The sequence below is a fragment of the Archocentrus centrarchus genome, chromosome 24 (assembly GCF_007364275.1).
Source record: "Archocentrus centrarchus isolate MPI-CPG fArcCen1 chromosome 24, fArcCen1, whole genome shotgun sequence".
NCBI classification, from domain to species: Eukaryota; Metazoa; Chordata; class Actinopteri; order Cichliformes; family Cichlidae; genus Archocentrus; species Archocentrus centrarchus.
In genome coordinates, this window is record NC_044369.1 from 31,632,126 (window position 1) to 31,754,021 (window position 121,896).

The following is a 121,896-nucleotide window of genomic DNA, read 5'->3' on the forward strand; positions in this document are numbered from 1 at the left end:
GTGGAGAACTTCACCTTCCGAACTCTCAGTGAAAACTCTTTGGAAACTCATACACTGGTCAGAAAGTTCGGAACTTTGTAAAACCTGCTACATTTTAATCTGATACAGCTGGAATTAAATCAAGGGAAAGGAGGGAGGCTTAGTAATTTAGAAGAATGTAAAGTGGCATTCAGTGAATACAAAGAAATCCATCCATCCATTTTTTTTTTATCCAATTCGGAACTGTTTAGATTAGGTTAGTGCAGCACTATTTTTACTGGCACAGTTGGCTCATCAGGCTGAGGACGTTGGGCAGGAAGCAGTTTCAGAGAAAACCCTGAAGTGTTCTGACAAGGGTGGGAAATTAGCCTCAATATAGTGACATGGCTGTTAGAATTTCATAATCCATCCATCCATCCATCCATCCATCCATCCATTTTCTTCCACTTATCTAATTCCGGGTTTCAGGGAGGCTGGAGACTATCTCAGCTGGCATAGGGCGAGGGGAAGGGTACTTCCTGAACAAGTTGACTTTTCCAGTCAACCTGATTCTGTGAATCCAGGTCATGTTTGTATTGGTTCTCAAACTTTTTACCTGGTAAAACAAAGGTTAAATAAAATAAATTAATTAAATAAAAATCTCGTACTTACACAAGTTTTAAAATTCAGAAACCAATATGACCATTCTTGTCATATTGTATTAATTTAAGAAAGCCAGTTTTAAACAGAATGCTACAAATGGCAACATCAACTTTTTCTAGAAAGTCTGATTTTATTGTTGATCAGTTTAAGTATGAATTTGAGCTTTTTCGGTCAGTTCCCACTCTAATATTAAAATTGTAAAAAGAAGATTTTGAAATCTGATTTTCTTCTCGGTGTTTTCATTTCTCGGCTCCCTTGGTCATGTGTCCCATACTTTGTTACAAATCTAAACATAAACTGAGAATAAACTGAGATCAAATGTATTCTGACCTAAAGTATGGATTTGATTGCATAAATCTTTTATTTAATTCCACATTGAATACACTTTTTTTCCTGATTGCTGGTATTATTTTATAAGAACTAGACCATTTATTTTTCAAATTGAATCCCGGTTCTGGAAATTTTATCCATGTTTCAAATATCTCATGATTTCATAAGCTATGAAATCTTTTTTCAAGGTTTTAATTTCAAAACCACAATGATATGTAGAACATTCTGAAAAAAGATACAGAAATATTAAGTCTGAGCTCTCTTCCTTTAGTTAACTGCAGTTCCTGGTTTTGCATGTTTTTATTTGTTAAATCATTTAAAATTCTCCGTTTTGCTCCGTGGACTCTCCCGTACAGTTGGCACATTTGCTGCTCTCATGTAGAGACTTCACTTGTGAAGCTTATGAGTGCACCTGTAGTTTGTTAAAAATAGCTATGTGATACAATTGACGCAATCTCATATACGCATAAGCAGTGCTGTGTGAACACACGCCTCCACATTTAAACAAGTTCTTTGATGAAGCTTTTGCATGCTGTTTTTGAATTCCACTGACTTGTGTGTGGTCTTTGTTTGATTTTTTTTCCAAGCGTCACTATGAATTCACATATGTGAATGACATGTGCACTACGGTGTCTCTTCCCCTGGGCCCACTAGGAAAATGGCAACTAGAGAGCCTCAAGTGCTTTTTCAGTGTCTAGATATTCACCTTGGTAACAATAATGGAGCCTTAACACTGCATTTAGCAACAGTAGCCCAGCTCCCCCATGTAATAATGCTGCATTTTCTTAGAGTTGCTTAGGTTATTCATAGTAAGCACTGTTGTCTGTGTGGTCCCCAGAGCCCATCCCCCTGCTGCCACCATAGAAATGCTATGCATACTGTATCGCATTAGACCAGTCTGTGATGAAAACGAGGCATTGTAAACAGAGGTTAGGCATCCTCGTAGTCCTCCTGGGGAAGTGGTCTCAATTTAAAGTCCTCGGCTGGTTTCCATCAGTTTTCTCTCTGAGCTGCTGAGTCACATGAAATGGAAGCTACTGCTGACCAGGGAACATGTACTTTGTCTTTACTGTTAATCTTTTAACTTATTAGGATGTCCATAGTACATCAAAAAGGTGTACTGATGAATTGCAATTTTACTTCTGCAGACTCTATTTCTGGTTAATAGTTCTGTTTTGTAGCTGTTCTTGAACTCTGGTCACATAATGTTCATTAGCACATGGATTTTTTTCCAAACTCAAGAACAAGCTTTAAAATTCCATCTTTAAACCATAAAAATGTCTTAGGGATGATAAAAACGGCAATGGAAGGTCTATGATCCAGTCAGAGTGGGGAGGAAAGATCATGTGATATAACTGACTGCAGGTATAACTGCTTATCCAGAATCAACTTTGGAATTTCTTAATATTTCTTAATTATTAACAATACTTTGTAGATGTAAGAAAATATAGTTTTCCAAAGGATAATAGTGATTCATTTAAGCAGTTGCTTTTTAATAGGAGCAGACATGCTGCGTTTAATGTAAGAGGAAAAATCAGATGATAATGTGACAATTTTTAGTTTCAGTTTGAATATAAAAGAAAGCCTTGAAATAATATTTTTATTTAATCACTAAAATCTTACAGAGGCTGAAATAAAGTCCAAATGATTACATTTATTATCAATCAATATTCCACCAAATTGAGACACTGAACTGCTAAATACAGGCTAACAGAAAAAGATGAAAATGAATTAGTTAATCAGAATTAAACAGTTATTTTTATCAACCCATTAAAATGTCATTGCTTTGCTTTTAGAAATACTCAAATCAATCTAAACCACAAGAGTCGCCTCTAATTTATTTAAAACCTTTTTTTCAGCTGGAAAGGTTCCTGAATGTGACCAGCATAGAGGCATCAGCTGTTGACCACAAACGTTTGTGTTTCTAAATATAAAGACGTCTCAGTAAAGGACATCAGACGCGTTGGTTTGGGCTGGTTGTTCCTGCTCCTGCACAGAAGAATGCTGCTGTGTGCTTCTTCATCTGAAGCCTGAGGTCATGCAGTTCTGTGTAGCACCCTTTTATTCTGCACACTGACATCACAGGTTTTGCTGGAACAGTGGAAAAATTTGCCAGTGCTGCTGCGTTTTTCCTTCTGCAGAGTTATTGGTGTCAACTTATTATACTGAATGAATATGACGCGAGTTCCTGATAAATACCTTCTGCAGGACTGAGTGGGAATAATAGTGTGATATAAATGTGATAAACAAATAGGACCGTAGACTGCATTCAGACATGTAAATCATTACTGTGCTGGCAATACAGTGTAATTCAGTTCAATTTTATATTATTATTATTATTATTATTATTATTATTATTATGAAGACATTTGATACAAAGCAAAATATAAAATATCAGTACAATTCAGTTCAATGTTATATATTATTATTATTATTATATAATATTATAATACAATATTATATAATATAATTAAATATCAGTACAATTCAGTTCAATTTTATATTTTTTTATATTTTATTATAAAATATATAATATTATTATTATTATTATTATTAGTAGTAGTAGTAGTAGTAGTAGTATGTAGACATTTGATACAAAACAAAATATAAAATATCTGTCAGCTGACCCAAATGCTATGAAGCCATATAGGAAATATTGTTGAATATTGCTGCTCATACAGTGGATGTACAGTTTAAAGATTCTGTCTGTATCTCAATTGAAATTTACCTGCAACTTTCAAATCATTAACACTGCAATTTAATGTAACTGAAAACTGTTGCCAACAAATTTACTCAGTTGCAGTTCATTATTATTAATTTCTGGCCATTCTTTGGCAACTTGGAGAAATACAAGTGGCCAGTTTCTGTGTTTGGTCTGCAGTGAAATGAAGTTATACTGTTAAACTAACCCCAGTTTTAAGCTTATGGACTCGATAGAATTATAAGAAGGAATCAGTATTATTGGCTATGAACATAAATCTTAAACAGGACATGAGAAGATTTTTGCACAAGCCTTTGGTGTTGTGCAATCTTATCCAGGAACAACAAGATAGCAATATTAATACACGGATTAAAAACAGCTGTGTCATAATGTCATATTTCTATGCTAGATTTGTAATATTCTCAATTTTAGCTTAAAAGTAGCTACGTTAGCTATCAGTAGTCAAAACAGGAGAACAGGACTGCTGAGCAAATACAGGAAATCTGTCTGAATTCACACAATTTTATTGACACAACATATAAATAATAATGATACCTATTATGTTATAATTTAATTATAATTTTATATATATTTTTTAAATTATATCCTATCATAAATATGCACTTCTCTTTCAGTTTTATTAAATATATATCTATTAATAGAAAAAACACTGCAGCTTTTTACCAACAGATATTGTTTGTTAGAATTTTGTATTCCACCTGTAAGTGAATATTTTAGTTGCTATGAAATAAAAGTGCCATAACTCTAGTGTAATTAATAAATTGATTAATGTAATTAATTAATGCTAAGTAAGAGGGATAACCTTAGACAATTTGATTTGTGTCACACGCAGAGAAGACTAGCAGCTAATAACTGACTTAATTCATTTTACAGAATACAAAAATGTTTAGCAGTTAATTTATGAAATGCAGTATATGTCAAAAATTCTTTTGACTTTGAATTTAATTTTAGCTGCTTACAGAATTGAAAACTAACATTTCAAAAATAAAATAACAGAAACATCTTTCCAGAAACAGTTTTTCTAGTATCATGAATAATCCACATAGCGTGAATTTCTTTTGTATAAAGTGAGCCCAAAAGATATTGTTGATGAAAATGGGTATCTTTGAAGCAGATATCTGTACAGAAACCACTTGAGTTTGGGAGGAGCCCAATCTTTTAACGACTGCTTGCACTTGGAGACGTTCACAATAAACCGAATGTTCACGTCTTCATTGATGTTGTTGAAGCAGTGGAGTGTAAAACAACAGCGTGTATTCAGTGTGTGGTTTGGCAAAGAAGTGCAGCTGTAAAGGAGTGTGCGTCGTGAAGGAAAGCAGGTTTTTTGGGGGGTGAGGGTGTGTGTGTGTGGGGGGGTGATCATCCTGTGAGACCAGCACAGGTGGTTAGGAGGGGGCTGGTGTGGTACAGGGAGGGAATGTTGCTGCTGTGGGCGTGGAAGTGCAGTAATGTGCCCACTTCCTGCACTGAGCCCCTGAATTGTACTGTTAAAAACTGAGCTTACAACAAGATCAACACAATTTGCTGTTGTTGGCTTTATGCCAGTTCACAGCAGGCAGCAATAGGTGGTTTTTTTTTTTCTAATCAAAAAAGGCAGCGGAAAAGGAACATTACATTCTAAAGCAAGAGAAACCTTTGAATTGAAAGCATAAAACTGAGAACATGACGTTCATCCCAGTGGATTTTCCATTTGGTGCATTACATATATGAAACGGAAAACATGAAAGGCTATGTGTTCGATTAAATGAGTACAACCTATGGTAGAGTAATGTGCATGAGGAGCCAGCTTTCTACTGGGGTCATCCTGCATTTTTAAGTGAACGGGCTTATAAAAACTCGGGCTAATAAAAACTATATAAATTGAACACCACTCTGGCTGTGGTTCAGGAGGCAGAGCTGGCCATCTACTAACTGGAAGGTTGGTGGTTTGATTCCTGGCTGCTCCAGTCTGCATGACAACATATCCTTGGGCAAGATACTGAACCCGAGTTCCTGCTGATGTGTTCATCGGAGTGTGAATGTTAGATAGAAAGCACTTAGATTTAGAAAAAAGTGCTTGTATGAATGTGTGTGTGTGAATGGGTGAATGCAAACATGTTCTATAAAGCACTTTGAGTGCTTAACTAGAGTAGAAAAGCACTATATAAGAACAGTCCATTTACCATCTACCATTCCAGGACATTTCCACGGTGCCCACCACACAGCCTGTTGATACAGAAAGTGGCAGACAGGACTCTGCTTTTACAGACTACAGAGGAATCCTGGGAAATAAGGTGCAATGTCAGCCAATTATAATGATAGCAAGCAGGGTTAGTGGTGCTAATACTACAGTATTCAGTATGTTGTGAAATAATGGGAAAACAGAAAAATGTGTAGTAGAAATATACAGACATTTGGTTACACTGGACTACTTTTGAATGACCACAGTTTCCAGCAGACAGTGATGACTGGTGGTGTAATTTAGGATGTGAATCAAAATGTATGTATCCACTTGAGTTCTAATTTCAGTTACAATTTTGGCTTCCACCTATAAGATAATATAGTCTTTGTGCCACATCACTTCCACCCTTGTCTTAAAATCCAGACTTCACTGTCAGCAGGCATGTGGCCTGTTGTGTTTAGTTTTACAGATGAAGTTCAGTTATAGTTCACAGAAGTGAGCTGAATGTAAACGACAGGTTTTTGCTTTTTTAAATAAAAATGTAACAATTCCACAGTTTTTCCAAAGTCATGTTAAATTACCATGTTTATGGTTTTTACCATAATTAATCATTACTTGTAAAAGCAAACGTTATGCTGTCAGTCACTGATTAACATCATTATTGTTCTGTGTTAAAACACTGTTGTCATCCGGTTTGCCGTCATACGTCATCCAGGAGCTCACCAACAAATACATTTGTGTACAGATGCTCCACTTGTCAACACTGATGCGTGTCACACGTGTTTGATTAAAAAAGCCTTGGAGTTCAGCACCCTGGGTACCTGCAAAATAGAGCTTTCTAAGATGTTTAAGGTGGATTTAAAAAACCAAAAAGCCAATGTGAAGCTAAATCATTGTCTAAAATCTAACCAAGTAGTTTTGATGGATAGCCAAACAGCTGGGGAAAATTTGGCATGTGTGTTCCTCCAAACACAGCCATTGTTGCTTGGTTGAATTAGAAACATAAACCTATATGTTAAAAAATGTTTCCACCGATCATTTCAGACAGTACAAACAAACATGATATGATTCTTTAGCTGGAGGAGCTGTTTATCCAAACTAGTGGAGAGTAGTGACTTTTACAGAAAAGGCAAGCAGAGGACACCTCTCATAATCAAATGTTTGTTTACCCCAGATTTTAATGAGCTCAGACTCATTATTACTCAGACTCAAACAGGCCAACTTCTCTATTTAAAAAAGTTTATTAAACTATATTAACAAAATAACAAAAAATCTCATCTAAATGAAAAGACGTGAGCACTTCATGAACTGTAATTATCTAAAGGGGGATTAAAATTGCGTAGTAAAGTAGGGTGGCACAGTGGTGGTTAGCACTGTCGCCTCACAGTAAGAAGGTCCATGGTTTTAATCCCCCGGCCAGCTTTGGCTGTCCTGTGTGGAGTGTGTGCCTGTGCCTGCGTGGGTTCCATCTGGGTGCTCCAGCTTCCTCCCACAGTCCACTGGTGATTCTTAGGTGTGAATGTGAATGTTGGTCTCTCTGTGTGTTAGCCCTGTGACAGACTGGAGACACCCTGGAGAGGTACACCTTGGTACCTTTTCCCCCATAAGAGCTGAAAAAGGCTCCAGCCCCTCCATAAGCCAAATTGGATAAGCAGAAGAGGAAGGCTGGAACAGCCCGCACCTGTTCCACCTGATTTTATCAGACCATCAGGAGTTGATGTCCCCTCCCCATGATATCAATCAAGGTTTCTTCAAGCTGCACTCTAACTCCTCTACAATATACATGTTCGGTGAGGTAATTAGTAAGAGACAACTTAGTTGTTAAGATGATAAAGTCACAAAACAATTAGCTTCCAGCCTTCAGTCCAGACAGAGCTTTTCTAGGGCCAAGGTTTGTATAGATACACACCCCCATATAATGTGTCAAGCTACCTGAGTTAAGAAAATTACCATATCAAATCTTCGTGCACATTTTCCTACACTGTGAGACACTTGCTGAACTTTAATTTGAAGATTAAAACTGTCCCTCAGTTTGGGTTTCAGAGCCCCAGTTTGAGCAGGTTTTGTTAGTATTGTGTGTTGCTGCAGTGTGTTGTTTAGAAAATTGAGAGTGAAAAGCTGCTAATAGACCGATGATGGAAGCTGACAATGTAACTGAGTGCATTTACTCCAGTGCTGTGCTTAGGTATATGCACACTGAAAAACAAGGTACTTGTTTCTCATTTTTATATATTAAACAGAATTATAGTTCAACTCTGGTACTTTTACTGTGTAGTATTTGTCTGTGTTGATTTTACTTTTTTGCAATAACCTTAAAGATTAAATGTTTCCTTATGGGTTGAATTTAGAGATGCATTGTTTTCACAGGACAGTTATGCTACATACAAACTTGTGATGTTAGGTTCGATTTAGTTTAAAGTGCATATTAAATATATTATTACTTTTCCTATCTTATTGTCATATACATGCTCTTACGGTGGTGGATGCATGGCCACAGTTTCAAATGAGCTCAGTGTATGTGCAAGTAATTTTTTTTCAGCTCTTGGATGTGTATGACATCACAGAGAGGAGACGTCCCTAAAATGGCACACAGCTCTGACTGTGAGCACAGCTCCTCCCCCCACCTGATATTCAAACCTTATGATTATGAGGGACAGCCAGTCAGAGGAAAGCTGTCTTGAAGGGTCGATGGCCTTAATAGAGGAGGAGGTAAAATAGTTTTAGACTGTGGATGAAGTGAGGGGTTGCACCCAGTGCAAGCTTAATAAGGGTGATTTTCAACTATGAATTATGCAAAGAAACCCTGGTGGAGTTCAAGAATAAAAATATAGAACTGGAAATGATCATAATATATGTCCATTAATTATATAAGAAAACGTCTTTAATTATTCATATTTGGTGTTTTTACTACCTGTTCATGATTTTGACAGTTAAAACAAAAAAACAAACAAAGAAAACCCGCACATATCAGAAACAGGAATTGAAGTTTGCTCTTCCCATCATTCAGTCCGTAGTTCTGAGACACAATATAATCTAGAGTAGAGGAAATGACCTCAAACCAGGCAGACGTTGACATCTGATAGTCTGCAGTTCCTCATTTTTCCAAGTTTAAAAAAAAGTATTTTTAAGTAGTACAACAACCAGAGAAGTTAAATGATGCCAAAAAAAAAAGAAAAACATCCACATTAGTGTAAACCATGATTAGTCTGTACGCAGAGTCTTGGCCTAATTGAGCAAAATAAATTATAAAGTAGCAAGGGAAACCAGAAGTGGGTATGATTTGAGTTCACCATCAGTTCAGTTGGTGTGCACTTGTGTCTCCCTACAGTCTGCAGTGAGTAAGCATGCACTAGATGTGTACCTGCAGCAGTCACATGCTCCCCCCCCTGCAGTCCACCGGCCAGACTGTGTCATTAAGGACAGATGGTGAAAGGTCAGCAGGCAGAGCTGTTCCACTGTTGATACTGAGTCACAAGATCTGCATCATTTGAGCATGTCAACACAGCGCAGAACATACCTGCCACCTGTCTTTCTTTGTTAAATGCTTAACATTTAAATATTCAATATTATTCTAAATAAGAAACCAAGGAACATGTTGCCGTGGTTTCTGGAAATTAGAGTTGGTGTCGGTGGTTAGACGCTACATAAACGAGTCTGAGTCGTGTTTGGTTCCTGCAGTTGCAATTAAGCCTGCTTGTCAACACTTGTTTGAATGTGTGTGTGTGTGTGTGTGTGTGTGTGTGTGTGTGTGTGTGTGTGTGTGTGTGTGTGTGTGTGTGTGTGTGTGTGTGTGTACGTGTGTGTGTGTGTGTGTACATGTTCAGCTCTTTCTTTTCTTCAAACTATATGTTAGTTCATATTTTGGAATTAAAAGTAAACTGATTTTTCTGGTAGTCCAGAGTAGTTTTTTTTTAAATTTACATCTTGAAATTCTTTTAATAAAATCTTACCATCTCTCTCAAGTAATTAAAACAATTATTTAATAAGGAATATTAGTAAATGTGATAATTGTTTTGTTCTTTTTTTTTTTTTAGTATTGTTTTAATTTGTTGACTAGAACTGCATTCAAATTGATAATATGACCAGTAAAAGCTGTTTTCTTTCCTTTAGTATTAAATTATTGAAATTCAGATTTCTGTTTTGGATATCCCAACTGAATCTGGCGACCATTAGACTCACAGGTAAAAAGAAAACAAAGACAAAAGTTCAGAGGAAAATCTCAAACTTTGCAAGATTAGATGCAGATTTACAAGAACATTTTTTCTCTGTGATTAAAGTTTTACATTTCCAAAGAAAAACTCACAAATTTACAAAAGACAACAAAATAAACTTTCAAAAGCAATCCTTACAGTTCAGTCTTTATGCAGCATTGTCCATTTAAGTTCTTATGTGTTTGTTTGTTTTGTTCTTTTTTAAATTATTATTGATTGTTGTGGTTTTCTCCATATTATTGTAGCATCTTTACCTTATAATATAAAGTGCCTTAAGATGACTGTTGTTCTGATTTGGAATTGAATTGAATTGAGTTCATAGTCACTCACAGTTTAAACAGTTAATTACTGAATGGTTAATATATATTGGCAATGTTTCTGATAAGTGATTACTAATTTCTATGATTTTTCTTTGTTTTGTCTTCCTTTTTTTTGTTTATTTGTTTGTTTTGTTTTGTTTTGTTTTGTTTGTTTGTTTGTTTTAATAAAAGTATGTTTCCAAACATTGTAATTGGGAGAATTTGTCAAATCTGACCATAATTGTTTGGACAAAAAGATGCGACTTTTTTCATCTTTCATCATCATTTTTTGACTATTTTCTGACATTTGTAAGATGATTTAAAAAATTCATGGTGATTCTTAGTTGCACCATTTTATTCCATGAAACTGTGAAAGCATTTGATAAGAAACTGAACCAAATTAGAGTTTGGTCAGACAAAAAGATTTGTCAAATATAAGTAAAATATCTGATAAATAAGGAAAGAAGATTCATTCAATTCACTTATATATTTATAAAATTATAATTTTATATAACACCAAATCATAATAACAGTTGCCTCAAGGTGATTTATATTGTGAGGTAAAGATCCTATAATAATACAGAGGAAATCCCAAGAATCAGACGACCCCCCATGATCAAGCACTTGGCAGCAGTGGGAAGGAAAAACTCCCTTTTTAAGAGAAAGAAACCTCCAGCAGAACCAGGCTCAGGGAGGGGCAGTCATCTGCTGTGACCATTTGGGGGTAGAAACCTGACATTCAGTGCCATCTTATGGCTTGCACATATTATATATTAAATATTTTGTAATTGTTTGTTGAATTGCTTTCCATAAACCTCCTTTAATTTCAGTTTAGTTTAATATCAATATATTTTCTCTACTGACCCTCTATTTCTGATTAATCTCAGACTGATGCTCAGTTCTTTTGTCCTTATTGAATATCATTATTCTACGCAGTCAGTAGAGAATCATAATCTAGATTAAATGACATACTTTTCCTGGCAGTTTTTCAACTCTGCAGATATTTCTCTCCAGCTTTTCAGTGGTTACCTGAGCGGCACCTCTGGGAGACAGTGCTGCATGAAATACAGAGAAAAAGGTTAACAAACAAAGGTAGAGGACAGTTAGTGAGAGTGGAGCTCAGTGGAAGTGGCTCAATGAAAGGCTGTACAGCAGTTGGTGATTTAGATAGATTACAGTAGCAAACAGACCAAATGGTAACCGCTTTTCTACTCTACGCACTCAGTGCCTTATAAAACATACCTCGTTCATCCATTCATACAAGCAGTTTTTTTCACACCTAAGTGCTTTTCTATCTCACACACATTCACATTCTGATGAATGCATCATTAGGGTTCACTGTCTTGCCCAAGGATACTTTCGCATGGAGACTGGAGCTGGAGATTGAACCACCAACCAATAAGAATAAGAATAACGTCATTGATCCCAGAGGGAAATTGATATGTCTGACATTGCTCATCTGCTGTTTGTATCTGATGGCTGTGGGTACAAATGATTTTCTGTATCTCTCAGTTTTGCTGCAGAGATGTTCAGTAGGTAACGTGCTCCTGCAGCCAGCTCCACCAACACGGGCTCATGTGTCGTTCTCTGCTCTGTATCTCTGTTCCATCATCATCGTGATCATCATTAAGAGCATCATATTCATGTGACAACGACACTGTGCTAAGAAATAGAGATTTCTCAGTTGATGCAAAAGTGAAAGATTTCAGAGGCATTGTGCCCTTAGCTCTTGTAGCCAGGACTTAATCATTTCACCCAGCCAGTGGGTTCCACAGCTCAGTGATAGTGATAGTGGTGACTGGTTGGTTAGTTTGTAATGTGATATCATCGAGCAGTTTCTTCTTGTTCCCTTCAGTTAGCTGGAGTTTGCTTGATTTGGCACATTATTAGAGGAACTCAGAGCCACTATATGTGACTGCAGCTAATGATTAGTTTTATTATTTTATTTTTTATTACTAGAGCCATCTTTGAAAATGAAAAATTATCGGAACATGAATAGGAATTATTTTTTGTTAAATGATGGCCTATTAAATGTTCAAAAGTTCAAAATAATGACATTATAATGAAGAATGTAATATTGATATATCTTTGCAGCATTAAAACAGGCGTATTCATTGTTAGGAAATTTTTAAACTTGACACATGTTAAAACATTTGTTGTGTAAATGAATAATCAGTAAAAAGGGTGATACTTAGCAATGATTATTGTTATTAATAGCAGTGTCAGAATAGACCAAATTGTTATTTTTCTCACCAAAAAAGCGGGGGCATACTCTTTATTTTAATCAAATAATTGATCCAATTATCACTTTTTATGAAATCAATCAGCTGCTATGATTTTCTCAGCCTTAGTAAAATGAGAATTTTACATATCTTATGTCACTATCTGGAAAAAGAAAAAACAGCAATATTTGATTTGTTTGTTTAGGTTATGTTCAGCCCAAATAATATGGTAATGAAGGGGGATCATTTTCAAAACTAAAGAGAAGAAAATCACAGTCCTTTTGTTCATCGCATAGTTTTTCCTGTTTGCTGTGAATTTTCCTTTCACCTCGATTTTTTTAAATATTGCATGTTCACAAAAATGTTCTGAAAAAGGTAAATTAACTGAGTACTTGACTTTTGAAACACTGCTTTTTTAAAGTTTTTAAGAATATTCTAAAAAAAAAATCCTTGAAAAGAACAAATGCACAACTATATCAAATATTATACTGTAATCATCTCTGTTTGTAATCTTTCCATCTGAAGGATGTCTGACGTGACAATGGTGCACATGTTTGCGTAGCTTTCCTGTGAGAAAAAGTGAGTAATTGTGGATGATAGGAGGGTCTGTGTTCATGCTGCAGGGACGCCCTCCCCACGCGCCACCAACGTGCCAATCATCTCTCTGACCTCGCATCTTTCTAACTGATAGTGATGTAGATGTGTCCGTCTGCTTCTCGTGGATAAATGATCACTAATCACCCAAAGAAGATGAAGGACAAATCTGTAAGTAGAACTGCCACTGCACACGCTCCACCTTTTGTTTTTATATGTCAAAACATGATTTTCTGTTGGCAGGAAGGCTGTTTTTTCCTGTTGTGGTTAAGCTGCTGAAGCCGAGGCAAACATTTGTCATAGTGATACACACAAAAACAAAACATCAGGCAGAGCTGTTGTCTAATTGTTTGTGTTTACTACGTACCTTTTTTATGTTCAAATAGATATTTTATGATCCCAGAAGCAAAAGACTAATAACATATATGTTAGAGCTTGAGCTATTTATGGGTTTATTTTTTGTTATGAAGAGAACGTTTTGGACTCAAAAACCTTCCTTTGAATCAGATCACTGAGACGCTCATAAAGACTCATATGCTGCGTTTACATTTTTACACTAGAACTACGCTGTTCAAAACTAATAAATGTTTTACATTGTTATTTCCATTTATAACAAACTATTGCAAAGGAAATACAGCTTCCTTCTCTGACTTCCTTTGCAGGTGGTAGAGTAGCAGCTGTAGAAGTTTTAATATTCAGTCATAATTAATCCAACTTTCTCTACTGTGCTAGCGTCAGTCAAACAGTCCCTGTGATCACCAGCTCCAGTTACAAAATAAATCAAAGAGACCTCCACTTTAACCCTGATCTGTCTGAAAATGAATTTATGCCAAATATACGACTGAATAATTTGTTAGAAGGGAAACTCAGAAGTGACATGTTGCTCACAAATGAATGGCAGCTCTCACATGCTTTGCATATGAACATAAAGTCAGAACGATTATAGCAGCTTTTCCTAATAGTCTTCAAGCAAACACAAAGGTGTTCTTTGTCCTGAGGTCATGAGTGTCATAGCTTCGTGTAAATAATGGAGTTAAAGCTGCTACAGTGAGAGTATGGGTTGTCAGAGGGCTCAGCCCAGACCACGTGGAGCTCTGGCATGTTTCACACCCTGACAGCCGTGGATACTTTTACTTTTGGCAGCAGCGGCACGCTGCTCTGGTCTGGACCTGCCGTAAAACACTCTGATATGAAAATCGAGCTACAATAAGTATACTGTACATCCTTAGTGTTGTTCACTTATGTCTCATTGTGGTCAACAAGAAATAATCTACATACCAAATGTTCTTGTGTAACATACTTTCAATCCCAAACTATATCCTATAGACAGACTAGCACCTTGGGTGGTAGCTCATAGCCATTAGTGTGTATGACTGGGTGAAAAAGAGGCAATGTTGGATACATTATTTTGCTTTTCTGTTGGATAGTATGATAGTGAAGAGTAGACAAGAAAGTAGGGAGAAACAGCACGGCAAGACAGGCAGCAAAGGGCCACGAGTTGGACTTGAACTAAGGCATATGGCCACCTGCTCACACTCTGAGCTAATCTGGCACCAATAAATGTTTTCTACAAATGCAGCCATTTAATCCTCTGAGGGATAACTGCCCCTGAGGTAGAAATGGGTGGCACAGTGGTGCAGTAGTTAGCACTGTCGCTTCACAGAAAGACAACATAAACCAGACTGCATATCTTAGCGTTTGGTGATTCTATATTGGCCACATATGTGAGCTACATAGAGTACAACATGTATGTATTAATGTATGGTAAATATAGCTTGTAGTTTAAAGTGCTTTGAGTGGTTAGAAAGACTAGAAAAGTGCTATATAAATGCCATTCCATTGGCCCTAATCCTCTGCTAATGGGTTCCCATCACCTGAATGCTGGTAGCCTCACATCTACCAGTCGGAAGGTCAGTGGATTGATCCCTGACTCCTCCAGCCTGCATCCCAAAGCATCCTTGGGCAAGATCCTGAACCCCGAGTTGCTCCCAATCCATGCATCATCAGAGTGTGTGCGTGTGTGTGAATATTTAAAAACACTTGGGAATAGATAAATGAATGTGTGTGTGTGTGTGTGTGTGTGTGTGTGTGTGTGTGATTGGGTGAATGAGACTTACAGTAAAAAGCATTTTGCCTGGTCAAGGTGCTTTATAAATACCAGTCCATTTACTATATTATAAGTTTAAACCTTATTCTACCCTGTAACACATGATGCCAAGGTCACAAAGCTAGCTCCCCTTCCTCCTCTACGACGCACTTCTGACTCAGCAGATGCTTCACAGCCATCATTTTGACTCATCACAGCAGTTAAAGGCACAGTTACTGCAGCCCTTCATGACATTCCATTCAGCTGAGTTGGTTCCACAGTCCTGAATGTGTGCCAGAGTGGAATACAAACTGAACTGTTGAGTGTTATAAAATGAGCCTCAGCTGAAATTGGTAAAAATTTATGTTATGATTTCATCCTGTTTTGTGAGAGTAAAAAGGTTTAAATTGAGTTGTGCAAAGTTGCATAGAATTGTGTTTTAGCCTCTTCAGGTTTCTTAATATTTCTTAATTATTCTTCATAAAGGTGTAAGAACTGTTTCAGACTAAAATGATTAAAATTCCTAAAGTTACTTCCTCATATATTTGAATTTTGTGTGGCTGTGAAAATATTGCAAAAAATACATTTTTATTTATTCAAAGATCTTCCACAGAGCCTTGACCTAAAGTAAATTTGTGATGGTGCTTCGTGAGGAAATCTAAAGGCAAATATAAAATGCTATATCCAGCTGAGCAACTTTTAGAGAGTGCATCACTGCAACTTTGATTCAGATTTCAAAAAACGGTTCTAACCCTAACCCTAACCCCCTGACCCTAACCCTAACCGGAGACCATAACCATGTACACAATGTACAACATGTACACAGCGGAAGACGTGTCATCACAATTAATTTTTTCCCCACACGTGAAATCAGGAGTTTAGCTGCCAGCCAGTTCTAATCCAGACAAAGAGTTTTGTTGTGCATGTGCGTTTTACAAAGCAAAAGTAATCCTAGTGTGTAATTCACACATGAACCGTGTCTGCGTTTTAAGAGCCGTAGCTTGCTGCCTGGGTTTGTGCGAGGCCCCTCTGAAGTATCTGCAGTCAACTGTACAAGCCTGTCTGCTTGCAGGGATGCACCTCCCCATCCCCAGCCTGGCGCTGGCAGTGAAAGAGGCTATTGTTCCTATCACTCTGAGGCATGTTGCATGCACTTATGACACCGAGTGGGAGAAATTTTTCCCATTATACCTCTGGAATGTCTTTGAATCAAGTCTGTATGAATACACGCTGCTCTTTAGCAGACTTTGATTTACAAAGTCCTTCAGAAATGTGCCTCTTTAAATGCTGAAAATAATAAAAGGCAATTTTTTTGTATTGTGCAGAAAACTTTAGTGCAACTTTTTGAATCAAAAACAAAACTCTGTTTAATCTCCTTATGTCATTTTTCACCCCCACCCTGATCTGGAGCAAAGGCCCCTCCAGATACTCTGAACCTGAAAGGCACTTTTTTTCTTTCAGGGTTTCTCTCCCTTAATTCCCGCCTTTTCTCACTAAGCTTTGATTGATGTGCGGCAAACCACAGTTAGGAACGGTTTCTGCTTGTCTCATGGATGCTTCTGTCATGATGTAATGCTTCAATGAAGTAGTATGCTGTGTGGAGTGACATTCAAAACAAAAGGTGGACTTCTCAGGTTTTTCGGGCAGATTGTTTATTTTTCACGTACCATGAGACACCGAAGCCTCAAAACAGAGCATTCTTTGCTTTCACATGCGTGAGAATGTTTGATTCTCCCTTTTCTCAAGTTCCAGGCTACATAAAATCCTTATGGAAGTAAAGTTTTCTACATCTATAAGTGATGAAAAAAAAAACATAATTTTCTTTTTGTTTGTTTGTTTAAATCCTGATTTGAGTCTTAGGACACTTAACCACAATTACTCAAAGTGTAAACAGAACTCCATCTTTGAGCAGTGGATCTATTTTTAACCTTGCTGTATCACATATCCCTTCTTGCCATTTTGTTCTTTTGTTCAGTTGGGAGGGATATTTCAGGACACTCTCAGATAGCGTGGGAGGCTAGGTGAGGCGGAACCTCTCCCTGACAGTTGATCTTTCCCTCTGTCTAGTGTGTGTGTGTGTGTGTGTGTGTGTGTGTGTGTGTGTGTGTGTGTGTGTGTGTGTGTGTGTGAGTGATATGCGATCTGTTGCAGAGGTTGAAAACGTTCTCTCACTCTAGTGCTTACTCTAGTGGCACCTAGTGCTTTCACTGCATCTGCGTTTGTGGTCTCTGATAGGATCCAGATGTCAGTCTGGAACACAATACAGTCCTTATACAAGCTTCACATATGGCCAACAGTAAAGAATGAGCAGCAAACCATCACTGACAGGACAAGACGTGGTGAATCGGGATTATATCACACAGTTCTGAGACCCTGATGAAGAATGAAAAAAATTGCGTTTGTTGGTTACAAATTCCCAAAAAACACATTTTAACTCATTAATCTGCTTACCTATTCATCTTATAGCTCAGGCAAATAGACATCATAGAATTGCTGCTGAAGTCAGTGGAGGTAACACTCTCCAGTGGAAGAAAGGTAGATATGTAGCCAATCTCACCTGTTTAAAGCCTGAGTGTTGTGACCACCTCCATACTGTTCTTTGGTGACATATTTGGATAAGAGGGTGAACTACTACGTTATAAGCTACTGCAAGCAAGTGTGGTGAGCAAGTGACATTCATGCACAGATACAGACACCTGCTAATAGTCATAAGTAACACAAATAAAGTAACATACAAATAAAGTATTAGAATTTCACACACCAAAAAAGAAGCATATCAAACAAGAAATACTGAACAGTTAAAAATGTTCCAAACAGGTGGGTTTTAATGCTGTTTAGTTGATCATTTGAACGTGGGAGGCTGTGAACCACTCCAGGAACTGCAGTTTTTGGTTCTTCTCAGTCAGTTTCATTTTTCAGGCCAACACATTGACACTTGTTGATCTCTAAAGCCCAACAAGTCCTCCAACTAGCTGAACAAGCACAACTTTTGACCAGGATGTTGGTTTTACTTGCTGTTTTGTTAAGTTTAAGCACAGAAAGTACTAAAAGTTTTAGGTTTAAATAGACATTCCATCCCACATAATGGAGATGAGCACATTTAGCAAGGAAAGGTCTAAAATGGATCTAGTGTAGGTTATCACTTTTTCTTGCAGTATGTTTTTTAATATACGGGTATATCAATATCAGTATTTTTCTTAAAACATGTAGGTGCTATAAACAGATCCTCTCCTCCAATTTAACTTCCAGAGGTCTCTTAATATGAAACCTGACTGTAGGATGTAATAAGCTGCTTGCCCACAGCACCTGTGGGGGTCAGTCTCTTACATCCACTCAGAATTCAGATATCTGCTTATTTGTCATCTGATTAAGGCCTGTCAGATATAACGAAGGTGTTTGTTGATTGTAGAGCCACTACAGAGCAAACAGGAGCTCCTTTCTCATGGAGCAGTTTCACCTCTAATCATATCCAACTCTTAACACTCTGAACAGTTTCAAAATGCAACATTTTCAAGTTTTTTTTAAAAAATAAAAAACAACCTACAGGTCACTGATGGTATTTGTTACTAGATATTCTGTAAATGGTGATATTGCATTGAGGCAAATGAAAACTGAAAACCTTTTTTATAGGGTTGAAAAAAGTGCCTAAATTCTAAATTCAGAGATCTAGTGAGAAATCAGGGCTTCTCCCTGAGGTAAAAGCCCACAGACTTGTCTGCTGCTCCCTTTTTTGCTCTGATTTTTTTTTTTTTTTTTGCTGTTGTGAATGTGGCAGGGGAATGTGTGTGGGAGGGGGGAACAGAGGGGAGGGGGGAACACAGGAATTCCCACTCACTTGGCTCATCTCATATTTGCTGTACTCCTTCCCTGACGGGGATGTTTTGTTTGTGAAATGCTGCGTTCTCTCCACCGTGCAAACCATCTTTGTTATTCAAGATGTTATTCAAGCATCAAGGACCTGGAGACGCTGCACGATGTGGCTTCTTGGTTAGCTGGTTAGCAGTGAGGAGCACCACCGAGTTCATTCTTCTGCCTTTCAAGGGCCTCTTTTTTCTTTTATTTTTAGCCAAAATCCATCAGGCCTGACAAGTCGAGGGCAGCACTCCAGGCCTCCTCCACAAACTTAGTCTTCTCTTTTCCTCTTGGGAAAAACGCTCTGGACAGCACTGCTCCAGGCCTGGGGTTTTGTTGAGTCATGTGAGATCATGTACACAGAAATACACAAGAGGTGGGGGCTAAAGGTGGAGGGGGGGTTTGGGGAGTTGAAGCCAGGGGGCAGTGGGACAGGCTAAAATATGATCACGGGCCAGCAGACAGCAGAAGCTGGAGCTAGCCTTGTATAAGGTAATGTCTAGTGAGCATGTTGGGGTGGGACAAGAGCACAGATTTATTTTAATACACTGCTGGTCATGCCAGCAGGGGGAGGGATGTTGAGTCTGCCAGTTTATCCCAGAACCACTGTCACACTTCGGACAGGACAGGACATTTTAGTGGGCAAACCTACCGCAAGCAACAAATCACACTGAAAAGAGGCAAGTTTGAGGCAGAGTTTGACCTTTTAATCTGCATGATCAGGCTGGATTGTATTTACATCCGCTGAATGCTCTTTGCACTTGTTCTCATTCTGCCTTCGTACAGCTAGACTAGCTCCTCTGACAGATGTACAGAACCAGTCAAAGGTTTGTGTTCATTGCACTGCAGGGAGGTCTGGTTCTGGCACCAATGTCATTACTGATTGTGCTTATAGTTCAATTTGTTTAACAATTCCCTTCAATCCTGATGTTTTTTTTTGTTTTGTTTTTTCATGGAAAAAGTGCAAAGTGCAGTGTATATAAATGTCCCCCATAATATCATCCCTTAGTTTTCTGGAACCAATATAGTGAAGCCTCAGTGTTAGCTTTTTGGACACACCGTGTTGGTGTGTTGGTGCTAAATGTGACCATATTTTGACACTGGGTACTGAGCTAGATTCATAAACTGTACTGATCCAGTGCACACACATACTATAACTGCTAGTTAGTGCTAAGTAACATACTAATGTATTAATATTATAATTTCATTCAGCAAAACTGAAGCACAAACTTCACCAGTGGTCTGCGCCTCACGGCACAGCATCATTTGAATATGAGGTCTAGAGGAGGGTTAGCAGTTAAGAGCCTGAGGTCTGATTCTTTGATTTTTGACTAAAAACATGCAAAACTAACAGCCTCAAATGTACATCATTATAATTTACTAAACAAAGGGTAGTGAAATAAGAATTTACAACACCACCTGTGTGTCAGAGCTTGCAGAGGTGCTACTGTTGCTTAGCCTTTTTAAGCAACTACATAGTTAACAAAAGCATTCCTATTAGGCACCAATCTTTTCATCTAATGTAATTTTGAAGTTGACTCAGCACTTAATGCTTCTATCAAGTTGATTTCATGTTTGGTACATTTTTAGACGAACTTCCTTCCTGTGCAGTGTTAGATTAACAGGAAGAGGCCCTGTGTTTTTACTTGGTAGGTATTTTCTGTTGTGGAATTAAAGTGTTTAGAGGACATTCTGTGGGTTAATAATTTTATAGCCCATAAAAAGCTGCACAGTTCTCACTGGACATAAATCAGCACAGTCTGTCTTTGCAGGGTGTTTGGAAGGATGTTGGAAACAAGGCTGCAATTCATTCTAGCCCACCTTGAGCAATGAAGGTCACTCAAGAGGAGAGTTAATGAGCAAGCTCACAGGGCAATTTTAATGAGCCCTGAGCAAGTGTTTTATTTAAATTCCATTACTGAATATCTTCTCCCTCTTGACTGTCTTCTCCCTCCTGTTAGAGCTGTCATGAGGCTGTATAGCCCTCCCATGTACATGGGTATGGGTGAATGCTTGAACTATAATCTGCTATGCTGGCATGTATGTTCAGGAGATGATGGGAGAAGTTGCTCCACATGAAAAGACAGAAACACCATTTAAATTAAAAGAAAAAAAATGAAATGTGTTATATTATTGTTCCTACAGTATGTCAGTATTACTGTTCAGTGAATGGAAACATGTTGTGTGTGTGTTTATATATATATATATATATATATATATATATATATATATATATATATATAAACACATGATCAGGACAAGTATTTCAACACACTGGATGCCATGCAGGTTAGTCATCCAGAAGTTGCTGTATATTTAGCTTTAGTCACAAAAATAGTCAGATAAGTTGTGGAAAATAGTCATAGTTTGGGTTAGAATATACAGTATCTTTACAACCTTAGCTGTAAAATTGACCTATCTGCAACATGCTTTTCTTCCATTTTTTTTTAAATATAATGGTACTAGGTCCTGCAGAGAACAGCAGAGATCTTTTAGCTACAGTGTCATAGCAGCTTTTTCAAATATTGAGGAACTTCTATTTACTGCTTTCTGACTGCTCTGCATGTTGAAAATTGATACCAAAAGGATAGCCAGTACCATAGCCAATGTTATGACTTAATACTCTTTTACCTGTATGTGCCCACTTATGTCCATTAATTGAGATAGCTAACTATAGTTAGCGTGGCATTCACACCCGTGAGTGTATGTAAACTTTAGACCACAACATGTAAATAACCAGAGTTCATATGGAGCAGTTATGCTGAGACTCAAGGAGGAAGGAAGAAGCCCTGTTAGACAGACTTATTTAATGTGGATATGAACTGTGTCATCACACCTTAACTACAAAGTGCACAATAGCATAGCACTAAACACCATTTCAGTGCTCTTTGTTCATTGTGAAGGACTTTTGACATGGAGAATGGAGAGTATGACAATACCTGGCCTACTGTTGAGCTCTCAGTATTTAATATTGTGTAGTACAGCCTTTGTATCTGGTGACCATGCACGTATGATGTCAACCCTAGTTGTCAGTTCTGTTCACAGAGACTTCAAACAAAGAAGGCATGTGGTATGTGTACCAACACTGTGTCTGTGGCCAACATCAGACCCCCAGGTTCCAGCTATGGAGTTCTTCTCTTCAGTGTGACTATTTTCTGGTGGTTCGGGCTGCTCTCCGATGCAAGTGTCGGAGTATGAATGTGTGAGAATGTTAGATAGAAAGCACTTAGCTGTAGAAAGAAGTGTTTGTATGACTGTGTGTGAATGGATGAATGAGGCATGTTGTATAAAGCACTCAAAGTAGAGTAGAAAAGCGCTCTATAAGAACCGGTCCATTTGCTTCAAATCAGTATTGTAAAATTTCCAGTTATCTGAAATGGAAATGAACTCTCTGAAGAGAAGTGGTTCTTCAGGCTTGGGGACTGTGTAAAGAATGTTGTTTTCTTCTAAACTACTAATGAATGCAAATTCCAACTGTGTTGTCAAGACTATAGGCAGCTTTAGGAAGTTTTGGGGCTTTGGCCATGGGAATAATAGGAACAGATCATGGAGAAAAACTGATTTTCTTCTGTAAAGTGAAGTTTACTTTCTTCTGACACAGAATGGAAAAGAAGCCGTGAAAAATGTTTTGTGACACGGAGGAAAGTTGTTCTGTCAGTTCATGTCTTTCCTGACAGAACAACTTTAGGCCTGTCTCTGAGGACCTGTCACCATGGAAACCATTATGTGGGGCAATGGCAGTGGAGCACTTTAGAGAGCTCCTTGGAATATATTACTAGCTGCAAAAGCCCAGCTCTCCTCACCTTCAGCCTCTCACTATTGTCTCAGAGCTAGTTTGCTTCAGCCAGTTTTCTCAGGATGTCAGGCCTCCACTCATGAATGTTGAACCTATACACGTCTCCACACAGGGAAGTAAAAAAACATCCTGGATGCTCAGGCTGGAAATCTCAGATAAACAGACCTAAAAAGCTCCAGTGTCCCTGAATCTTCTATTTTTACACAGCAGAAATTTGATTACAATGAATCATTTTGTTGACTCATTCAAGCCAAACCAGCTTCAATTTCCACAGTAATCAGACAAATGATTTGAACTGTGGAGCTACCGCTGTGGTCAGAAGTGTACATACACTCATCATGGGTATGAATGTCATGGTATTGTTGGGCTTTTAATGTTGTCTTTGAACTGTCTGAACTTTTCCAGGGTGGAATGGTTGTACAGCTTACGTCTTTAATGACTTTAAAAAACAAGAATTTGATGCACAAATTTCAATTTATTTTGAATTTTCTCTAATTTTCTTTGGTGTTTTGACCCTGTCAAACCTGTGGTATTCATGCCCGTGAGTGTATGTAAACTTTTGACCACAACATGTAAATACCCAGAGTTCATATGGAGCAGTTATGCTGAGACTCAAATTTCACTGTGAAAGCTGAAGCTCATTCAGAATGCCTGTTGAATTGCCAAACAGCAGTATTCCCTTCAAACTCATTCCTGTGTGGTGTTTTGTTGGCAGTGTATAGATTATCCAACATGAAATTTTTAGAGTAGTTGTTTTCTGTCATCTGGGATCACTCACAGGCATTGACCATGATACTGCTGGTGAGTGCTGGAGATTTATCTTACAGCCTAATTTAATTCTACATTTTTGTTGCACAGGAAACCAAGCTGACTAAAGAGTGTGTTTGAGATGATTAGCCAAAGCTGAGGCAGATCGTTCCACGGTCAGATTGTGCGTTGTTTTAGGGGTGTATTAGTCTGTACAGCTGTAGTCAGAAGTTTACATACAGTACACTCCTCATGTGCATGAATGTCATGGTAATTTGGGGCATTTAATCATTTCTTTGAACTGTTCTTTTCCAAGGGTGGAAGGATTGTACAGCAAACATTTTTAATGCCTTTAAAAAACAGGAATTGGGTGCAAAAGTTGCAATTTATTTTGGTTTTTTGGAACAGTTCACAGAAATAATTAAAAGCCCCAAATTACCATAATAATCATGCCCATGATGAGTGTATATAAACTTCTGACCGCCACAGCCAGCTATGAGAACTGTGTTGTATGACCAAATATGAGTGTCTGCTGCAGCACTATAAGCTTTCTGAGGGAACCACCTCATATGACCAGGACCCTTTAGTTGATTTTGTTAGAGGACAAGGGTAGGCTGTGTACCTTCCCTTCTTCATCTATAAACACACTAAAAGTGAATGAGCCACGCAGCAGCTCCCCCACCCCCTTCACTGCTGGCAGCAGGGTCTGGAAATGTTGACACACAGAGCAGCCCCAGAAACCCCAGGAATCCCCCCGAGAAGATGCTGGGAGGGAGGGTGAGGTGGAGCCTTGGAATGCAGCTGGAAGAGTCAGTCACTTATTTACTAGCTGAACTCAGTGAACCCTGCATGAATCAGCCACTTCCACCCTGGCCAGTCTGTCCCACCTCTCCCTCCTACATTTTTCTCTGTTTTGTTCCTTAACCTAAAGCTCCTGATTTACCCCCAACCCACACACCCCTCAGTGACAAATGCTTTTGGTTCTCATTGGCAGGCATATAATCCAGCCCTCACCTGATCCCTGTTTCCTTGTTGCTCTCCCTCGTGTTGCAAACATTCAGGTCACAAGCTCATGATGAGTAATAAAACAAATGTCAGCAGAAGTGTGTTAAGAAGCAGTGTGTGGACTACAGTCAGGATACAGGAAGCACCACTCACAGTTTAACTCCATGAAAAATATTAATTAGCTTGTAGAGTGAATCTGACCTGACCCTCAAGTGCCTTCAAACAGGTTCATCTTCATCTGCTTGATAGACTTTTAGGTGCCTATCTATTATATTTAAAATTACATAAATATTAGACAGTTTGGGGCCTAATATTGAATTTCACGGCAATAGCTTTCTGGTTTATCCTGGGATTTGCTTCTGCAAATTTTATAATCTAATATTTTTGCTCGTAGGTGTGAGTTTGTAGCTTACGCTTTCCATGATTGTCCGTTTGTGTAGATTGTACATATTGGAAGTGGGTGTAATGGGCACTGAGGAGGGCTTTAGTGCTAAACTCATCCGACTTATGTGATCACATTTAATTGGAAATGTTTTGCAATGGGACCAGATTTTTCATCTGAGGTAGACAAAAAGCTGACTTGTATGATCCGCCTTGGAGATCATTTTTACTGGAATTAACATCAGGAAAAATCGGGACCTGCAGAAGCCATCCGACTAGAGCGAAAATCCAATTTGTGTGACTTCGACTTAGGCGACTTTTACTGTATATGCCTTTCTGAAGTAAAACTAAGGCATCACAAGAAGAGGTGTAATGATTCATTGTTCTCTCACACTGATCGAGTGAGAGAACAATAATCTATGGCTCTTTGGGAATCCAGCGCCGTCTTATTTTGTGATTGACACTCTCTTACTCTTACAGGATGTTATAGGCGGGGTTTTCTTGAAAAATTAAATTCCTGCAGGACCAATAAAATGACCTTCTATAAACACAGAACTATAACACACACACACACACACACACACACACACACACACACACACACACACACACACACACACACACACACACACACACACACACACCTCTAGTAATTCATTCAATTTAAAAAGAAATTATGCAAAAGGAGCAGAAATGAAAAGGTAACTTGTTTTAGTCAGAATAAGTTATATTCTTTTGATATAAAAGGGACACTAAAGATAAATAGAGTTGAACTGCCTAATGAATGACTTCAACTAGAAGGAAAAGAAACTGCTTTAATCTATTAAGATAATGAAAGTTAACGCTAATGTAAAGATAAAGTGAATCTGAGAATTGAAGTCTCTAACATGTGTTAAACAGTGTTTGGAATTATGTAGAACACCAGCACCAAAGTTTACTTTTTACAAGATGTAACTTCAGAGTCAGTCCAAACTTCTAAATATTCCATTTGATCTGGTTTCTGAAGTGCTCTACAGTCGTTACAGGTTTTAGCCAGGAGTCAGATTTATGGTTGAGGTTCTGCATGACACCAGAGCATCAACTAAATCATCCATCCATCCAGTTTTTATCCACAAGCCATCCGTCTGCTCAACTCTGAGCCCGAAACTGGACTGTTATTGCTCAGTGTAAATTATTATAATATTCTATAATTCCATGTATAGTGTGTATAGTGTATAGTGTGAATTACTTATTTTTATTCTTCTTATTTATATGTGCGAGTGTATATATGGCTGCAGGTACAAAATACATTTCACTGTGCATTGTACTGTGTATAACTGTGCATGTGACAAATAAACATTATCTTATCTTATCCATCCATCCATCCAATTCAGGGTTATGGTGGTGCTTGAGCCTATCTCAGTTGTCATAGGGTGAGAGACAGGGTACTTCCTGGACAAGAATTCAGTCTGTCGCAGAGCTAAAACGTAGAGACAGACAATCATTCACATTCACACCTACAGACAATTTAGCCTACCATGCATGTATTTGGACTGTGGGAAGAAGAGGGAAGCCACACACCTTCATCCTAGTTCTTGATTTATTAAGAAAGTAATTTCTTAGCTAAACATTGGGTTTGTAGAATATTCAAATTGAGTTTCAGGGCCTGCAAATAGTAATTAAACCACATCAATGCACGTTAAGAAAAACCAATAGCTTGTCAGCAGCATGAAGCTCGTCAAAAAGAAGAAATTGATCAACAAAATCAAAAGCTTTGGTAAGAATTATTGTAAGATGACCATGGTCAGAAGCAGAGAAAGAGGGAGGGATGAGGGATCACTACTTTCTGAGAAACTCTTACTTGACGAGCAAAACTTTTCCCTGATGAATAAAACAGAATTGTTTAGGATTTTTAAAGTTATTATTTAATTTTTTTCTTTTTTTTTTGCAGTAACTGGATTTAGCAGTTCTCACTTGAGTCTGGCTGATATTTCTTTATTGTCTTTGTGTTTCCCAATCAGTGATATTTCTCATGTGGCACAGTTTTACAACTTACAACATCCCTCTGCCTAAAAGCCAAACGGGGTCACTGTGGATATTGAATGAGTAGTCATGAAGACAGCAATGAACAACCTGTTCTTATGTCAGCAGCAGCCAGCGTGGATGTGGCTGCGGTTCCTGCTTATTTTGGCACCTAGCTAGTGGACTGAACTGGCTGAGCCTTTATAGCAATCTCCACTCAAGGAGAATATGTTCGTTTGGTTGTTAGTTAGCAGGATGACTCCAATATCAGCTTACTTGAAAATATAAAATCAGCTGAGCGCCTGGACATGGGAAAACAAGTTCAGGAAAACTGTGGATGGATGCTAGGAAATCTGTTAATATGCTAGTTTTCTTTTACACAATTCCTGTAGTTTGTTATAGATAGATAGATAGATAGATAGATAGATAGATAGATAGATAGATAGATAGATAGATAGATAGATAGATAGATAGATAGATAGATAGACAGACAGACAGACAGACAGACAGACAGACAGACAGACAGATAGACAGATAGATAGATCGATAGATCATTTGTCAGCAGGTGTGTCCAGGCTCAGGTGAGGCCAGATGTTTACTGCGCCACAGAAATTGGCTTTAAGCCTGGCCACTTGTGACACCACACGGATGCTACCAAAGGTTACCAAATGGACCTTTACCCTATTTCTCAGATAAATGTCACTGAACTGAATGAAGTGGTTTTCAATGAAACTGTTTGCTGAAACACTGAACAGTTGAATTTGTGTTATATCAACTCATGTTATTGGGTTTAGCAAGCTAGTTTCATTTTGAATCTGGTCTTATTTTTGATAAGTTAATGTAGCTTTCATCTCTTCTTGTTGCTTTTATTACCTAACATTAGCTTGCATTACAAAGTTTATTTAAAAAAAAAAAAGGATACTGAAAGTTGTGTGGGAGAATGAAAAAATAAATAACTTAAAAGTAGAATTTTTACTTCTGTAAATTATTCCAAGATATGGTGTTGTATCACGATACTCCAAGTTTTTCTTCTGCTTCTATTATAATGCTGATCTTTGTGGATACACAGTGCTGCACATTTCACTTAAATCACATTTGAACCCTGATTTAGCTCTAGAGCAGCTAGAAAAGACAGGCGTTGCCCCCAAGACATTCCCCAGAATGACCTGCCCAAATCATCCTGCAAGTGAGTGAGCCTTTTCTTTCTCTTACTTTTTTGTTTTGACTTTCCATATCCCAGCAGAAAGTAGGTCACAGGCAGACCGAGGTGAAGTATGAGGCAGCAGTTTGCAGGCCGGCGCCTGTTGAGGCAGATCAGGAAGTTTGTTGCAGAGGAGACGTTAAACACACAAGTTCCTGTTTGACATCTGTTTCCAGCAAGCCTTGCAGGCCAGTCTTTAAACCCCCACCCCACTTTCAGAGGCCTCGTTCACCTTGCCCCTTTGTCGGTTGAACTGCTCTGTGACCCTTTTCCTCCCCTCCCTTCCTGTAAAACCCCAAAAATTCTGATGATGGGCCTGATGTTGGCTCGTGGCCAGAATAACGAATTCTCGAGAGATAAAATTAGGAAAGACAGGTTCTTACGCAGGCAGCGCTGCGAGACTGCAGACCTTCAGAGATGTAAATAATTAACCAGGTGTATACAGTATTTAAAAAGATAACACATGTGCATTTGGAGTGCATCTGCTTTATGTGAATCAACACATTCTGACATTTCACACTTAAAAATCCTCAAACTGCAGCTCAAATGAAATCTTGATCTGGAAGAGAAAACTGCTTGAGGAATTCTCCAAGTGAGCCCTCAACGTGACAGCTACAGTAGCACACTTTAGGGCTGCCGCTCAGAGTTGGCTCCAGTTTGCTTTTCCAGCATCAAGAAACTGATGGTGAATTCTCCCTGAATGTCCGTGGGGTTCCTTTCCACACATGTATGAAGGCAGATACACGAGGGGTGTATTTTTAGTTCCAAAAGATACTGTGACTCAACAGGCATTAGAAGTCCAATTATCCTTCTACTCCACCTTGCTTCATGTGAAACCCTAGATTGGCTCTGCCACGGTTAGGCAGCGACCGGGCCCCGCACTGATGTCAGAGGCAAAGTGAAAGGCAACATGAGTGAGTGGCAGAGTCCAGGCAGAGGGCCAGCTGAGTGCAGGAGGAGCTGGGGAACAGTGTTACCATGTCACACAGTGCCACTCACAGATGGATTCTGAGCTCCACAGTTAAATGAACACATACTGTAGCTGTTAGATGGGGTCATCATCAGCTTCATGTTGTTAGACTGGTATTAAGGCCTGAAATCACAGTTCCTCAATTTAAAGATGAGGTTTCTTCATAGTTGACTTCTCTGATTTCCCATCAGAAAAATCTCTGTCCAGAATTTGCAGCTAGAAGAACAGTTTGCAGAAAATCTTGTTGTCTGTCAGTACATACATACATTTCACTAAATGCCATAGAGTTCGTCATCTCACATGAGATGAAAGCGGCATTCTGCCCACATCCCTCCTCAGCAGAGACAGATATCCTGCAGTCAGGCATGTGATACAGTCTGATTTTTTAAAATAGGTTAAACCCCTGTACATTTTCCTGTGTGGAAACAATGAGGGGTAGGAGGCCCAGCCTACATTTCCACTGATTTTTTTTAGGGGTTGAAGCATCACAGTGGGTGAATCACATTTTCCGCTTACTGTAAATCTTCTGGCAACTCAGGGTTCTCTGTGAGTAATTTGCTAGCCGTTAGAATGTTTTGCAGAAACTTACGTCTCTCAAGTCAACATCAGATCTGACAGAACCTGAATCGATACAGATGCTGTCAGGCAGTAACATGTCAATATTCTTATCAAGCGGTTTACTCTACAATCCATGTTTCAGCCTGAGAGCATCTACTTTCTGAACTCCATGCTGCGTCTTCTTAATGATTGCTTTGCAGCAAAACCAATTTAGCCACAAGGGGTGAAAAGCTGTTACTAATTCTGCGTGATTGCACACTTTAGAATCTCAGCACTATCAATGCAGCGCTGCTCAATAAACCACAAAGGGACAGTGTAAGGGTTTCAGAAGGGAGGCTGGGTTAAAAAAGAAATATATATATTTTTTTGCGGATTATGTGGGAGTCAGTGGGATGAGAAAAGATAAAGGAGAGAGAGAAAGAAAGGGCTATGTGTTTTGTTGATTCCCAGTGCTCCAAGCTGAGATCAGACTAATCAATAACAGGGATAATGTGGAGATGAGTAGTATGACATCAGTATGTGGTTCAGAGGCCTATTGTGTCACTCTCCAGGCCAGCCTGTGCTGAGTAAACAGTGGCTCCCTAGGGAGAAAGAAACTCACTGTTGGAGCCCTTCAGCTGTGCACCTCTGTGCATTGTTGGGCATCCCATACTGATAATTTACTTCTTTCTCTTGTAACTCTATCATAAGGTTCACTTTTTGGATTTTTAGTGACATATCTAGAGCAATATTTGACGGTCTATGTTGAAATGTGGCTCGGTCCTCTGTGGTCTCCAGAGGATGGATCCTCATACCAGCACTGATCACCAGCAGGTCAAAGTTTTTACTTATTCTGTGAAATATTTCAACATTTACATGGGCTGGATTAGATGAAGGGCTGAACTGTCATCAGTGATGTCCCCAACCCTAATCCTAACCCCAAGCCTGTGTGTGTGTGTGTGTGTGTATGTGTGTGTGTGTGTGCGTGTGTGTGTGTGTGTGTGTGTGTGTGTGTGTGTGTGTGTGTGTGTGTGTGTGTGTGTGTGTGTGTGTGTGATTTAGAAATCTAGTCAAACAAAAAAAAGTTCTCTCTCTAGTGGAAGATGATGCATCAATAGGACGGCCATGAGTCGGAGCTTGCCGTCCATCCCCCATCAAAGCATGCCTCACCCCTCTCAGTGGAGTGGGGATACCCTGTGTAATTGGTAGAGCTTTGAAGTAATGCCGCACTGCTAAGCCTCTCAGTTCAGCACTTAGCACTTAACAATGCACGTTTCTTTCATCTGCAAAGCCAATTAATTTATGGAGTGGAGTAGAATTTCAAAGAGCTGTTGCACACAGGGTTGTATTTATTTTTCTGATTTTTCATAAGAGTGATGTAGCATTACCATCAGAGCAGAGGTGGTTGTAGTTCAGGAAAACCTGTCCAGTTTTTACACTATAATATAACAGGTTTGATCTGCGTTTGCTCATATGTTATATTCTGCAACATTCATTATTGCAGGATGAATGCGAGCAGCCAACAGACTGCAAATTTTGTCTCATCACTGGAGTTATTTATTGTATCAAGTGACAAACAGTCCCTGATAATCATTCATGCATCTCTGAGATGTACTATTAAGATTGTGGAACATTTTCTGACTCATTCCTGGCTTCCTCCTTCATATTATGACTCAGAGGCCCATGGTGAAAAAAAGTTTCAGACATCAGTGTGTGTGTGTGTGTGTGTGTGTGTGTGTGTGTGTGTGCATGCGTGTGCATGTTCCGCTATTTGTGCGGATACATTTCAGTTCAAAACTTTTCTACATTCTGTTCCTCACAATTTCAAAGAGCTTCTTGAGGATTCAGTAATAGAGGATATAAAATCAGGTTTAGGTTAGAGGAAAGGTTAATCTAAGGAGCTAGGGAATGCATTATGTCTGCCACTTTAAGTGCTCTGTATTGTATTCATAAAGTGATTTTGTCACATTACAGATGTAAGACATAAAGAAGCTTGTTTCTGCTACTGAAAAAAAATTGAAATCTGTATCTCAAACTTTCAAGTTTAACTCAAAATTTTGAGGTACTGAAATTTAAAGGTCTACAATCTTATACCTGATGTTCTTTGACAGGTGTGCTTTATGCACATAAATTGAGATTAGAATATTGATTGATTGATTGATTGATTGATTGATTGATTGATTGATTGATTGATTGATTGATTGATTGATTGTTTGTGATTTGGCTAGGTTGCAGGGGATCAAATATTTCACTCAATGACATGCAAATCAGTTTATAACTTTAGTGTAATTATGATAAAGATCAGCTTTGTCAAGTTTTTGTGTTGTGGGCTTCTGTTTTGAACTGCAAGTGTTTCTTTTGTTTGCAGTAATCTAATTTCACTCTGATTTGTACTGGAAACAAACATTTTACTGCACTTGTTTAAGGACAAGAATCGCCAGAAAAAAAGATTTTTTTCAGTGATTGATTTTATGATGTCAGTGTTATCTCTTTAATGCAAACCAAGTTATTTGCCTGCACTGACTACTCCTGCAGTGCGGTAAGGATATCTCGCACGAGTGTGTACACTGCACTGTGCTATGTGTGGGAATGGGGAAGTGAAATAGAGTCCAAATGAACTTACCACGTCCCACTGCCACTGCCCCCACCTCTTTCAGAGCAGTGTATGTGTGTGCGTGTTTGTGTGTAAGAATGGGAGGGGACACATGTCATGTGGGAACCCTGGTGGTTTGTGAGTTGTTTACGAGACAACTTTGAGGCCCTCCCCCACCTCCCAGCTCTGCCACCTTGCAGTGAAGTGTTTGTTGTGACTTGAAACAAGATTACGACATACGCAAAGGATGTGAAAGAGTCCAGAATAAGTCTGCTTGTAAAATGTTAACTTATTCAATTCAAATCAGTTTTATTTGTATAATAAAACTGATTTGAATTGAATAAGTCACAACAACAGTCGCCTCAAGGTGTTTTATATCATAAGGTAAAGACCCTACAATAATACAGAGAATCATGTCTGCATTACCCAACAACTCCTGATTGTCAATTCCAAAACTACAAATAAAGAAGAGTAAAAAAAAACAAAACGTCAGCATAACTTTTTAAAGACACACGTCTGAAACAAAACACATCGGTTGTCAGTGGTTACATCAGCACTTCCCTCAAATAACCTTTAGTCAGTAGAGGTCTGTTGAACAGGCTGTGACTCACTCGAGGGAGTTGCTCTGACAGGTATAGTCTGGAGCTCTCACAGAGTCTGTGAGATGCAGAGGTGAGAAAAGTTCATCAAAAGAGGCAAGTGAGGAACTGCAGTAAACTCACGCTGAAGCTTGTGTGCAGGTACTGAGATACCTCACATTCTACCCTAAAACACTTGTAAGGAACACAGTGTTGGTACAATATCAGTACTAAAACACTGAGTCACTCTCTAAAACATTTCTCTTAGTAAAAGTCAAGTTTATGGTCTCAAGTTATCAGAGGCACATGTTCTAATGTAGTCTCAGGACAGCAGATGGCAAGCTCAAGTTCAGTCTGAAGTTACCACAGGTTACCACAAGTAAAATCTAAGGTCTTCAGGTCAAGTCCAAGAGAAGTCTCAAGTTATCAAAGGTTAAGTCCAAGTTGTGTCTCCAGTTTTCAGGGATCACTCTGACTAAACATAATGCTATTTAAATATTGGAGACACTAGTATTCTATGTCTTGTCAAGAGAAACAATCAGAAACAGTCCACCTTGCTGAGACTCAAGACCCATTTCCACCTGAATCTGTTTGCTTATTAGCTTTTTTGCAGATTCCCTGTGACCACATATGCCTCATGTTTGCCTTGGAAAACAAACCTACTCTTATCTTAGGTGTTTCATTGTAACGGTGATGTTACAGTGACAGAATTTAAATGCTTGTGTACTTTCAGGCCAAATCCAACAGATCAGCGCACCTAATCAATGCTTATGGTGTGATGAGATTTAGAATGCTGACACTGTCTAATTAGGGGTTAAACTGGATGTTATTCACGGTCTATACAGAAACTCATTTGGTGCGTACATCCTCAGGGTTATTGAACTCATGCAGACCGTCATGATTGCTGGATTTACTTTAAAACACAGTGAACTGGGGCTATGATGGGGAAGTAGGACATTAGTAGGACTTCACCCTGGTGGAAGGACAGAGAGAGCAGCTGGCTGGAGTTGAATACCTACATGTGACATGTGGAATAGCACCCATTCATCAAAAAATCTGCAGAATGAATCACCTGCTTTCACATTATCTCTAAATGTGTGCTCTTCACTCGTGGCAAGTGTCGATAGGCTTCCCACACTGAAACATCCTTTTTTCCCCTTCTGCTGCATTACATGTTCAAGAAGGGTGGCTGCAGCTCAGGAAGTATAGCATGTCCTCTACTAGAATAGAATGCCTTTATTGTCATTATACAAAATGTACAATGACAACTAATGGGAAGGTTGGTGGTTCGATTCCTGGTTGCTCCAGACTGCATGCCAAAGCATCCTTGGGCAAGATACTGAACCCTGAGTTGCTTTCAAATGTGTTCATTGCAGTGTGAAAGGTAGATAGAAAGCACTTAGATGTAGAAACAAGTGCTAGTATGAATGGGTGTGAATGATATAAGTGATATAATGATATAAAAAGATATAAATAAGAAGAATAAACATAAGTAATTCACACTATACACTATACATAGAATAATAATTAAATTTACTTTTAATACAGTACTGCAAGAGGTAGTCCTATATAATTAATATACACGGAGCCATAAGGCTACAGAACAAGCAAACTACTTTAAACCACATGTGTACTATGCGTACTATACGATCATAAATAAGTAGCTTACAAAAGGCAGAATATGTTTTATAGATGGCATACTGTGCAATGCAGGAGAGACAAGTGGATTAATGAACTCACCACACACTGGGAGAGTTGTTGTCACCGACTGTGAGTGCAGAATCTCCTCAACACATTTTCTGTTTGGTTTTGTAATTTTCGGTGTCAGTCTCAGCCCCACTGGGTTCTCAGTCTTTGCTAGTGACCTCACTGCAGATGTACTAACCCACTTTTTGGCCTGGTCCTGGTATAACTGCCAGGCTGAAGAGGTGAAGAGTTGAAAACTGAGGGCATCACTTAAATACAGAATTCTTAGTTCATGTTTGACTCACAGCTTTCCTGCATAATAAGGAACTGTTTTATAGTCATTGCTGCCTTCATTGATCATTCACTGATCCAGATGCAGTGATGTATCAACTGCTGATGGTTTGTTATCATTTAGTGCTTGATATTATAACAGACATTAAAAAAAAATGATGATGTACTAAACCAGAGAGAAACAAATTCTATTAAAGCATATCTTAAAATGCTATTGCAGTTGTGTAGTGGTTTACACATTCACCTAACAGACAAAGGATCCCTGGTTTGATATCAGGAAGGGCATCTGGTGTAAAAATCTCGCAAATCAAACATGCGGAGCTACCTGCTCTGGTGACACCTTGTGAATAAGGGAGCAGTCGGAAGTAGCTTTGAAAATCTTATTGCATAAAAATACAAGGAAAAAAAAGCAACCAGTAAAAAAACCAAGCACGTCTTTTTCTCTCTGTTGAAAACAACCACAAAGTCCTTTTCTCTTAATTGTTCATGTCAGCTTAGTCATGATGTAGCACTTAGCCTGCTGGCTGGGTTTGACTGCCTTCATCTACAGAAGTTTTTACACCACAAATAAGTGTAAAATTTGGGGGGAAATGTCAAACACATCAATATTTAGCAAACAGTATAGAAAGTGTTTTATTGTAGATTTCCATGGGCCTGCAGCAGGGCGACTAGCCAAAGAAAATAGAATGATGGCTGTTGATATGAAATACAGTACCAGTCAAAAAATTGAAGGCATCACCTCTAAATGTGGATGTCTACAGGATTCAGGAGTTTGTTCTGAGAGGAGGCGGGCCATGCAGTGTGTGTGTGTGTGTGTGTGTGTGTGTGTGTGTGTGTGTGTGTGTGTGTGTGTGTGTGTGGTCATGTTTTCCCCTCCCATCTCAGCAGATTAGCTGCACCGTAAATGCTTAGCAGGGCAGAATGTCTGAGATCTATGTGAGACACATCTGTGTAAGACCTGAATGAGACCCTCTCCATTACAGACTTGTTTTTGCAAATCACTGAAATTCACTTCTTAGTTATTCATTGTTCAAAATCATGATTTGTATCCCAGAAATTATCTTAGCTTTCACAATAAGGCTGACAGCTCACTTTTCATAAGCAGGTCTGCATGATGCAAAGGTTTTCTTTTTCTTAAGTAAAAGCTCAAAAGGACAAAAATAATGACAGATCAGTTATAAACCCAGTATACATTTTTATGTTTACTTTTTCTATTTGGCCTGTCTGGCTGATTATAAATCCATTAAAGGATTACACCGCTAAAAATAGCCTTTACTATAGGGGTCTTAGTGCCCAGCCTAAACCATAAACAAATAAATGGCAATTTCTGCACGGCCCTGTCTGCCAGCTTTTTAGGGAGTAATTTGCGGTGTAGAGAGGCTAACCTCTGTGAGGAAACAGCAGCAGGATAAAGAAGGGCCATTTAGCCCCATTTGGAGCTTAAGAGTGGCCTTCTCACAGGCCATGGCCACTGTGTGGCAGCTACACAGCCACAGACGGGCTAAAACGATTAAGACGCTCGAGAGGAGATGTGCATCAATCATGCCTTCCAAGAACTGTGTGCCGCTAGAAAAGCCAACGTCCTCCCGCAGACCATGGTCCAACGTGTCATTTTAGCCTACGCTGTCTGTAGTCCACAAATAGCAGCAGCTTGCGTCTGCGTTTTCTTCCCCAGAGGTTCAACAGGGCTGATCTGGAAGGAAGGACGGCCTCCTCCATCAGTCAGTGTAGTGTTTGCTTTGCACTTGACTTCAGACTCAGTGAAAGTGGCAGCAGAAGGTGACCTTTAAGACACAATGCATGGCAGCAGGGTTCAGTATTTCTGAACATGGAACTAGAATAGAAATAGAAATTTAGGTGTAAATTGGATGAACTTAATTAGAGCTTCAACTTATGATTATTTATAATGTCATTTAATCTGTCATTTTAAATCATAAATTATTCAACCCTGTAAGTATCTCATAGGTTGAAAAACACCCATATAGCAGAATATATGTGGAAATCAGCAGCAGCTCATCTGTAATTTCACACTAATAATGAAACTGAGAAAATATAAAGAGAAAATGTAAACTTCATAGCAAGACAGCCAGAATATTACAGATTTTACAAATAAGTAACAGGGATGTATTCATGCACAGATTAATTTTTCTTTGTCTTTGGTTTACAGAAGCCTCAAGCCACAATGAACTAAGGGTGGAAAAGTACAATATGATTACCAGTCACTTTACTGCTTACACCTGAGTCTGTTCCAGATGTGGCCCCCGGCCCTTGAGTTTGACACATGTGCCCTAGAGGCATCGATTAAAAATCTCGAACAAGTTTGAATCTCAGCCTCGAGGTAAAGGTCAGATGTCAAGTTTTCTGAAAATCTGAAAAACGAGATAACTCAAGAACAAATTCATCAAGGATGCACAAGACCTGTGAATAGCGCCAATGCTCCTACAGTAAAATACACTGGTTTGGAGTTTATTGCCAGCTCGAGATCTCTGTAGAAATCTGGAGCTGGAATTTGTGCCACCTAAAATTCTACTGCCGGGAAGCTGAGGCGTAGCACTGGCAGCTGACAATATTTTTTTATTTAGACTCTGCTAACACAAATGCTAGCTAGCAAGTTTTGTTACTTCATGCATTAATAACTGTAATATTAAATAGGATACTAACAAAAGCTCACTTGATAATTTTCAGCCGTGTGACTGGCACAGAGGGCAAAAACACTGCTCAATACTGGATCCTCCATAGAACTGAATATGTTTTATGCCATGAATATTTCATTTGTGTCTCAAAAGAAGAAAAACAAAAATATGTAAGCAAAATTCAAATTATGCTCACTAGTGATCCACCATAGTACTTAAACACAGTAAGCACCACAAACACAGTGTCCCTAAAAGTTCCACTTTTGTGATGTTTTACAAACTCTGTATGTTGTGGAGAGTTTGTGTATTTTTGAGCTGGAACAGACAATAATGTTGATACTGGGACAGGAAAGGACAGGAAATTATTGTTAAAGCAAAAATTAAAGTTAATAAACTAACATTAGCTAGCTATCTAACTTAGATCTGTTGATTATTATTACAATATACTATGACATTAATCTAGGCAAAACTGTTTTTAATGTAACTTTAAATGAGCCACCATTGTGAGCTGGTGTAGCTTTGTAGGATGATTTGTGTGACTCATAAAGACATATGAGCCTTACACGACTGAAGTGATTGCATGGATTCCTGCATTCTGCACTTTGCCAGCAGTTTTGAAAAATTGGAGCGGTTAGATATTATAATGCCTCCAAATGCATTACTTTCTGTCATTTTGGCTAAACAAACCAAGTAAAGATAACTGTCACACAGTGGGGAAAGACCTCATTTTAACCATGCAGGAGGGCATTTTGATAATAATGTGAAAACAATGAATAGCAAGTTGCTCCCTGTGTCTGCCTACAATTTGCTGCTGTGCAGTCCTGCAGGTTTACTGGGGTTTTAAAGCAAAGGATGGAAATCTCCAACCAAATAAATTAGCTGAATGACAGAACGGTTTCGTGGACCTAAATGTTGGTTTAAATTGCTAGGTCATGTTATCCATGTTACTAATTTTGTTCATGGTTAATGTAAGTGACTATTATAATCTGTTTTACATTTTTCACTGAAGAACAAACAGACCCTGACTAGCCCACTTACTTTTAAAATAATCATTTTGCATATGAGGAATATTCATTTCCATTCGATTGCTCTGATTTCCGACAGCCACTATTTTGGGGTTTGCTCTGAAAGGGAAATTTACAGGCAGAAAAGCAGCTGAATGCTAAATGGTTTCTCATTTAAAGATTCTTTTATTATAAGGATGTATTGACATGTACAAAGCTGCTCTCAGCCATAACACTAACAAATGAGCGCACACTGGCTCATCTGCCCTCACTAGCTGCAGAGTCATTGCTGACTCTGACAGCTGAAGGCTTTATGGCCGTATTATGTTGTACTGGAGATTCAATTGAACAAAAATGCATGCAAGTAGAACCACAGCAGAAGAGGATCAATATGTGAAACACAAAGCCCTGATTTGCTGTGTGTTTCCTCTAGATAGGGTTCTTTCAGCAGATTATTGGATTTGTCATTTCTATCCATGATGGAAAAATCAATCACACACGGCTTAGAAAAATATCATACAAGCTGTATGCCATCAGTGTCTGTGCTGTGCTGTGGCCAGGGTGTAAAGTGACTCCTCTAAAAAACACCTGCCTGCTTTTGCACTCAGTGCTCCTTCTCCTTGAACTTGTTACAATGTAGTTTTAATCAAGCAGAAATCAAAAGTTACAAAGATAAATATTGATCTTTTCAGAGCAAAGAGTTATAACTAACTAACTAGATGACTGCAAGAGGCGGCCATTCAATATGTCAGATCAGTATTTTGTTGTACCGATATTTTGCCTCACCACTATTATATACTGTAAATTACTTGATAGCAGCCTGTTTGAGTAATAGAGTATTAATGATTGGTGAACTTCCATGAAATAAATTTATTGTATCTTTAGGTGTACAACTGCTTTTTACTGCAATGATACCCTTTAAGGTAATGCCGTTAAACCCTTGTAGTACTTATTTGTGCCATTGAGATTTAAGTGAGTTGTTCTTTATCAACACCAGTCTTAAACCTCTCATAACAATTTTGTGCCTTTTAAAAAATGCACAGAATTGGATACCTGTTAATGTATTTCTTATATATATATATATTAGGGGTGGGACTCGATTAAAAAAATTAATCGAATTAACTACAAGCTTTGTAATTAATTAATCGAAATTAATCGCATTTTAATCGCATTTCAATATTTGACATGAGAAATATTAATTTACGTTTAGTTGATGAATAAATCAATATACATAAACTTAAACTTCAAAATTTTGTTTATTTTCCCACCAGTCTACTACACAGACCAACCAAGGGTGGAAGTGCTCCTGTGATAAACTCCTGAAATTAAAGTTAAGCATCATAACTGGATAGTTTTATTCAACATTAATGTCTCACTTAATATAGTTGGAAATTAATCATTCTCTCAGCTGTATTCCTTGATGATGAAATGTGTTATGCTTGTTTTAACAGCTTATTTTGAATAAAAGAATTAAAATTAAACCACAAAAAGGAGAAAAAGTTCGTTCTCCGTTTAACAGCTGCTTTTACACAGCTGGGCTTCACACTCACGGTTGCTAGGTGACATGAGCTACAGGTGAGGACAGGTGAAGCTGATATGAAGGCTAGCCGCTCACGTCCTCCCTTTGTGGTCTTCGTGGGCTCTGAAGGATGTGGGCCGGGTCCTTCGCAGGATGCGGCCCCTGAATTTGGACATTGTGCGTCGATATAATCTGTATGCCGGGAACTCGTGCACTGAGAAACGTTCCACGGTGCAAAGTGCATTAAAATGCATTAAAATTTTTAATTCGTTAATTTCCCCGCAATTAATTAATCGAAATTAACACGTTAAAGTCCCAGCCCTAATATATATATATATATATATATATATATAGGCACAGGCAGAAGTTATGTACCCAGAACCTTCTTGTTGTTAGGCAGCAGTGTTAACTTCAGCACCGTCATGCCATTAATATAGATTTACACAAATAAACTCTGAATGTATACGATAGTTTTTACGGTTTGGGAATATATGCATATCTTGTGTATCTAACTACTTTTTTGTAATTCATTAATTAATAATATACTTAATAAGTTATTATCTATATAAATCTTAGGCAATTCATTATAATGAATTTTGCTGATGTGTGTATGTTTTTCTGTTTCTTGATGAAAGAGCCAAGATTTACAAAAGAAATAATGCTACGTGATTGTAAGAAAGAACATAGACTGTAAACTATGAAAACGTGAAAGTGCACAGCAAACATTAGCCATCAGATTGCCACAGTGTGCTTTAATAGATGACACTAATGGCTGCATGACATGACACGCCCACCTCTGTGTAAATAAATCCCAGGTTGGATCCAAACACAGTAACTGCTCAGTGAGGGGTGTATAACTGAGGACACTGCTTTTCCTCCTGTTTGTACTTACAGTCTGATATCTTGAAATGTCACTATCACATAGACATCACTGACACAGCTGCACATACACAATCCATGCATCTTTCTTTGCTAAATATACTATATTTAGAAATCTATCTATAACCCAGTCTTGCCAATATCTCCCTTTTTCATTTCATAACCAGACGATGAAAACCAAACAACACCTCAAACATCACACACACCGAAGGCTGGAGATACAGTTCCTCCAGCCTGCGACTATTTCCACTGTGACTTGTGGTGCTTGGTTGTGCAAAGGGGTCTAATCAATAAGCACTGCTTTCTCTTCTCAGTATGAGTCATCGATACTGCTGCCCAAAAGCCACTAAACCGCACTCTGTGTCACATCTGCGCACACTTCAAACCATAACCTTTCAGTCTGTGCCCTCGTATTTGATGTTAGGACTTGTGTTGACGTACTTTGACAGGTCTGATCCATCCACTGATGTTTTATGGCAGATAGCATGACATATATATATATATACATATATATATATATATATATATATATATATATATATATATATATATATATATGTACTATATTGTAAGTGGTGTCTACTACGTTACAGATTTGACTTGATACGTCAGGCTGAAGTGGCACAGTTCTAGATTTTGAGTGATTCTACAGGAGCAGCCTTTGTTCAACTCACTGAAATCAGCTGACTAATGACTGCTTTGTGTGAAACTTGCACACTCTTGCATGTGATTCAGACAGCCAGGCTTCAGTGATTACTGTGAAATGAGATCAGTGGTTACAGAAACCACAGATACATGCTGCATATGAAGACTGAGACAAATACACTTTCACAGTACTATGTGGATGTGGATGTGTGCACTACAAGATAATTGATGCTGTAATATATCAGTACATTAGCACTCAATGCATTGACATCAATATCACAGTAGTTCTACCTATTCTTATGCTATATTTGTAAGAAGCAGAAGTAGTAGTGGCGGGGGGTTATAGTATAGTGTAGTATTGTGAGCTGGTAAAATTCTCAGCACAGCGCAGCACTGGAGCGATCAGCTGCTGGCTAGAAGTTGGTTGGTTGGTTGGTTGGTTGGTTCGGTGTGGAGAGGTCCTCCCTCCCTGACCTAGAAAATGGAGGAATTGCTTCTGAAAAAGTTAATCTAAATCTAACCATTCCCTGAAAACAAAACTCAAAAGTCAAAACAATTGAGTAAAGAAAATATTGGTCCCACACAAAAGTTGAAAAAATTTTTTTAAACATATAATCAGAGACCAAAGAAACATTACTGGATTCAACAATGAGCTGCATGTATCTGGTATCCATTCAAAAAGTGCCATTTCATGTTGGCATCTAAAATCAGCATCGGAGATATAAAGTTTCTACAAATAAATACTTCACAAAGGAAACACGTCACACATGCATCCATGAACTTATCTATTACCACATCCTTCATTCAGCAACTTCCTCTTTAAGTACCTCTTCTTAATTATGGCATAAAGAACACTATAGATTTAAAGTCACCACTAGATACGACATATATGATATGACATATTATTTATATACTTATGTGTGCATTTCAATAATTTTCTACACACTGTTCTATAAAATGAAATCTTACAGGGATTCTGTTGTTTTGAAAAATCTTTTCTGCATCACATGAGCTGACCTGTTTAAAATACTTGTTCAAAGATGGTTATCAAGTTTTGTCTAACTAGGTGTTTGGAATCAATTAAAAATCCCCATGAAAACAGCAGGAGAAAGGATTTGAAAAAAGTAGCTAATTTACTAACTGTGAGGTGGTCTGTAGTTTGAATCAGGATGAACCTTTTGTATAGGCGTGCTAATAAAAATAGAATCGTTTATAACAGCAGAGAAGCTGCATGTCAGAGCTATTATAGTAATTTTATATGTGTGTGTGTGTGTGTGTGTGTGTGTGTGTGTGTGTGTGTGTGTGTGTGTGTGTGTGTGTGTGTGTGTGTGTGTGTGTGTGTGTGCGCATATGTTTCCAACCTAACATCATCCCCCGAATTAGCTCCTTCACACTAAGCTGCAGAGGTCATCTAGCCTGGTATGGGCCAATCTTTGGCTGGGTATGTGTTGCAACCCCCCCACCTCCACCCACCCACACACACACACAGACTCTTCCCTCCCCTGCACTGACATTACTGTAGGCAGAGTAAACTGACAGCAATGGCTGTTCAGCAGATCTACAGGTATGCACCACCCCATAACATATAGAAGTAGCTGTGGCAGAGATGAAGAAGTCAGTACAAGATAATGAGTCTTTAGACTGTGGGGGATCACGGCTATTGACACCATCAGAGTTAAAAGATATATTTGGTCTATTATTCTGTCTGAAATGTCAGTTTGGAGCCTAGCTGTTTTGGACGCTGTGGTACTGTTTGTATAAGCCCTCAACCTATAGGAGCCACAGCTGGGCAATTAATTGAATTTTATATTCAATTACGATTTTGACTTCCAAGAATTATGAAAACAAAAGAAACAAGATGAACTGATATTTTATTATCTGATATTTGTTACAAAACACAAAGTCCCAACAATGCAGAATTTAGAATTTCCCAACTGGATCCAAAATATTAATGTGGACATTTTAGGCCAATTAGAGTGGACACTATGGTTATGTCACTGCAGTTGTGTGCACATTCTGATGCCAGAGAAATAGTTGAAACAAGTGAAAGAAAACTGATCAGATGGAATAAGAATAAACTGTGCCACTGGATGTCAGAAAAGAGATGATAAAGTTGGCCTTCATTTTTATTAGCTTCTTTGAAGATGCTCCCTTTCTTGCCAATCACAGCCATTTCTGTCTGCAAGACTTAAAGGGACTGGACTGAATGGAATAATTTGGAATTATAATGCATTTCATGTCAAGCAAAACCTGTAAACACTGCCTTATAAACAAAGTTAGCAAACAAACATTGCAAAGCTGCACTTTTTCATTACAATACAAGTCACTTAATTATAATAGTCACTATGCAACAACAGTGTATTAACAGAATTAGGATATAAACAAACCAGACTGGTTGTCAGTTCAATTTAACTCAATTTTATTTATATAGCACCACATGACAAGTGTCAAGGCACTTTATATTGTACCCTACATTATTAGATAGAGAACCCCAACAATCAGATGATCCCCTTGGACAAACGAATAACACTTGGGGAATGTGGGGATGAAGAAATCCCTTTCACTACAAAGAGAGCCTGGTTTTGCTGCAGGAAGAGACCTCCGGCAGAACCAGGTTCAGGGAAAAGCAGCCATCTGCCACACCTGGTTAGAGAGTGATGGGAAAGGAAGGAGGGAAAAGAGGAGCATAGATAGACCATCAACAACATCAACATGAAACACAAACTGATTATACACAAACAACACCAGTCAGTGATCAACATTTTGGAAGGAATCACTCACATGCTTTCCTGGTCTTGTATGTGGTCTTTTCTCAACAGCTAGAAATTGTAGATGCAAGACTAGGAGCCACCATAGATACTTAAGGAAGAATATGGTGTCCTGCTCCTTTTCAGCAAAGTCAAACATCTCTTTGTGCTCACTGAGCAGGATATTACTATTGGTCACATGAGTAGATGGTGTCTCTCATCTCTTTCACTCGTTCGCTCATCTCTTTGATGTCCTCTAATGCCAGCTGGATATTTGCATTGCATTGCTTTAGTATTGCACATTTTTTCTGTCCTGAACATTTATAAAAGCAGCACTGATATGTATTCTTAAAGCTTGAGATGTCACACATGCAAGAGCAATGTGTGAAAATTGCTTTTTCTCTGCTATATCAACACACTTGTGCCCTCTAGCCCACTCACACATGCACATACACCCACATGCACATACACATGCATGCAGCCGTGGCTTTTGAAGGTTTTGACGTGGGCGAAGCATCTGTGTCAACTCTTTCCTGTGGGGAGACTTTCCACTTGCCTTTTTTCCATGAGGGCTTTGAGTGTGAGCCTTTTTTGAACTTGACGGTTGAATTTTTTTGTCTTCATGCACGCACAGAATTTATTGTTTCAAATGAAGCCCGCCCACTTCTCTTCTCCAACTCTCTACTCCAGCCACTTCCTCCAGGCTCCATTAGTAATACAGCATATAATCTGGTTCTGGGCGCCATCATGCTTGAAGCTCCCTTTCTTGCCAATCACTGGCGTAATTAGAGCAACATCTGCTACTTCTAGAAATGCTGTTGGCCTAATCCAGTCTTTCAAAGGCTGCGTTTCCTCTCTGCAGTTTTTGGGTGTTTCATCCCATCGTCAGTTACTTGCAAACTGAGGTGTCTGCAAACTTGTTTCCTTGTTGTTTTTGCCAGTTGCACAGGAAGAGGTTTAGACAAGCAGATTGTTGAGTGTGGAGGTGTACCTTGTCATTGTCATGTACGTAGTAGGACATGCAATATGCAACATTCTTTCTAGACTTTGTATATATTTATGCTTTGTGGCAGCTGCTGTGCTTGTTGTGTAGTCATGTGGTATCACACCAAAGGCTAAAGCTATGCCTCTGAAAACCAAAATGGGTCTGAGTCACGTTGAGTCACACCAAAAATGCTTGGCAGCTGCTCAGGACTGGAATTCAGAAATATTGACGATATAAGAAAAGATGAGGCTTGGGATTAGGCCTGAGACGCAGCAGCTCTGCTTCAGACATTTGAGGCAGTAAGCTGAGTCTATAGATAACCCCAGTGCTTCTATCACATGTGCAGTGTGTTACCATATAAGACAGCAATATGACTCACCCCACTCACTGACCTACTATGTGGGAAGTCATGATTCATGCAAGCTGCATTTAAGCAGGCAGAGCCCAAAAATATTCTAGCATGCCATCACACAAGCACATACACAACTGTCACACACACAGTTACACATACCTCACTTGCTCAGTCATACTCACCTCCCACAAACACTGATAGGCTCAGATGCTGTTGGTAACATACAGTGAGAGACTTGAGAAAGTTGTCAGAGCAAAGAGTGGAATAACAAGATGACTGGATGCATGCTGATGCCTTTCTGAGGTAATGCCAACTGGCAGCTGACACTTTCACTGCTTTATTATTATTATCATTATTATCTGTTTCTCTGACTTTGTATTAAATGAAAACACAATTAATGAAATAAGTAAACTCTTATGCAACAGGTTTATTCATTGAAAGTGACTGCAATTTAGTGATGGTTGTAATTCTTCAATAGGAGATGCACTGAGATGTTCCTGTTTGGTTGCTTAGGCAACCATAGCTCTGGATGATGTTATGTGTTGTTTGAATCAGCTTTGTTCTTCAAAGTGAGGAGGTTTTTCAAGAGCAGTTGTAGCAAGACGTAGCCATAGAGTGTTATGTGAAATGCCACCAAAATGTCACAGAGATTTTGAACAAAAGTCTTAGAAGGGTAAAAACTTGAAGCTTTGTCTGCAGCAAAACAGCATTTAGACAGATGGTTAGCAGTGTTAGCCACATATTTTAGAACTGTATTCTGTGTTAAACCAACATCTATATTAACACTGTATTGATGCAGATGTTGCTTGTCCTGGTAATAAAGTTCTTAGTGTGTCATTTCAGTGTCCTTGATGATTGCCAATCAGCTTAAGCTCCACAGTAATGGTTTCCTGTTAAAGGTCAATTTTTTCAGTGTTTTGAGTTTTGATTCATGCAGCTGAGGTCCCTGTCTGGACCTTTCCAAAGTAAGAGATGAATAAGCCATGGTGTTAGTTAAACTGTTTGCAAACAAATGCAGATTTATGGTCTACAGTCTATGATCAGTGTCAACGCAGGGGCATCTCAAGCTTGGCGGATCATGCTAACTTGGGTTACCTCAGTCAGCTGACTACAGTAGACCTGAGGGAGTTGCTCAGGTCTCATAGAAGGACTTCAGAGTAGGTTCTTCCTGAGCTCAGCATATTAAATCAGATCCAGGACAGATGCAGTCTAGTTGACTCAGGTGCATGGATAACTCGTCTGTGTGAAACTGTCTTGAATTGATGCTCAGTGTCCTGATCAATATTCAGGGAGACAGTATTGATTTCTATTCTGAGCAAAAAGTACTCAATCTGTAGCTGGTCTTGAGCATAATGACTGCAGCTGTAGTCTGAGGGTTTCATTTGAATTTTCTATGAAATAAGTCTTAACTGGTACACCTTATTTATATCAAATGTGATGAGCCTATTTTTTAGTTTTACATGTTTTGGGTTTTTTTTTTTTAGGATGTATATTCAATGAAACAAAACGTGTCTTGTAATTAATTTCACAAACCAATTTGCCAAGCGAGTCAATATGAGGAAAATATATTTTTCAAACACATACCACAGTATGAGTATGTACTGTATCAGCAGAATGTCTCAGATGTGACAGTCCTGTATATATTATCTCAGGATCAATATGAGCAGCCTAGTGACCTTCTAAAAAGCTGTTCAGTTTATCAGCAGCATGGAGAATGAGAAGCCTCACGCATGGATGTGAGTGAACTTTCTGTGGTAAGAGTGGAAAGCCCCAAAAAACGTCAATAATCTCGCTTCACAATCTCAATGGAAGGAATTCACTTCTGGGATGAGTTTATGTTGGTTAGTATGATGAAAAATGTAAAGGCTGTTCTGTTTAAATAAATTAATCATTGTTTCTTGAAGGTGTGAAGAAAAATTGGATCAGCATTTAAATGCTCTCTTATTTCCTGTTTTGCAGTTTTCTTGCAGAATTTTCAACCATGTGATTGATGTGATGTGAACAGTGTTGGCTGAATACTGAAAGTGCATTTGGAAATATTTAATACGGTATTGTAGGAACATAACATAGCATGCTTTGTCTATGACCCTAACAGCTGGAAAAACACAATGGAACAGAAATTTTTAAATAGAAATTTTTATTTTTTTCAAGAACTAAGATAAATAGCCCTGCTTTTAGTCTCAATGACAGTGCACATTTAATAGCATTCCGAGGGTTATGCAACAGTGTCATGAGCCACAGAGGTCAGAGAGTTTTATCAATTCATAGATTAGCCCTTCTGCAGTTAGAACATACCAGTAATACAGATCATTGTGATCAAGTGAGAATGCTGAAGGTTAAAGGTTTAATTTGGACACTACACAAATTACTTCATAAAATTATTTAGACTAGAATTTTTGGAAGTTTTCATATGTAGTCATTTTTGTTAAAACCGATCTCTGAAAACTGAAGTCCTCTTAATGTGATCTAAAAATGAACCAACAGAAAAGAGACTGAGTTCTTGTTGTGAGTGTGTTTGAAACATGCATTGTATATAAAAGATGGTCATACACACTGAGGTGTTGCCCATTTGTTTTGGACTCCACATTTCAGTATTTTGATGCCAAAATCAGCTGGCCTCAAGTGGCCCTTACTGGAACTGTAGTCTTTGGCCTTTCAATGCCAGAGGTTTCCACTTGGTTTGAAAGAGGACTGAGTTGTCTGTCTGGTGTACTTTAACTCTGACAGGTTTGGTTGCTGGTTGTCATGATTCACTTTAATGGTTGGCCCAAGTGCTTCCACACAGAAGTCGAGTTAGTCTGATATATATATATATATATATATATATATATATATATATATATATATATATATATATATATATATATATATATATATATATATTACAACACACAGTGGTGTTTTGCGTAGCTTAATCTGTGTAGCTCAATGAATTACAAATCTTTATATAACGTCTTATTTAATAGAGTTTTCTTCACAGATTTCAAAAACCTTGTAGCTAACCAGGCCCCTGTGGTCGGTGCAGGCTTAGCCAGCATCTACTCTCTCCCAGCAGATTGTCCTGAACAGTCGGGAAATCAGGCTGGCTGGATGATGGTGAGGAAGAAGTGTAGCTTTAAACAGAAGCCCTTAGTACATGACCAACTTGTTCATGGGTTGGTAGTGTACCGTGGATGGAGCAGTTGTCATTTCTAGAAATCTGGCCAAATTTATTAAACCCACCAAAATGTGATTGGCCAGGGTTAAGACCAGGAAGCCTTACCCACCTCTCTGCAGCTTCTTCCCCAAAACCCCATTCACAGAGAGACTGTCTGCTCCCAGACCACCAAAAAACAACATCAGCAAAAAATTTAACCATAACATTTCACAAAGAAAGAACAATATAGCATCCTCAGCTGCACAAAAAGTAGAACTGTTAAATTTGGACTATTAAATCCTAGGTCTCTCTCTATCCCTGTTTGTAAAGGATTTAATAACTGATCAACATATTGATGTATTCTGCCTTACAGAAACCTGGTTACAGCAGGATGACTATGTTAGTTTAAATTAATCTACAGTCCGTCAGAATCCTCAAAGCACAGGCCAAGGAGGAGGAGTAGCAGCAATCTTCCACTGCAGCTTATTAATCAACCAAAGACCCAGAGTTTTAATTAATTTGAAAGCCTGACTCTTAGCCTTCTTCATCCTAAGTGGAAAATTCAAGAACCAGTTTTTTTCTTGTTATTTTAACATCCATGTAGATGCTGAAAATGACAGCCTGAACACTACATTCAATCTATTATCAGGCTATGTTTAACTAAGTTTAAGGATATAATTCCTCGACTGTTATCTTCAATGTTACGTGTGAGCACAATGCAGAGCAGCTACCTAAACTTTACTACCACAGGGGTCAGTTATCTTGTTAATAGTTAATAGTTTCTTTTCAGCACTGTAGCCAGACTGAAAAAGAGTCAGTGCTCTGTTGAGCCAAGTATTTCTATAACCTTTACTAGTAATGATTTCAGGAATTTCTTCAGAAATAAAATTTAAACCATTAGAGAAAAAACTTTCAATACTACTGATATTTATTTAGATCTTTCTTTGTTAATGTAAATAGTTACTTCCTCCATGCCATCAGTGTGCCTATTACACCCTATTCCTACAAGACTGCTCAAAGAAGTCCTACCAACATGCCACCAGCCTTTAAGGTGGCAGTAATTAAACCATTACTTAAAAAGCTATCACTTAACCTAGCTATCTTTGCTAATTACAGGCCAGTTGAATGGAATTACAATGATGGATGTTATTATTAAATACATTTTGAATAACGATGTCAGTGTATATACAAGTAATCCTTGTGAGCCAAGGATTTGCTCTAAACACTTGGTTTCAGATTGTTAGGGTGGCATGGTATTGGAGTGGTTACCACTGATCTCACAGCACAAGGGTTTATGTCTGAACTCCAGCTGAGATTTTTCTGTGTGGAGTGTGCATGTTCTCCCTATGCCTGAGATGGTTTCCTCCAGGTGGCAGTAATTAAAGTGGCTTCCTCCCACAGTCCAACGGCATGCATATTAGGTTATGTATGCGTAAATGTAGCTTGTAGTCTAAAGCACTTTGAGTGATCATTAAAACTAGCTCACTTTTGAAACTGCTTATTACATCAGAAGAACATAATGAGTGTGTGCCATCGGGGCTCCCAGGTAAATGGACTAGTTCTTATACATATAGTGCTTGTCTACTCTACATGAACACAAAGCACTTTTTACAGCATACCTCATTCACACAAGCATTTTTTTCTACATCTAAGTGCTATCTAACATTTACATACACAATCACAATGAGAGCATCAAGAGCAGCTGGGGAAATTCAGTATCTTGCCTAAGGATACTTTGTGGTGCAGACTGGAGCAGCCAGGGATTGAACCACCAACCTTCTGATTAGTAGATGGCCTGCTCTGTTTCCTGAGCCACAGCCACCCCTCACTCATTTCTTCAAATAAATGTGATACAGATAGAAACTGAAGTATTAAAAGTCAGATAAATAAATGTGCTCTAACACAGTGAAAAAGTTAATCTGAGGGTATAGGGAAGTGGATAGCTTTATTTGAGGAAATGAAACCTTTCTAAAAATAATAATAATAAACTGCATGTTGTATTCAAAGACATTACAGTGTGCATACATGTAGATGAATTTTGTGACTGTGAAGGCTTCTGCTTGCCTTTGTTTTACTTCCAACAAGTGTGATTTTAATTTGAACTTTACATGGTATGACTAATGTCATAGTCATACTCAGCATCATCACCACACTCCATGTTGACATTTGCCACCTTGTACATGTCCAAGGGCATCCATTGTGGTGACCCAATTGTAAAATTACAATTAAAACTATGTTCATCCTTAGTGTAATTACAGTCATCTGTCTTGAGTGCTTCCCTAACTGCACAGTGACTCAGTGTTCATGTTGGTTTCCCCCTGAGTGTACTGCCTCAGTAGATAATGTTAGACTGTAGCAGCAGCAGTTGAGACTAATCTTGTTTATTACAAGAAGGCACAGTGTGCACATGAATTTTGACACAATCATGCTGTGTACATCCTCCATAACAATAAGAATCCCCCCCCTCCCCCATAACTCAAGGCATATTAGAAATGATTTTCCCACAGTAAGCTGTGATTTAGGCCTCCTGTCAGTTTATGTCATATTTTGCAACAACTCATCACTTGCAGCAGGTGTTCATGAATGTGCCTGTGGGCCTCATTCTACTCCATACTGATCTATTACGAGGCTGCAGTAGGCACAAATCTGTCAGGAAATGATGAAAACATTGTCAAATTGATGATGGAAAGAAAACAGCTTGAATAGGGATCTTTGTACCGACTGAGAAGTAAAGTGTATGAACATGCAATCAGATCGTTTACACCGCAGCATTTCTTAGGCTCTGTTGTAAATCTAAATCTAGTGACTTCACACTATGACAGCTAGTTATATATTTCCATGTTCTTGACAATTTTTATGATAACTTTCTAAGTTACAGAATGCGACAATACTGTAAAAAGAAATTGCCCAGCGTACTGACTGAATTTGAGATGCCTTTAGGTGAAAAGAAGGCAACAAATCAGAGATGCTTGACTCCGTGATGTAACTCACAAATGTCAGCTGGAGGGGAAATGGCATTGCACTCATTTGGAAGGTCTTTGGCCTGGAAAAATAGTTTGTTACTCTTTAACAAATCTCTCCATGAAGCTAGGACATTTTACTGTTGATCTCCGATCACCGAAAAAAGTAACAACCCCAGGTTTCTTTTCAGCACTGTAGTCAGGCTAACAAAGAGGCAGAGCTTTGTAGAGCCAAATATTCCTTTAACTACGAATTACTTTACAAATAAAATTTTAACATCAGAGAAAAAAATCTTTACAGCCATCCCACAGATGTGTCATTAAGTACAACAACTTTAATAACTGCTGATATTTACTTAATGACATTATCTTCAATAAATTCTTCCTCTAAACCATCAATGTGCCTTTTAGACCCAATTCCAACAAGACTGCTCCAAGTTTCACTATTAATTGCTTCAGTTTTAAATATGATTAATCTGTCTTCATTAACAAGCTACAGTAAGTACCAAGAGGTTTAAGGTAGCGATAATGAAATCATTACTTACAAAACCCTTAATCCAGTTCTCTTAGCTGATTATGGACCAGTTTTTAACCTTCCTTTTATGTTAAAATTTCTTGAAAGAGTAGTTGTCAATCAGCTGACTGATCATTTACAAAGGAATGGTTTATTTGAAAAGATTAAGTCAGGAGTGCATCAAAGCACAGGAAGTGCTAGTGACAGTTATGAATGAGCATCTTATGTCCTCAAACAGTGGCTCTACCTTGTCCTGCCAGACTTCAGGTGCAGCATTCAACACTGCTGACTGTAATATTTTTCTACAGAGATTAGAACACACTTTTGGTATTAAAGAAACTGGCTGTAGTGGTTTGAATCATATCAATCTGATAGATTCCAGTTTGTGCGTGTGGAAAGGATTCTTCTTCACACACAAAAGTTAGCCACAGAGCTCTTTGCGATTCTGTGCTGGGACCAATGTTTTTTACGTTATACATGCATCTCTATGGTAATGTTATTAGAAAACACTACATACATTTTCATTGTTATGCAGATGATTACCCAGATATATTTAACCATGAAGCCAGATGATACAACATCAACTAGTTAAACTACAGGCACGTCTTAAGGTCATAAAGGCCTGGATGACCTCTAAATTCCAATTTCTAAATTCAGACAAAAGTGGGTTGTTGTATCAGTTATTGTATTGTGATATTTGTGCAGACAGAGAAAACAGTTTGAGCCAAAAACAACAAAGTGGTAGAGGAGAACATCACAGAGCACATTATAGCACAAACATTACCACCCCACGATCCCATCCCACCTTCTTTAAGTTCCCAAACCAAGACCACATCATATGATACAGTCAGGCTGAAGCTGACTCACACATTCTGCTGTTTACCATTTTCAGTTCACTGATTGGCTATGCAAATGTCTTTTTTTTCTTTAGGTTAGCTCTGTTTCTGCACCTGTGACCCACTGAACAGAGAAAAAGGGAAAAAGTGTGGCTTATAACAGAATGATACAGTAAGCCTGAAAAAACCATTTGACACACTCCTACTGGAATATGCGTTATTTCCTGACAGCTTGAAGCAGTTGCCTTAACACTAAGACACAACAATTATTGAAGCTGTGATCAAGAGGTGGACTTTAAGATATACAGCCTATGTATGCAGCTTTGCATAGCCAGGTGCACTTAGCCCAGCAGATGCCATTGGTTGCACTAGCTAAACAGGATAGTGTTTGTAGTAGTAAGGTGCAAGTATTATTCTCATTGAAGCAAATAGTTTTGCTTCAAGGATCATGATCTAGAACATCATCATCACTGCTCTAACATGAGATGACGCATGTACTAGTTGCAGAGTTGCTCTGTCCCTCATCTGAATACTGGTATGGATACTGCAGGGCTTCATGGGACCCTGGGAAGTACTGCAAAAACAAATGAAAACAGTAAATATTGTTGGCGTTAACAATCCAAGCTCACTGTGCATGAAAAAAATCCTGTTAGTACCAGTATGTGATTTAATCCAGTAGAGTAGGAGCTAGAGATGTGCTGAGATTTTAAATAGCAGAGACAGTGTTTGCATTTCTCCTCTCACTACACTATCCACTTCATGCCCCCACTCAGGCTTCGAAACCTGAGCTTGCATGGAGAGAAACACAGCAGGGGGTCAAACAGTAAATAATATCTTGAAAGTTTAAGCTTTATGTTGCTTTAATGTTTAATGTCTCAACTGACAAAGTTCTCTGATTTTGGGGACGAACACACTAAGACTTACCAGACATCACTGACACAAGCAAACATTTTCAATTTGAGTAGTTGTTTGTCTACTGCTGAGTGACTTCTGTGTTTCAACACTATTTTCAAAACTAGCCTCGGACTTCAGGGGTAATGTTTCCATCTCTCCTTCATGCTTTGAGACTCAGGTTTGCTCTTGAAAGTATCCTGATAGAACTTTGAAACTGTTCACTGAGTATATCTTGAAACTGTTGTTTTACCAGTTCCTAAACTGAACAGTGGGATTGTCATCTACAGGCTGATGTCTGCTGCAGTCTGAAAGTAGTTATTCAAGTATTGGATTCTGTACTTCAGTATGATAAAGAGGCAGGAGTTTAGCTTCATGTGAAATGCTGGCCATGCTCAACAGCTATTTTCCTGAAGTACAAATACAGCATAAAGACTTCACACTAGCTTTTAGGATTGATTTTTATTAAACAGTGTTAGATTCAATTTTTACCACCTTTGTGCTGCTGCAGGTAGTTTATGCTTATAGAAAACACAAGCACTTCTCAAAGTGTGCTAACCCCAACAGTGGAAGGTGTTTTTTTAATGACAGGTAACAATCATGCTTCTGCCACTACATGCTCAGTCTGACCACCCTTCCTTTTTTTAATATTTATTCTAGTCATGAGCTAGTCCCTCTTCTTCCTTCCACGCACACAGCATGTTATTCTGCTGAGACCCATAGAGAGAGAGAGAGAGAGAGGAAACACATCACAGAGCACATTATAGCACACACATTACCACCCCACGCTCCCATCCCACCTTCTTAAAGTTCCCAAACCAAGACCACATCATATGATACAGTCAGGCTGAAGCTGACTCACACATTCTGCTGTTTACCATTTTCAGTTCACTGATTGGCTATGCAAATGTCTTTTTTTTTCTTTAGGTTAGCTCTGTTTCTGCACCTGTGACCCACTGAACAGAGAAAAAGGGAAAAAGTGTGGCTTATAACAGAATGATACAGTAAGCCTGAAAAAACCATTTGACACACTCCTACTGGAATATGCGTTATTTCCTGACAGCTTGAAGCAGTTGCCTTAACACTAAGACACAACAATTTTTGAAGCTGTGATCAAGAGGTGGACTTTAAGATATACAGCCTATGTATGCAGCTTTGCATAGCCAGGTGCACTTAGCCCAGCAGATGCCATTGGTTGCACTAGCTAAACAGGATAGTGTTTGTAGTAGTAAGGTGCAAGTATTATTCTGATTAAATGTGATATTAATAGGATGCTAATTTTGTCTAGCAAAAATTAGGCCTCAAACTAGAAGAAAAAATTAACAGCTGACTCCTACAGTAGTACAAGTGGACCCTGTGACTGAGATATTATTGAAACTAACACAGAAGCTGAAAACAAGCTTTGAAATGGAGAGCTTTCTGAAACATTGATTATTCAAACAATAAATAGCGCTGAAAATCTAAACTATGTCTACACACTAGATTTGGGTTTTGCCTGTGCAGACTGTGCATTTAAAGTTAGAGGAGTAACTTAAATGAAAACCAGAGAGCTGTCTGTGGGTGAAAAACAAGCAATTGTGAAGTTGAGAGAAGATGGAAAATCAATCAGCCATTGGCCATAGCCAGTACAACTGTTTGGAAGGTCCTGAAGAAGAAAGTCATCACTGGAGTACTAAATAAGATGTGGAACAGGTAGACCGAGGAAAACAACAGCTGTTGATGACAGAAACATTGTAAGTGCTGTAAAGAAAGACCTGAAACAGCTGTTAGTGATGTCAGCAGCAACCTCCAGAGGGCAGGAGATTGATGCAGTTATTGCAAGCAAAGGATTTCTAAATATCAGGTCTTGTTCACTTTAATCTATTTTAAGTTTATCTGTTCCAAAACTTTGGCTCATAAAAATGAGTGGGTTCAGACAAAAGGTGCTATATTCTGAAATGTGTATCAGATCCAGATGCAAATGCCTGGAAATAAAAGCTGAGATGTTGATCTTTTCTCTCATGGGCTGGCAGCATCATTATTAGTGTGGTAGAAAATGCTGCCGTCAGCAACTGACCCAAAAACAAAGGAGAAATCTTCTGCATCCCTCAGCACATCTAATCAAACTTTTACCACAACCTGTTATTTTTTGGTGTGTGTGTGTGTGTGTGTGTGTGTGTGTGTGTGTGTGTGTGTGTGTGTGTGTGCGTGTGTGTGTGTGTGTGTGTGTGTGTGTGTGTGTGTGTGTGTGGGTGTGCGTGTTCTCCAACTGCAACATACCATCTGAAGGACGGTGAAGTGAATGTACATTGCAGGGTGCAGATTTGCAAATCTCACAACCACATCTGGAAACATCATTTGGACCAGGCGGCATTGATATACTTGTTGCACCTTACTTGTGTGTTATGACCGCTACAGTCAAATCATTACTATAACTCCGTCACAACAAATTCAAAGATTTCTCGCAAATACAGCTCACAGTTTTCACTTCCCTCATTGTGGTCTAAGCTCAGTATCCATTTGCTTGCATCAGATGTTGTTCCAGATAGGCTTTAAAAACTAGAGAGCAGACGATAAGATGAGCAGATGATGACAAGTGTTCTCTGCTGAGACGTCCCTTCTTGCACGTTTTGGCAAAAGACCAGAACCCCAGGCTGTGATCATGCTCTCATTTTCAAATAGGCTTCAAACTAAGATCAATTTCTTCATAAACCTGAGGTCAAAAATGGGTCATGCAGTTGTTAAATCATTTGTATATTTTATCTGCAATGCCTCCTCCCTTTTATTTATGTCTTCAAATGTGACAAGCTGTATTGTCAGCTCAAATACAACACCACAGTTGGTTAACTGGAGCAGCTATGAAGAGGATGAAGAGTGGAAAGACAGTTAGTCCAGATGACATACCTGTGGAGGTATGGAGATGATATGCGAGGGAAGTGAACTTTTTAAACAGATTGCATAGCAGATTCTTGGAGAGAGAGAGGATGCCTGAGGAATGGAGAACTGTACTGCTACCAATTTTCAAGCAGCAGGGTGATGTGGACAGCTGTAGTAACTACAGAAGGATAACCTTATGAGCCATACCATGAAGCCATGTGAAAGAGGTGTTGAAGCTAGGTAATGAAGAGCAGCGATGAGCAGCAAGCAGCAGCAGGGTGATTTGTGACAGACAGCGGCAAAAGTGAAAGTGAAGGTTTACAAAATGGTAGTGAGACCTGCTATGATGTATGGGTTAGAGACGGAGGCACTAACAAAAAGATAGGAGGCTGAGCTGCAGGTGAAGATTTAAAAAGTTAAGATTTTCATTGGGAGTAGCCAAAATGGAAAAGGATAAGAAATGATCAGAGAGACAGCTCAGGTTGAGCGGTTTGGAGATAAAGTTAGAGAGGCAAGGTCAGGATGGTTTGAACATATGCAGAGGAGGGATAGTGGATATATTGGAAAAAAGGATTTTGAAGATGGAGCTGCTGGGCAGGACAAACGAGGAAGACCACATAGATCCATGAGACACAATTACTGTAATAAAAACGCAGTGCAACACTAGTGGGTCTCCAGCCACATTCATCATCCTCCCTGAAATCAGTGGGCTCACTCCAGGAACAGCCAGCAGTAAGCCCTGACCGGTGCTGGAGTGTACTTATCACCATAACACAGCTCTTTTGATGTGCAATCTGCACAGAAATGTTAGCAACTCACCAAGAGGGCTGGCAGCATCAGCGTTATTGTGCTAGAAAAAGCTGCCATCAACAACTGCAAAGCAAATAGGGTGAGATGGAGACAGATGATTCACTGTGGCGACACCTAATGAGAGCAGCCAATACGAGAAGAACAGGAATTGTGTCCAGCTCTGTGTTCAGCAGTTTAATGACTAGATGTTTAAGACCACCAGGCTGTTGTTGTTTCACAAGTTGAGATCTAATTTTCTTCTTGATCAATAATCTATCTATCTATCTATCTACCGTATTTTTCGGACTATACGTCGCTCCGGAGTATAGGTCGCACCAGCCAAAAAATGCATAATAAAGAAGAAAAAAACATATATAGGTCGCACTGGACTATAAGTCACACTGTTTTTTTGGGGGGGGGGGGGGGTTGATAGAATCCGAGACCCAGAGCAGAAATTCCATCTTGAACGGCAATTTAAAATAATAATGGATTAAAGAACAGGACGAACACGGTTACGCCTACGTTATGCTAACGTAGCACATTCAGCTACATGACGCACAACGAACACGTGTTCGGTATGTTAACGTAACATTAAGTTGTTCAGATAATCAGTTATCAGTTATTCAGATAACCATAGCATAAAGAACATACTAACAAGTTAACCAAACCATCAATCCATTGAATTCTTCATCCTCGGTGTCACTTCTAAACAACTCCATACACTCCGTAGACGAAGCGCCGCTTCCTCTTCTGTGTCGCGTTAGTCAGACTTGTCGTCAGCTGCAGTTCCAATTATTCCAGCCTTTCTGAATCCCAACAGGATGGTTTGTCACTGAAGCCCATGTTTTCTTGATCCATCCAATGACTTCCAGGAAAGTTGGGTGGCGCATTCTCCCAGTTGCCGTTAAGCTGTGCTCTCCATCCATCATCCACTGCGCCCACAGGTTACGCAAGACTGCCTTAAAGCTGCAGTTCACGGAGATGTCAAGTGGCTGGAGTATTTTGGTTCATGTGTTATAAATGTCACATATACGTCGCTCCGGACGTATATGTGACATAGCCAAACTATGAAAAAAAGTGCGACTTATACTCCGGAAAATACGGTATCTATCTATCTATCTATCTATCTATCTATCTATCTATCTATCTATCTATCTATCTATCTATCTATCTATCTATCTACTTACTTTATGTTTTCTTGATTGGACTAGTAACAATGGCTACACCAGTCCACACCTTTCCTACAACCTTCAGTGTGTGGGAATGCCAGATCCACTTTCCCTGACAAACCACAATAAAGGGGAAGATCCAACAAACTCAGAGAGCTGATCTGGCACGAAGCCCACATGAAGGCGCTCATCAGTGTGCTTTTGATGTGTTGAAGGATGCTGCTTGTGCTTCCTAATTTTTCTGCAGCACTCATTCTCTTCCAGATATTTTTTATATATAAAACTGTGAGTCAGTTATAGCTTCCTTTGGGTTTCTTGGTTTTTGGTCATTTTGAACAGTAGAAAGTTATGTGTTTTCCTGTGATTTAAGTATAAAATATGTTTATAAAATGAAGAAAAAATTCCATTGAGTAACATGTTCTATAAAAAAAGAAGCCCCATGACACATTAGCTGTCAAATCAGCACAATATTTATAGCATCCGTATTATGTATTCTTTCATTCAATAATATACCTTGTGTCTTATCAAGATCTAAATTCTAGTCCTATTAAATAAAGTTCTCAGATAAGCACACATATTGCAAACTCTTATATAGCAAGACCCCACATGGTGTGTGTGTGTGTGTGTGTGTGTGTGTGTGTGTGTGTGTGTGTGTGTGTGTGTGTGTGTGTGTGTGTGTGTGTGTGTGTGTGTGTGTGTGTGTGAGAGAGAGAGAGAGAGAGAGAGAGAGAGGCAAGATAGCTCTACACCTGTCATCACTGAGCAGGGTGAGCAGAGTGGAACATTTGACAGGAAAACTGTTCCACAGGGGAACATGTTCCCAGAGCTGAGCTTCTTGGGGTCTGAGTGTGGAATTATACTGACTTACTGTCATAACAGCCAGGCAACAAACCATGAATGTGTTGTCCATTTGATGTTACTTACTTTTACACACCTAAGCATGTAATTGCAGTAGGTTCTTGTTCAGAGGCAACAGTATCCCACCTTTGTCCCTAAGCTACCCTTACAAGTGTTCCTGTAAATCCAAACATGGATTACCAAGTAGGCTCAGTGGATGACTGTCCTGTCCACTTTGTCTCCAGGCAGTCTTTGTGACTACATTAGTGGTAGCTTGATTAAAGGCAACTAAAATTGTAAGGGTCAGACACAAGACAGTGGATCCTGTCTTACTGTGTGGCCTTGTGTTAGTGTGTGTTTAAGATAGCAAAATCACTTTGAAGCTCATGTCTATATGTTCAATACAAAGTTGGAGTCAGTATGTAGTCACCCAATCTTAGCAATAAAGACTGAAACCAGGGGTAATAAAAAGTATATGTGTTTGAAACTTTGCTTACAAAAATCTGTAAAGGTGTGAATATCTTAAAGAAATGCCTTTTTTAACAGGAGCAACAGCAGTAGTGGAATATGAGATCACTGGAATGGGGGACGGGCAGCTCAGTGGTGTGGTGGTTGACACTGTGGCCTCAAAGCAAGAAGATCCTGGTTCCAATCCACCTTAGTCAGGGTCTTTCTGTGTGGAGTTTGCATGTTCTCCCCATGTCTGTGTGGGTTTTCTCCCACAGTCCAAAGACATGCAGCTAGTGGGGTTGGGTTAATTGGTGATTCTAAATTTCCCATAGGTGTGAATGGTTGTGTGTCCCTCAGTGTTAGCCCTGTGACAGTCTTGTGACCTGTATAGGATGTACCCTGCCTCTTGCCCTATGACAGCTGGGATAGGCTCCCCACCCCCCACCCCTGCAAAACCTGAAAGGATAAGTGGAAGAAAATGAATGGATGGATGGAGTGGGGGACAGCAGGCCTGCCCCAATAATAGGTTAACCCTGAGATTGTACATTTTTGCTGGGTTGAGTTGACGGTATCATCTCAACTGCAAGAGTCTTACTGTGTGGAATTTAACATCTTATCTGTGACTCTTATCTGTTGGTTTTCCTCCCAAAATTCCAAGACATGCAAACTTGGTTAGCTGGTGTTTCCCAGTTTCTATATAGCACTGTGTGAATGTACAGGTAAATGTGGCTTATAGTCAAAAGTGTGTGGTCAGTAAGAATAGATATGCATTCATATAATTTTTTGTAAAATATGAAGTTTTCTTACCTCTCCCAATTCAAGTACATTATCCTAGCTAAGATGGCCACTGTACGACAAACAACTCTGGCTGCCATTCATCTGTAGTGAGTGTAGGCTATCAGTCTATTTATCTCAACTGGTGTCCACATCTATTTATTCTGGAGGAGTCTGATAAAAATAAATGAGTCAGTGAAGCTCACTTCTGACCACTGACAGCGATACTGAGGTGAGTTGTTGAGGATATTCTGAACTTTTCTGTCGGTAAGCGCTGCTGTTTTTGCTGCTGTTAGCTGGTGTTAGTGAAACTGCCTTTATCTTTGTCTCAAGCCTAACATTAGCTGGCATAATGTTACCTTATAACCAGCTGTTGTTATTTAGTTGGCTTGCTTTCAGCTCTTGGGAAACGGGAGGGTCACATGTCTAATCTGCTGACAATAACTAATTGTGACAATATTGGGAATCAATAAGCATTTTATGCACATTTTTGTGTGTTAGAGCCCTGACTTGAGTTCAGGAGATGAGGCTTGAGGTGAGGAGGAAGATGATGAGGAAGAAATGAGGAAGGAGAGAGCAATGTTGGAGGAGGCAGATGAAGAGGAGGAGGAGAAAGATACAATGAGAAAGAGATTATAAAAATGTACATATACAAATGCTAGATGGTCATAGATAGTTTTAAGGAGCTATTTGGGATATTTAAATTACAAATAAGTTATAAGGCATACTATGTGTCTGGCTGGTCTCTAGCCACAATCATTTTAGACGGAATGATGGATTGATGTGCATCTCAAGTGTATTCAGGATGGTGGGACAACATGGCACCTTCCACAAACTGCCACTCGCTCCTGTATATTTTTGATCACTTGGAGTCCACCTGAAGGGCACATGCTTAATTGGTGCAGTGTAGTGTAGTGTCTCGAGGACAAGTCAGTGTGGTGATAAATATTGGTATGTGGACAACAAAGGAAGCTCCAGATTACTTTTCATCACTGATGACCTCAGTGGTTAATTAAATGAAATGTCTTTTAGATATAAACTATGTGGTTTTGTTTCCCTGTTTTTGAGTGGATATCATTTTAATGTGAAGTAAGAAGTAATATGGGGAATGTCTGTATAATTCAGGTGTATATGCATATTTTGTTCTGAAGCATGCACAACAACAGTTTGCTGGCTTTTGAATGTTCAACTCGGAGTGAGCACATGAAGCAGCAGTCATGAGGCTGGCTACAGCAGACCGCTGGGGCTGATGTCAGCCCTGCGGTATGTGCATGCTGGGCTCTGCTATAAGCTGACCCCCCCTCTATTTTGCTTCTATTTCCAGGGCGTGAGCGGAATGTCCGTGGATGAGAAGTCTGAAGCCCCCATGTATGTGTATGAGTCAACAGTTCATTGTACCAATATCCTCCTCTGCCTCAACGACCAGCGGAAGCAGGATATCCTGTGTGATGTGACTGTCGTGGTGGAAGGCAAGGAATTCCGAGGGCATCGGGCCGTGCTGGCTGCCTGCAGCGAGTATTTCCTCCAGGCACTTGTGGGCCAGGCAGAGAATGGCTTGGTCGTTAGCCTTCCTGAAGCGGTATGTCCATCTATCTTGTTGTTTCCCCTGACAGGTTTTGTTTGCAATGGTGGAAATGCTGCTGATTTTTAGACAATACAACAGTGAAACTCCCCGCTGGCACAAATACAAAAACAGTATTCAATAGGCTTTGCACACTTGCACACACTTTGAACTATGCCTTCTATCTACTCACAGCTCAAGCCAAAATGCAACTCCCGTGTTTTTAATGACATAAAAATCAGAAAAAATTAATCTTATATAAGTAATATTGTTATGAGTTCCTATGGTTGTAATTCAAGTATGACACATACCTGCACAATAGAGCCACATTTACTTGCAATAATATATTTTGGCAAAAGCAATATCTTAATGGCATTCATGACAAAACACAAGCGAAGAAGACAGAGCATACCAGAGGGAGTGATGAGACAGATTTGCTATAGGAGGTGAGAAGAAAAAGTACAGCCAGCAACAAACATGTATACATTAAAACGGTGGTGAAGAATGATGCCAGGAAGGGATGAATGTCCTGTATGTAGTAGTGTTTATGCTGTGAATCCCATTTAGAGGCAGTAATTGGGAAATCAAAATGTATTAAAAAAGTATAATTAAAAATGTAGAATTATTTCAGTTTATAATGGCATTTCCAACCAGGTACTGTGACTAGACTGTTTCTGTTATTTCAGTCAGCACCACTATGCACAACATGAATCTGTAATGGGACCTTCCCACCCATCCACACACATGGAAAGCCTGAGACATGGCTAGCAGCAGCAACACCAAACACACCAGGCATCAATGAAAATAGATTTGACAGTGATTAAATAAGATTCAGTATAATAGATGGAACTGGTGTGGAAGTTGTTGCAAAGTGGCTTGCAGATGTGTAAATGTGCATTTAAATAGCACGCTCTATACAAGATTTGACATGGCCCTCTGCTCCACAGGCAGCCAACAGGGATAAGTCAAGTCATACAAGATTTGACAGTTGGATGTGTCTGAGGCATCAGCTGATGTGGGCTTCCATCAAGATCAGATGATTCAATTCAAATTCAGTTCAGTTCCATTTTATTTTTATAGCACCCGATCACAACAAACAAGACCTCAAGGTGCTTAATATTGTAAGGCAGTGGTTCCCAAAGTTAAGAGTGCTGCGGCCCACTTAAAAACCAGAAAATCCCATAGGGCCACACTCCCCATGGTCATCTGATAGTGCTGGCTTGTAAAATGTTCCTTGCTAAAAAAAAAAAAACTGTCTTTACTCTTATCAAAATACAAGAGAAAGTGATGTAATACCTTGAAAATTTGATTAAAAATCATAAAAACACAGGCTGTTGGCTATAAATTGCTAATACTCTCTAGTCATATGTAAAGTGCTAATGCCAATATGTGACACATTTACCACTGGGACACAAACTTCAATACAAGAGCTGTAAATTTACATCAGATTAATGAGCAACATCACAAACTAACCACCTCCTATTACCAGTTTTAATTCACTTTTTAAATAAAGAAATATATTATTTAGATAAATATATAACTATGTATACTTGTGAGTAATTTCAAACTGAATTTCTGTTACTACTGCAGTCCCCCTGGGCCGCCGCCCACACTTTGGGAACCACTGTTGTAAGTTAAAGACCCTACAATAATACAGAGAAAACTGAACAATCAAAATGACCCCCTATGAGCAAAGCACTTGATGACAGTGGGAAGGAAAAACTCCCTTTTAACAGGAAGAAACCTCCAGCAGAACCAGCAGGGAGGGGCAGTCATCTGCTGTGACCGGTTGGGGCTGAGGGGAGAGAGACAGGACAAAAGACATGCTGTGGAAGAGAGCCAGAGATTAATAATAATTAATGATTAAATGCAGAGTGGGGTATAAACAGAGCAAAAAGAGGTGAATGAAAAAGAAAGACTCAGGGAACCCACCATGATCTGAGCTTTTCTTTGTGACTTGGCTCAACAGTTATCAATTAAAATGCAGCATTTCATGATCAGGAAACTTTGAATCACTTGAGTCTGGGAATTCAACAAATTCAATAGGAGATTCCCCAATGGACCAATTAGAGGAAGGTGCAAGTTCTTTCATTTGCAGCATGAAGTACTGCAAGTGTATGTGTCTGCATTTAACAGTATAACATTTGCTACCACCTCTACAGCACAAGCATACAGAAACAGTAAGCTATTCATAGACTCGTACTGTGTCATGATTTATCAGACAGCACGAAAGTGAAACTCATTAAAAAAATGTAAAACTGCTGGAAAGCACAAAGAACAGAAGGGTGGTGCAAGAATAAAGGACCTCAAGAAATAAAGACAATCACATGAAAAACTGGAGAATAAACTGACAGCAGGAGTGACTAGTACGTATACATGCATAGGATGGATTGGATGAAATCAACGAGGGTGATGCAGATAATTACAAAAGGAAGCAAAACAGCCAGTGATGCACAAAGAAAGTCACTCCGAAAATAAAACAGGAAGTAAATGCACATAAACATACATGGTGAGCTACAGAGAGAGACTCATGGGAGACACGGGGGGGGGGAGGTAAACACTAGAAAACACAGTGAAGAATATAAAATAAACAAGAACAGAAATCGAACATCAAGTTTTGTGCCAAACGTGACTCCATGACAGGAACATGTAAAGAAGCAGCATACGTGGAATGTGAAGTAACTATTGAATATGGAGATCACTAATGCAGTTCCAGCAGGTTAAACTAAACTGAAATTATTGTTTAAGAGGTTGTATCTGGTTTTAATGACAGCACAAAACATAATATTGTTTTTATGTAAGCTGTTTAAAGCAAGCACTTGTTAGGACAGAGCAGAGACAAAGCACTTAGGTGCAGAAAACAGTGCTTGTATGAATTGGGTGATTTAGGTGAATGAAGCTTGTAGTGAAAAGTGCTTTGAGTGCTTAGTTCAAGTAGCAAAATTTACCATCTGTCATTTGCTGAAGGATAAAGATTAAATGAAAGGTGTGACAAAGTGCATTATTGAGAACAGGCTGTGATAGCCAATTAGCACCTGGCAGCTGTTGCCAGTGCTGATGTTAGAGGCATGCAGCACTTTGAGGTGAGATTAATGCCACCTTGGGTTCTGCTCATCAGGTTCAGCAACACGTCTTACTCTTCCTCACCTCAGCTCTCACGCCTTTGCTTTAAACTGATCTGCTTGAGAGCTCTTCGGCTGAACACATGATGAAAGCACCTCTCTGATGTATCGGTGTCACACATTCATATTCCTACATATATGTGATGCTGTGAAAACTGGGGCACATCCCACTTTTGCCGCAGCTCCTCACTGGGGCTTGCATTAATAAAGTAATGCCCACCAAATGACTTTGTTGCTGCACTCATTGAAAAAGAAGTCACTATCAGATTTTCATCTTATGTAAAATAAGCTCTTTTTTTTACCTGCTTAAGTCAAAGAACGACTGCAGGGAACAGCTTTGTATGTTCAGATCAGCATCCCTGTAATCCACTGGCTGGATGTTTGAATAATGTAAGGGTTGCTGTATGTTTCATGTGTGACATAGAGTGTAGAAAGTAACATCGCTCAGTGGCTGCAGAAAGAGTGAGTCCCACTGGGCCTACACCTAATTCTATTTGTACTCCCTTTGCCCTTCTAGAACAGTTTCACTGCTCCTTGGTAATGATTCTGTAAGTCTCTGAACCTTCATTGGAGGGACAGATCACCATTCTTCCAAACACTATTCCTTAGTTGGTCTTTTGGGAAGGTCATAGCATATAATTCACATCATTGTGTTCATCAGTCTTATGTGGTAAGTAAAAATGCCACTCACATCAGGATATGGATATTAAAGAATGTTAGATAATAAAGGTGATCAGAAAAATGTTATATTTGCAATGACCCTTTCCTCTAAGGGGTCAAGTGGACCCAAACCATGCTAGCAGAATTTCCCCCACAACACAACAGTGCCATCAGATCCCCTCACTGTATGGTTTCAGGGTTTTTTTTTTCTTTATTGTAACCATCTGCATATGTACCTATAGCATATTTTAATATAAGACATAAATTTGTAATCAAAATCAGATAGAATAGAAAAATCAACAAGTTCCTTGTCAGGCTTTTTTTTTTTTTCCAATTTGTTGATCTATTTAAGGTGACTGCTCTGAATAGCATTCTTTGGCCCTGTTTATCAGATTGTATATCTCTCTAACAGTGGAGAGTTCTCACATCATGGACACATGGTATTCCAGTGATGTGCCAGTTTGGGGATGGCCCCTTCCTGTTCCAGCATGACTGCGCACCAGTGCACAAAGTGAGGTTCATAAAGACATGGATGAGTGAGGGTGGTGTGGAAAATCTTGCCTGGCCTGCATGGAGTCCTGACCTCAACCCAACAGAACACCTTTGGGAGGAATTAGAGTGCAAACCAGGCCTCCTTGTCCAACATCAGTGTCTGACCTCACAAATGCGCTTACGGAAGAATGTTCAAAAATTCCCATAAACACTCCTAAACCTTGTGTAAAATCTTTCCAGAAGAGTTGAAGCGAACATCATATTAAACCCTATGGATTAAGAATGGGATGTCACTCAATTCAATTCAGTTTCATTTATACAGCACCAAATGGTAAATGGACTAGTTCTTATATAGCGCTTTTCTACTCTGTCTGGGCACTCAAAGCGCTTATAGAACATGTTTATATTTACCCCATTCACACCCATTCATACATTCATACCATGATTAACTAAGCTAAGTGCTTTTTTATTATCTAACATTCACACTCCAATGCTTGCGTCGGAGAGCAACTTGGGGTTAAGTATCTTGCCAAAGGATACATTGGCATGCAGCCTGGAGTAGCCAGGAATCAAACCTCTGACCTTCCGATCAGTAGGTGACCTCCTACCTCCTGAGCTACAGCAGTCACCTCAAGTTCTTATGTCTGTGAAAGCAGGCATGCAAATACTTTTAGCAATATAGTGTGTATGTGCTCTACATTAGCAACATTCAGCTGACCTTCAGGTGTATGCAGTCAAGTATTCCTTCAGCTATAGAAGTGATCATCTATATGACCATGGGCTTGCACAGGTCCAGTCAGTTCAACTATTTCCAGAGAACTGTATTATTAACAACTTAGCCATTAAAAAATATTGTAGTAGTACAGGGTGATTTAAATGTATTCTGGGCAGCAAAAGCTAAATTTGTCCTCATGATAAGGATGTGTCACGTAGTGGTTAGGGTTAGATATTTGCATTTGCTGTCCCTCCAAGTTAACCAGTTAGATGATTTGGGTGCCAAAGCTGAGGACAAGCCAAATCCTGAAGACTTGTGTCCCAGCACGGATGCCATATTCAAGTCTAGACAATTGAGGTTATGGTACACTAATCCTGTGATTCAATTATAGGGCCAGTGTTTTGGGAAGCATGAATGTACTCATGAATTATTGCACCCTGTTTTTTAACCTAAACTACAATCTACTCCTAATCCTAAACAAATCATTTTTAATACTTAAATCTAACCAGCAAGTCAAAGTGAAAGTAAAAGGAGAGTGAAAAAAACAAACAATACAAACATGCAAACAGGAAAAGAACCGGTTATGCCACAATCATCCACACAGTCACATTAGAGTAAAAATATGATGGCAACCTCCTTGCAGCCAGGAAAAACCAGCTGTTGAGAGATTGCACTAAATTTTGCTGTCTGGGACCAATTGCAAGTAGTTGCAGTGACCAATTTTCTTTGCAAAGTGATTGCACAGGTCACCTGACGGGAGGCAACCTATCTCAGTCCGACTTAGACTGACTCCAATCATTCTCAAATAAATTGGCTTGCAATTAAATTGCAATCTAATTTATAAATGCAGACAGATTGCCAACATGTTCTAATCAATGAGTGCTGCTCATCTGCTTCATCAAATAATGAAACATACAAACCTGAGTTACTTTTGTGTTTGTGGCAGGCAATTTACTGTAAATTGTGCAAAATTTAACACCAAAAAAGCTTATCATATTTTGCCACCAAGGGTGTTTGTTTATTTGGAATAAGAAGGAGAGTTGTGATCAGAACTAGTGCATAATTGGCATGGCTGGATGTGGATGGCTTAAAGCTGTGAACTCAGTTCTGTCCTGTCACCCTTTGCTCGGTCCTCGCTCTGAGCCCCACATATTCCTGCTCTGCAATAATATCGGTATTTTACTCAAACAGAGCAGAAGTAAGCTGAACTTGGAGCATAGGAGGGAGGAAAAGGAAGAATCCTGATGCAGGATGCATGCAAGAATACTTTTTTCCTTTTTACAGTGAACAGAGTGGGTTCCAGTGTTCCGGGTTTTCAGTCACATTTCTACACAGAGATCAATACTCTAAACATATGTCTCTTTCTTTCTTTCTTTCTTTCTTTCTTTCTTTCTTTCTTTCTTTCTTTCTTTCTTTCTTTCTTTCTTTCTTTCTCTTCCTTTAAAAGACACTTCATGAAGCTATTAATGGAACTGGGTTAGTGTGTTAGACTAATGTCTGAATATTACAGTATATTAGGGTCAGTTAAACTGATATGCTTATATTCACAGTCTCACTCTTTCTTATTCAGACAGTCTCAATCAAAAATAACAATACAGACAGTTTAACATATCTGAATTAAATCTTCCATTTACTTAGAATTTGTTTGGCCATTTATCTTCAACATTTAGTATGTAATCATGTCAAAATGCTGTCAGTTTAAAGAAAGAATGAATATTACAGTAGATTCCTAAGAAAGTGTGGTTTGGTGACTTTTTTCTGCTTTCCTGCAGAGTGTCATTGCAGCGCATCACCCCATCTGTAAATCACTGTGATCTTACTGAGATCAACAGCAGACTTTCAGCGTTTGAGAGTTTATAAATATGTGACAGTGACTCAGCTCTGTAAAGTGTTTTACAGCATCATGGACTGCAAGTTGTGATTTCTGTGAATGGCACAGTAAATGGCAGTCAGGTTAGGGTTGATCTTTTCACTCAGGAGTGTGGCTGCTCCTCTATTGGCCCATCACAGCAGCTGCACCATCAGTTTCAAAGCCAACAAACTGTGCGCCTACATCTCGTCAGAGACACCCTCATAACAAGGTTTTATAACTGCAGACAGTAGATGCCTAACTCCAGTTCAGTTTCTCACACTTGAGAAAAGCCCAGAGATGCAAGCATTTACACATGTGACACAGTAATAGTATCTTCATTAACACACAGAGGGCTCAGGATGTGACAGTAAATAAAGTTTTGTGTTCTGCATATCATACATGTCAGCTGTTACACACACCTTGAGGCATCTGTTGTGTAGTTTTATATGCAGGAATAGTTTATAAGACAACTCTGTGGATATATCTTTTTCTCCACCCAAGTCTCAGCTCTCAGGACCACGCAGAAGAGTTCACCTTTATATCATAAACGTGTTGATTCTTCTTCAGCCTTCTCTCATTTATCGGAGCTGCCACACTGTTTTCAGAAAGAAACGTGTGTGAAACCTGTGATAACACTGTGCACATAATTGAGTCATTGTACATTTGCCCCGTTTAGATCTGGTTCAGTCTGTGGCTCAGAGAGCTGCATCTGATATGTGGATTCTGTTGCAATAGCAGTCTCCTTAATGTGACTGTATCATAACATTGATTATCTGAAAACATGGCTGTCGTGGTCCTGAACCGTGTGCCCAGTGTTTGGTGTTTTACTCTTGTGGGTTCTGCCTTCACTGAGTTCTGTTACGTTCTTAGTTTGTTTTGGTTTTGATCATTCATCTTAGTTTCCTGTCTTGTTATTAGTTATTGTTTACATTTTGATTTCCTAGTTCCCTTCGTCCCCGTTTCCTCTGCGTCTGTGTTCTTGTGTCTGTGTTGTCCTTTTGTCATGTCTCTGGCCTTCTGTGTTTTTGTATTGAGTTTTATTCCCAGTGTTGTGACTAGTCAGCATCTCTGTCCTGTGTCTGTTTGTTTCCTGTTTTACTTTGATAGTCTTTGTTCTTTGCGTTTGCTTCCCCATATCTTGTTTGACTATTACATTCAGCTGTGCCCCTCACCTGTTGCCTGTTCCCCAATTACCTTATGTGTGTATTTAAGTCCTCAGTCTGTGTCTGATCTTTGTCGTGTTGTCATCAATAATCCCTGCTGTGTGTCACCCTGTTTCATGTTTCCCTTAGTTTTAGTTCTGGCACCTATCCTGCCCACTTTGTTTGTATTATTTGTCATCCTTCTTAATAAACCACATTTGAGTTCAGTTTGCCTTTGGAGTCCTGAATTTGGGGTCCAACCTTTGCCTGCCTGCCACAGCTAACCATGACAGTGGCATTATAATTATGTCCCGTGATGATGGTGACTAGAAAAATGACACTACTTTTTTGTTGTTACATGTCTCACCGCATAAAAACAGCTTTCTTTAAGATGACCCTGCAACATTACTTCCATTCACCGTAAAAGACTTGCAGCAATGTGAATAACTGACCATCCTAATCTGAAAGCAAAGACAGATGTAGTGCAAAGTTGAAGGAATGTTACCAAACATTTGTGATTGTGTCAGAATGGCAATAAACTCCATTGTGATTTGACTTCTTGCAGCCAAGACTATGGCCTTTCCCTGCCTTCACTAAAAAATTCTTCAATTGTCTCAAAAGTCTCTCTGAGCTTTACAACTTAATTAGATTTTAAGCACAGCAGGCTCACTGCTTGCCAGGCAAAAAGTGTTGCTGCAGAGAAAGAATTGAGGGAGTCCAGAGATGGGCACATGTTCATGAATGGAGTCCATCCACCAACTCAGCTTGATCAGGGGCTCTACCTGCACAATTAATCTGAAAGGGCCTCACACAGTCTGGCCCTATACCAAGTGCTAGCCCTGAACAATCACACATGCAGCCTGTTAAACAGATGGTGGTAGTCAGGAGCCAGCGATAGACTGCTGCCTTCCTTAAAGATGGGGGTTAGGAGATGAAGAGGTGGCTTTGGAGAAATGAGCTATAGTGGGAGTAGTTATCACACTTTCTGGGGATTTATGCTTCAGTGCAAAATCTACACCATAACCTATGGCGTAACCTGACGTGCACTTCCCGAGAACTGTTACTACACGTCGGATCGATGCAGCCCATGATTGTGGGGGGGTCTGCTGAACACCGTCGATCCCTGCTGTGCATTTCGGGCTACATTTTTGCTGCAGTTTTTGAATTCATCAGTGACAGATCAGAATCACTGTTTCAATATAAGGAATAATAATCATAGCATTAAAAACTAAAGGACAAATAGGTTTGCCCCCCCCCCCCCCCAAAAAAAAAACAAAAACAAATGACCACAACAAAAAGCAAGGACACACAAGGGGAAAAGTCCCAGCATTTTATTTGTTTCTATGACACTGCATGTAAAACACCAGGACACGACTGCACGGTAATGAACACATAATGCACCTCACACAAGCATTAATGCCAGCAATGATGGCAACCACTTACATAGGGCTCTATAAAGATTCAGCACAGAAGCCTAAATCAGACCTTATACCCAACCCCCTCAGCACAGCAGGGGGCCTCTCTTTCTCTGCCAACACTAGGACACCTCTCATCCAGTAGACTAACAGGAATGCCTTTCTATGAGAGTGCCAGGCAGTATAGAGGAGCAGCCAGCATGCAGTCGGTGGTATGATCCCCATGTTTATGGTCTTTGCATTTAACCTTGAAAAGCAGGCATTTCATCATTTTGGACTGAGCAAATATTCTATGGAAACATGGTGAATAAACCAAATTATGGCCACACCTCTGACTGTATTCTTCCTGGCATTTTATTCACACTTAGTTGATCATCTATTTGTGTAGACACAAACATTCCAAACACAATCTTGCTGTGTCTTTAACAGAGTAGAGGTGAGGTCATGTCCTCCCAGTGTCTGGCCTGCACTGTAAGCTGTATTGGCAGCAGATTACACTATCTGATTTAATCCAGTGTCGGGGGAGGTATACTTCCCCACAGCTCAGCAGCAGGAATGTCTGAGCTTCTGTTGCCACTGAAGATGACACTTTCCTTACCATGCTACCAGTTGTCTCAGTATTACAGAGATACTCTGCTCAGGATTTCTATTCATTCTTTACTCAAATTTAAATTTGCACCAAACCAGGTGCATCATATTTGTTGACTATATATTAACATTTTTAATGAGTAAAACCATGCTATCATGCATACCTGTGTCACCAACAATTTATGCCACAACTGCCGCAACTGTTACGACAGCTTTGTGACACACTAGCTTTACCTGGCGATTACACAACTTTTTAACCACCATAATTATCTTTGACTTTGATTGCTTCCCCTGTTTGTACAGTACACTCTCACCACACTTTCTTTTAAATGTATAAATATCAGTATTCAGCACATTGTAAATGGCTGTCATGGTCCTGGGCTGTTGGCCCAGTGTTTTTGTGTTTTCTGTGAGGTTCTGTTTTTGTTGTATTTCTAGTTGTGTTTCCTCAGATTCCTTACAGTTTAGATCCTCAGTTTGTTATTGTTTCAGTGTCCTGTTATTAGTTGTATTTCATTCTCATTTCCTTTTGTTCTTCTCTTCCAGTGTCTCTGTTTTCCTCAGTGTGTCTGTCTTCTTGTGTCTTAGCCCCTTGTACCATGTTTTGTGTTTAGCTTCATTTCCTGTTTTCCTGAGTGTTGTGTTTAGAGTTCCGTCTTATCATGTTCACTTCCTGTTTTATTTTGGCAGTTCTTTGTCCTGTGTGCTTTGTGTTTAGTTTTACTTCCTTCGTGTCTTTAGTGTCATTTTGTTCACCGATGCCTCGTCCTCCCCAGCTGTCTCTCTTTCCCTGGTGTGTATTTGTGTGTGTATTTAAGGTCTCAGTGTTGTTTAGTTCTTTGTTGCGTTGTTGTCTGTGCTCCCCTAGCTGTGTGTTCCTCTGCTTAGTGCCCCCCCCCCCCTTTTTTTTTTCTCCCAGGCGTGTTAATTTGATTTAGTACAGCCTTGGTTGTGATTTTGTTGTTGGTTTTTTGTATCTTGTGACCCTCCAGCAATAAACCTGTTTGAATTTAGCTCAGTTTCACGCATCCTGCATTTGGGTCCAACCCTGCTTGCCACACAGTCACACGTGACAATGGCTCTTTAAAAATGATCTTGAACCTTGCAAATCCAGTGCTTACACTACCAGTCAAAAGTTTGGACACTCTTGGCGACAATGAGAAGGAAAAACTCCCTTTTCACAGGAAGAAACCTCTGGTAGAATCAGGCTCAGCTGGTGACCATATGAAATGCAGCTGACCTGGATTCGAATGTGATCCGTGGCTCTTTACTGCATGTCTTCCTCTCTCTCCCTGCTTTCCTGTCAATCTTCACAAAAATGTCCCCCTCCCCCCAAAAAAGAAGACTAAGACCCCTGTCACATTGATGAAAAAAATCCTGCAGACAAGCTACTCAAAGCAATCTGCAGAAATTCGTAACGGATGGGAAATGTAAATAATCGATAGCGTGCACAAAGCATGCATGGCCTGATGGCGTGTGACACGTGCAGAATATGTGCATATTGCCGAAAATTCTGCAGAGATGTGGTAGACGTGTGAGTGCCGATGGTGGACAGTTGCGGAGAGTCAATGTGCTGAACACGTCCATTGCAGATGGCAACAGATATCTGCGTTGATGGGACGTACTAACGGCAGATATAGCGGAGTAAACATCGCACCCATTGCTCGTCCACACCAAAAACCATCACAGATGGCTATTAAAAAGGCCACACCCCAGTTATTTTCACCATTTTTTGGAAACCTGCATTATCCACAATCTTCAGCCTCACTGCTGAGGACTACGAACTGATCACAAACTCAATAAGTGCTCATTATGTGCACAACTGTCAGCACCTAATTTTTGAAAACTCATTCACTGGTTGATACCTGCGGACATCTGCAGAAAATCAACCAGGAAATATCTACTAAAAACCAAAATTCAGAACACCATATACCAATAAATAATCAAGCAGAAAATAATCAACGAAAAACAAAACTTGAAAGTCCATAACTCAAAACATGTGAGTCATCAGTCCTCATTAATGCATTTCTAGTGCATACCACATGTCCTGTGTCTGATATGCAACTTACTGTCTGTGCAAAATATAACACCCCCACCCCCAGTTTTCCTGTACGGTAGCACTCCAGTTTCCCTTCACATTTTGTGTCCTCTCAACCAGCATAACAACTTCACCATCAGCAGCAGCATGACACTATAAACTAAAGGGCCTGTTTGATTTCTATTAGAGCTCCTTATTGTTTATTTGAGCACACAAAAGGTTAATGTTGGGCTACTCAGCAGATCCCCTTATAAAGCTGCCGTGTCCAATAGAGATGGAGTGTTTTTTCTCCTGTGCAGGGGAAGCGCTCATTGTAATGCTATGCCATGTCCTCATTAGCATGCATGACATGCAAGAATTCACTGGAGCACATTTGCATAAATTAGCCCTCTATATGGGCAAAAGGCCAATGTAAGTGCTGGGTGAGGGCAGGGCGAGAGAGGGTTGGTGTAGTTTTGCTCAGTTTGTTTATGAAAGGATATTTGGTAGGCTCCCTAAATATGCCATATAAATTTAAATTGTACGTGTATGTGTGATTGACCACTGCCTATCATTTTCTGCCCTGTAATAGTATCATCTATCCACTTCAGATGCAGGGCAGGGTTGTTAGCCTAAAATCTGTCACACCAATGAATTTCTGTCTTTGTCTTAAGTTGTACACCTATCATGACTTTTGAAACATTTCAGCTGTTCAGCACCACTGACAAGGAAGCACTCAGCATAGCTTCCCTCTCCTCCTGTTCTCCATTTAACAGCTAGGTTTCCTCTGTGCTAGTTCTGTCCTCCTCCAGTATTTACTCCCTCCTTCCATTCTGTGTTGCTCCCTTTATGCATTCCTTCATTAGGTGGCTGTGCTGGTTGTAACAGCAGAGTAATCACATATGGTGCAGGGCACACATAAAGATGTGCTCCTGCAGGCAGGCAGCTGCTGATACTAACTGAAAATAGATCCCTAGTTCGCTCAGCACTTTTTCCTCCAGCAGCGTTGCTGTTTATCAGTAGCCGTGGATGCAGCAGACTGGTCGCTCAGCCACATTTCATCTGCCACTGTCACAGCAGGTGTATGGAGCGTAAAGGTGAGGACCCAAACACAGGACACAGAAGGCAGAGTGTTCCAACAAAAACCAAACCTTTAATTGTAGTTTAACAACTCAGTCCAAAAAATGAAATTAAGAATTTTTATATAGCTCTGCATTTTAGCCATGCATTCATACAGCACTGTATAGATGCTTACACTTTGTCTAAGCATCTATACAGTGGCAAGACAAGTAGCTGTGGCTTAGGAGGCAGAGCGGGTCATCAAGTAAGCAAAAGGTTGATGGTTCAATTCCCTGCTACTCCGGTCTGCGTACCAAAGTATCCTTGGGCATGATATTGAACCCCGAGTTGCTCCAGTGTGAGTGTGTTCACGAATGTTAGATAGAAAGCACTTAGATGTAAAAAGAAGTGCTTTACCATTTACATAAGTGCATGTAATCAGCATAGGTGAAAATGAACATCTGCAGACTGTGGATGCACAGGGTTAACTTCCACATTGTACCCTGCAAACATACACATACATTAATATTAAAGTAATAAAATGCTTCTTAAGAATTTGTGTTTAGTATGTTTCAGTGGTTTCAGTTTCTACAATGAGTGTAAGTCAGTTTGATTACTTTCAGGCCGATTATTCAGTTAAAATGTGAATGAAGCTCTGGGATTTGTTTGAAATGTTCACGAAAGGTTTGTATGGCCCATTAATAAAGCATTAGTGGTTTTGTGCTTATCTTTTCTTGTCTGTATGCTAAAGTGTCCTTGGTCAAGATACTGAAATAGTTCCCTCAGTGTTTTGTTTTTGTGGCAAAGAAAACAATAATGGTAATTTTTTTTTTTTAAGACAGGAAAAAAAGATAAGTGAATGTGAGCAGTCGATACAGTCATTTAACAAATTGTAGGTTGAGGTTGAGCATGTTGCTCTTTAGTATTAAAATGCATTTAATAAAAAAAAAGAGAGTGAAAGGCTCTCTCTGTAGGTTCAAATGACTTTTTTCTGCTTCCTTGTACCTCCTGACCTGTTAAAAATTCCAACAAAGGCATTTTTTGCCTTCTTCACTCCATCAACAAGTGAGCTGAGGATAGTACGAATATGTCCTCTGGGCTCTATCGCTCATTCTGCTTTACAGTTCAGCTGCTTGTTGCAGTGCTCCCACCTGGACTACGTTCTGGAAGGCAGCTATCTGAATGATGGACATTATGAACAACCAAACCTGACATTCCATAAATCACAGGGTATTTTTATTTTATGTTTTTTTTCTTTTAAGTCTGAAATACACTCAGACTAAAAGGAAAAAAGGCACCTTTATTATATTTATTTTTGTTGTATTATATTTGCTATGATTTATACCACAATTACAGTCTGTCAATTTGATATTTTTACAATTAAGTTTGAACTACTTTTCCAGTGTAGCTTCAGCAAACTTCTTCATGAGGTAGCTTTGGTATAGTTCATCTGACAGTGTGATGTCAGGGTGTCGTTTTATTATGATGTGCTAACTGTGACAAAAAAAAAAAATGCTGATATGGAGTCAGCAATTTACAATTGTTATGTCCTGAATAACTGTACACTTGTGTGCCTTTGTATGGTTATGCATAGAGCCTGTCTCTTCACCATCATGTACTTGTATTTTGAATTTAATTCATTTGCCGATTGGGGGATTTTTGTTCAAATTTTCTATAGAAAATTATATAACCTCATTATCATTATTTCTCCAACCATGATATTTGAACAGTGAAATTTAAATATGACATCTGCAATGACAGTGTGAAACCACTAGTAGTCAAAGTAGTTTCCCCAGCACTCCTTAGAAAAGCAGATTGTTGCTGTTGCTCTCTGGGGTGTCTGGCAGTGAGTGCAGGACCTTTGAAATCTGCTGCAGTGCTAACACAATAGATACCAAGGGTAATTCATGTTCTTGTTTCCCCCCAACAAAGGCAGCAAAAGAATCAGTAAACAGTGAGGCCATTAAAAACATATAGTGCTTCTCATTCCTTATATCTGCAAGCCTCTGATACAGTGTAAATCTTGTAAGAATGACTTTACATCACTGAGCTCTGGAAAGGTGCTTAGATTGCGTTCCCTTAGCACCAACAGTAATGTGTTTGCAGATGGGACCTAACACTAACCTGGGATAAACCTGCAGGGATTGATTACTAGAACCGGAGTAAAGTGCTGAATACAATCTGGTGTGAACCTCATGCTGATCGCCAAAAAGCAGACAAGCATTGTATAAAAGCAGATGACTCATTTCTCTCATCTGTGTGCTCTGTGACAACAGCAGAGAGGATGGCTTAAACTTGTGCAGGCTCAGTAGTTTACCTAATTATCTGGCATTAAGTCTAAATGGAAGGCTTCCCTCTATCAGCCCACGCCACATGGCCATAATGGGGATAAGCTGAAGTCTTACAAACCATTAGCTTTTATAGGCACTTGACTTGAGGGTGCGAAGAACTGACACAGAAAGTGATGCTGTGGGGCCATGCCCTGATCAGAGCACTTAACAGTCTGGGACACTGACAAAGCAAAGCGGTTATTAACTGACTGGTCTTACAGGTAGAACAGTGCTTAAGTCAACAACAGTTTTTCAAGACAGCCAAAATAGTTTTTAATACAAATACAGTTTCATCTCATCATTAACCTAATGAGGTTTGAGAATTAGCAACACTGAGTTTTATTTTATTTGAAAAGGTGCAACTGTGAAGAATGTTTAGAAGATGGAATGAGTACCTTCAGGAGCTGATGAATTTAGAAAATGATAGAGAGAGGACAGATGGAGGACAGTTAGTAAAATCATGAACTGCAGAGGATTAATAAGGAGGTAATGACAGCGGCCATGAAGAGTGGAAAGACGGTTGGTCCAGATGATATACCTGTGGAGGCGTGGAGATGTCTAGGAGAACAGGATACCTGAGCAATGAGGAAGAAGTGTACTGGTGCTGATTTTCAAGAACAAGGATGATGTGAAGTACTGTAGTATCTATGGGGAGATAAAGTTGATGAGCTATACAATGAAGCTAGGGGAAAGAGCTGCTGAAGCTAGGGTGAGAAGAGAGGTGAGCAGCAGGATGGCTTCATGTCAAGAAGAGCACTACAGATGCAGCTTTTACTTTGAGAGTGATGATAGAGACATATAGAGAAGGTTAAAAGGAGCTGCACTTTGTCTTGGTAGCTCTAGTGAATGCATATGATAGGGTGCCAAGAGAGGAATTGTGGTACTGCATGAGGAAGTCAGGAATGGACAAACTGTGAGGCTGGTGCAGAACATGTACAAGGACAGGAAAATGGCTGTGGGGTATGCAGTAGGAGTGACAGATGGGTTCGAGCTGGGGGTGGGATTACATTATGCATTGTCTCTGAGCCCCTTCTTGTTTGCAATGGTGATGAACATACTGATCAGGCAGGAGTCTCCGTGGACTATGATGTTTGCAGATGACATTGTGATCTGTAGTTAGAGTAGCGAGCAGGTGGAAGAGAGTCTGGAGAGGTGAAGGTATGCGCTGAAGAGCAGAGGAATGAAAGTTAGTGTAAACAAGACAGAATACATGAGTGGATGTATTGGACAAAGGATGTTGATGATCATGCCGCTAGGCAGGAAGAAAAGAGGAAGACCTCAGAGGAGGTTCACAGATGTAGTGATGGAAGACACATGGTGTGACAGAAGAGGATGGGATAGGGTGAGATTGAGGCACATAATCTGCTGTGGCAACCCCTAAAGGGAGCAGCCAAAAGGAGAAGATGTTTAAAATGGGCAACAATAGGATTAGAGGGCCACCAGAGCCACATTCAGAAAAACTACATATTAGAACAGATTAGCGCTTGTAATAAGCGAATGCTCTGCACATCTAAAATAACCGTTCAAGACAAAAAGATGTGCAATAATTTTTAACTTGATGTATCTTGTCCTTGGTTCCTTGTCCTTGGTTATGTATTGTATGTTTTTATATTTGTAATCATTACCATTTTCTTAGATGTGGATGTAAATTAATGATTTTGCTAAACTCCAGCATGTTTAAGACCTATATTTTTTATAATGATGTTCATTATCATCCATTTTCCCTCTTAAATAATCAGAAACAAATAAACAGTGAAAGGTATAGTACCTATAGTAATATGAACGTGCGTTTAAGACACTTAAAAACACACTTCATGGTACTAACAAAAGTACTTAAGTACTAACATATCAACTAGTGTAGGTAACTTATATTTTTAAGGTAACCAAGACTTTTTAAAGTCTTGATTACCTTAAAAATAGAATTAAAGAATTTTAAAGAATTACAATCATTTAGCCCCAAAACACAGATATGACTTCATTTTAGATTTCTCATGCCAAGGATAGATATAATTAAAACTAAAAGAAGATAATCCAGCACTTATCTGAGATAAAATGTCCAAGCATAATTAAAGCTTTTACTATTACAGCTGTGACAGGAGGTTGTGTAGGCAAAGCCAATTATGACTGCAGAGCAGACATGGTGGATGGCTGGAGTGTCCCACAGATTGTTATTATGAACACAAGGGTGGACACAACATACCTACATTCTGCAGAGCATCAGTTCTTATGTTACAGCTGTATAGAATGTTCCTGACCCGAGAAAAAGATTACCCGATACTTTGCAGTGTTTGCGTATGTCGTTGGACCTGTCAGTTTGTCTCACCACACTCCAAGTGCTCTGAACAATGGCTGTGCTGATAGTAATGCTGGCAATTTCCCTGTTTTTTGCAGGTCACTGCCAGAGGATTCGCCCCATTGTTACAGTTTGCCTACACTGCTAAGCTGTTACTCAGCAGAGAAAACATTCAGGAGGTCATCCGCTGTGCCGAATTCCTACGCATGCACAACCTCGAGGACTCATGTTTTCGCTTCCTGGAAGCTCAGCTACGCAGCGAGGAGGATGGCTTGCTGCTTTGCCACAAGGTGGCAGGAGAATCAAACAATGTGGAGGATGAGAGCATGCAATCAGAAGCAGAAAGGCCCACCTCCCCCATGGCTCGGCATTGTGCAGATGCCCTTACTTCCTGTCGAGACCCTGATAATGATCGGCTAGCAATGGCTATGCCTAGTAACTTCATGGATAGCCGGCTGGACTTTGATCGGCAGGGAGCATCAGACCTGCCACGATGCCCCAAGTACAGGAAATACCAGTGGGCTTGCAACAAGCACAATAATGACTCCTCCTCACATACCAGTACCTCAGGTTTTCCTAGCACATTAAAAGAGACTGCCATTAGAGGGGCAATGGCAAGTCAGGGCAGGCTGCCTTTGGCACAGATCAAAGTGGAACCACAGGCAGAGGAAGAGGCCATTTTGTGCCTGTCAGGAGATGAGCAGGATGTCAGGGATAAGGACGACCTGACAGCCATGGAGATGGATAATCCCATATCTGTAGAAAGAACCAAGAGACCCAAGTCCCCTTCCTGCTCGCGAGCCTTCAAGAAAGGAGTGGACAGCCCGAGCCTGCCCAACACATCACAGCAGCTATTCACCAACAGACTTATCTGCCCCCAGGACAAAGGAAACTCTCAGGGAGATCATAAAAAAGACTTCAGGCCTTTCACTGGGGAGCTGGCTCTGTCTGTTGCATCCCCAAAGGAGGTGGACGGTTTCCCTGCTAGTTTGTCCCTAAAACCAACTTCCTGTGATGGGGTCTGCAAACAGGAAGTTGAGCTAGACCGCCGCAGTGTCATATTTTCCTCAGGGCTCTGCAATCGCCTGGGAACCCCAGCGCATTCCTACCCTGATGGGAACTCTTTGGAGATAGAGCTCTCTGAGCACATGACAAAGGGACTGTGGGCTGGAGCTAGCCATTCCCTACCCACCTCCCAGTCCTATTGTCCCAGCACCACTTCTTCTGAGCCCCAAGTCCTGTGCCGCCCACGGCCCAACACCAGCTGCCCAGTGCCAATCAAAGTATGCCCACGCTCACCACCTTGTGAGACACGCACCAGGACTTCCAGCTCCTGCTCCTCGTACTCCTACGCAGAGGATGGCAGTGGAGGCTCTCCCGGCAGCCTGCACCAGTTTGAGTTCTCCTCCTCACCATGCTCCAATGTGGCTCGCTGCCTCAACGTGGACCAGCAGGAGCAAAGTGTGGGAGGGGATACCGTTTTTAACCAGGTGCGGCCCAAGATCAAATGTGAGCAGTCCTATGGCACCAACTCCAGTGATGAGTCAGGTTCCTTTTCAGAGGGAGACAGCGAGTCCTGCCATGTGCCGGAGCAAGGGTCAGATGTGAGTGTAAAGCTTTTTTTTTTATTTTTATTTTTTTTTACTTGTAACACATAATGTAACTATCACACTCAATTCCACCACCACTAATTATATGGCAGTTACCTGCTCTCCAGGTCAGCATTAGCAGTCATTAATTCATCATGTAATAGAAGCAGGACTGTTTATACATGATTTACACCACCACAAAAGGGCACGTATGTGCTTTGATATTATGAATCTGTTCTATGCACTTCCGGAGATACGTGTAATGAGTCTGAATATTGGAGCCCGCATGCACTTATCCAGTCTATATAAAAGAACCATCAGTGGTGTTTTTAACACTGATTGGCTTATCATCTTTACTGAGAGCTTGTGTGTGAGACAGAAGCACTGCAAACAATTGAAAGGTCAGGATTCTCCCTGAGCCACTATTGTTTCAGTTTCTTCAGTTGGACTTTCTCCTGCTTTTTTCCTGGGCTTCTTTCTTACAACATCGCCAGCTTTCTCCACCACACCTTTAGGAGAAATGTGGGTGTGGTGGTATGGAGATTGTGAGAAGCAAGCACAAGGCTGTTAATTTAAAGTGTTTCTTATTCACTAACATTCTCGCTGTGGTAAAAACAGTTGACTAATGTGCACGTTTCATAAATCCAACAATAGCTTTGTGCAGGGTAAAAACATTTCTACACACATATTACACATAATGTGTGTTAAGTTCACATTTGCTAAGTAAAGAATTTAAGAAATGGTGGGCAGTGGTCGGTCAAAACCATTATCAGGCATATGTGAGGGAGTCCATATTCAAAACCTAAAAATGTATTGTTTTGCATCTATAATTAGAACAAGAGCTGTTAATATATTGCTATGTTATATTGTTGTAGTTACACTGATTCACCGAGAAAGACAAAAGGCTTTTTTACAGATCTGTCTGATCTAGAATTTACCCCATTTGCACTGATATGATAGCAAGAGGGGACAGTCAAATTTCAGTAAGAGGCAGTGCCACCCTAGGCCCCTCCTTAGCCACACTCCTGCCCTGCTTGCATCTTGCAATGGATTTTGAACCACTACTTTACAATCCATCCATCCATTCTCTTCCGTTTATCCTGTTCAGGGTCGCGGGGGGCCCATCCCAGCTTACATAGGGCAAGAGGCTACTTTACAATGTCCTATTGTTAAATGTTTAATTGTCTGATGTTGCAGTGAGTTGGAAGTGATTAGGTGTGAGGTTCATGATGGAACCATAACACAGCTCAACAGTGCTGACAAGGATAACTGTAAATCCTCTAATCATCCTACACCATCCCCTCGCTTCCTCCTCCCCCAATCTACCTGCAGACCAGACAACGGTTATTGTCTAGCAGGTGAAGATCAGTGAGGGACTCACTAATTCTCAGAAAGAGTGCAGTGCAAGTGTAATAACAAGGAGCAGATTTCCCATCTGAAGGAAAGACAATAAAATCAATTCTCCTGGAACAACTTTGTGTCCTCATAATGTTAATTTTTACTCAGCTTAATAAGCAAAGTTTTCCATCTGCATCTGAATCTTTTCCTGAAACATATTCTGGGAGTTAAATAAAATGTTCATCTCAAAAATGTCTCTTTCTAAATTACTTTATTTTATTTTATTTATTATTTTTTTTGGTTTGTTTGTTTGTTTGTTTTGTCTAATCTTGGAATAGCAGCTCTGTGGCTGGATTGTGTCAAATAAGCTGTGACACACTCTCTACACAGTGAAATCATACAGTCTTTTGGCTGTTGCAGTGCTTGAACTTGTGACCTTTTAGCTCCAAGAGACTCCACCAGGACACTTCTCTTCTGATATGACATTCAATGATATTTGCTTGAGGTGTAGGCAGAAAGAGAAAGAAAGAGAGATAGTGGAGCATTGCCATGGTGATTGGTTTCACAGAGCAAGCTGGTGCATTGCAAGGTTTGGAGCTACATGACAGGATTGTGCTTTACTGTGAAAAGAATTGTGCTCTGCATAAACAGAGCTGCAAGATAAAGAGTCTTGGCGGTTATGTGTAATTATCACCTTTGTGGCACAGTGAACAGAACCCTTCACCATCGCATTTATGGACCTTTGAAGGGCCTGCTAAATGTGCCACTGTAATGTGGGATTCATTTACACCACTGACCTATCAAACCAGAAGAACAGCCTAAAAATTAAAATTCCTATTGTCATATATTTGTGTGGGTATGACTACATAAGCACCTTGTATTTCAACATTGTGTATTGCATTGATCGCTGTCAGGAGCTCAGTGAATTCCAGCGTGGCACAGTGATAGGATGTCACCTGTGCAACAAGTCCAGTTGTGAAATTTCCTTATTACTAAATATTCTATAGTCAACTATTAGTGGTATTATAACAAAGTAGAAGCAACTGGGAATGACAGCAACTCAGCCACGAAGTGGTAGGCCACAGATGGATCAGGGAATGCTGAGGCGCATAGTGTGCAGAGGTAAATGGTAAATGGTTCTTATATAGTGCTTTTCTACTCTACTTTGAGCACTTAAAGCATTTTATACAACATGCCTTTTTCACACATTCACATACTGTATATTCATACAAGCACTTCTTTCTATGGCTAAGTGCTTTCTTTCTAACATTCACATACATTCATACTTCGACTGCTGCATCGGGGAGCAACTTGGGGTTCAGTATCTTGCCCAAGGATAGTTTGGTATGCAAACTGGACAAGCCAGGGATTAAACCACCAAACTTACAATCAGTAGGTGACCGCCTCTACCTTTAAGCACCTTGAGGCAACTGTTCATTGTGATTTGGCACTATGTAAATAAAATTGATTTGAACTCCCTTAGCTACAGTCACCAACTTTCTGCAGAGTCAATTGCTACAGAACTCCCAATGCCACTTCAGATTAGCTCAAGAACACTGAGTAGAGAGCTTCATAGAATGGATTTCCATGGCCGAGCAGCTGCATCCAAGCCTTATATCACCCATTGCAATGCAACACTTCAAATGCTGTGGTGGAAGGCATGTCACCACTGGACTCTAGAGCAGTAGCGATGTGTTCTCTGGAGTGACAAACTCTCGAAAACACACTTCTCCATTTGGCAACCTGATGGATGAGTGTGGGTTTGGTGGTTGCCAGGAGAATGGTACTTGTCTGACTGCATTGTGCCAAGTGTAAAGTTTGGTGGAGGGGGGATTATGGTGTGGGTTGTTTTTCCAGAGTCGGGCCTCTTAGTTCCAATGAAAGGAACGCTTAATGCTTCAGCATACCAAGACATTTTGGACAATTTCATGCTCCCAACTTTGTGGGAACAGTTTGGGGATGGTCCCCTCCTGTTCCAGCATGACTGCACACCAGTGCACAAAGCAGGTCCATAAAGACATGGATGATCAAGTGTCATGTGGAAAAACGTGCCTGGCCTGCACAGAGTAATGACCTCAACCCAATAGAACACCTTTGGAATTAATTAGTGGAGAGGTTCTCGTCCAACCTCACAAATGTAGTTATGGAAGCAATGTCAAAAATTCACATGAACACATTCCTAAACCTTGTGGAAAGCCTTCCCAGAAGAGTTGAAGCTGTTATAGCTAGAAATAGTGGGCCAACATTATATGAAGCCCTGTGGATTAAGAATGGGAAGTCACACAAGTTCATAATTGTGTAAAGGTAGACGAACGAATACTTTTGGCAATGCAGTGTATGTCAGAGTGTGTATGATCAAGTTTACAATCCTTTGCTTGATAGGCTGATTTTAAAAAACAAATTACAGCATACGTTAAGAGTTTGTTATTTCTGCAGTCATCTGTGCATTGCTGGCAAGTCTCAAGGTCTGTAAATTTGAAATTAACCCCTAACCAAAAATACTGCACTTTAAAGAAAATCAGTCTCAGGAGAGAAAAAGAAATATTCTGAAGAATTTAAAGCTACAACATTCCAACAAAAATAAACCAAGGGTGACTTCAGGTGGCTGTGGCTCAGGAGGTAGAGAAGGTTGGATACAGCAGGTCAGTGGTTTGATTCCTGGCTCCTCCAGTCAGTATCCTTGGGCAAGATACTGAACCCTAGGTTTCCCACTGCATTCATCAGAGTGTGAGTGTGTGTGAATGTTAGATAAGAAGCACCTAGGCATGGATAAAAGCACTCTATAAATGCGTGTGTGTTTGGGTGAATGAAACTTGTAGAAAGCACTTTGAGTGCTGAAATTGAGTGGAAAAGTACCAGAACATTTACGATGTTAGTTCATTTTAGCACATATTAAGATAGGTATTCATTACTCAGCTCTAACTAAAGAGTTTTCAAGACTTATCATTCATAATGTTAGCTGTGGAGCAGTTTACTTTCTGTAGTCACATCCTGTAGTGATGTGTCAGTGTTTACTTCAAATTTTAGTTTGTGTCATTAAATTTTGCTTTTATTGGCAAAGGTCACATTGGTTCTAATAATGCTGACAGCAGTGTCTGTGCTGAGCAGGTATCATGCATGTGGTGCAAGCAGCATTAGTCCTTCATTCTGTCTCTTGTGTTTGTGGCTATCAGAATTCCAGCTCCTGGTTGTGGTGTGGGCGTAAAGCTCATTCTTGTATATAGTCTGGTCACAGTCATGCAAATATTGATCTCAGAGCAAGTGAGAGGAATAAGGAAGCAGTCCTGATACATATGCACATTGATGTTTTTTTCAGTCAGACAACACACAAAACAGAATGTATGACAGGAAATGCACAGGCCTTAATATCAGTTCCGCTCCCCTTGCACAATGCCAAAGAAACTTTACTCTAGTCTAGATATGATGTGGCTGTGGTCTAACTAAAGAGTTACCATTCATAATGTTAGCTGTGGAGCAGTTTACTTTCTTCAGTCACATGCAGTAGTGATGCTAGTACATGCATAATATGCCACATTAAATCCTTGTAACTGGTGCCTTTGTTATCCTACCGTCCCGGGGCACTGTGGGCAATTCATTAATGCAACATTTATCTGCATCGACTGGAAATGAAGTTCTCTTTGGAAGTTAAACGTTGTAATGGAATCCAAACTCATTGTATCAGGAATGTGATGAAAAGAACATCTTTGTATATAAGATAAAAATGAAAGATCCTTGTTTTTCCCACTGTTTAATATGTGGAAGGAGACTTATTCAGGCCGCATCATATCTTACAGACTTCATAGTACCTTATCCCAGCAGTGCAGTTTGCTTTCAGGCTGCAGACTTACTTGTGATTCTTAAAGCTTTTATAGTTGCAGCTGGACCAGGTAACCCTGAACCCTCCCTTAGTTGCTGCAATAGGCTTAGGCTGCTGGAAGGCTTCCCATGATGTACTGAGCTTGTGTATTTTATGGTTTATATACCACTGCTGTATTTTTTTTTTCATTTTTGAAAAAAGCGGCTTTTTGTGACAGTGGAGAGAGACAGGAAATGGGGGAAAGATACAGGGGAAGACACGCAGGCAAATCGGTGCCGGGCCGGGACGCGAACCCGCGCCGCCTGCACCGTGTGTATGTGGTCGCCGGCTTCACCGGCTTTCTTCCTGTGGTAGTTAAAAGGGAGTTTTTCCTTCCTCCTGTCTCCAAGAGCTTGCTCATAGGGGGTCGTGCAATTGTTGGGGTTTCTCCCTAATATTGCAGGTTATTTATCTTACAATATGAAGTGTTTGAGGCAACTGTTGTTGTGATTTGGTGCCATATAAATTAAATTGAATTGAATTGAAATTAAATGAGTTATTCTAGCTAAACTCGGAGGATGTTTGCTTATTACTTTCCTTTTAAGTCTATAGTTTACAATGGTGATACATATAAAAACTTGATAACACAGATAGCTTTGTTCTGTAGCATACATGTATGGAGTATGTAGAGGGAAAGCTGTTCAAATTGAGCAAGAGCTAGCTTTTGTTTTTTCTCTGTTTTGTTTGGTTTTGTCTCTTCTCCCTGCATCCATCGACAAGTTACGTTTTTGTAAAGTGGAAAATTGTAAGTTACTTTTTTTTGTTGTTGTAACCTGAAAATTGTAAATGAACTATTTTTAAAAATTTGAGCAAGAGGTTTGCAGTTTACCCCTGTGCATTACTTTAGAATTGATATTTATCTTGCTCATTAAAAAAAAAAAAACTCTAGTAACACAGTAATAAGATTCATCGCCTCTTCATGATCCCTCCAAAACGCCCCTAGAGCATGTGTAGCATCACTCCTAAACTTTGACTGGAGTGGAACAACAATAGGAAGTAAGCAAAGGAGATTTCTTTTTTTTTTGCTCTGCAATTTGTGTGCAGACAAGACACTATTGTGTGTGTTATTGAAATGAGTGGAGATCCCCATGATGCTGCTACAGCTGAGTTGGAACCTCCGGTACAGTACTTCATGGGCCCTCAGGGACAGCTGGGGCACAGAAATGACTCCAGTTCTCCTCTGCAGGGCTTTCTATCCTGCAGTAGTCCTGGAAGCACAGAGACATTTACCATCCAGTGGCAATCTGCAAAATTCTTGCTGTGTTGATTTTGGCCACATCATAGCAACTGGGCAACCAGCGCTATGGTGTTTTGCGCCCACATTCTCAGAAATAGCTTGGAAATCCACTACTGCAAGGTTTGTTTTGGGATTTTATGTGATGAAGTTTGACACACTTTTCTTATGTAACTACCCATTTCTACATGTTTACTATGAACAATCTGTGCTGCCACTGCCAGTTAAAGGAAATATCAAATACTAGCAAAGTACCCAATGCATGTTTGTAATGGAAAAGCATTACAAACATTTGAAAGTGCATGCACTCCATAAAAATATAAGTCTGACAATACTAGGGCCCTAAACATTACTCAAGGAACTGAGCAACAGATAATTATACTCAGGTACCTCCATTTTTTTATTATTTATTTTTTGTGGGTTTCACCCACCTTTGGCTGCCTCTGATCCGGCACAGGTGGCGTTCTCAGTCCCTGTGATGTCAATGAAATACTAAACAAATCTGTATTTAACCCTCTGGGTCTGGGGAATTTTGCTGTTTTTGACTACTTTTGATTTTACCCTCATATTTGACCTGTTTACCTTGCCTTGTTTGGTATAATTTTTTCAGCACAACCTCACATGTGGGACTGTACAGTTGTTTTTTCATTGTAACATACTGTATTAACACATTGGACCTAAAATCACACAAAAAACAGAAAATCAGAGACCCCTCTAACGACTTTTTCTCAAAACAGCGACTAGTGAAAACTCTAGCAACTTTTTCTGGTGTCACTGGAGACTTCTAGAGACTGCACGTTAAAGTACCAATTATTCCTCTCTCCTATAAGCACATGCAAATAACTAATTAATATTAGGTGCTGAACTCATGCAGTAACGTGCGACGTAACCTGACATTCACCTCTCGAGAAAATGGAGCTGCATCCGGGTCGACGCAGCCCACAAGGATCCTGAACCACTGTGAATCGTGCAGGGTTCAGAGAGGAGTTCCGGTTACGTATGTAGGCCCCACAAAGACCCAATGCAGAAGCATACTACAGGCCTTAATTGGAAGGGAGATGTCTTTCCCGGCCACTTTATTCAAATATGGTGGGGGAGCATGGCGGCCTCCACAGACCAGCACCCGCTTCTATGTATTTTTAATAGATTAACCATAAGTTTATAAGAACACTTCAATTTGCTGGAAGACATCATTGCATGCTAATCTATGTATTTATAATATCCTTTTTTTTCTGTAAAATACCCTCCAAAAATTGCTGACTGTACCTTTAAGATCTGACTGAAGGCATGCAAGGGGGCTGCTGCTCTGTGATCGCATATACAAGCCTGTGAGATGGGATTAATTACAGATATATATATAATGAAACACATGCAGAATTATAATAGCACATTCCAGTATAAGATCTAATTTGGATTATATAAAAGACAAGTATTACACAAACCTGTACCAAAAGTGTAAATCAGAGACCACTTTAGAGAATTACTTTTGATTTTAAAGGAAACTGCCTGAGCAAATATCAGGGCCTTTGTGTGGGAGTGAAGTGAAGGTTGTGGTGTCAGAGCATGTCATGATTCTGCAGACAGAGTACAGTGAACTGTCCAGTGTGGATCATCCATCGAGGTGTCCCACTCCACTCGAGCTTTACCAGCAGGTCTTCCCATGGTGCCTGCTGCAAGCTGGCCAGCATTACTCACACTAAAAATCAACGCAGCATATTTCTAAGGAATACTGTTTAAGGGAGGAAGTCTTTAGTTTGGCGTTCAGTATCTTGCCCAGGGACATTTTGACCTGCAAACTGGAAGAGCCTGTAATCAAACAAGGCAGGGATTAAATCACTGATCTCTCGTTTATCAGACAACTTGCTCTACCTCCTGAGTCCCAGTCGTGTTTTTTAGATAAAAACATTATTTCAGTCAGATCACTATGGTCAAAAAGATTATTGTTATCTGACGTAATTTCTATTTTGTGGGATGGCTGTGTTCTGCGACCACATGGAAAAAAAAAAATCAACAACTCACACAATTCAGAACTCCAGTTTTGCCCATTTATTGCATCTTAGTGTATGTAGAGTACAACTGCTCTTCATCAGACAACAATACTCACAGTGGTGCCTTCTGGGACCTCCCTGCACTTCATTCTGCAGTCATGGAAATCCAGAGGGGGGGAAAACAGCACCAACAGGCATGACATCTTGGACATCTTATTACAGATCAGATGATGGATGATGAATATATTTATAGGCAATGCTGGATGATGTATGCATAAACAAACTTTTATGCAAACTTAATGCATGTACGGTAGAGTGAAAACTTCTCTGTTTAGAGCATACTGTACTGTGCTGCAAAGCACCTTGCAGATGTATGCAGGCTAAAGCAGCCTAAAAAGCACCAGATATGACTGAACACTATACTTGATTAGTGTACTTAAACATAAACACTGGAGGCACACAACTACTATTAAAATTGCAATTGTTAGATTGCCTGTCTTTGGGATGAAATATTCTAGCTCCTTTCACCCGCAACTGGTCGTGGCAGATGGCTGCCCGTCCCTGAGCCTGGTTCAGCTGGAGGTTTCTTCCTGTTAAAGGGGAGGTTTTCCTTTCCACTGTTGCCCAGTAGTTGCTTATGGGGGGGTCATGGGATTGTTGGGGTTTTCTCTATAATATCATAGGGTCTTTACCCTACAAGATAAAGCTCCTTAGAGCAGCAGTTGTGATTTGGTGCTACATAAATGAAACTGAATTGAATTGATTAGCTTATATGGTGACACCTGTGGTTAGTGGAGACAACAGGAAATGCAGTTTAATACTACAGATCAGCAAAACACACTGTTTCAATAATAAAGTCAGACAGTAATTGGCGTCTTCTGTCATTGGTAGGGCACAGAGCTGGTTAACTCTCTGAGAAGTTGGAGGTGTGCAGCTTGCTGCCTGCAGCTCTTCACCTCACAGCTCACTGACGCTATTTTTCCTTGTTCCATTATTCCTCGAAGATTTGTAACCTCACCAGAAATTACCAAAATACCTGTGGTTTTGCTTTGTAACTGCATTTTTGTTGAAGAAAAGCTGAGCTTACGGAAAAACAACACAGAATTTGGTGCAATCTTTTCATAATAAAAGTCAACATCAATAAATGCTTTTAATGTGAAGTTGCAACAACAGGAAAGATTTGGATTGAGAATAGCCACACAGTCCAGGAAACAAACTGTATATAAATATTGCAGTATTTGCATACATTTATTCAAATGAAAATCTTGGAGAGAGCGTTGGTAGACACCTTACTGCTCCTGCTTTACATTAAAGGCATTGGCATGAGACTGATACTGATCTTCTCTCAGAAGGACAGCAAATGGAAGAAAAAACCCTAAAACTACGGTCTCACAGTCTTGTCAGGCTTTTGTTCTACAGTGCAGTTTGGTGCATTTTATGTTTTTTGGGGGGGTTTTTTGGTTGTTTCTTTTTGTATTAATATTTTTGTAGTTCCTTTGTTTAGTTATATCAACATTTTGCACAGCATCTTTAAAAAGACAGAGTACACCATTGTCCCATGTTCATCTTGGTGTTTTCATATTCTGGATCATTGATATTCAGACAAGTAGAAAAAAAGAGTGATGTCACTGAGGACAAAAGCACAAGCAGTCAGACAGATTTTACTGCACAGTTTATGAACACACTGAATTTGTGACTGATTTTTTTTCTCTTCTCCCATATAAATAATATTTGGAGCCTGAATTTGAGACTTGAACATCAGTTATTGTTTAACAGTGCATGCAGTAAGGCCTGGCACAGCACTGCTGCTGATAACAGATGAGCCCTACTTTTCACTCTGTACCCCATTTGCAGCATAATGACCCAGAGAAAGAGAGTGACTGAGAGTGGAGAGGAGAACTGTGAAAGAAATGTAAATCCAGAGCAGTTGGCTGTGAATTTATGACCACGGCTGAAGCGTACTCTGTCATCCCGGCTGTGCTGCTGAACTCGTTAGTGCAGTGGAGTAGTTATATTTAGCCATCCCCTGTGTACTAGTGACTAGTGGAGAAAGAAAGTATTACAAGGTCATGGCATCTCCTTCCCCCTTGTTCTTTTTGTCTGTATTGGCCAAAGATCCTAAAATAACCAGATCATATAATATGAAAGCTCTCACTTGCCCCTGTATCCATGTGGGTTTCCACCCGGTACTTCAGCTTTCTCCCACAGTTCAAAGACATGCGCGTTAGGTTAACTGTTTATTCCAAAGTGCCTGTGCATGAGAGGTAAATAAGTGCTTAAAGTACACAGAATGATTCACTGTATAAATATATGGTTAAATGAGGTTTGTAGTCAGAGAGCTGCCAGAGTGCCATATATAAATATGCCAGTCCATTCCACATTATGGTACACAATCCTAATCACAGACAGAGTCATCTTCCTCTTGGCTTTTTATGAAGCTGGCAGCTGCTGATGTTTCATAGCTCTGCCCGTTTTTCTCTTTGAGGCTGGAGTTGTCATGCCCTGGCAAAGCAAAGAGAGCTGAGTGTGGCCTTGAAAGCTTGTGTCATTATTTATTCATGTGTCTGCATACAGATGTCAAGCTGAGATGAGGGCTCCTGGCGGCTCAGGGGGATGTACTTGAGGAAACTCAAACCTTTATTCTTTGCTAGAGATAGATTGACATCTAAATTTGCTCTTCAGTGAGGAGTAATTTTGATTCTGTCATGGGTAGGCATAGTGCTTTATCTCCCTAAATGCAGCATATACACCAGGTGTTGCCTCAGCCACTGCTGTACATGGTCTGGTGGAGAAACAGAGCTGAGCTGCCTCTGCTCTACCCCTCTCTCTGTAGTCATCCAAGTGGCCAAGGTCTCCAGGGAGCATCTGCCCAGCTCAATCAGCCAAGTAGAGTAGGAGCGTGGGGCTGCATCTCTCGTCTCTTCCTCCTTTGTTTGACTTTGTTCTTCCTGTGCTCCACTGAGGAAGCCACAGGGGGAGAAAGGGAAGGGAAGAGGAGAAAGAGAGAGCTGCAACTCCTCTCATCCCTGCCAAGCTCTCTGGCTGTCTTCTTCTGGCTCTTTGTTATGCCTCCACTGTTCCCTTACTGCCTAAAGCTACAGCTCTCTGGTGCAGGCAGATACCACTGGGGTGGATCTGCTTGTGATGTGCTTATCATAAGGTCTGCCATCACCTAAGGGAGATAGGCCGCCTTATTGTTGGTCTCCTGAAAGAAAGAGCTTTCTGATTTTGATTCAGTCTACCAAATCACAGCTGCATTTACTCCACTAATTCTTTTGTTGTTCAGCGTAAGAGGACTGCTGCTGATATTCACACACCCACAATTCACCTGACACTGATTTAGATCAGGTTGGTAAGTCACTGCCCCTTTCAATCTGTCATACTGGCACACTTCCAGGTGCTAGGGGACAGATGGAGGGGTACTCTTTTCTTGGATCACCTTTCCTCCCCATCTGCTGAGGATGTTAAATATGAGGCACAGACAGCTGAAAGCTCACCAAGTCACTCATTCTGAAGCATGTGGAATGGGGCGATTTTGCCATCTTGTGGTCAAGTGTATAAACTGACCTACAGCAAGCTAACCTAATTTCAAAATTCCTGGTGAATTACAATCGAATCCTTCATTGATCTCTCGTTATGCATACACAGAACCACATTAGATTTTTTTGTTGCCTATTTTGGGATGTAAATTATGCAAAATTTCTAATTTTTGAAACTGTTCTTTTTATTTTAATCATTAAAGAAAATGAACGGTGTAAATTCATATATCGTTTAATTCAAAAATAAATGAGCTCAAATTGCTCAATTACATTTTTTAGATGTTAAAAGCATGGTTATTCATTTCATTTTTATCTTCATTTATTTTATTTATGTCCATTGTTTGTTTTTTTGTTGTTGTTGGTAATGTTTTTGTTTTGTTTGTCTTTAAATATTCAGAGGGTGCTCATAAGTCATATCCATAGACAGATGTCTCCAAAAGCCTGGGAACCCAAATTTCTTACCCAGTAACCTGTTGTTAGCCTCTCAGCAGAAAGAGACAAACTTCTTCTCACAGTGTGGTACAATATTTATTTTTCATAGTACTTTTCAAACCCTGTGGTCTAAAGTCTCAGAGAAAAGATGAAGTGTTCCTTGTTCGCCTGAACAATCTTCAGGGGGACGACACCACAGAGTGTGGGGTGATGCCCTTAGAAGTCCAGTGTTTGAATCATCCAGCCAGTTTGTCACCCAGTCGAGTAACCATGCATTTCCTTCAGATTTTAAGTTATTCAATTCTTACCAGCATATTTTACATAGATGGACCTCCAACTCGGGTTCCTTAGCACCCCCAAGAATAATTAAGAAGCAATCATAGCATAGAATGGTCATGCTTGGTCAGTTCAAGCATCATCCTATATTCTCTGTGAATATTAACCAGGTCGTTTAGTTTAATTTTACCACCATATTGTCTACTTAGTTGTATTTTGTTTATCATACTTGCACTGTTCTCTCTGTCAAAGCACAATGTCTAATTTGCACTAGGTGTATGTATACACTGTGGTCCCAGAGAGGGTATAGTTATCACTTAAACATCCAGATCCAAAGTGTAATTGAATCATTATCGCCTTACTTGAATGATTACTGTCATATAGATTCCAGCACAACTGCTTTAAACATTTCAGTATTTCACAAAGCCCATAACTAATGCCAGGAATGAAGTACTTAGGGAGCTGGGCTACAAACATTGTCCATATAAGTCTAAAAGGTGTAAGCTTGTTGCTTTGTTGTCAAACCTCATATATCTCTTTTTTTCTCTTCTCAGGACATAGTTGCACTGAGCTCAGGTTTCTGTTCAGTCTAGAGACACTCCTGCTATGATCAAAAGGCGAAAAGGCTAATTTCAGTATCATCCACTGTTTTCTAATTATCAGTAATGGCGGTAGGATGGTTCTCATTCCATTCCATGATTCGAGGACCCCTCCTGGTGCAGACTGATGTCTCTGAGCAATTAAAATCAGAGCAGTGCACATAAGAAAACAGTGTGTCCCCTTTCGGGCATGTGGTCTGTGAAACGAAATGGGATTTACAATATCCTATTGTCTTTCTGATGATGTGTTCTCTGACATTATTTTACAGTCTTACTGACCTCCTTGATTGCACAGTGAGCACTCATTTAGTGTCTTTGTTTCTCTCTTTAAATCTCTTTAACTTGTCTTGGATGTACGTCAGGTGGCTCTGTTGGTGTTGGTGTGATGTTGAACCCACATATTGCTCCCAGGAGTGATGTCTTAGTTTTGCCATAGTTGCGGTCTCCACATGGATCTCAACCCCCAGACAACCTGAGGGTACTTCTTTCTTTGTCAGGTTCTCTGTCACCTCTGGTGTGCCGCTGTAGATGGGCCATTATCAAAAAAACATGCTGGGTTGAGCATCTGGGAACAAAGTCCATTTTCTTTAACTGATTTTTTTTTTTTTTTTAATGATGGCATAAGTCTTTCTTTTCATGAGTATTTCCGTTGGGTGAAGTTGATCCAGAAACGCTCTTCTCCCATTATTTCAAGTCCTTTCTTTTTTCCTCAGATGGAGCAAAGCACCAGCTCTCTGCGGTGGTTTAGGTCCCATTTAGGTTTAGGGGACATCATTGAAGGACAACGTCTTTTTAATAAACTTTTCTATAAATTCCTCTATATTGTCTCCTTCAGTCCCCTCGGGAATAAAGATACTATTTCTGCGTGACCGTGCCTCCAAGTCAGTTAGTTGGGCTTCTGTCTGACAGTTCAGAGATGTGATAGATCACCTCCTTGGCTTTGCTGTTCCACTCCTCAGTCATTCTCTGTTCCAACTCATCTAGTCTGTATTTCTTTTAAATCAGTAAGAATAGCAGTAAGCTTTTGCTGAACTTCTTCACTTAGATGTAACAATTCTTTTTTCATTGCTCCGATGGATTCATGAAATGTGTTTAAATCTTTTTTAAATCTTTGAACTCTGTCTGTAACTCAGACATGATGTTAGCTTGAAGCCTCCATAGTGGTGTGTTCAGCATTGATGCAGCCACTTTCACTGTCAGTCAGTAATTTAAGTCTCTTTTCCTCTTGTCTGTCATTTGCTCCCCCCTTCCTGCTATGAAATAAAACTTTCACATTTGAATGAGTTTCACTCGAGGGTTACATCCACCTGGGAGCTCCTGACTTTATACTGCTGCCTGTCAGAAGTCCTTTTGTTGTATATAATTTTGTTGTTGTCTTCAATCTTAAAGCTGAAGAATCTGTAAAATACTTGTAAAATGTTTTACAAGAAAATGCCCTGCCCTCTCTCTCTTTCCCAGGTGAAGCTTCCTTTTCCTGTAGATCAAATCACAAATCTTCCAAGGAACGACTTCCAGATGTTGGTGAAAATGCACAAACTGACCTCGGAGCAACTTGAGTTCATCCATGATGTCAGGCGGCGAAGTAAGAACCGCATTGCGGCGCAGCGCTGTCGTAAGAGGAAGCTTGACTGCATCCTCAACTTGGAATGCGAGATCAGAAAGCTGGTGAGTGGATTGTTGCCACCGCACTGTCACGCTGTCACTAGCTGTCATCCAGTCTTGAGTGTCTGCTCTCGGCTTTAGACACTGACTTGCTTAGTGAACAAAGAATGGCATGGTTAATTGTCTTTGCTTATAAAGTGCCTTGAGTGCTCAGCTAGAGTAGAAAAGCTAAAAAACTAGTCCATTTACATTTGAGCACCTCCATTTGGTCAGTACTGTCACACCATCAGAGGGCCCTGCAGGGACTATGCTCACTGAAGCTCTAGTTCAGTCTTTGTTTGTGTGCTGTGGTTTTGAGTATTCTGCAAGTCAAAGTGAAAAATTATGCCCCCAGGACGCGATCCCTGAGGACATCGCTGAGCTCCTGGGTAGTCTGAGGTGGAACCTGGTGGTGTCGAATAGATCAAAACATAAGGTCCCAGAGGTGTCCTATTGGATTTAGGTTGGGCCAGTGTGGGGGCCAGTCAATGATATCAGTTCCTTCATCCTTGAGGAACTGCCTGCATATTCTCACCACATGAAGCCAGGGATTGTCATCCACTAGGATGAACCCAGGACCCCCTGCACCAGCGTAGGGTCTGACAGTGGGTCCATGAATTTCATCAAACAAACTGCTGTGGCAGTGCTCATCCTGTTCCTCCTTGCACAAAGGAGCAGTTACTGGTCCTGTGATGGGTTAAGGACCTTTTATGGCCCTGTCCAGCTCTCCTATAGTAACTGCCTATCTCCTGGAATCTCCTCCATGCTCTGGAGACTGTGTTGGGAGACAGCAAACCTTCTGGCAATGGCACGTATTGATGTGCCATCCAGGAGGAGACAACCTCTGTAGGGTCGAGGCATGACCTCATGATACCAGCAGTGACACTGACCCTAGCCAAATGCAAACCTAGTGAAAAAACAGTCATAAAATATAATGAAGGAAAAAATGCCAGTGACCTCCACCTGTAAAAGCATTCCTGTTTGGGAGGTGTTACCTGTTGTTAATTTCATTAAAATCCAAGCAGCTGAAACTGATTAACAATCCCCTCTGCTGCTTAACTTACCAAATCAATATCTCAGAAGTTTAATGGACTTGATCCTATACTCTGATCTAAAGAGTCTCTCTCTCTCATTTATTCATATATATATATATATATATATATATATAGAGAGAGAGAGAGAGAGAGAGAGCACAAATCATAACATACAGTCAACTCAAGGTGCTTTATATTGAAAGGTGAAGACCATACAATAATTACAATGAAATATTTTATGTTTTTAGTCCCCTCAGACACTTTGCGAGCCTTTATCTAGTGAGTGCAGACTGTAAGATCACTGTTTACTTCATGAAGCATCTGTTTCCTTTGGCGGAGGCTGTGAAACTTTGTGAAAAGTGTCTGAAAGGAGTCGATGAGTGAGAGAAACCCTTCTGTCTGATGCCAGCGATCCTCAATTATTGAGGATTTCCAAGACTTCTCTGTCAGTTTGGTCGCTGTTAGCCCGTGTTGCTGAAAGTATTTTTGAGATGGATCTGGCTAATCGGTGTATGTTCATGAGCCAAAACATTATGACTGGCAATGTCCTTCAACATCTGCCAAAGCAGCTCCAACCTGTAGCAGATGCTTTGAGTCCTGTAATGTGTGAGCTGGAGTGACAAAGCATCAGACTCATTCCAGCACTTTCCCCATCACTTTGTGGCCAGTGCAGGCTTTGTCCCACCTTGGACCACTATTTCTTAGTGACTTAGTACTGCTGACTGGGAGCAGCCCAGAGGCCATGCTGTTTTGGAGTTGACTTCAGACCCAGTCTTTCATTGTGGTATTTGTAGATTTAACTGACTGCCAAGACCGCTTTACATTTACCGGGTTTCCATTCACCAGGTTTCCCTAACCCTAAATTGGGTTTTTCTAACCCTGTTTGGAATTTTCACGTATTTGTCATACTCGAATAGAAATCTAAGCTAAGCAAAATTGCATGTAAGAGACTTGATTTAAAAGATAAAACCTCCTAGTTTCTGAAACTATGGTCGTTTAATAAGTGTCTAAAATGCAGCCTAACCCTAGTTAAAGCTATCAAACTGATGCTTAAGCAAAGTATGAGAATGTTTTACTGAATGAATGGGATAACAGCATGAATGGAAAGTTCAGCAGGCAGTGAGTGGAAAGCTTTTTCTGTTGTAACATATTCTTGCACACACAGCCTTATTGATTGCACCTTAAAATGAGTCATGATCTATATATGTGTATCTGTGTGTAGGTGTGTGAGAAGGAGAAGTTGCTGACTGAGAGGAACCAGCTAAAGGCATGTATGGGTGAGTTGTGGGAGAACTTCTCCTGCCTGTCGCAGGAGGTGTGCAGGGATGTTCAGCTGAGCCCCGAGCAGGCCCAGTCTTTACACCACTACTGTCCCATGCTGCGCCCCACCAACTCCACTCCCAGCAACAAAACTGCCCACGAGCCCAAGGCCTCCCTCAGCACCCCCACCACCAACACCACCACCAGCATCGACCTTACCACTCACTCCGGTTCGGCCACGCCAGAGCCAACCTTTCACGGGTCACCTGGCCCCTCAGAGAGCGAGTCTGACCTGGCTGTCAGGAATGGGGCAGACAAAGATACAGACGGCCAAGATGCCACCAGCTTGTACACAAAGTCAGGGCTGCCGGTGGATAAATCCAACCAGACGGTAACCGTGGATTTTTGCCAGGAAATGACTGACAAATGTACAACTGATGAGCAGCCAAGGAAGGACTGTACACAGTAGTGGTTGTTGTCCTGTTGTTTTGGATGTTTGGTTTGTTTTTTTCATTATTTAATTTTACTCTTCTGACAAACCCTCTCTCAGGGTTGTTGAGACAGTCAGCCTCTGCCAGTGTTCACTGAAAAACAAGTTTTATTTGTATTTATGTCTTTTTTCTTTTTTTTTTTTTGTTGGTTGACACTAAAGTTGTCTTAACAGCAGCAATACTGTTCTCCAGGAATTCTCCTATTACCATGACAGAGTGGGAACTTCTCACCAAACCCTTACAATGGTGCTATACTCGCCCCGGCAGCAACCTCTACAGTGGAGACTCTGTTCTTCATGTGTCACACATCACAACTCGAAGTCAAACCTCATTGGACCTAAACAGCAGCTCGCTTTGTCTGTCTGCATACCAGCAGTATGTCAGTTCCTGCCTTTGTCTTTCCCTCTTCTCTCCTTCCCACTCTGTCTCTATCAATCTCTTCTACCTCTTTCTTTCTCACTCTGCATCTTTTCTCTCTCTCTCTCTCTCTCTCTGTCTTTTTCTTCTTTCACTATATCTCAGTGGCTCTTTTCGTCACAGCAATTCAAACTCAGGAAGAAAAAAAAATGTTCAACTCTGAATGTTCAACCTAATTCATGAAAAATGAGAAAACAGCTTCTGTACATGAGGAAGTTGTGAACTGTAAAGTGTTCATATGCAAAAATGTCTTCAAGCGTCTCTCATTTGTATTTCTGTACAGAAGAATTTTGTACAGGTTGTAACCGAAAACATTCCTCCTATGCCTTCCACATGGAATTGAAAGGAGAAAAAAAAGGCTTTTGCAGGCAGTTAAATGGCTATTTTTATTTCCCACTCATCAGCAATACCATTGTATTTGGATGTTGTACTGGTGACTTTAAAGTGCTCGTTTGGCAGACGTGTATATAGTATGAAGCATGATGACTGTAACAGTGATTTTGTACAGGTAGATGCTTAGATGTTTCTTTTTCACTGCACCTTTTTGCTAAGGGAAAATCTTTGCTTTGCTGTTTCCTGTCCTGCCTAACGAACACTCCCCATCACGGTGGGTGTTCTTAAACTCAGGAAATCAGCTTTGATACACAATTAGACATGCATAAACAGTACATACAGGCACACACATCAACACACACAAACTTACCATTTTGAGCCCCTTGCATGTACAGTTTTGGAAAAAAGTTTACATACACTCATAATCATGGTAATGTTGGGCTTTTAATGATTTCTTTTAAGGTGCATAATTTTTAATTCTTTTGGATTTTCTCTCATCCACACAGGGTCAAATCTATTCATACACCCCCCCTGTTTGGTTAAATGTAGCGAGTTGCACCTCAGTCAGATGCTTTTGGTAGCCGTCAACAAGCCTCTGGCATCATTCCACCTTAGAAAAAAAGTTCAAAGAAATCATTCAAAGCCCCAAATTAAAAGACATTGATGCCCCTGATGAGTGTATGTAAACTTTTAACGACAACTGTATAACTGAAGATGTGTTTTTGAGAGCGCGGCTCAGGTCGGCTCTTCTAAACCTTTGACACCTCTTTAAATGTGAAAAAAAATTCCTTGTGTTTTCTTTTGTTCCCTTTTTTCTAAAGTTTCTTCTCAAAACTTTAAGATTCTTTTTCATACACAGAGTTGGGCTGGGTTTCCTCAGTGTTGTCAGCTGATGACAACAGAAAGCCTCTCCATTTTCTCCCCCAAATTTATCTTGATAACAATAAAATTGACAAATGGAAAAATATAAATGTATAGAAATTTAAAAAAGAGGCTCAAATCAGGCACTTTTTCCCAGCCCTGTACCCCCCCCCCCCCCCCCCCCCCCCCCCCCCCCCCCCCCAATTGACAGTCTGTTTTCAGACTCCTTAAAAATCTGAGACTGGAGCACTTAAATTGGTACTTCAAGAGGACTATCTTGTTGTTAACATATGATTATGTGAATATATAGTACAAAAAAAATAACTATGAAGAATTTGAAAGCCTAACTGCAAAAGGAAGCTAACGTTTTAGTGTTCACATCTTCTATTTTTATTTCTTTAGAAATTGAATAAGCTAATGCAGAGTTAATTTGATGTGAAAGGTGTGTGTGTGGGTGTGTGGATGTGTGTGTGTGTGTTGACATGATTGAGTAGCAATCATATAAGATAGTAAAATGTTCAACCTACTTGTGCATTTATTTAAACACCCTATTTTGTGATGTGCATGCATGCTGCCTAATAGCTATAAGCCTAGTTAGATGGTCTAGCTTCTGTTTTTACCTTGTGCATTCTCCTTGTGCATTTTGCTATCAAAATGCTACTTTTTTTAACATTTCTATATATAAAGAATCTGAATTATGCCAGCCCTCGTTAAAGGCAGGCTTTAAAGTACAAACAGAACTCCACACTTGAGCACAAAGGTTGAATTTAATTGTAACATGAAACTTTGTTCATTGCACTTTAAAGCTCCAATCCAAAATGGCACTCCATGTTAGCCTAACAGGGCTGAAGTTGATGTACTTACCTACTTAATATTTCCCTCATAGGATTTTCTACAAAAGACTATCCTTGTGCTACAACAGATGAGTATCTGCTACAGTGCTTTGAAAATTCAATCCCTTAAACCTTAAGTTGAATTAAGTTACAGCAGGAAACTCTGTGTGTTTGAAGCTTTATGCCAGATGCCCTTCCTGACACAAAAACAAAGTGGATTTGTGTCTCTAACCGAAATTGAACCACTTTCACTTGCTAAGAAAATCTGCAATCCACTAGAGCTACACAAGTTTTTTTGTTAGCATGCAAAAGAAAAGTAGAGTTTTTTCCTAAAGATTGAAGATGCTCTCGTGTCGAATTTAAATAATTTCAAATGATCTCTGCTGCCTAAAAAACATTGCCCTGTTTTGCTGTTTCTGAGTTAGCTGCAATCTACTCAACTCGTCATGCTGGAAAACGAATTTCTTCTAATTATTGTAGGGTCTGTACGATATAAAGCGCCTTGAGGCGACTGTTTGTTGAGATTTGGCGCTCTATAAATAAAACTGAATTCTATGCATGTGTGAAAATGCAGCTGATTTATAACAGAATTAGTTTGAGTCGTTTATCGTGTGGGATTTGGTTTCACTGTTTGCAAAACAGAAGCTTTACATTTTGATTATTTTGAAAAAGTTTCCGTTTTTGTAAATAATACAAGGCACTAAAAAAAGGACTTACTAAAAATATTTTCTTGTTTTGAAGAATATTTAACATTCATAGCTGATTTACCACCCATGAACCAAAAAGTAGCTGTTAAAGTAAATTTCCTCAGTTATTCACAGGATTATTAAAAATGAAATATAATGTTTTATATTTTCAATTTGAACCTGAGATTTGTTTTTTAAATGTATCAAATTGGAGTGGATCTTTAGCTCATTGTGTTGTAAAAGTCACAGTAAACATGTTATCAATATATACTTTTCAAAATATGTTCCAGTTGTGGTCCCTGTGCCTGTGTACGTTCTCTCAGGTACTGTGGATTCTCCCGTAGGCAAAGACATGCTCGTTAGGTTAAACTGGTGATTTGAAATTGACCGTGGGTGTGATTATGAATCTGTGTGAACCGTGAAAGACTGTGACCCACCCAGGGTGTACCCCACCACTCCAGCACTGCCCTAACCCTGATTTGGCTAATCAGTTAAAGGTATGGATGGATAATCCAATTATCAACATAAAATTTAATTTTCTTTCAGTTGAAGTATTCCATAAAAAAACAAAGGAAAAAGAAAAGGGAGTTAAGTGTAATAATAGATAAGCTTTGCAGGAAAATAAAGGAATTTTTAAAAGGGTTAACATGTCATTTAAATTTGTACATCAAAAATGATTTCTTATTTTTTACCTATTTTTTATTTTACAGATGGCAGGAAGTGGTCGTGTAATTGCACATGCATAGAACAAATAAGAGTTTTGGAACAAAAATAGAAAAATACATATAAAAAAAATACTGTTTATTAAAGCGCACTAAAACATAAAATAAAAGTTTCAGCCAGTCTTAACAGCTGCTTAAGTAATGCTGACCCTCTGTTTTACATGTTCCAATATTTTCCCCAACAAACAAACAAACAAACAAACAAACACTGACTCGTGTTCTTCAGCTCAAACTGAGCTGTCATGTTTCAAGAGCAAAACTATTGCAGCTTTTCAAAAGTTAGTTCCTCAGTTGTTGTAAACTTAACATTTTTGTGGTTTTGATGCCAGTTGTGAACCACTGTCTACTTTAGCTACCTGATGAAAGTTTGTGTACTGGTCACTCAATCAAGCTTTTTTTTCCTGTGAGAATTCATACCTGATAAAAGACGTTTATGGGGAAACGCTCTAACAGTGACGGTGTTATCGTTCTGTAGCCACTAAACTGTGCAATCAGCATTTACTTCATTGCAAAAAGAATTTCTGTTGTCACTTTAATGAACAGTATTATTTTTAATTGCAAGAGTTCAAATTCTAAAAAATGTGCTGAGTTGAGTTTTTAATTTAGATATAGAACTGCAAAATTTGTACAGCATAACACAGCGTGATGCCTAGCAGAGGAGTTAGCCATAAACCCTTTTAGATTATTTTTTACCTGTAATTTCTTGTAATTATTTTATAGCCAAATATTTCCAGGATTGGGGCTTTAAAGTTTGGATGACATTTTCTGGAGTTCACCCCCCCCCCCCCCCCCCCCCCCCCCCCCTCCCCCCCCGACCTTTACTGATGTAAATCGTAGATGTTGTTTGAATGATGATCTCATATGTAAGACATTTTCTGTTTTACAGCCAGACAGAGAAACTGTAAGTGTAGTTTATAAACCTGTTTTTAAAATGTTGAATTGTCCCTATTTTGTACACAGGCCCACACATGCAAACATTACAATATTATCACAGACACATACACACAGAATACATATGTGTTGCCACAGGATGGGTGTGGAGCATTAGTGACTCCTCTACAACTGATGTGGTTTCTTGTGTTTGTTGAACTGTTTGTTTCTGATTTATTTCTGATTTGTTTTTTATACATGTGCTCATATTTACTAAAGCAGAGCAGTATTTTCCCACGTTCACATTCTACCAGGTTCAAGCAAGAAAGCTAAAGTGAAGTGATCTACATTACTGAACCTTCTTTTCTACAAACATTATGCAACTAATTTTCTGATTGTTTTAATTTGATCATAAACTGAGGAAGCCTGGTGTTGTGTTGGGTGCACAGACTCTTTGACTCTCTGATTGGATAGTATGGATTCACCCCTGACCATCTCAAAAGAAGTCCAAATAATTCCAAAATGATTTCTCTGTGTAGTTAATTTAACATTTCCATAGAGGGAAAATGATCAGTCATACAGCACTCCCTGTGCACCCTGTTGGGTCAAAGTACAACAATGGGTGTCCTCAGCTAAAAATGGTGAGATGATTTAAACATCCTGGTTTAACACAGGCTAGTTTGCATCATTTCCACTGTTGTTTAAATTGTCTGTTCACAAAAAGAACTCTTTTACCTGTGGTGGCATCAACCCACACAGATGGTTTTGGTTTCATTTTGTCCAGGTTTTAGTACATGTGCTTCTTGAGATTTGTGCCTACACTCCGCTATAATGGAAAGAAAATTTCAGCCATTCATTGCATCATAATAGTGTGGTGGCAGAAATCTCAAACACCGACATGTCAAACCAAAGCTGTCTGCATGGCCAAATATGAGTAGTTGGGGAAATGTTTTATTGTAATTTGGGTGAACCATCCCTTTAATGTCTCAGGGTGCCAAGCATTCAAACCTGCTCTCTATATCATACTGAAGCAGACTATAATTTTTCTGTTTGTTCATTTTTACGTGCTTTCTTTGTAACTCAAACTAAAAAGTTAGTTTTAAACAGTTTTATATGATTTAAAGCAGCATTGATTGAGTCTGCCCTCCCTGGGGTGGGGGTGGGGGGGTCACTAGGGAGCAGTAGGACAATTTGATAACACGACCCTCAGTGGTAAATGCAACCCACACCACTCAACCCCTCCACCTCCACAGGATAAAAAACACAGTTATACACACACACACACTCACACACAGATTCATCCACCGTCCACCCAGTGGGTGTTAATTCACACGCGCTTTGAATTCAGATGCCCCACGGTCCAGCTAGTGGCTAACATTGTATTTCAGCCCTTTGTGGCTAATAGCACACAATGAGTTAAGCTATGCAGAACAATGGCAGATGCACAGTTGACCATGTTAACAAAATATTAATTAGAGTAGCTTTAAAGTGATTGAATACAGCTAAAATGAATTAAGGACTTTTCCAGGTTATTTTTTTGCAGGCAAACACTTGATGTGTTTGTGGCCATTACATCAGTTTTAAATTGTGTGCACAAATTTTCTGTTGTGGTGTTTTCTGTTGTGCTTTTGCTCCTTTTGTCACTGCTTCTCTGAAACAAACACTGGCTTTTTTAACTCCAAAGGTTGTTCTATGAAAGAATATGAACAAAAACATGCCTTTCTCACAGACTGCTCAACTTTATTGGGAAAAAAAAAATCTGGTATCCTGGTTGAGTGCACAGGCTGAGATCACTGAGTAGAATAAAAATAGAATGTTTACAAATAGGTGTCATGTCACGTCTGATACATTTTTGCCATGTAAAAATCACTCGGTTCAGTTGAACTGGTTCTTGGTGTTATGGAAGAGACAAAGAATGAGTTTCCTCACCTTGTTTTTAATCCAACTTTTGGGATGGGTCAGCATTACATGGATACAAGTGCACCTCCAATATTTGCCTTAGAACTTGCAGAGGCCATAGTTCACATTTAAGTGAAGTGAGTGTATGCAGGGGCCTGAGCCCCCATCCCTGAGTCACCAGTGCGGACTTTCTCACACTTATCTACCTGTGAAATCCTTCATACCTCTCATAACTGGTCAATGACTGTATCAGCAAACTGCATCAGGTGTTTTTTCTACATGCTTTTTACACAGATTATATGGATTATTGTATTAGTAGGTGCAACATTTTTAATGTAATAGCTCCTAAGCTTGTAGTTGTTGTTTTTTCTCTCATTTTTCTAGATGACTGTTTTGTGTTAATATTGTCAATTTGAAATAGCTGTTATTTGCTTATTCTCTACTAAGAGTTCTTACCTAATTTTTAAATGCTACATGCCCTAATTAATTAAATGACTTAATAGCCATTGTAAATACGGTATTGTGAGAACCCCATTTTCATTCATTTCAATTGCTAGTGTTAAATAAGTGAATTTTTTTTTTTTTTTTTTTTTTTTTTGTCTAGACGCCATTTCTCTTTATGAAATAAAGAAACATGCATATCATTTGTTGTACATTGTGGGTGTTTTTCTCTGTTTTTGGTCTCCACCAACAACTGTGGGAACTGTCTCTTACTTTTAATTGTTCCAATATGTTTAACAGATTTCCTATTGCTGTTTGTCTAAAAATGTATTTTGATTATTTTAGTTGATAGTAGTTGATACATACATCTACTACTAATAAACTTTCCATATGCTATTTTATTTAACCTGTCCTGTCCTGCAACTTAAGCAAACAAAATTATAGTCTGCATGCTGATTTGAGCACTGGTAGTTCATGGCAATTGTAACAACATGCAATTTGTAGTATGTTGTGCTCACTGTAACTGAACAAGACCCAAGTGTTCAACATGTATCACTTTGAGCTAATTTGAACACAAAAAATTGCTAATGTATTTACACTGGCCAAAAATATTAAAGGAACACACCAGATCTTAATAGGAAAAAATCATGCTGGATATCTACACTGATATCGGCTGGATAATGTGTCAGGAACAAAAGAATCACACATCAATTGATGGAAATGAAAATTATACAAAGGGCTGGATCAGCATGTGCATCTTATGTATCATATGTATCCCTTCTCCATTCAAGTTTCCATACACATTTCATTCAAAACCAAATGTCCACCTATCTTAATCAAATGGTAATTTCATTGTTTTCTCATTAGTTGGGTTAATCTTTCTATAGAGGCCCCCCCCAAGAACCCACACCGCCACTGTAAGTTTCATTAGAGAGACTTCTCATACATCATGTCACTCAAACATAACAGTTCAGTCTGGCTGAACAGGGAAAGTATTTAATAGAACAAAAAACAGGACAACAGACACATTCACAATAAAACTCTAAATTTATTGCATACATTCACTTCTCCTCAGCTCATTTTTTAAGACAAACCCATAAATTATATGGATTATGAGCATGGGTATATCAAGGAGAACTGGATACTGGATTACAAGATGACATCTCACCTATGTGAAAACTCTGCGAACATATGCACAGATGCTTTTGGAAATTTGGTGTCATAGAGCACTTACACTGTCATGTCCTTCTTTGTTAAGACCAAGATGTATTGAATTAATGACATATTCTTTTTTTTTTCCAGGTATGGTTTCTTTCATATCATGCTATGTTTATGTAGGCTCAAGTGTTCATTTTGCTCAACAGTCCCTTTTTAATTTGTTATTTGATGTTATAAAACGAGTGTTTGTCATCATGTATACATACTCTGATTTATAGTTGATGTAAATGAAACACTATCTGAGGCATAAGAATTTGAAAGATCTTTTGTGTGAAACTACAAAATGAAAAAAAATTGATTTTTTTTTTTAATCACCTCAGAATTGTGTTTTGAAACTGAATATAAGACCAGGCTTTAAAATATCACAGCTAGCATCCCATGGGTGGAAAAAAGTGATATGTAGCTAGCTAGGCAACTAGTAGTTTATAATAACATTTTAAAAAGTGAACAGCAAGCATTCACAAGTAGGTAAGGGAACCTAAACTAAATGAAGTTCAAGAAGTGTGTTTGGGCTGGCAGGTGGTGGGAGCATGATACCACATGTCCAACACTGACAGGCAACATTTTACCTTCACTTTTGTACATTGTTATGTCTATGGATAAGCCATAAACACCCATTTAAAGAGTTTCCCCATTATTTGCTGTTTACTGTAATTACAGGATTCTGGATCTTTGAAGACTTTTAATCTCATTTGATGAACGTTTTGTTCACGTTTAAACGTTTTGTTTGAGTTTTTGTTCATGTCTGAAGTCTCTAAAACTACTCACAAACCTACAAGTAGCTCATAGTCTATATGTGTATAATCAAGCAGCTGAAGATACTCACAAGTTACAGCAAATTCAGTGTCTCTGTGTGACAGTGCAATGGAAGGCCCTTTTTTTTTTCCAGTGGACTCTTGTGTCTCTTCTGAAGCCTATTTGCATGAGTCCAAACCAAAATGACATGTGTTCAAATTTTCCAAGGAAGACTGATATCAAAAGTATATCCAGAGAATAACTTTGTATACTCCTATGCAAAACTGTACTGTGTATATTGGAGATTTCTGGCTGTGTCCAAGTTAAGCTGAAGAAGATGTTTGGTGGTAAAGCAATGAAAGAAAAACAGGTGTTTAATGACTTCGTTTATATTATTAAGAACAACATAATCACTATTGGCAAGCAGCAGAGATACCTTCTTGTTTACAAAAATAATTTACAACTCAACAACAACCATGGCTAGGCATAACTGGCAGTGGGAGAGTGAGACAGAGATCATCTTCTTGTTAAAATAATATAGTCAAATACTGATATAAAATACAATTGTGCTTATAGCAAAAATTTTGAGATAACATTATTTTGAAGCACCAGTCAACATACTTGTAACTGTACTTGTTTTGTGTTGGCTATAACAATAATTCAGTTCAATTTTATTTATATAGCGCCAAATCACAGCAAACAGTCACCTGAAGGTGCTTTAGATTGGAAGGTAAAGACCCTACAATAATTACAGAGAAAACCCAACAGTCAAAACGACCCCCTATGAGCAGCATTTGGTGACAGTAGGAAGGAAAAACTCCCTTTTAACAGGAAGAAACCTCCAGCAGAACCAGGCTCAGGGAGGGGGGGGTCATCTGCTGTGACCGGTTGGGGGTGAGGGGAGGGAGAGAGGACATATGAAGGACTGTGAAAGAGAGACAGAGATTAATAATAACTAATAATTAAAGGCAGAATGGTGTATAAACAGAGTGAAAATAGGTGAATGAAGAAGAAATGCTAAATGCATCAGGGGACACCCCCCCCCCCCCCCCCCCCCCTTCCCCCAGCAGCCTAGCCCAATTGCAATGTAATTAAGTGAGGGTTCAGAGTTACCTGATCCAGCCCTAACTATAAGCATTATCATAAAGGAAAGTTTTAAGCCTTATCTTAAAAATAGAGAGGGTGTCTGTCTCCCGAATCAAATTGGGAGCTGGTTCCACAGAAGAGGGGCCTGAAAGCTGAAGGCTCTGCCTCCCATTCTACTCTTAAGTATCCTAGGAACCACAAGTAAGCCGGGAGTCTGAGCGCACTATTTGGGTGATACGGTACTATGAGGTCTTTAAGATGAGATGGGGCCTGCTTATTCATGACCCTGTATGTAAGAGGAAGAATTTTAAATTCAATTCTGAATGTGACAGGGAGCCAATGAAGAGAAATCAATATGGGGGAAATCTGCTCTCTCTTTCTAGTCCCTGTCAGTACTCTAGCTGCAGCATTTTGGATCAGCTGAAGGCTTTTCAGGGAGCTTTAAGGACAGCCTGATAATAATGAATTACAAGAGGCCAACCTAGAAGTAAATTAACTAGTTTTACAGCATCATTCTGAGACAGGATGTTTCTAATTTTAGAAATATTGTGCAAATGCAAAAAAAGCGGCCCTACATATGTGCATAATATGCACATTGACGGACAAATCCTGGTCAAAAATGACTCCAGGATTTCTCACAGTGTTACTGGAGGCCAAGGTAATACCATCCAGAGTAAGTATCTGGAATTAAATTAGACACCATGTTTCTAAGATTTGTGGGGCCGAGAACAAGAATTTCAGTTTGATCTGAATTTAGAAGCAGGAAATTAGAGGTCATCCAGGCCTTAATATCTTTAAGACATTCCTGCAGTTTAACTCATTGATGTGTGTCATCTGGCTTCATGGATAAAACTTTGCATCATCTGCATAACAATGAAAAAGTATGCAATGCTTTCTAATAATAATTCCAAAGGGATGAATGTATAGTATAAATAGAATATGTCCCAGCAAAGAACCCTGTGGAACTCCATAATTGACCTTGTTGTGTGAAGAAGACTCCCCTTTACATTAATAAATTGGAGTCTATGAGATAAATATGATTCAAACCACTGCAGTGCAGTACCTTTAATACCTATAGCATGCTCTAATCTCTGTAATAATATGTTACGATCAGCAGTATCAAAAGCTGCACTGAGGTCCAACAGGACAAGAACAGAGATGAGTCCACTGTCAGAGGCTCTAAGAAGATCATTTGTAACCTTCACTAATGCTGTTTCTGTACTGTGATGAATTCTGAAACCTGACTGAAACTCTTCAAATAAACCGTTCCTCTGCAGATGATCAGTTAGCTGTTTTACAACTACTCTTTCAAGAATCTTTGAGAGAAAAGGAAGGTTGGAGATTGGCCTATAATTAGCTAAGACAGCTGGGTCAGTGATGGCTTTTTAAGTAATGATTTAATTGCTACCACCCGAAAAACCTGTGATACATAGCTAACTAATAAAGATAGATTGATCATATTTCATATTGAAGCATTAATTAATGGTAGGACTTCTTCGAGCAGTCTTGTAGGAATGGAGTCTAATAGACATGTTGATGGTTTAAATTTTTATTTATGAAGAAATTCATGAAGTCATTACTAGTGAAAATTAAAGGAATACTCAGCTCAACATAGTTCTCACGCTTTGTCAGCCTGACTACAGTGCTTATTTTTTTCAATGATGAGTAGTAAGATGTCCTAGTTTTACAGAGGGCTTTTTTTATAGAGCAACAAACTCTTTTTCCAGGCTAAATGAGCATCTTCTAAATTAGTGAGATGCTATTCTCTCTCCAGCTTACAGGTTTTCTGCTTTAGGCTGTGCATTTGTGAGTTATACCATGGAATCAGTCACTTCTGATTTGAAGCTTCTTTTTTTTTAAAGAGGCGCAGTACCTAGGGTCATATGCAGTGAGGATGTGAAGCAACTCACGAGATGATCTACCTCTGTGGGAGCAGAATTTAGGTAGCTGCTCTGCACTGTGTTGGCACATGGCACTGAAAAGCATAATAATGAAGGAATTATATCCTTGAACTAACAGTGCTTTCAGAAAGAGTTCTACTGTAATAAAACATGTTCCCCATCGCTGTGTAATCCATTAATGTGAATGCAGATGTTATTAAGAAATGATCAGAAAGGAGGGGGCTTTCAGGGAATACTGTCAGGTCTTCAGTTTCTCTACCATATGTCAGGACAAGAGCCAGAGTGTGATTAAAGTGGTGGGTGGGATCCTACATTTTGAGAGAAGGGGTGTTGATTCATTTAAACCAACATGTTCATCCTGCTGTAAACAGGTTTCTGTAAGGCAAAATAAATCAATATGTTTATTAATTACTAAATCATTTACTAAATGAAAAATCTTGGTCCACAGAAAGTTGCTGTTATAACAGTTCATCATCACTATTCTGGGAGAGGTCACCACTTTCTCTCCTTCAGTGATATATTCTGTGAAAGCCTAGGTGCTGCCACCTTGAAAGTGGAAACCTGTCCCAATGGTGTCTAAATTTATGACTGTCATCAGCTGATGGACAAATTGTTTTTGGAGGTGAACGTTTTCCCATGAAAGCCAATGCAAAAGTAATGTGTTCAGAATGGTGCAGATATTTTGTGGTTTCGGAGAGTTGGAAAACAAGCGTCTACCACATATCCACTTACAATTTATTGGATGTGTTATGGGGTGAAGTTCTAGTTCCAAAATGCATCCAGTGACAACTTCCAAGCATTCAGCGACGCATGGACACATCTTAGCACCACCCCTGCAGTGTGTTAACATAACTGAAGTGTCTGTGCAGAAAGCATAGTATATAAGCACAACATACAAGGTTGCTGCTGAGAAACAGGATGAATTTCACTTTGAGATCAGGTTCACTTGGCTCCTTTAGAACTCCCATACAGCTCCTGGTTAGTCCCAAAACTGTACTTTATAGTTTACTTTTTCATGATTGAAGACAGCTCCAGAATCATGCTCTGAAAGAGAAAAAATGAGAGCAACATATAGTTATTATTCATGTCATAAACACGATACATTTATCTTTTGTTTTCTGACCTCAAGTAATGATCCCTTCCAGGCATGTCTCCAAAGGTATAATAGCACTTAATGTGTCTTGTTTGAAAATTAAAATGAAGTTTAAGTTTATGGTTAAAATTTCATGTATACTTCACTGGAAAATCATATGAATCAATAGTATTCGTGTTTGAAATTAAATTTTACAAAAAATTATACTTGCAGATATCTCAAGATTGAATTGTCTTGAACTGTGTTAGAATGATATACAATAGTGAGAATAAATGGAATAAGCTCATGTTCAGCAAATATTTGCTGACCAAAACCTGTAATGTGGTTGAAACTGGCAGGGTATTTTATTTTATTTTATTTTATTTTATTTTATTTTATTTTATTTTATTTTATTTTATTTTATTTTTTTGACTCAAGTCATGATGACTGGAATCCCTGGCATAAAGGGTTTTCAGCCCAGAGATTATTTCAACTGAGTTTGTTCACATGAAACATGAAACAATTAATATTTATAATAATACTATAGCAGAAACATGTTTCTGCTAAATTATAAAAAGAACTGCCATTGGGCCATTCTTATTACCATGCACTTTCTAAAGTTTCTGACTGCAGATATTTGCAATATCAATTCACTTACTCAAATAGTCAGAAGTATAATATTTATAAGTAGATTATTTTCATCTGCAGTAATTTATATTTGTATATATACAGTGGGTACGGAAAGTATTCAGACCCCTTTAAATTTTTCACTCTTTGTTTCATTGCAGACATTTGTTAAAATCAAAAAAGTTCATTTTATTTCTCATTAATGTACACTCAGCACCCCATCTTGACAGACAAAAACAGAAATGTAGACATTTTTGCAAATGTATTAAAAAAGAAAAACTGAAATATGACATGGTCATAAGTATTCAGACCCTTTGCTCAGTATTGAGTAGAAGCATCCTTTTGAGCTAGTACAGCCATGAGTCTTCTTGGAAATGATGCAACAGGTTGTTCACACCTGGATTTAAGGATCCTCTGCCATTCTTCCTTGCAGATCCTCTCCAGTTCCATCAGGTTGGATGGTGAACGTTGGTGGACGGCCATTTTCAGAGATGCTCAATTGGGTTCAGGGCTCAGGGCTCTGGCTGGGCCAGTCAAGAATGGTCACAGAGTTGTTCCGAAGGCACTCCTTTGTTATTTTAGCTGTGCGCTTAGGGTCATTGTCCTGTTGGAAGGTGAACCTTCGGCCCAGTCTGAGGTCCTGAGCACTCTGGAAGAGGTTTTCTTCCAGGATATCTCTGTTCTTGGCCACATTCATCTTTCCTTCAATTGCAACCAGTCATCCTGTCTCTGCAGCTGAAAAACACCCCCATAGTATGATGCTGCCACCACCATGTTTCACTGTTGCGATTGTATTGGGCAGGTGATGAGAAGTGTCTGGTTTTCTCCACACATGCTGCTTAGAATTAACGCCAAAAAGTTCAGTCTTCATCTCATCAGACCAGAGAATCTTATTTCTCATAGTCTGGGAGTCCTTCATGTGTTTTTTTGGGAAACTCTATGCAGGCTTTCATATATCTTGGACTGAGGAGAGGCTTCTGTTGGGCCACTCTGCCATAAAGTCCTGACTGGTTGAGGGCTGCAGTGATAGTTGACTTTGTGGAGCTTTCTCCCATCTCCCTACTGCATGTCTGGAGCTCAGCCACAGTGATCTTTGGGTTCTTCTTTAGCATTTTCTCTCACCAAGGCTCTTCTCCCAAGATTGCTCAGTTTGGCTGGACGACCAGGTCTAGGAAGAGTTCTGGTCGTCCCAAACTTCTTCCATTTAAGGATTATGGAGGCCACTGTGCTCTGAGGAACCTTGAGTGCTGCAGAAATTCTTTTGTAACCTTGGCCAGATCTGTGCCTTGCCACAATTCTGTCTGAGCTCCTTGGGCAGTTCCTTCAACCTCATGATTCTCATTTGCTCTGAGATGCACTGTGAGCTGTGAGGTCTTATATAGACAGGTGTGTGTTATTCCTAATCAAGTCCAATCAGTTTAATTAAACACAGCTGGACTCCAGTGAAGGAGCAGAACCATCACAAAGAGGATCAGAAGAAATGGACATGTGAGTTAAATATGAGTGTCACAGCAAAGGGTCCATATGATATTTCAGTTTTTCTTTTTGAATACATTTGCAAAAATTTCTACATTTCAGTTTTTTCTGTCAAGATGGGGTGCTGAGTGAACATTAATGAGAAATAAAATGAACTTTTTTGAGTTTTTTGAGAGTGAGAAACTTAAAGGGGTCTGAATACTTTCCATACCTTCTGTACTTCAGTGCACAAACATGGAGAGCCAAAGATGAGTAAAACAGAAAGAAGAAACCAGCACAACAAAGACATGACAACAGAATCAGTGACAACAGATATCACATGAAACAGCAAGAAAGGGAGGAACTGGGATTGAGGTGGGGTGTTAATTAAGCAACTTGTAGATGTGTTGTAGAAAGGTATCAAATGAGCCATCAGTTAATATGGACTGGAACTGAGATCATATGATCTGCTGAGATTGCAGTTGAGCTTAACTTTGCAGCCTGCCTGAACTAAGACACATATTTAGATTTACTTTATGCCAGAATTGAATGATATCTACGATAACATTTTCACTGATCATCATTCCCGTTCACCTTACAGCATCATTCTAGATAGTTAAAACTGAAGATGTCAAAAAAAATACAGTGTAGATTTATTTTGAGTGGAAGGAAATGTAAGGCAGCTTGAACTTGAGGAGACAACAAACATATCCAGAGTAGCTTAAACTTCTGACCACATCCAAACACAATAAGCAAAGTATGATGAAAGGTAAAACAGACCTAAATCTTTCAACAAAGGAGTGCACATTAAAAGTCTTTTTAATGTGTTCCATAAGTCATTAATAGACAAGAAGAGACATTAACTTACCATGGACATTCTCCTCCCTCCAGCTGGAGGCGGTGGGGCCATCACTGGACTCTCCTCCTGACTGGAGTGCTGGGACGCATCATCTGTTCCACTCTGACAGTCTCCACTGTCAGATGGACTGGCCAGCTTTCCTTCTGACAGTCCTCGGGACATAAAACTGCACTTTCTGGCTGTGGGATAGTGTTCACTCTCTGGAGAATCACTCATGTCACTGAGCTCCTTGCATACACTCACTTTGCTCTGTTTCCTCTGTGGGTTCCTCAGGGCTGCTGGGATCTCCATGTGGCCAGGCATCAGCATAGGTTGAGGTCCTGCATAGTGTGGTTTACCAGAGCCATGGGGTCCATTTGAATCATCACTGCTGCATGAGGGCTTTCTATTTTCCAGAGTGTAGTGTCGTTCCATGGCACACAGCTGTTGTAGACCTTGGATTTCAGTTTGGCTTGGGTGGTATGTCTGCTGGTTGGAGATGTTGAAGCCTTCCTGCTTCTGAGGAGCTGCTAAGGCCAAATTCAAAGGCTGAGTTTCCCCATGAGTATCAGGTACAACAGAGCAGGTCATCTGTGTGACCTGCATTAATCTCTGTGGTGAGGAATTGGAGAGCACACAGATCTGCTGCACCACGGAGTTCTTCTTTGACCTGCACACGCTCTCATCATCCCCATATTTGTATCCATACAAGATCTGTTTGATCTTCTTCACCCCCAGATGGAAAATCTCCAGGAGGTTGAGGAATAAAGAAACTCCAGCAATAACCAGCATGAAAACCATGAAAATGTTCTTCTCTGTTGGTCGTGACACAAAACAATCAACACTGTTAGGGCAAGGCAACCTTTCACATTTATAAAGAGGAGACAGTCCAATACCATACAAAGCACACTGTCCTATAATGAAACCCACCTCCACCACAGATCTGGTCAAAATGTGGAAAACATATGTACGCAGCAAGGAGCCCCTGAGAGGAGCTTTCCTTACTTTCTTCTGTTCGTCTAATTTCCTGAGCTCTCTCTCGATTCTCTTATGGTCTTCCTGGATAGGATCTGTGCCTTCCAGCTCAGCTTTCAGACAGGCTTTCTTCCTGTGCCTCTGTTTCTCAAGGGTCCTCAAACGATACAAGGCATGACCCATGTAGACCAGAGATGGTGAGGACACAAAGATGATTTGCAGGACCCAGTAGCGGATGAGTGAGATGGGAAAAGCTTGGTCGTAGCAGACGGTCTTGCAGCCGGGTTGCTCTGTGTTGCAAACAAACTCACTCTGCTCATCATCCCAGACATCCTCAGCCGCAACGCCGAGCACAAGCATCCGGAAAATGAAGAGGATTGTGAGCCAGATCTTCCCGACTATGGTGGAATGAATGTGGACCTCTTCTAAAATACTCCCTAATAAATTCCAATCCCCCATTTTCTGTCATAATATTATTAGCTGTCAGTGAATAAAGGAAAACCTGAGTAGTTTGCAGAGCTTTCTACAAATTTAAATGATGCTGTAAAATGTGCTTTACTTACTTGCTTTCTAGAGTCCTTTTTCTCAGTATTTTAGCATAAGGCCATTAATCAAATTGTAGGTTCAAGTGTGGCAACATTTGTCATCCCTTGGAGACTGTGCAGTCTAACTGACACTATTTCAGCGCTGGAAAGTAGGGCTCCAGTTTGAAGCTATTGATCCATCAGGACCATGAGCCTATAATGCCCTGAGGTTAGGTTCATCCTGCCACTTTTATCAGGACACTAAATTGGAAATAGCACCAATTCAGATGCCAACACACAGCTGTGGACAGTGTTTTCAAATTTATTACTCATAATGTTCATGCATCCTTTTTCCAAATCTAGAACTCTATATTCTTGATTTTTAGTTTGTTTTTCCAGTGAACTGAAATGTGGCAGCATCCAATGACATTTTAGGTAATAGTGTACTTCCAGTTTTGTACCTGCTGTTTCCTGTTTCACACTGCTAGCTAAGGAACTAGTCTTCACTTCTGAAGTGGAGAACTTCTGCTGACTGGAACCCTCAACTTCTACCTCAGCTGTGACACTGAAGTGTTGGACTTTAGCTTCCCTTCTGCCAGGTCTGGGAAAATCAGATGGTTCTATGTAATATCTACTCAAGTAGTGTTTTCAAGAAATTACCCTTATGAGTAAGTTCAATGAGGAAGACATGAAATTACTCATCTTGCTGATGTTCCTGCATTTTATTCTTGTCATTTCCATTTCCACACAGTGGCAAACCAAAAGCTGCTCTAGTCCACAATTATCTTTCTGCCCACATTCTGCATACAATTCAGTTCAATTTTATTTATATAGCACCAAATCACAACAGAACAGTCGCCTCAAGGTGCTTTATATTGTAAGGTAAAGACCCTACAATAATACAGAGAAAAGCCAACAGTCAAAACGACCCCGTATGAGCAAGTACTTGGCAACAGTGGGAAGGAAAAACTCCCTTTTAACAAGAAGAAACCTCCAGCAGGCCCAGGGAGGGGCAGTCATCTGCCGCAACCAGTTGGGGCTGAGGGGAGAGAGACAGGACAAAAGACACGCTGTGGAAGAGAGACAGAGATTAATAATAGCCAGTGATTAACAATGATTAACAGAGTAAAAAGAGGTCAATGAAAAGAAACAGTGCATCATGGGAAACACCCAGCAGCCTAGGCCTATAGCAGCATAACTAAGGGAGGGTTGAGGGTCACCTGATCCAGCCCTAACTATAAGCTTGATCAAAAAGGAAAGTTTTAAGCCAAATCTTAAAAATAGAGAGTTAGCAGCTGGTTCATTTTAAAATGAAGCCCTGTTGTGGAGAAAACGCTGCCCTGGGGTAAACAGTTGCAACCCTTCCATGCCCAGCAGGTCATGGCTACAAATTGTTCATGGACAACTTTTGTAGTTCTGTAGGACTGTTTCAGTGCATCCTTGATTTAAAAACTCATGTCTGCGGTACACTTAAGAAGAACAAAGTGGAACCACCAGTTATTGCAGATGTCAGAGAGGCAGACCTTAGGAACAGGGAAACACTCGTGCATCACAGTGACAAAGTGACGGCCTTGGCATAGCGGGACAAACAGATAGTGAAGACGGCAACAACATTCCATCAGAATAACACGGAAAATACTGAAGAATGGCAGAGAGGTCCCCAAGACAAAATTGTAAAGTAAAACCCTGCAAGCATTGTGGAATACAACAATGCAACAAATGGAGCTGACAAACTTAATCAAAACACTGTGTATTACCCATTTATTCAATGTGCTGTGAAATCGTGGACCAGCCAAGAGTTTTTGAAACATGGTGCAAAGGGAACAGGTGGTGAGGAAGTAAGAGCTTATTCTCCATTGTAACACAAAAAAACACCTATGGCACCTTACAACACACCCTAGGAAAAGGCTGGATGGAACTTTTGCTGCCACGCATGTGATCCAATCCTGCGACCTCCCAAAAAGGATCATCCAGCCTGCAGATGCAGGGTGTGCCAGAACGGGGTTGCAGAAAGAAACATCCTGCTACTGTAAAGGTTGTAGTGTCCCTTTGTATTTTGGGGGAATGTTACAGAGTGTACCACTCAAAAATACACTATGCAGTCAAATGTATTTTTCATTTGTTCTTTTATTAGTTTGAGTTTTTATGCAACAAAATCTTGAAATCCTGAAGAAATCGTGTGCATATATGATCTTTGTGTTCTGAGTGAAAAAGGATGACAAAACTGCTCTTCTCTCACATCTGCATTCACTGTTTTAAGGAGATTATGTCATATCTGAATATAAGGATACTGCGAATTCCCAACAACAGAACAGTGTTTAACTATGTAGCAATATATAAACTTTGTAAGAATGCCATTGCTCAGGGAAAGGTTTCACCGTTTGAAGGCTGGGGTGTCCAATGGCATTTTGCTACTATACAAATATTATTATTGTTATTATTATTATTATTTATTTGTGCTTGCTAAACAGCTGAAGTTACCTCATAGAAATGAGAAAAAAAACACAATATGAATGCAGATTTCTGTTAAAACTGTTTGTTTTCAGTATATGTGTATGAAACTAATCTCTCATTTGATATAGTCACTGTCTTCATATTCATACCACAAAATATTCAGGGAGTCGTGACAGTTCAGTAAATGTCCTCAGTAATGCTGGAGGTGGCTGGCATTTGGACAGTTAACCCTGTGGCTGTTCATCTAAAGCTATCCAGAAACATGACGTTTCACAACTAAATATTTCCAAGTCTTGTAGTTGAAACCAGTTCATTCCAGTCCTCTGTACCCAGCTGATTGATGACAACATGCCTACTCTGTGGAAAGGTGGCTGTGAGACATCAGGGGTGGGGGCTTCAGTATTTGGTGGATTGGGAAGGTTATGTGCCAGAGGAGAGTTCTTGGGTCGCTCGGTCTGCCATCCTGAAATTTTCATCAGGCATCCCAACAAGCCAGATGGGTTGCCAGGAGGCTCTCGTTGAGAAGGGGGTACTGTCATGGTCCCCTTGTCTTCCTGTGCTGACCTACCTTTCCATGTCTTCATCTTTTTGCTCTCTCTTTCTCTCCTTTGTCTGTGTGTGAGGCCGTGTGTTGTAATTCTGCTTGTATTTTTCAGAAGTGGAGCCTTCTCCTGGCTCACCTGCCCTTCCTGCCGGTGCACTTCGAACCAGTTGGGTAATCGGTCACTTGCATGCAGTCTGTCACTACTTGAGGCTGAATCTCTTCCTTAGTTGCTGCCAGATCATTGCATCTACTGTGGTAGTGTGGATTGGCCCTCAAGCTCTTTGTTTTTTGTTCTGTGAGAAATTCTGTTTTTGCTTTGTACTTACCCGATTCTCTTGTGTGCAGGCACTTCCTCACTGCTGCTAAATGATGGAGAAAAAGAAACCTATGGAGTAGATGGAGAAAATCTATTTGGACTTACCTACCTGCTCCCCTCTCTTGTCCCACTCAGAAAGAAGACACAAACAATTGAGTCTTTGTTCACTGACATTTTTTGGCTTTGGTAAATCTGTTGAACTTTTACTCGTGTCCTGCACTTGAGACCAGTTCTGGTTTGGTCTGTGACATTTGATCCACTTTCCAAAATTCTTTACTTTGCAAAGGTGAACTTAAAACAAAGGATGTGTGTTTTACCACTAAAAAACAGAATAAAACACATTTCCAGCTGTAACCAGACTGCATATGGAGACGGGGGGTTGTCAACAAATAAAATCAACATAATTTACTGAATTTTCAACATGCTTCATGTGCTTTGATGATTTATTTCTGAGTGATTCTACTGGTAGTATACGTTTGTATAGTAGTATACTGATATTTGGCATAGATCAAATATTCATAAAGTGGGCCACAAAATGTTAAAATCAAGGTCAGTGCCTAGGGGTACCATTTCTCACTCAGTAACAGTGAGTGAGTGAGTGGCAGTGCAGGAACTGGAGGTCAGAACCAAACAAATCTGGCAGTACAATAGTTTGAAATTCTGGATGGATGGCTCAGATTTCACTGTCAGAGTAAGTATACTGCACAACATGACTCATCTGGTACACAGATCTCAGCACTTGTTTGAAATAAACATCCAGGCTGTCCTAAAGTTAACCTATTTGTTCGTTGCAAATGCGTTTATCTGATTTATGAAAGCTAATGTCCATGTTTTGGTTTAACAACAAGAGTTTGTTGGTTTTGCTGAAATGACAAGTTTAACAATGAATATGAACATGTGTTATTTATTTTGTGTGTGTTGTCATATTGTAATGCTAAACTGGGGGTTTCTGACAATGTTGATTTCATATCTCAATAACATAAGCAATGCTCAGTAGTTAAAAGACTTCAGCTACCAAAACGATGGCTTAGGGTGAAGTAGGCTTTTTGTCTTTATTCAACAGTAACAGTGAAGAGCAGACAGGAAGGGGGGGGGGGGGGGGGGCTGCAGGGTCAGAATCAGACCCGGGCTGCTGCATTTAGGGATATGGGTGCTTGCTCACCCAATGAGCTAAATAGAGCTTTCACTGAGTCATTGAGTTGTGAACACTGATCACAAATCAAATGTATTATTTTTCTCCTGTCAGTAAAACACTTCTTCTGCCTCCTCACCCTTCTCCTGTGTTTTTTACTCTATAACCCCAACCTGTCATGCTCCCGGGGTCTTGGACCCAGGGTTTTGAGTTTTTTGAATTTGTGATCTTGGATTTGAGATATGATTTAGGTTCTAATTCTATATCTTGTCTTTTGGGTATAATATTATTTCCTAGTGCCTCTGACTTTATCTTGGTTCCTTGTTTTATGATGTTAATTCCCTCTCATGCCCAGTCTGTCTAAGTCTCATCTCTGTATTCTATCCTTTGCGTCTCCTGTGTGAAGTCAGTCTTGTCTCCGTGTTTGTTTACCTTTCTGTCTTTGTGTCAAGTCCAGATGCTTAAGTCTGTGTCTCACTGTTAGTCTCTCATGATGGCGCCACTGTTTGCAGCTAGCCATCTGTCAAGCTGTCTATTATGCCTGATTGGATTACTGTTTGCTATGGATTTATTC

At 39.6% G+C, this 121,896-nt stretch overlaps 2 protein-coding genes across 2 annotated transcripts; one reads left to right on the forward strand and one right to left on the reverse strand.

Moving 5' to 3' along the window:
* The first annotated feature begins 13,201 nt into the window (after positions 1 to 13,201).
* On the forward strand, positions 13,202 to 101,103 carry bach2b (BTB and CNC homology 1, basic leucine zipper transcription factor 2b). Its single transcript, XM_030722293.1, has 5 exons — positions 13,202 to 13,331; positions 62,185 to 62,439; positions 80,205 to 81,710; positions 96,416 to 96,622; positions 98,855 to 101,103. Exons 1-5 carry the CDS (start codon positions 13,293 to 13,295, stop codon positions 99,359 to 99,361), a joined length of 2,514 nt encoding a protein of 837 aa, XP_030578153.1. The 5' UTR covers positions 13,202 to 13,292; the 3' UTR covers positions 99,362 to 101,103.
* Positions 101,104 to 111,709: 10,606 nt separating this feature from the next.
* On the reverse strand, positions 111,710 to 116,994 carry gja10b (gap junction protein alpha 10 b). Its single transcript, XM_030722323.1, has 2 exons — positions 115,408 to 116,994; positions 111,710 to 112,429 (listed from the first exon to the last, which is right to left on the reverse strand). The coding sequence occupies exons 1-2, from the start codon at positions 116,809 to 116,811 to the stop codon at positions 112,391 to 112,393; spliced, it is 1,443 nt and encodes a 480-aa protein (XP_030578183.1). The 5' UTR covers positions 116,812 to 116,994; the 3' UTR covers positions 111,710 to 112,390.
* Positions 116,995 to 121,896: the final 4,902 nt, after the last annotated feature.

Coding starts and splice junctions, on each gene's coding strand:
- gja10b (XM_030722323.1), bottom strand. CDS start 116,811: ATGGGGGATTGGAATTTATTAGGGAGTATTTTAGAAGAGGTCCACATT. Junction 112,430..115,407: donor GAGGGAGGAGAATGTCCATG/GTAAGTTAATGT, acceptor TTTCTCTTTCAG/AGCATGATTCTGGAGCTGTC.
- bach2b (XM_030722293.1), top strand. CDS start 13,293: ATGATCACTAATCACCCAAAGAAGATGAAGGACAAATCT. Junction 13,332..62,184: donor AGAAGATGAAGGACAAATCT/GTAAGTAGAACT, acceptor TTCTATTTCCAG/GGCGTGAGCGGAATGTCCGT. Junction 96,623..98,854: donor AATGCGAGATCAGAAAGCTG/GTGAGTGGATTG, acceptor ATCTGTGTGTAG/GTGTGTGAGAAGGAGAAGTT.